A 121,896-nucleotide genomic window follows, 5' to 3' on the forward strand; every position below is an offset into this window, starting at 1 on the left:
CTCTTTGATAAATAAAAACTTCCTGAAGGCAGGAAGTTCAAGAGCAGTGGGTCCTTTAAAAAAGAGATTTTTCCAGCATTTCTTTTAAATTTTCTTTTGGTCACACTGTGTGGCATGTGGGATCTTAGTTCCCTGACCAAGAATCAAACCTGCGCCCGCTGCATGAAGCATGGCATCTTAACCACTGGACTGCCAGGGAAGTCACGGGTGTTTCTTCTGATTAGTCAGTTTCCACCAGGGCCACTTCCCTCCTTTACAAGGTCTTCTTGGCCCCTGTGAACCTTTATATTTATTAATTTATTTGGCTTCATCAGATATTCATTGTGGCTTGCAGGATCTTCGTTGGGCTTATTCTGGCTATTTACAGGACAGGCTAGAGCTAGGCTAGTGTCAGGAGTTAGCTCCCCTCCCTTCTCCCGGAGCGTGTCTCAACCAGTGACTGGCCAAAGGTGGGGGTGGAGGATAAGCATCAGGTCTCAGATCCCTCACTCCTTGGTGGAGGATACATTGAATGTGGATTTGGGCTCTGGTGCCCCAGTGGCAGTCTGTATTTGCGTCTGTATTTGCTTCCTTCCTTTGCTTTCCCCTCTCCTCCACTGATGCTTCCTGAGGTCGCCTCCCCCAGTAATTGATTTGCACTCACATCTTTGTCTCAGGATCAGCTCTTGAAGGTGGAGAAGGAAATGGCAACCCACTCCAGTACTCTTGCCTGGAAAATCTAATGGACAGAAGAGCCTGGTAGGCTACAGTCTATGGGGTTGCAAAGAGTCGGACATGACTAAGTGACTTCACTTCAGCTGTTGAAGGAGGTCATCAAGAGGATGTGACTACTGTTTGGCCCTTGAGGTGGCCCTGGGTAATCAGAGGCTCTTCATCTCCCCTCTTCTGATCTAGGAATGTACATTCTGCCCACTGTTCCTGCAGTGAGAAGCATTTTCCAGGACAGCCTTGGGAGAGTAAGGTGCAGTTGAGACCATCTGGATGGTATATATAATTGAGCCCAGTTATGGCGTCTCTGTAAACTTTTCAGACCAGCAGGCCGGTGTGGAGTAGGCTGGTGTGGAGATATCCCTGTCTTGTCGGCCCAAGACAAGCCTTGGAAGTAAGTTCCCTTACTTACTGAAACTGCCATCTACCAGCCTAGGGTGGCTGTCCCCTTCTCTGGTCTCTCCCTGCTCTGTGTGTGTGAACCAGTATCTGCTGCTGGAGGAATACAAATGAGGACGCTCCACACTGCACTTACCATCCCATCCCAATGCACTCTCTGTCCACACCGCAGGCGTGGCCTGGCCCCTGCCTCGGCCTACTCCAGTACTTCAGTGAGCCAGGCTTCCGCCTCCTCAGACACCTGAGATGAGGCGGCCTCAGGGCCTTTCTACAGGCCCTCTCTCCTTTTCACTTGTGGGCCATCTCCCCAGAAGAGCTTTCTCTCACTCCTCATCCTAAATTCAGCACCCCTCAGCCTGCTCCCGGTTATTTTCATTCGAGCCTGTATCACCACTTGGAATGACGTATTTGTCTGCTTATTTAATGCTTACCTCCCTTCCCAAATTGTGGGCCTCTTAGAGGATAACCATGTCTGTCTTATTCACCATTGTAAACCCAAAGCCTGCTTCACAGAGGTGCTCAATACGTATTTATTAAACAAATGAACAAAGTGTGATTATTATTATGCCCATTTCACAGAGTGATTGAATCATTTGTTCAAGTTAACACATTTGGAAAGTGAAGGTCTGGATTTAAACCTGGCTCAGGAAAATGTCTGCTGAGTCATATGAGGTGAAGTGAAGTTGCTCAGTCGTGTCTGACTCTTTGCGACCCCATGGACTGTAGCCTACCAGGCTCCTCAGTCCATGGAATTTTCCAGGCAAGAATACTGGAGTGGGTTGCAATTTCCTTCTCCAGGGGATCTTCCCAACCCAGGGATCAAACCCGAGTCTCCCGCATTGCAGGCAGACGCTTTACCGTCTGAGCCACCAGGGAAGCCTGAGTCATATGGTGTCTCTCTAACTTTATAGGAGACAGCAAACTATTTTCCAAAGTTGTTGTGCCATTTTGCATTGCCACCAACAACGTATAAACGTTCTAGATGCTCCATATTTTTGTCAATACTCGATGTTATCAGCTTTATTAATTTTAACCATTCTACCGGGAGTGTTGATCTATCTCACTGTGGCTTTAATTTTGCATTTCCCTAATGACTAAGACAGGCCTCTCAGGTGGTGCTAGTGGTAAAGAATCTGCCTGCCAACGCAGGAGATGCAAGAGGTGCAGGTTCAATCCCTGGATTGGGAAGATCCCCTGGAGAAGGAAATGGCAACCCGCTCCAGTTTTCTTGCCTGGAAAATTCCATGGACAGGGGAGCCTGGTGGGCTACAGTCTGTGGGGGTCGCAAAGAGTCAGACACGACTGAGCACACAGCACAATAATTAATAACACTGAACATCTTTTCATGGGCTTATTGGCCATTTGTATATCTTCTTTTGTGAAATATCTTTTTTATTTCACAAAATAAAATAACGATGGGACGATAATGACCCAATCATGGAACAGGGTTGAAGCAAAGTATGAGACGGGAGAGAAGAAACCAGGTCAACTTGGCAGGTGGGAAGACAGAGTGGAGTTGTGAAATTAAAACGTTAAAAATTGGAGAGGGAAAAGGTAAGGACTATTACAGCAGGAAGATTTGCCCACTGCTGTATCTCCAGCACTGACTTTGCCTGCCAGGTAGTAAGTACCCACTAAATATTTGCTGAATGAATAATAGCAGCCATATGATATTTTTACTATTTGTCCCATGACTGCCCTCCCTTCCCTCCACCTTTCTTTCCTTCAATATTAGAGAGTATATTCACATTCTATGGAACTGACTGGAAGCTTGAGTAGGGTGGCAGGATGAGTCAGGGGCAAGTACTTTGTACTGAATGCTGCATCCTCCCCAAATTCATATATTGAAATCTTAATCCAAGATGTGATGGTATTTGGAGGTGGGGATGTAGGCCTTTGGGAGGCGATTATGTTAGTGGGGACTTCGTGACAGGATTAGCGTCCTTACAAGGAGAGGGAGAGATAGGAGATCTCTCTCTTTCCTTCTCTCTCTCAGCACACACCCAGGAAAGACCACGAAGACAGAAGCTGGGACAGAGCCCTCAAGAAGAACTCCACCATGCTAGGACTTCCCTGGTGGTCCAGTGGTTAAGACTCCAAGCTTTCACTGCAGGGGGTGTGAGTTCAATCCCTGGTTGGGGAACTAAGATCCTACATGCCCCCACAGCACAGCCAAAAAAATAAAAATAAAAGAATTCCACCATTCTGGAACCTTGATCTCAGACTTCCAGCCTCCAGATGGAGAAATAAATGTTATTTAAGCAGCCTAGAGAGCTGAAGCATTTAGAAGGCATAAATTTGTCCTCCAGGAAATCACAGTCCTATTCACCTCCAAGAACTAAGATAATGGCTGTAAAAAGACCTGGATCAAGAGACAGTGGTATCTATCTATAAAGTAGAATATTATTCAACCATAAAAAGGAACGAAGCACTGATTCATGGTGCAACATGGATGACTCTTGAAAATATTATGCTCACTGAAAGAAGCCAGTCACAAAAAAAAAACACATATTGTAAGACCCCATTTTTATGAAATGTCCAGAATACATAAATCCATCAAGACAGAAAGATGAGTGGTTGCCAGAGTGTAGGAGGAGGAAAGGGAGTGGAAAGTGACTGTTAACTGGGTACACATTTCCTTTTTGGGTGATAAAAAGGTTTAGAACTAGATAGTGATGATGGTTGCACAACACTGTGAATGTCACTGACTTGAACCTCTTAAAATGGTTAATTTTATGCAAGATGAATTGAAAAAAATGGCCTGTGAACATAAAAATGGGAATTTTTCTGAAAAATCCCTCATAGGGATTATTCTAGCTAATGCCAGAGACTTTGCTGCTGGTGCCTAGTTCCATGTCTCATGTGGGGCTGCCACACTGCCCAGTTCCAGGGGCAGCATTTACACAGTATTCATTCTACATGAGTGGCGCCCCCTAGAGTTGTGAGACATGGCTGCTGCTGCTGCTGCTTCTACTGCTAAGTCTCTTCAGTCGTGTCCGACTCTGTGCGACCCCAGAGACGGCAGCCCACCAGGCTCCCCTGTCCCTGGGATTCTCCAGGCAAGAACACTGGAGTGGGTTGCCATTTCCTTCTCCAATGCATGAAAGTGAAAAGTGAAAGTGAAGTCGCTCAGTCATGTCCAACTCCGAGTGACCCCATGGATTGCAGCCCACCAGGCTCCTCCGTCCATGGGATTTGCCAAGCAAGAGTACTGGAGTGGGGTGCCATTGCCTTCTCCGGTGAGACATGGCAGCTCCACCTTTAGGGTCAGAAACAGATCTGACTGGCTGGAATGCCACTGCCTCCCCAAGTTTGTCTTTCTCCTCTCCCCCAAAAGGCTCAGGGATGTGGCTCTGACAATCCTGACTCCAATTACAAAAGCAGTGTTAGAGGCTGGATCACAGGTGCCTGCAGGTGGCTGGTGAGAGTCCCCAGACAGCCCTGGAAGGATGGCTTCTTCACTCTTTACAGAAACTCTATCCCAGGGTTGTTAGGCTGGTTCAAAGGGCAGAGTGAGGAGTGCTCAGTAATTGCACTGAGCTGGGGAGCTTGCTTCCCAATTACTGGGCATTTGAAGTTATTTGATGTGGGAAAAGTGACTGCACTGCTAAACTTCCTCTAAGCTGCTGTGGGAACAGCGAGAGAGCACCAGCTCCACGCTGAGATGGACCAGATGCCAACCAGAGATGCCTATTTTGGTGTTAGCCATTCCCTTCTGGGCAGAGCTGGGCCAAGATGGGCACTTAAAAATAATCATCCTTATCACACTGTCATTGATGTGCCATAACACTAAAAAAAGAAACAACTTTATGGAGGTATGATTTCCTTACAACAATGCACCCATTAAGTGGACAGTTTGGTGCATTCTGGGGCTACCTTGGTGGCTCAGCAGTAAAGAATATTCCTACAGCGCAGGAGATAGCCTGCAATGCAGGAGACATGGGTTCAATCCCTGGGCATCTGCATAACCACCACTCCAGTAAAGATACAGAACCTTTCCATCGCCCCAGAAACGTTCCTCATATTCCTTTGCTCTTAATCACCACTCCCTCAATCCTAGACGGCCATAGACATGTGAAAGAGCTCTAGAATTTCAAATAAATAAAATCATACAATATGCACATTTTTCTATCTGGCTTTTTTTTGCTTAGCAGAATGTTTTTGTATTTGTCCACATTGTTGACTGTATCAGTAGTTCACTCCCTTTTCATCACTAACAAGTATTCCATTATATGGATATACCAGAATTTGTTTATCTATGCACACATCGATGGGTGTTTGGGTCACATCCATTTTGGAGCTATTATGAATTGCACTGCTGTGTGCAAATCTTTGTATAAGCATATGCTTTCATTTCTCTTGGGTAAATGCCCAGGAGTGGAACTACTGGGTCATATGATAAAGTGTACGCTGAACTTTATAAGAAATTGCCAAACTATTTTCCCAAAGTAATTGTACCATTTTGTGTTCCCATCAGCAGCTCATGAATGTTGCAGTTGCTCCACACCCTCATAGACACTTAATACTGTCAGTCTTACTAGTGTGAGCCACCTGGTAGATGTGTAGTGGTTGTCTCACTGAGGTGTTAATTTGTATTTCTCTAATGATTAATACTGTTGAACACTTTTCATGTGTTTATTGGCCACTTACATGCATTCTTTTGTGAACTGTCAAGTATTTTGATCACATTTTGATTGAGTCATTTGCTCAGTGTTGAATTATAAGATGATACATTCCAAAGGCAAGGGGTGAAGGTATTCAAGGTTCTCAGCGTGATGGGAGGGGTTCCTAGTCTCCGTTTTTCTCTGGGGTCTGGCCAGGATGACTGAGAAGGGAGTCTTTGGCAGTATAACCTGAGGTGCAGAAAGATTAAAAGCATAAATCCTTATAGCATAGAGCACACAGGAGGACGTTAACCTCAAACTTTAGTATTCATGAGAATCACCTAGAAGACTTGCTGAACCAGAGATTCCCCGGGAGACAAACCCCAGGTGTTTGACTCGGTAGCTCTAAGGCAGAGCCCAGGAATCTGCCTTTCTAACACGCTCCCAGCTGATGCTGAAGCTGCTGGTCTGGGAACCACTGTGTGAGTTATACCTTAAAGGTGCTTGATGCTGAAGATGGACTACAGTGAGGACCCCTTACTCCTCCCTCTTGTCCAGCCTGTCATCTCTGAAGCCCTCCCCTCTTCCTCCACCCACCCACCCATCCCGCGCTCAGAGTAACTGGACAGAATGGAATGAGTGACAGACCACATTGTCAACATAGAGAGGCCCAACATGGTCCAGAGGCTCAAGGAGACTGCTTTCCCCCATGACCTCATAGGGATAGGTGCACCTTAAGGAGGGCCCTAAAAGTCAAGAACAGAAGTCACAAACTAGCTGAGTCAGGCCTTGATATGAGTCTCTTTTTTTGTGGGCAAGGGGGATGTCTACACAGTATTCAGGATTCTTCTGAATTAGTCATCAATATGTATACAAAACTGACAATAAATCCAATGTCATTTTTTTTAGAGCCAATGGTTGCAGCCAAACTTTTTTAATTTGCTTTTATATTTAACTTTCTATTTTTAAATTTTAAATTGGTTTTTACTGTTGTTATTTTTAAATCATTTTTTCTTTTTTTCAAACCCTTGTGTCAAGGGATGACTTTCAATAGGTTGAAGCGAGGGAGCTGCTTTGCTACAAATGAAACCCGAACCCAGAAGCAGGTCGTCTACGAATCAAACTCTTCTTAAACTTTCGTGTGAAAGGTAGAATTATGCTTATTAAAAATAACTCTTAGTGACTTTGGCATCTGAGTTTAGGACCTAGAAATACATCTGGGGGCAAAGATACCTGGAGAGACAGCAAAAGCTTGTTAGAAGTGTGAATGCATATAGATAGGTGTGTATGTGCACAGCACACATTTTTTTCCCTTTTCTTTTTTTGGCAGCACAGCGCAGCATGCGGGATCTTAGTTCCCCCACCAGGGATCAAAACTGGCCCCTACACTGGGTGCTCAAAGTCTTAACCACTGGACCACCAGGAAAAAACACATCTTTTTCTTATATGTGTTTATTGAGCTAGAGACCCGGGTTCGATCCTTGGGTCGGGAAGATTCCCTGGAGAAGTAAACGGCAACCCACTCCAGTACTCTTGCCTAGAAAATCCCATGGACGGAGGAGCTTGGTGCAGGCTACTGTCCAGGCGACTGTCCATGGGGTCGCAAAGAGTCGGGCACGACTGAGCAACTTCACTTCACTTTACTTCATTGAGCTAGAAGACTGCACAACCCTAATTGAAAACTTAACAGGAAAGACTTTGATTTTGCAAATTTATAAACTACAGAGTCAAATATAAATAAAGAAAGCAAAAAAAAGAAGAAATGGAAAGGAAAGAATACCCACGGTTGCCAGTAACTAGGAGCAGATGAAATAAACATTTTCAATCTTAGCTAAAACTTTAGAAATTTTCCAAAGTGCTTAAATGGGGGGGGGGGCGGAGTAGAGTGAATAGGGGAGAGGGTACTACCAATTCGGATGAAGCTAAAAATTTAAATTTTTGTTAAACAATCCTAACAAATTGGCATTCAAAAGATGCTATTAATAAAAATGCTCTGTTCAAAAAGATGGTTTGGTGTAAAGTACTTTTTCCCCTTTATACTTTCCCTTACCCCTCAGGCATTTGGGATATAAAGATTGGATTTGAATTTCAGTTTTGCTGTTTATTAGCTGTGTGACTTTGGACAACTAGACCTTTCTGATCCTCAGTTTCCTTACTTGTAAATTGGGAATAGTGAAAATTACTTCTCAGGGGAACTGTAAAAAACTCAGCAATAGACCTTAGGCAGAACTCAAAAGGTCCACAAGGGACCTCCCTGGTGGCCCAGTGGCTAAGACTCCACTTTCCCAATGCAAGGGGCCAGGGTTCAAACCCTGCTCAGGGAACTAGATCCCGCATACTGCAACTAAAGATCCTGCATGATGAAATGAAGGTAGAAGACTCCACGTGCCACAACTAAGACCCAGCACAGCCAAATAAGTAAATATGTATTTAATACTAAACACTAGATTTATTACTAAGCTCATATTTATTTTTTAAATAAAAAAAAAAGAACCTTGCCTACGAATATTAGGTGCAGCTGGCTGCTGAAAGTTTTCAGGTCTGTGTGCCCAGAAATGGAGTGTGCCAAGCGGATATGAGCAGGGCACACACAACATCTGTTATAAGGAGTCACTGAAGGATTCTAAGCAGAGTGATTTCCAAAGCTCACACTGGTCTTTGGGAGGATAACAGGCTGCAGGTGACACCAGTGGAAACACGAGTGTAGTGTGGATCTGCTGGCAGTAACTCAGGAAGGAGATGGCCGTAGCTTGGACCAGTAAGGCAGATGGGGTGGAGAGAGTGGGAAGGTTTGAGATACATTCAAAGTAGGAACTGCAGGGCTTGACGATGGATAGGATGTGGGCCTGAGAGAGAGTGGGGCATCAAGGGAGCTCCTAAGTTTCTGGCTTTGTCAACTAGGTGAATGAAGATGCTATTCTCTGAGAAGGAACTGGAGAAGAAAATGTTGCTATTATTGTGGAATCTGATTAAATTAAGGAGACCGCACCTAGTCTGGGGCCTTCCCTATGCTAGGCTCTCAGTAAGGTTCTGTGTTTTACCTTCCACTTTCACGTTCTTTGGAGACAATATCAAAGCCTGCTGGGACCCACAAAGAGTGAAACATTTAATCTCTGGGAAATAACAGACAATAGAAACAAACTTCCCAGCCCACCTTGGCAGGTTTACTGAAATTCCATGTGATATCCCTGGTGACCCAGATAGTAAAGAATCTGCCTGCAATGCAGGAGACCCAGATTCAATCCCTATGTCAGGAAGATCCCCTGCAGAAGGGGATGGCAACCCAGTACAATATTCTTGTCTGGAGAATTCCACGGACAGAGGAGCCTGGCGGGCCTGTCCATGGGGTCACAAAAAGTCAGATATGACTGAACGACTAACACACATGTGACATCCCAACCCAATTCTGGAAGCAAATTCCAGAAATTAGCTTTGGTCCTGATACACCAGGGGCAGATCTTTTTTTTTTTTTTTTTTTGATTGGCATCGATTATAAGCTGAGGGTTAGAACAATGTGGTCATTTTCAGCTGGTGATGTGCTTTTAGTTCAGTATTTTCAAATGGCTCAGAGTTTTCCTCTTAACACATGGTCCAAAAATAAACATGGAAGAGCAAACATTTGGGATTGCTCCAGAAGATCTGAATCAATCATTCACGTATTCAACAAACATGAGCACCGAGTGTTTTCAAGGGAACTGGTAGAGAGAGGAGCTTTCTCGAGGAGCTAAATCATATGAGCAGAGATGAAACTGTTCACAGCCAAGAAAGAAAGTATACTGGGCGGGGGTCAGAAAAGGGGGTGATTATTGTCCACAAGTGTCTTTACAGGGAATACAGGGACATGGAATGCTGCAATAGACTTAGAGATGGAAAGACATGCAGAGTTACCACAAGAGGAGTGCAAATTGGTACAACCACTTTGGAAAACTGGCGATATCTATTAAAATTAAAGGCAATGGCAACCTACTCCAGTACTCTTGCCTGGAAAATCCCATGGATGGAGGAGCCTGGTAGGCTGTAGTCCATGGGGTCGCTAAGAGTCAGACATGACTGAGAGACTTCACTTTCACTTTTCACTTTCATGCATTGGAGAAGGAAATGGCAACCCACTCCAGTGTTCTTGCCTGGAGAATCCCAGGGACGGGGGAGCCTGGTGGGCTGCCATCTATGGGGTCCCACAGAGTCGGACACGACTGAAGCGACTTAGCAACAGCAACAGCAACAGCAAAACACTGTAATCTAGCAATTCCATTCCTAGGCATATTCCAAAGAGAAATGCATTCATTTGTTCACTAAAAGACTTGTGCTAGAGAGTTCAAGGTCATGCTATTCATAAGAGCAAAAAAATCAAAACAAAGAAACTGGAAACAACGCAAGTGCTGACCAACAGTAGTATGAATGAACAACCTGTGGTATATTTACACAATGGAGTATCGTGATACACTGTACAGCAATGTGAATAGTTTATAAGAACATGCAATAACATTGATTATTCCCACACAGTTATAATTCTAATAATAATACTTTACAGCTGGATATACTGTTAAATAATTTCAAGAAATACTGAGAAGTAATTGCTAGAATGGGCTTCCCTGGTTCTAGGACTCAGTGGTAAAGAATCCGCCTGCCAGCGCAAGAGATGGGGGTTTAATCCCTGGGTGGGGAAGATCCCCTGGAAGAGATCTATTCTTGCCTAGGAAATTCCGTGGACAGAGGAGCCTGGTGGGCTACAGTCCCTGGAGTCATGACTGAGCAACTGAGCACAATACACACATACACAATTCCTAGAATAGACACTGTCCGAGGAACTGGAGATGTGACAGTAAACAAGATCTTGAAAAACCCTTGCCTTCATGTATCTTACATTCTAGCGAAGGGAACAGATAGAAAGTAAGTAATATATCTGAAATCTCTGAACATGTTTTAGTATGGTTTTGGCTTTTTAATGGAATTAAATAACTTAATGGCCAGGATTGAATTAAATGAACATTATCCCCTAAACCTGGAGTTGAGGAACATCTGTGGAGAGGGGTGACCGTTGATGGATATCAAGGGACCCCCAAATCTCATAGAATTATATGTAAAATGTATGTCTGGGGCTTTTTCTGGGGAGATGGTCTGAGGCATTCTCAGATTCTTAAAAAGGTTGCTGACCCAAAGGGAGTTCCACATCTCCAGATTCTCCCCAGTGCTGCTCAGGGAGCATACACACAATCCCAGAACACTTGCCAATAATTATGGGAACAACTGTATTTTGCTCAATTTGCTCAACATTATTTCTCTGAACCAGGAAATGTATAGCCCTGTCCTACGTGTCATTCATAAATGCTACAAAAGATCTTGCTGCTTCATACTCTGATCGCTTTGCAGAACTACTCCCTGCCCGTCCATCAGGCATGGGGTTGTTTCCCCTGTCTTACCATCCCACAAAGGTTGCTGTGAGAGCTTTGGGAAGATTGTTCCTTTTAAAGTTTTGTCTTGAAGTGTTTTCAAAAACTGCAAGAAGTGGGTCAAGTAGTACCAACAGTTTAATACTCCAGAATGGCTTTTGACCACATTTTCAATACAGCAAGAATAGCTATTAAAAATCACCTACAGGATATGACAAAGGGATCGTTTTAGCTTTAATTCATCATTGATCTACCTCTCCCCCCAACAATAGTAGTCTTTTATCTGTGATAAAATAGCAGAATGAAACATACTTATTACAATAATGGAAAAATACCTATTTTCTGGCAAGATATTTCATGCTTCTATGCCCTTGGACGTTCCTCTCAAATTTTTTTCATTCACCATAACTAATGTGTCAGTTTCAGGGTAAACAGGCAAGATGGAGTGGGGGGTAAGGGGGGTTGAAGGGTGGAATGTTGCCATGGTAACAAAGGATTTCAGTGATGAGTATCCATGGTGATTGTTGCTAAATTCTGAGAGGCTTTAAATGCTTTATTTAAAATACATAACAACTGTGCAGCTGCTGAGGATGTTGTGAGAGGAAGAGAGGAATGGACTGTTTGTTCCTTTATGGATCCGTGCTTGGTGCGGTTCAGAAGGAAAAAAATAAGGCAATTTAAGGACAGACGTGCTCCCTGTGTGATGCTATTTAACAGCTATCAAGGTCTGCTCTCCCTCTAACACAGGATGCTCTCACAGTTCTGGGTCCCAGTTTTACCTTGATCGCCTACTTGACAGGGTAAGCCCTGAGATAAACTCCAGCAGGAGCCAGTTTCCATCCTGCTCCTTCCTTGGGCACCCTGCCCACACTACTGCCTCAGAACAGAAACACCCAGCACCCTGAGCAGAACTGAGAATTCCCAAGGGACGAACCCCAGTGGAAGCTTAAAATGAAGGCTGAGGATTGTGAAGCAGGGACTATTTTTTTCACCCCCAAATTTGAATGGAAGATGAATTGGAGGAGTGGGACTAGAATCCAGGTGGTCTAATTAATAACAGAGTTCTCCTTTTGTATTAGAATGAACTTTCGCTATGAACAGCAAAGATCCAACAGAAACTTAAAAAAAAAAAAAAAAAGCTCATTTCTCTTTTATAAATCCCATCAATTCATTAAGCAATAAATCCAGAGGCTCAGAGGGCCAGGGTCCCCTTATTGCTCCACTAGACTCCATAGTCACGGTCCCTTCTTTGTCCACCATGGCTGCCTAATTCTAACCATCACATCTAATTCCAACCAACAGGGAAGAGAAAGCGATGAAGAGATAAAAGCAATGGTCCAAATAAATGTCTTTTTAAAGAAGGTTCCTAAAAACTGCTCCCTGACACTTTCCTTTATACCTCATCTAGTTACCAAACACAAGTCCGTGTGCCAATACACAGTGAGGCCAAACAATACCACAATGTTGGAGTTTGGAGCAGAGAAAGGCTTATTGCAGGGCCATCCAAAGAAACGGATGACTCGTGCCTTAAAAACCTTGAACTTCCTGAAAGCTTTTGGCAAAGCTCTTTTATAGGAAAGGTGAGGGAGGGGCATGGTTAGTTGTTGCAAACATCTAGGCGTCAGATCCTTTGTTCATAAGGTCAGGACATGATCAGGTTATGATATATAGACCTATAAACCTACAAACCTATAAACCTCCACCAAAACAAATGTTAGTCTCTGTTCTGATGATAAAGTCTCTGTTCTTGGGAGCAAGGTCCCAAGGTTTAACTTTTGCCCTCTAGGGCCCCTATGCCAGCCAGTTACTCTGCCCAGGAGCATTTGTCCAGCATCCAGTCTGGGTCCTTCTGCCTGTGCCCAGATCCTGCTGAAGAAGCAGCTCTCAGCTGGTGGTGCCCTTGGGGCCAGGTCCCCAGACCCTGCCCCGTCATCATCATTGAGGGAGCCAGGCATCCAGGACCATGCCGCTCTCAGGCTTTTCATTTAGACAGGAGAGAATAGTTGTATAGGATCAATAGAATACATGTCATAGCAAGTATCAGGTTAATTCCCAGCTCATCACAATTGCCCTTCTTTGAGAACAGCCCCAACTGTTACGGAAATCACTGACCAAAACTGCCCACCCTCGCCAGGCAAAATAGTAACCACTTGCATGAGTTATCAAACAGGAGGTCCTGGTAAGGAACATGGAACTGACAAGCTACTACCAGCCAGAATCAAAAAAAAAATCAAAAGGAAAGAGGTGAGACGCCAGTCCATATGTTCTGCCACCTTCCCAGAGTCCTTCTCACCGGACTCCATCTTGGCTGAGCAATGCACGCACCACCAGAAAGGGCCCTGAGTCGGAATGATTGGCCAAAGACAACCCGGAAGCTAACCCCATAAAACCTGAGACTGCGAGCTGCGAGGCAGAGCAGTTCTCCTGGGTTCCCTTACCCTGCTGCTCGCCGCCCAGGGCGCCCCTCCCCAATAAAGTCTCTTGCTTCGTCAGCACGGGTGTCTCCTCGAACAATTCCTTTCTGAGTGCTAGACCAGAGCCCAGCCTCCGGGCCCTGGAAGGGGTCTGCTTTCCTCCAACACAACCACAGAGGTGGACTTGAGGTAATAATGTGCAACGTCCTTCCAACTTAACCCTGGCCTCTAGTTACCTTCTAGACGTATACAACTGATCCAAACTGGACCAAGTTGTGAAACTTGAACAGAGAGACCGAAGCTGATGGAAACTATTTCCTTAAGGGCAGCATCCACGTACGTCGTCCTCTGCGGACATCAGGACGTTCGGAGACAGCAGCCATTAGGTGGAGGAGGCGGAGATCAGGGAAAGGGTCGCCTCCGCCTGAAGGCCAAGACGAGGGCTCTGGAGCTCTGGAGCTCTGCGAGCAAGACACAGCCCTCAGCCTGTGCCTGGGCCCCTGGTTCACCTGCCAGCCCTGAGCTGGAGGGCCCCTGAGAGAAGGCTGAGCTCCACCTCTGGGCACACTCACCTCTGAGAGGGCCACCCGCTGCCAGGCTGACCGCTGGAGGAGCGAGACCTCCAGGCTCCGCAAACTCTGGATCTCGTTCCAACGGTCTCGCGGTAACATGCCCCGCACCCCCACCCCCCAGGACTGTAGGTGCTGCTGCTGCTGCCAAGTCACTTCAGTTGTGTCTGACTCTTTGCGACCCCATAGACCGCAGCCCACCAGGCTCCCCCGTCCCTGGGATTCTCCAGGCAAGAACACTGGAGTGGGTTGCCATTTCCTTCTCCAATGCATGAAAGTGAAAAGTCAAAGTGAAGTATCTCAGTCATGTCCGACTCTTAGCGACCCCATGGATCGCAGCCCACCAGGCTCCTCCGTTCAATGGGATTTTCCAGGCAAGAGTACTGGAGTGGGGTGCCATTGCCTGAGACAATCCTAAATGGTACATTGGGCTTCCCTGGTGGCTCAGACTGTAAAGAATTTGCCTGCAGTGCCGGAGACTGGGGTTCGATCCCTAGGTCAGGAAGATCCCCTGGAAAAGGGAATGGCAACCCACTCCATTCTTTCCTGGAGAATTCCATGGACAGAGGAACCTGGCAGGAGCAACTAACACATAATCTTTACCTTGGGAGAAATTCGTCCCTTTTTTCATTCCCTTCCAATCCTGAGCGCGACCAGGAGAAAGTCTCAAGTTGGTAACCACGGGTCCCCAATGCTGTCCTCAAACTTGCTATTGCCTCCTTTTAACAGAGAGGAAGTCTCAGCCCAGAATTCTTTTTTAATATTTTTTAATTTTATTTGGCTGCTCTGGGCCTTAGTTGTGGCATGTGGGATCTGGTTTCCTGACCAGTGAACCCCAGATATCTGCATTGGGAGCTCAGAGTCTTAGCCACTGGACCACCAGGGAAGTCCCAGCCCAGAGTTCTAAGTAGCCCTAAATATCCCTAAATACTAAACCCGATGAGCAGAGCAGATGCTAGCTTTTGTTGTACATGAGTCATTGTCTTAACAATCACAGTTGTCTAGTACAGCTTCATACATGGATTTACTTGCCTTGTATAATTATCATTTATTTTCTATTTTTGTAAGTAATAAGATTTTCCATTTACACTTGGGCAGTTATTTCCTTTTAAATAAACACCTTTATGTTTTTTAAAGAGAATTGATTTAAAAGGAAAAACTTACGTGTACAATAGTATCAGGGGCACATGAGTATCTTACAAGTGTGACTGAACTATGGGAACACAAAATTTTCATGGAAAATACAACTACTGAGGCTGGAAGGGGCCTCATTCTAATCCCAGTTATGCCACTGATTTGCTGTGGACAAGTCCCTTTACCTCTCTGGGCTCCCATTTCTTTACCTGTAAAATAAAGAAAACTGAACTCCTATAAAATGAAGAACCACTGAACAGTGGTTGCTAAGATCCCTCCTCTAAGTAATAGGAATTCTGGGGTCTACAGAGAACCCCAAAATATAACTTCCAAGGACCCAGACATTATTCCTCTAGTGATACCAGCTTTGCCTCCATGAGCCTTTGAGAGCACGTGTTCTCTCATGCATGCTAAGTCACGTCCAACTCTGTGTGACCCTTTGGACTGTAGCCTGCCAGGCTCTTCTGTCCATGGGATTCTCCAGGCAAGAATACTGGAGTGGGTTGCCACGCCATCTTCCAGGGAATCTTCCTGACCTAGGTATCGAACCCGTGTCTCTTATATCTTCTGCAATAGCAGGTGGGTTCTTTATGACTAGCACCACCACCTGAGAAGCCCCAGTTGAGAGCACATCAAGCAGCAAAGTTTAGTTTAGCGATGGAGATTAATCTGTATTCAGAACATTGCAAATAAATAAAGATTTTTAAGCCAGTGGAGAGCCATCTCCCAAACATGCAAAATTAGAGTTAATTATTTTTAAAACAATACATCTCTTAATTTGCAAATGAGCAGAACCGGCATGCTAAGCAGGGTTTTATTTTGGATGCTAACTACAGTAGCTTTTTCAATGGAAGATTTTCATACTCCTCTTCACACTTCCCCTCAACTGTTTATTAATAACTCTGCCTTTTCCTTGGGTTTAAATTATCCCTAAATATTAAAGCCAGTGTGCAGAGCAGATGCTAACTTTTGTTTTACGTAAGTCACTTGTCTTATTATAACCCGAAACAAAGACCCATATCAAGAAATCCCGAGAGATGATCTACTTCGGAGCTCTGGACTTGAACAAAATTGGGGGGGAATCTGGGGGGACACAGCTCCACTTGTCCCTCAGAAATGTTGACATCTGAGTTCCCAGGCATATCAAGAAATGCGTGGGAAAACCACTATTTTACACCCAAGCACTGGAGAAAATTGAAGTGTCTGACTATAGCAAGTGTTGTCAAGGATGAGGAATTCTTATAGACAGGAAGCCAGTCAAGGGAGGCCCCATGCCTGCAGTGGACAGAAGGATGGCTTTGGAGTTATTCACTCAACAAATATATATTGAGCACCTACTGTGTGCCAGGCACTGCTCTTGATGCTGGGGAAGCAGCAGAGGGCATGACAAAGCACCTTGCTTTCATGGAGCTGATCTTTTTGAGGGGAAGAGTGAACAACAAACAAAAATAAATAAGTGATAGAGTGTGTTAGATAATGAGAAGTGCCAGGGAGGAAAATAAGGAAAGAGGGAGAAATCGGGGGTAGTGGGGAAAATTTGCAATTTTTAAAAGGGTTGTCAGAGAAGAGGTGACATTTGAGCACACACTTGAAACAAGTTTATGCAACTATTTGGGGAAGAGTATTCTAGGCAGAAGGAACAGCCTGTGCAAAGGCCCTGAGGTAGGAGTGTGCCTGGATGATTAACAAAGAGGTGGGGAGAGAGGACGTAATCAGGGAGACCAGGGAAGAGGCTACTGAGATGTGAGAGTGGCTGGCCCAGGTGATAGCAGTGGGGTTGAGGAAAAGTGGGCAGGTACATATTTTGAAAATAGAGACAAAAGATTGTGCTGAATCTAGTTAGAGCTGAGTTCAAATTCCAGTTCATCCATTTTCTCAGATATGTCACTTTTCCTCTCCGAGCCTCAGTTTCTTCGTCTGTAAAATGGGGATAATCGTTCCATTGGCAGCTGTGGTGGGGAGTCAGTGACATAGCTGGTGCACAGTAACTCAAAGCTATTATTATTATCTCTTCCAGCCAATGTCCACCTCCTCAGGGCTCCATTGACCACCTTAGAAAGACAGAGTGCCCTGGGGGTGGCGGGTTATCACAGAGCCATGTTCTGATATGGAAAAGGGAAATGAATCTGACCAGAGTGGACCCTAAGAAGCTGATGTCACCGGCCACATAGAAACAGGATGGGCCACGGGCACAGGAGGAGACTGACCACCACCACACGACCTGTCCTCAGCTAGAAGCCAGGAAAACCTCCTTCCATCCTCCGCCTCTCTCTCTGCTTCTGCCAGTCTCGTTTCATCTCTCCATTAACTGTAGCCTCTTGTTCTTGATGGCAAGTTCTGGCCGCCTCTGATGGCCTTTCTGCACACTGAAGATGTGGGAAAAACAAAATAATTAAACCCTGCCTTTCTTGGTATCTTTCAGCTGGGAACCCAAAGTGCTTTTCCAACATTAATGAGACTGCTGAGGCTTCCAGCAGCTGAGCACGGAGGGCAGGTCACTGACACAGCATGGACCCGACTGTCATGGTCTTTCTGCTGCCTTAAGAGCCCTCCAGGAGGAATAGCAGCTAATTCAGAGAAATGTCCATGCAGTTCTATAAGGATGGATGAATCTGCCCTTTGGGTTACCTCTTTTAAAAACAGTAAAATTCAACACAGAAAAAGGAAGCCAGAAAACCCTAAAATGTTTATGGAAGAACTCTTATGTAATTCACTGCTGCTGCTAAGTCGCTTCAGTCGTGTCCGACTCTGTGCGACCCCATAGACGGCAGCCCACCAGGTTCCCCTGTCCCTGGGATTCTCCAGGCAAGAGCACTGGAGTGGGTTGCCATTTCCTTCTCCAGCTGATTACCAATAATCAGCTTATCCACTTCTGCTATAATCAAGCTAGAAATCAGCATAATGTCATTATGTCAATCAATAAACATTCTCTGTCATTTCACATGTCACTCAGACGTGTTTTTCTGATCTCTGTATTTAAAACAGCATCCCACTACCCCCATCTCTATCATTCTTTGTTCTTTTATCCTATTTTATTTGTCTTATTTCTTCTATTATTGTATGAAATTGTGATTATTTATCTATTTTCTTATTTACTATTTTCTCCTCCAGCTGGAAATAAACCTCATGTCTGCCTTATTTGTTGCTCTGTGCCAGCACCTATCACAGTGACCATCACGTAGTACACCCTCAATAAATACTGAATGAGTGAATGAATGAAAGAGGGAACAACCCTTCGGGGTAGGTGGGACTCATATATCTTTGCCATTTAACAGATGAAGAAACTGAGGCTTATCCAGATTGAAACAAATAGCTCAAGGAGGGGTACAGGACAGAGCCAAGGGTTAGAAGAGAAAGAAGGGTGGGCCATGAGGTCTCCTGAGTCATCACATTCTGGACCATGACTGAGGAATCCAACATTCTAAATTCAAATTGATAAGTGTGTCAAGATAGGAAGATAACTCACATTTCATTTATTTGCTTGATGTATAATTTTCAAATTCACAAACAAAAGATATCCTGGCCTCCCTCTGCACTCTTGCCTTGGGGCCTGCAAATGTTAGAGGTGCCCCCATCACCCCGAGCCAAGAAGTGAGCCTGGAGCCCATGCTGGGCTGACTGTATGTCCCCTCTCCCACCGTCTAACTCCTACACCTTCTGATTAATGTCTTTGACTTAACTGAGCCCAAATTGGTGTCTGTTGCTTCCAACCTAAGAACCCGCCAGGTATTCCCAACCCCAAATTCATTGTTCCTTCCATTAGAAAAGGAGGAAAATACACATCAGGTCTGCATCCCCAGAAGACATACAAGACACAGAGAGGGAGAAAGGGGAGGGTAGGATGGAACCTCAGGTACATCTCACAAGAGGTATCCAGAGACTGCATTGGATCCTCCATCCCCAGTTCCCCCCACCTCAACTGACTCAGGGCAAATAGAGTCTTAAAATTCACTAAATCTCATAAAAGAGATTATACCTTCAGCTGCAACCTCCACCCTCATATGTATAGAACAAAAAAAAAGCAAAACCATTAAAAATCATTTTAATTTTTGCTAGAAATCATTAAAACCTTCACACTTGATGCTCTGTCTTTTGTAAATATTTCTATCGCATCCCCTAAAAAGTGATCTCACTGAATGGATGAATAATAATCTAAAGAGAGGACAGGAGGAAATTTACATCATTTAAATGAGAGCCTCTATTATGCAAAATTATTATTCAAATCATGCAAATATCACCCTCTCAACTGGATGAACTTGCCAGGGGAGGGGGGAGGGAGCGGAGGCAGACTACTCCATGGAGCGGAGGGAGGGAAGAAGCAAGATAAGCAGGATCCTAGAATAGCATCTGGAGGGTACTAAAACCTGCAATGGTCCATGGCGGGATGGGTCTTTGTATGTTAGATTTGTTTGTGCATCACTCTACCCTAAAAATATGCAAAAATCTGATTCATTTCCTGTGATTCCCGCAAATTGCAAGAAATGAACCCCTCAGATGTTGTGGCTCTACATCAAGAATACTTGTAGCGACAGAAGGATGGAATTCTCTCCCAGCAGGGTGTCTAGTAAAGATGAGACAACCTGAAAAAAAAGTTAGCTTTCAGGATAAGTGGAGAAAGGACAGAATGTTTGCTACAACAGAGACCAATCCCCATTATTAGTACCATGGATGCTGACACTGCTGCTAAGAAGCCCCTTCCTTTGCCAGAGAGGTTTTTTTTTTCTTTCTTCCTTCCTTTTTCTTTTTTTCTCTCTTTCTTCTTTTTCTTTCTTTCTTCTCTCTTCCTTTCTTTCTCTCTCTCTTTTTTTTTAAAGGAGATTGGATGGTGCTGTTCCCCTGTTTAAAGCCTCTTAGGAGCTTCACATTCACTGATGACAGGAAGGCTACACATCCTCCCATCCACCTAGGAGTAAGTGTGATTATCATCCAGTGTCCCAAGCTGGAATCCACAGGAAACCCACCTGGAGACAGAGCTTAGCATATGGGCTATTTACTAAGGAGGGCCCTTGGGATGGATCCCTGTGGAAGGCTGGGGAAGGAAGTAGAGTGGATAGAGGGGGAAATTGAGCTTGTGATGCAGGTTCAACCACATCCTCAGCCTGCCCAATGGGGAGGCCTGGTGCTAATTTGGTGATGTTCAAAAGTTGGGTCTTGATGGCAAGGCCTTCATACTCCACCTTGAGCTGTGGGCTGACCCAGAAAGGGAAAAGATCAAGGTGGCTCTGCAGCTGAGGGAACCTTGAAGGGATTAACACCTGAGGGCTATCTGCTGTCAGCATCCCCCTGACAAGCCCTCCACCAAAAGGGAATCTGAGTGGCACATGGAACTGAGACTTGAGTTTTTGCAACCTGCTGAACATCTCATAAGTACAACACAGACAAACAGCAGAGCCAAGATTTAAACCCAGATCTGTCCGATGCCAACATTTTCCCCACCAGCATGTACTTTTCTTAACTGCTAATCTACATTGGTTAGTAAAAAGCAAAGAAGTTCACAATGACTTGGATAAAGGGAATAAAACAGAAAAGACTGAAAGAACAATCTGTGGTTTGCCAGCCTGGGAGCCTGAGTATGTGATGGCATCCTTGACAAGTGGGAAAGTTGGGATGTGGAGCCAGCGGAGAGAGGGGAGGTGACAGGTTCTAATCTGACCAAGTGGCCTGTGGCAGAGGTTGCTAGAAGGAAAATTTGCATTCAGGGATAGATACGAAAAAAATCACCATTTTTTGAACTCTCTGAGTTGGCAAAGGGCCAGGAAGATAACCCAGCATTTGTCTGGAGCATTGCATGATGGGAAATGCCATTAACACTTGGAAAAGATGAAATGCAGCCGAGGAGATTAAAAAACAACACTGCACTTTCTTCCAGAAACTGTGAGGACTTGGGTTTCTCCCCAGAGAGAGGTAGCAACTGAAGACAGTTTCACAGATGATGACAAAATGGAACAAATACACAGTGAGGAAGCAGGGGGCCTGAAGTTCAGCAACAAAACCGCCTTGACGCACGTGCTGTGCGTCCTGGAGCAAGCCACTCGCCCTCTCTGAGCTTCGAGGTGAGTGAGCACAGAGAATTCTGCCTCAACAGAAGCCAGATATAACACAAAGCAAAATCAGATAGGTTTCCTAATGATGTCTTAGTATTCTTCTGTCCCAGTCACACTTCGTTTGCACATTAAAGCTTTGCCAAGAGCACTATTTCCACAAAAGAAAACATTCCTTCTTCATCTGCTTCTGAGGAAAAGCCCTCTCCATCTACCCTTTGTCCTTTCTCTCCAAGGGGCATTAAGTAAAAGGAATGTTTTGGTTTCCTCTTTACGGTAACAACATCTATGTGTTGATACACAGCAATGAGTGACACTCCAGCTGCAAGTTCAGAGGCACTAGAAAGTGATCTGGGATGTGCAAAGAAGAAGGAGGGAGGGGGCTTCCTTCTGGCCCCTCCCCGCTCTGACCACCTACCTTCTGACCTACAGAGGCGGCCCCTCCTGCACAGCCCCGCCTGTCCTTCTCCACCCCCCACCCCACCCTGCCTCCAACCCCGCTCCTTCCCTTTGCCCTGGAGGTGGTAATGATTCTCTCTCTGCCAGCCCTAACACCTCAGTATGCCCTGTAGTCCCCTTGTTCACAACCATATCTTTATACTGGGTCACAGTTACATAACTATATAACTATACAGCTATAGTCTTTTTTTTACCAAACTTTCCTCAATTATCCAGTTGAAGTGTGCCTTCTCTTTCCCGCTGGAACCCTAGCTGATACAATAGGTGCTCAATAAATATGGATTAAAAAAAATAAATGAACGATTATTTGAATAATTGAGTGGATGAAAATGGTAACTGTGTGAGGTGATGAATGCATTAATTAACTTGATTGTGGTCATGATTTCATAATATATATGTATATTCCCTAGTAGCTTCCCTAGTAGCTCGGATGGTAAAGAATCTGCCTGCAGTGCAAGAGACCCAGATTCAATACCTGGGTCGAGAAGATTCCCTGGAGAAGGGAATGGCTACCTACTCCAGTATTCTTACCTGGAGAATTCTATGGCAGAGGAGCCTGGTGGGCTGCAGTCCACAGGGTCAAAAAGAGTTGGACGCGACTGAACAACTAACAAACACATAGGAAGTCTTCACAGTGGAGACCTTAAATGTATGCAATACCGGTTATACCTTAGTAAATCCGGAGGGGGAATGAATGGATGAATGAGGTGGATAAAGGGGAGAAGCAGAGGATTGGGGTTGAGGTTAGTTAAGAGTTAGAGTAAGGTAAGTGTTAGGGTTAGAACTGGGGTTAGGGTTAGTGCTAGGGTTTGTCTTCAAAGTAGAGGGAGAAGGGATGTCAGCAAGGCAAGCAGAGCCGCCCGCAGCCATCTCTGGTGCTGTGTGCAGGCTCCTCCATCCCATCTCTGCTGCCCAAGGGGCCGTGAGATGACTGTACTGTGCAAAAAGCCCATTAATTACTTTGGCTGAAGGTCAGTTGACACACCCCACAGACAGTACATTAAAACACCTGTCACATGGTGGTCCTTCTGGGGGCGGCCAGCACCTCCACGAAAGGACGCTAACCTCAGCCTCCAGCAAGGTCAGATTGAAGGAGTCCGCATGCCTGACGCCCTTAGTGGAAGTCACCAGGCTCTATGGCTACAAGAGGAAGACATTTCTCATTTTAGACAAGCAATTTTGTGAGCTCCAGAGCTATGGCTTAGAATACACTCAGGAGCCCCCATCTGGCATCTTCCCTGATGCAGGCATTTTCCTTTTTTATGGAATTCTAGGTTTCTAGAGTGTACAGCATTTCCTAAGTTTCAGTGATTCAAAGCCATGGTCACAATCTTGCTGTACCCTTGTCATGCATGCTTTATTATCTGTTTAATATTTTTCTTTACATTAACTCTCACCTCCTTTTTTTGTTCTTGTTTTTTGGTAAATCTATTTTAAAAAGGAAACATTATGTCATGCATCAGCAAAGTAGGATGGTTAAGGGCACAGGCTCTGAAGGCAGAATTCCTGGGTTCAAATCCCCCTTCTGGTATGTACTAGCTGTGTGACCTTGGGCAAGTGCATCGACCTCTCTGTGATTTTATTTTCTCATTTCTAAAGTGGGGATAAAAATAGTATCCTGTCTTGTAAGAGAAGGAAATGAGTTATGCGTGTAAAATCTTGAGAAAAGTTCCTGGATTTAGTAAGCACTATGTTGATGTTGGTAGTGGTGGTTGCTGGATTATAAATAAATGGAAAACTAGTTTTCACTGGCTACACAGAGAGAAGAGAAAGGAAAAACACAAATAGAAAATAAAAACAATGTTTTTTTATGGATATATATCTGAAGAAAATAAGAATACTCATTCAAAAAATACATGTATCCCAATGTTCATAACAGCATTATTTGCCATAGCCAAGATTTGGAAGCAAGCCAAGTGCCCATCAACAGATAAATGGATGAAGAAGATGTGGTAAAAAAAAAAACAAAATTTTGCCATAAAAAAGAATGAAATTATGCCAGGGACAGACTTAAATGGTATTGTGCTCAGTAAAATAAATCAGATAAAGAAAGACAGATACTGTATGATATCACTTACATGTGGAATCTAAAAATACAACAAACTAGTGATATAACAAAAAAGAAAGAAACTCAGAGGTATCGAGAACAAACTAGTGATCATCAGAAGAGGGAAGAGGAGGAGCAATATAAGGGTAGAGGATTAAGAGTACAAACTATTATGTATAAAATAAATAAGCTCTGGGGGTACATTATACAGCACAGGTAACATGCCTCCCTGGTGGCTCAGACGGTAAAGCGTCTATCTGCAATGCGGGAGATCTGGGTTCGATCTCTGGGTCTGGAAGATCCCCTGGAGAAGGAAATGGCAACCCACTGCAGTACTTTCGCCTGGAAAATTCCATGAACGGAGGAGCCTGGTAGGCTACAGTCCATGGGGTCTCAAAAAGTCGGACATGACTGAGCGACTTTACTAACTCACTAACAGGGAATATAGCCATTTGTTTTATAATAACTATAAATGGAGTATAGCCTTTAAAAATTGTGAATCACTATGTTGTACCCCTGAAGTTTATATAATATTGTAACTCAACTATCCCTCAACTTAAAAAGATAAAATTTTTAAAAAGGCAATGTTATTAAATTTTCTTTGTTAGAAAGAGATATTAGCCAATGCAGGTATTAAAATATCATTAGCAACAAGTGCATTTTTCTTCATGGAAAAGACAAATGGAATTGATCAAGGAAAGGAATTCCCCAGTGGTTCAGTGCTTAGGATTCAGAGCTTCCACTGCAGAGGCCCTGGATTTGACTCCCGGTTGAGGAACTAAGATCCCGCAAGCCTCTTGAGAGAAGCCCAAAAAAAGAGAGAATTGAACAAAAAACACTTTAACCAGATAATATTTAAAGCTCCATCCTTGTATCAACTAAAATTTATATCATTCACTATCATCCACTCTGGTTTTACCCTCCAGGATAGGGGCAAACAGAGGTCCCAGCGCTGGCCTGCCCAAGGGCACAGGCAATTTAATACAGATGTCATTCTCAGCCAAGCTGGAAGTTCTTTGGACATCAGAATTCCTAAAATCTCTTCTAGACAAGGATAACCAAGAGCCCCAGTTCATCTCTGTTCAGTAGGTTTATATTTTCAGGCACCATACCTGGAAAGAACTGAAATGTAAAAGAAATCTTTAATAAAATTCCATAAAAACTTGAGAAGCAGTCAATGGCCATGACACAAAATGACTTGCAGAAGCTTCGAATATTTTCATCTTCTCCAAACTGCCTTTATGAAAAAGACAGCTATAAAAGTGAAGATTTTAGCAGCCCTCTCAGGGCTTTTGAACACACAGGCGGATTGCAATCAATGTTGCAGTTAGCCTCAGGAAATGCAATTTTTTTGGCCACTGAAAATGCCTGTGATATTCTTCTTTGGTTTTCAAAATAAATGCAAATACACATCCCTCAAGACAAAAGGAAAGTAAGGAATAAAATAAAAAATAAAAATGTCAGGTTTGGGGGGATGAAACCAGGAGATAGAGTTGGTCGCTGTGGGAAGTGGACCAATTATTTTACCTCGTTCAGGGCCTGAGTTCTTCACCTTAAAAAATAGGTAATTGAAACTAATGGTCTCTATGTAGAGAACGGACTTGCGGTTGCCAAGGGGGAAGGAGGAGAGGGAGGGGGGTAGACTGGTAGTTTGGAGTTAATAAATGCAAACTACTAAGTTTAAAATGGATAAACAACCAAGTCCTACTGTATACAGCAGGGAACTATTGATATATCAAATTTCCTGGGATAAACCATAATGGAAAAGAATATAAAACAAGAATGTATATATGTGTATAACTGAATGACTTTGCTGTACAGCAGAACTTAGTGCAACATTGTAAATCAAGTATACTTCAATTAAAAAACAACTAATGGTCTCTAATGACGGCCACTTACATCTCTTACACACACACACACACACACACACACACACACACAGACCTCTAACAGAGAAAACTAGCTGCTCCTCCACCCACCCACTCAGCCCTTTCCCACATTATTCTTAGTTAAAGGTTGGCCATCCTCCTAGGAACCAGGACTCCAGACTTGAGGCCTCTAAGCACCTTATCTCCATCATATCCATCCACATAGCATGCCAAATCTTGCTAACTCTCCTTTTATTATTTATTTTTGCTTTTATTTATACAATGCTTATTATATTCCAGGGGGGAAAATGGGTTTAAATCTTTCCGACAGTCAGTAATAAGCACTATTATTTTGCTACCCAGCACCCATACCCCTTCTTCTGGTAATGGCACCCTGTTTTCTTTTGAGGACCATCCCCCACTCTTAATCCATGAGGCTTGGGAAATGCCAACGCACACCTCCTTCCAATGACCCAGGCCTTACAATGCGTGTGTGTATTCCATCCCTCTGGCTATAAGGATTCACTCAGGAATGGGCATGTGAGCTGTGGTGATCCAATTACCAACCCCACAATTTTTATCAGAACTATTAATAAAGAGGTAATCTCTTTAGATAGAATTTGTTGAGGGAGTGTGACTTAGGTCTGGATGTATTGGCAGCCACCTTGCCACCATGAGGAAAGAAACAGCCTAAATAAAGCCAACACTTAATCAAGAGATAAATCCCTAGTAACTTTGCTAAAGCCTCTGGATCCAGCCATACCTGAAATTGGAGCCGTCTTTAGTGAGCACACAACACAAGTAGTTACCTTAGTGGGAGAATGAAAGCAGAATATCTCAGGTAGAACACTGAGGCATATGCAAAGGCCCTGAGGCAGAAACAGAAAGGAAATATTTATTTTTGTGAAACAGAAAGAAAATCATTGTGTCTGGGGTGCAGAGGCCAGGGACAGGCAAGAGTGGAAGAAAATAAGTTCTGAGAGAAAGGTAAGGGTCAGACCATCAAGGATAGACCAGAGTATGTATTTAGGTATTTATTCTAAAGTCAATAGGCAAAATAATAATAATAAGTAAAGGCAATAGGCAAAATTTTAAGAAGGAGAGGGTTAACAGTCTGATTTGAATTTTGAGAAATTTACTGGGGTTGTTTGAAGGAGAATGGACTGGGAAGGCAGATTTTGGAGGGACAATTCGGGGACTATTGTAATCATCAGGGGAGAGAAGGTGGCCTGGAACACGGTGGCGTGTGTCCAAACAGCTGCCCTTGGAAAGGCCACAGAGAGGAGGAGAGGCCGGCCACGTGCTCTATCTTAGTAGCTACATGAAATGAAAACTAATGCAACAACCAAGGCAAGATTTGCTGCCCCCAGCAGCCCACCCAAACCACCGAATCGTGGAGAGCTAACACAATCAATAAATCCACAGTTGCTGGGCAAGAGCGCTGCTCTGCATATATATCGGCACGAAGTAAGGGACCAGGAGCTATGCACCAGTTACATCCAGTCACCCCTAAGGCTTGCAAGAACCTGGAAGCTGGGCGAACTGTCTGCCAGACAGGACCCTTTATACCTGTTTGTCTTTTCCTGTTTACACTCCTGAGTGATTTCTCCTGAATATTTCCCTTGAATTAAAAAATGGCAGATGTTCATCATGAAGGGGAATGATTCCTGTACAGGGGAGAAATTAGACAATATCACCTTGGCCACGTGATCAAGGTTAACATCATCAATAACAGGACAAATGACACCTCATGCCTCCTGACGGGACACATCAAGAAGGACACAACGATGCCCACACTGTGTTTTTGCCAAAAAATGTTTAACCCCAATCTAATCATAAGAAACAATCAAACAAATTCAGATCAGTGGACTTTGCACAAGACAAAGGCCTGTGCTTCTCGAACACCAATGTCATAAAAGAGAGAAGGGAACTGCTCTAAATTCCGGGAGACTGAATCAAAAGGACTACTAAATGGCATGTGTGATCTCTAACTGGATCCTGGTTCCCAAAAAAGCAAGACATTTGGGAGACAATGGGGAAATAAAAATATTGACTATATATTAGACAGTGATGTGTCAATGTTAAATTTCTCGAGTGTGAACACAGCATCATAATTATGAAGGATGAGAATGCTTTTAGGATTTGCACCCTGCAGTATTAAAGGATGAAGTGTCATGCTGTCTGTACTTGAGTCTAAGGAAAAATAATGATATTGATAGACAAAGAAAGTATGTAGGGAGGTGGGTAAATAGGTAGGTGGGTAGATAAGATAGGTAGGTAGAAAGATAGGGTAGGTAGGACTGATGCTGAAGCTGAAGCTCCAATAGTTTGCCCAAAGAGCTGACTCTCTGAAAAAGACCCTGATGATGGGAAAGATTGAGGGCAGGAGGAGAAGGGGATGACAGACGATGAGATGGTTGGATGACATCACCAACTCAAAGGACATGAGTTTGACCAAACTTTGGGAGATAGTGAAGGACAGGGAAGCCTGGTGTGTTGCAGTCCATGGGGTCACGAAAAGTCAGACACGATTTAGCGACTGAACAACAACAAGAAGAAGATAGATAGGCAGGTATATAATGTAGATAGATAGATAAGATAGGTAGACAGATAAAGATAGGTAGATTAAGTGGGTAGACAAATAAGACAGATAGATGGGTAGATAGATAAAATAGGTAGATAAAGACAGGTAGGTAAGTAGGTAGGTAGATAGGTAGAGAGAGGTAGGTAGACAGAGATGACATAAATGTGGCACCTGTCAAAAATGGCGCTATCAAGGTAACAATTATGTAAGTGTTCATTGCACTAATCCATTATTCTTGCATTTCTTTTGCACTCTTGAAATTTCCCAAGTTATAAATTGTGGGGAAAAAATCAGTAACTTCTTTCAATGCTCACACATACAGCACACAGCCAGTGTCCTGCCGTCACTGTAGTGAAGAATCACCTCCCTGATTGGCAATGTTACCAGGCATCCTGGTTTGCCCAAGACAGAGAGCATTATTCACAGTGCCCCCTGAAAACCAAGATGGCTGCCCAAAGTGGAGAGAAAATATCACCACCATCTGACTTCTGAAATAGCAGCATGTAACACTCACATTTGTCAGGTGTACGATGGGCATGTAATGGTGTGCCGAGTATGCAATGCTGAACACGGTCAGGCAGTTTCCTGACCTCATGGAACTGATGGTCGACAGCCCCTTTTTGCAAACTGCAGCCCACGGGCCACATTCAGCCCCCGGCCTGCTTTTTAGTAACTCGTGAGTGAAGAAAAACTTTACATTCTAAAATGCTTGGAAAAAATCCAAAGAAAAAAAAAATTGTGATATATGGAAATTAAATGAAATTCAAACCTCAATGTCCATCAATAAAGTTTTATTGGCACACAGCCCCATCATTCAGGTACACACTATCTCTGTTGTGTCCCAACAGCAGAGTCATGATAGTGACAGTCTGGCCCACAAAGCATAAAATATTCACTCTCTGACCCTTTATAAAAAAAAATTTCGCCGACCTCTGGTCAACAGTTGTATTTGCAGTTGATTTCCTAGGGTCACCAAAAGATGAAGTAAGATAAGGCAAGTGTAACAGAAGCACCTGGCACTTAATAAATTCTCAGACAATGTGATTTGGTTTACTGTCTCAATTTATTCATCTGACAAGTGAAGGTTACTGCACCTACAGAGACTTTCCTAGCAGTTCAGTGGTTAAGACTCCGCATTTCCACTGCAGGGGTGTGGGTTTGATCCCTGGTTGGGGAACTAAGATTCCACATGTTCTGTGGTACAGCTAACATTTTTTTTTTAAAGGAAAAGAAAGAAATCACCAAAGCTCATATAGATAATCTCTGCCACAAGTTATCATCTGAGAAGGCAGTTGTGGTATAGTGAAGAAAAAGCATTGCAGCTACAGGGTGTGTGGTTGTGTGGAGGTAGTCAGAGAATGCAGGTCAAGCCCTTGGCACAGTGCCTGCACCTGGAAATCAGTCAACAAACAGCAAGTACTGGCTGTTACACAAGCTGACTTGAGCAGTGCACTATTCACAAGGTGCTTGTCACATTTATTAGCATCATCTTTTTAATGTTTCATCCTGAAATATTTCAAATGTTCAAAAGAATATACGGAACATATAATCTTAGAATATGAACATATTATAAAATGTTATAAAATCCATAAAAACATGAAATATATCATCTTATAATGCAAATACCTTATAAAATGTCACAAAATCTAAAATTATATGGAACTTATGCTCTTCTAATGTAAATAGATGATAAGACATAAAAACAATAACGTGAATAAACAGCTCCAGTAAGCATCGTGGAAGCCATGGGAAGCCCACTGGCCCCTCTCTCTTTTCCAGCCTCATCTCTTCCTAATGTGGAAACAACTACTAGAAAGTGGGGGTTATCGTCCCTGTATTTTCCTTTAGAGTTTGACTATGAACAATTTTCTTCTCTAAACATGATTATTTGTTTTTGCATGTGGCTGGGCAAGCAGAATAAATGATCTCACTATGTTCATCTTCTCCCAAGATTTCCTTGTCCCTTTGTGTGAAGGATTCATTCATATTGACAGGATCCACTCCTTCCCTTTGCTGTATCACACATGAGTCCATGTATGGAAAACACCACAACTGATCCCATCCATTCTTCTGCAGAGGGACATTTGAGGGATCTTTTATTGCTTTGCTGCTACAAAGAATCATTCTTGTGTATTCTGTTAGCTCATTTTATCTGCACAGGCAGTGTGATCGTCACCCCATTCTCCATGAGGTTCTGAAAGCTTAAATTACTTCCCAGAGTCACATGAGCAAAATTTATGACCCAGTCTTTACCGTCAGCTCATCCCCATTCTCAGCTCTTTCAGATCACGCTTCCCAAAGTGAAGCAATTTCCCACTCGTTGATTGTAATAAAGTAAAAGGTATTTGCTCAACCATTACCTTTTGGAAGGGCTATGTAAACTCTAAAGCAACCCATGAATTTCATTCATATCCTCCCTGCTATGTGCCATTAGCTAGTAAATTCATATAACACAGAAACAAGCTATGTCAAGGGTCTGCAAGATATTTCCAAGTCCTATAGGAAAAACATAGATGTTTATTGAGCACCTACTATGTGCCGAGTTATCCACCACCATTAAACTTTTCAACAATCCTTCACAACAAGGTAGATTTCCCAAAGAGGACTCTGTGGATCAAAGGCCTGAACTGACTTGTCTAAGCTCTTATAGCCAGTAGGTGACAAAACCAGGAAACAAGATCAAGATTGTAGGGTTTCAAAGCCCTGATTTTTCCCACTAAATTAACACGCCTAGCACAGAATGTTCCATCTCCTCCTGGAGTCTAAAACTCCAACATAATTAACACCTTGTACCAAAACATATATTTTAACTTCCCCTTAGCAGAAACTTGATGGTTTATTCTTATATCTCATGAGAGGAATTAGGACTTACTTGTTGGTGACTCCACACCTCCACTGCAGAGGGCATGGGTTTGATCCCTGGTTGGGGAACTAAGATCCTGCATGGCTCACAGTGTGCTCAAAATATAAAAAATAAAGAGAGGACTTATGTGTCCCCAACGAGGATCTTGGGGCTTCCAAGGTGGCACTAGAGGTAAAAAATCTGCCTGACAAGCAGGTGATGTAAGTGTGTTGTAGCCACGCATTCTGGGAAACAAATTCACTCAGGAGGACAATGCAGATAGTGGAGGGCAGTTTGTTTCACGGAACGCATGGCTACAACATTTGGTGCATTGGCCGGGAAACTCCTCACTTTGAGGAGACGAGTCCCATTTGGGACTACTCCGAGGCCTTGCAGCTCGAATATTCTAGAGGGGAAAGGTGCCTCGCCCTTCTGGAAGGATTCTGCTTCTCAATGCCTGGACCTTTCACATTAGCAGGTAGTGGACAGCAGTAGGGGAACTGAGCGCTCAGGTGAGGAGGAACCCACCCAGTAGGGTGGAAGAAGGGGGCCTGATCACCCCCCTGGGAGGGATTAGAAGGGGCACAGACCCACAGGAGCCTATTAGAATAGGCAGGTGGCAACGATTACTTGGTACACAGGTTGATGAGTGTGTTAGGGCTTAGGAAGGAAATTTGTGAAGGTCATTTAGGAGGTGGTGTCCACACTGTCTTGGGGAAAATTATTACCAAGCGGTTGTCAGGGGATTTTTAGAAGAAACTTGGCTTTTTTTGTTCATATTCTGCCCAACCCAAGGAGGTGTCCCATCTGCTATGAAATTCTTGACCCCCTCGGAATTGTCAGGCTAGAAGGAGGGGGATACATGCTGCTGCTAAGTCACTTCAGTCATGTCTGACTCTGTGCGACCCCATAGACGGCAGGCCACCAGGCTCCCCCGTCCCTGGGATTCTTCGGCAAGAACACTGGAGTGGGTTGCCATTTCCTTCTCCAATGCATGAAAGGGAAAAGTGAAAGTGAAGTAGCTCAGTCGTGTCCAACTCTTAGCGACCGCATGGACTGCAGCCCACCAGGCTTCTCCATCCATGGGATTTTCCAGGCAAGAGTACTGGAGTGGGGTGCGGGGGATACGTAAGTGAGTACGAATTGGCTTTTCCAGAGACAGCCTGGGACATGGGATATTTAACCCATCTGTATTTTCATCCACACCTGATCAAGCCCACCAAGGAAGAATGGACTTTAAATGTTAAGGGAGAAACAGTCTTGCATCATGTGATGTTCTGGTTCGGCTGTGCTGACCATCAGGTGAAGACATGCTGATCCCCCTTTTCCCTCTGGGATCTGGCAGGTAAGGTTTTTCTCACCCCAATTAGGAAGGAGGCAGAATGGCAATTTACGTGTTGTTGCAGCCATGAAATTAAAAGACGCTTACTCCTTGGAAGGAAAGTTATGACCAACCTAGATAGCATATTCAAAAGCAGAGACATTACTTTGCCAACAAGGGTCCGTCTAGTCAAGGCTATGGTTTTTCCTTTGGTCATGTATGGATGTGAGAGTTGGACTGTGAAGAAGGCTGAGCGCCAAAGAATTGATGCTTTTGAACTGTGGTGTTGGAGAAGACTCTTGAGAGTCCCTTGGACTACAAGGAGATCCAACCAGTCCATTTTAAGGAGATCAGCCCTGGGATTTCTTTGGAAGGAATGATGCTAAAGCTGAAACTCCAGTACTTTGGTCACCTCATGCGAAGAGTTGACTCATTGGAAAAGACTCTGATGCTGGGAGGGATTGGGGGCAGGAGGAGAAGAGGACAACAGAGGATGAGATGGCTGGATGGCATCACTGACTCGATGGACGTGAATCTGAGTGAACTCCTGGAGTTGGTGACGGACAGGGAGGCCTGGCGTGCTGTGATTCATGGGGTCGTAAAGAGTCAGACACGACTGAGCGACTGAACTGAACTGAACTGATGGGGTGAAGATGAAGCCTAACTGCCTCCACATATTCTGTGAGGTTGAATGGCCCCCTGTGGGAGTAGGATGGCCGCCAGAGAACACCATGAACTTAAAAATAATGGAAGCAGTCTGTACAGTAGTCACAGGAGAGCCAAGACACCTGGATCAATATCCGTATATTGACTCATGGCTAGGGTTAGCTTAAGACCCTCTTACTTGGACAAGGTTCTGTATCCAGAAAGGTAAGGGGAAAATATTAATGGCACAAAAATTGACTGATGATAAAAAAGGAAATTCTACAGGATTTGGACAGGGATGACCTGACCCCTCCCCCATACTGGATAATGACGCGCCTGCCTCCCAGTGCTCCACCAGGACCGGAGGCCACCTTAATGCCCCATCCAGGGCCAGGTGAAGCTCCTGCAGCAGGCACTGCTCTTCCACCAGCTCTCCCGGTGTTCGTAGAGCCGCCGTTTCGGCAGGCTCCAATCCCAGCAATGGAGACCTCTGGTCAATGCCCCCAGAATTCCACTTCAGCTGGACCTCCTAGATTGTAACCATCTCTCCTGGTGAGTACTGTTGGGAAGGGGGAAGAAAACACAGCAATTAGACAGAGGCTGCACTCTGCCAAGGAACAGGGGGAAAGAACCCCACTACAGATGCCCCTCAGAGAGCTACAACAGCCTCCGGTTTGGGATGCATGGGGCTCTACCATCAGCCCCCTGTAGCCTATTATTACCAGCCATTTTCCTCTACAGATATATTAAACTGGCAGAGACACGCTCCACCCTACTCGGAGCCACAAGCCATGATTAGGCTAATGGAGACTATTTTTCGAACCCACTGCCCTGCATGGGATGACATAATCCAACTACTCATCTCCCTCTTCAGCACTAAGGAGAGACACAGGATCCTAACTGAGGCCAGAGAATGGTTAAGAGCAATGGCACCTGAGGGTACTGCAAACCCGCAGCGGTGGGCAGAACCAGCCACCCTGACGAGAGGCCCAGTGGGGACTGTAACACAGAGGAGGGAGGGGCCACCTCAAGAGATACCAGGTGGCTATTTCACAAGGTCTCAAGAGGGGGGCTCGAAAAGCTATGAGTATCACAAAACCCTCCAAAGTGATTCAAAGGGAAAGCGAATCACCCTCTGAGTTCTGTGAAAGTCTGTGCGAGGCCTATAGACTTTATATGCCAATAGACCCAGCCAGAGGCTGCTGGGTCTCAGATGGTGATAAATGCAGCCTTTGTGTCTCAAGCCTACCCTGAAAATGTCAGATGGGGGGGCACCAAGTGACTCAGGAATTTTTAAACATCTCTGAATGCCCAGTACCTTTGTTAGGAAGAGACTTGCTGTCTAAATTGAGGGCACAAGTGACCTTTCCCCCCACGAAAGGCCCACTGTTCGAGTGGGCTCCACCACCTATTTACTCTTCCTCTCGGTAACCCCTCAAGATGAATGGAGGTTGCACGAACTCCCGGAAGGGAAACCGGACGGGCTAAACAGTCAAGAGAGAGAGTTAACTCAACAATTCCCTGAGGTCTGGGCAGAAGACAACCCCCGCCTCCACCCACCGCCCCAGGCTTGCAAAACAAGTCCCACTGGTAATAGAACTCAAACCCGGTACAATGACGTCAGCACCCGCCGTGGGCCTGCCAGACCTTGCTAAGCCGTTTACTCTTCACGTGACTGAAAAGGACAAGGTGGCTATGGGAGTGATGTCCCAGACTATGGGGACATGGGACAGACCCGTGGTTTATCTCTAATCAGCTGGACAATGTTGCCACTGGGTGGCTGGGATGCTTATGGGTAGTTGCTGCAGTTGCCTTACTGGTCTGGGAGGCAACCAAGCTGACTTTGGGCCAAGGTTTGTTCGTAAAAGTCCCGCATGAGGTCAACACTCTCCTGCGAGGGGACCCCCATAAATGGCTGTCGACATCCCGGATTACTCAATACCAGGGACTGTTATGTGAGAACCCCCATGTTACTACTGAGCCTTGTCAGGCCCTGAATCCGGCCACTCTCCTTCCTGTGGGAGAAGGCAGGCCCTCACATGATTGCGAGGAAATATGCCAGCAGACCTGACTTGAGAGACCAGCCAATCCCGGACCCAGATTGGGTCCTGTACACCAAGGGCACCAGCCTGGTGAGACAAGGACAATGACGGGATATGCAGTCGTCATGGAAGAAACCATCGCTGAGGCTAGCTCTCTGCCATCACACTGGTCCCCTCAACAGGCCGAACTATACGCTCTAATCCAGGCCCTCCAGCTGTCAAAAGGCAAGAAGACAAACACTGACAGACTCCAGGTATGCTTTTGCCACACGACAGGGCTCTGTATAAGGAGAGAGGCCTTTGACAGCTAGTGGAAAAGATATTAAAAATAAGGAAGAAATTAAGACCCTATTAGATGCTGCCTGGGAACCAGAAAGGGTTGCAGTCATACACTGCTGAGGACGTCAAAAAGAGGATACCCCCGGGCTCAGGGAACAGACTGGCAGATAAGACCACTAAACAAGCAGCCGAGGGCTTGGGGGTGACAAGTGAAGCCCCTATTAAAGCTCTCATTTTGGCAGAGCTGCCTGAGCTAACGCTAGACTCTCCAAAATACAATGAAGCCCAAAACCAATTAGCCAAAGCAGAAGGGGCCATCAAGACTGAAAACGGATGGTGGGAATTGCCAGGTGGCAAATTATTGGTACTGGAGGAGCTGGCACCCACTCTGGTAAGCCAAACACACCAAGCTACCCATCTAGGCCATAATAAATTGGAAGAGCTAGTTCGAAAATATTTCTTGGTTCCCCGCCTCTCTTCCCTAATGCAGGACAGAACCTCAGAACTGTACTGCCTGCTCACAGGTCAATGCTGCCTCTCGGCATGGACAGAAACCTCCAGGGATTCAGCTAAAAGGCATGCTGCCCTTTGAACACCTGGAAGCGGACTTCACTGAAATGAAACCTCACCAACACTACCATTACCTGCTGGTCATGGTATGTACGTTCTCCGATGTGTAGAAGCTTTTCCTACCCGGACTGAAACAGCATCAGAAGTAGCCTGGTGCCCGCTCAGGGAGATAGTTCCCAGCTTTGGATCTCCTACCAGCATTGGACTGGACAATAGCCCTGCTTTTGTAGCTGATTTAGTATAACAAGTAAGCAAAACTTTAAACATCTAGTGGAAATTACATAAAGCATATAGGCCCCAGAGTTCTGGGATGGAGGAAGGAACCAACCAGACACTTAAAGAGACACTCTCCAAGTGGATCTTAGAGACTGACTGTTCCTGGGTGGACTTGTTTCCGATGGCTCTGCTCACTCAGGATGACCCTACAGTCCCACGGCTCTTCTCCGTACAAAACTGTGTATGGGAGACCCCCTCCCATAATAAAACAGGTGTCAACAAATTTGCCTCAGATAAGGGGAGATGAGATTTCACAGCAGATGGAACAACTGGGTAAGGTAATAAACCAGGTAACTAAGTTTGTACAAGAAAGTGTGCCGTTCCCCCTTGGGGAACAGATTCACGAATTTGTGCCCAGGGATCAGGTGTCAAGGATGGAAAACAGGACTCCTTGGCCCCACATTGGAAGGGTCCATACACTGTTGCTCTAACCAGCCCTACGGCAGTTAAAGTTGCAGATGTCACTCCCTGGATCCACCACATGAGGGTGAAGAGAGCATACCACGAGACCCGGAGGATGCTGAGCGGACTACACAACAGGACCCCACTGATCCCTGTGAAACCAAGATCATCTTAAAGAAGAAACAGAGATGAAGCTCTACGATCAACTGCTGCTACAAGGACTTGCTGGTATCATCTTGAGACTAACCTTAGTTTCAGTACAAAGAGGGACCTGTGCTATAATTAAAGTCGAATGTTGTGTATATATTCCTGATTTATCTGGCTATAAATCAGCCACCCTAGATGACATGAAAGGTCAGGTAAAAGTTATGTCTGATGATAATCTTCCTTTTTGGACTTCAGTCCTATCCTGGGTGAAGGGTGATTGGTGGAAAACTATATTTACCATTGTTATAGTTGCCTTGATAGTTCTGCTTTGTGGACCCTTTATTTTACAATGTATTATGAACTTTGTAACCCAAAGGTTGATGTCATTCTCCCAAATTGGAGGTCGGAGAGTCAGGGTGCAATATATCCCTATGAATGATGCTCATACTATGAGATAAGAGCATCAAGATGGGGGAATGAAGGAGGAAAGAGACAGAACAGGCTCCATCTTGAAAGCAGGACTCCATCTTGGGGCGGACTGTGGACTTTGAGCTATATGCCCAGGATCTATGGAAACGACATACCAACTGGAAAACCAGGCCCCCTGGATGGAAGAGCCCCAGGGCTTGTACCTAGACTCTCTGTTGCCTAAAAGAATACCCTAATTATCTGTGTAACTGAATAGAATCATAAATTCTATCATGCTTATTGGGGTATGACCACAGGCCCATTGATAATTGTCCACTGTTAACTACCTAGGCTTAAGACATATGAATCACAGGTTAACTTTGATTGTATCTTTCTTTTCCTTTGTTCAGACTAGTTTCAGAGAATTTGGGGAGGTGGGTTTGGGCACATACACTTAGGGTATATAAGGTTTTCAGAAAAACTGGTCAGGGTCCTTGGCTAAGAGGAGACTCCGCCTTGGGCCCGCCAGTGGAATAAACTGCACTCCACTATCTGCATCGTCCTTCTGAGTGAGTTTGTTTCCCAGAATGCGTGGCTACAACAAGAGATACGGGTTCGATCCCTGGGTTGGAAAGATCCCCTGGAGAAGGGAATGGCAACCCACCCCAGCATTCTTGCCTTGAAAATTGCACGGACAAGGGAGCCTGGTGGGCTACAGTTAATGGGGTCACAAAGAGTCGGACATGACTAAGCATACACACACAAACAAGGATCTTAGTCCATTTTCAAAGGTGGAGAACATATTGAACACAATAAATCAATTCACAGTGGGGCACTGCTAGAAGCTTATTTGTATGACGGAAGCTTAGGCATTTTTCTGTCCATAACTCAAACCTTTGTTAGACATTTTCTAAAGCCTTCATAGAAGGTAACACTTGAGAGAATCCACCCTTTAGAAAGAAGGAAATTGATTTTCGTATGAGAAAAAATATAACGGTAAAAGGGGAAGCAACCGTCAAACATGTATGAATGAAGATGAAAAAAAACTACTTCTTACAAGCCGAGAAATCTATCAGGACCCAGACATCTGTCACCTCCCAAACAGACTTTAATTTTAGAGTTTGCTTCCTCTACATTTTTTTCCCCTTCTCTTCCCATAGTTAGATGGATTTAACATATGCTTGGGATTTCACAAACTTGGTTTTGGTAGGTGCGATGTCTAAGAATATCTAAAGCTGTTTTTGAGGCCTTATGGGATGACGCTTGTCTTGTTCTTTGAGATTCAGTCTTTGGATGTTTCTTATTCTTCGTGGGTGCTCTTGTGATGTCAAGTGATTCCCAAATCCCCATCTGCAGATGTGAACTGAACCAAGCACGGGGTCTAATTTCCAACAACCTTTCTCTCCAATGCAGCTCATTTCAAATGCACCCACAGCCCCTGGTAATCTTGTTTAAAAAAAAAAATACAGTTTGTGATTCAACCCCTGGTGGTTCAGACAGTAAAGAATCTGCCTGCAATGCAGGAGACTCGGGTTCAATTCCTGGGTCAGGAAGATCCCCTGGAGAAGGAAATGGCTACCCACTCCAGTATTCTTGTCTGGGAAATCCCATGGGCAGAGAAGCATGATGGGCTACAGTCAAATAGAGTCACACACAACTGAGCAATTAACACTTTCACTTTTCTGACTCAGTAAGGGTGAAGGAGGGCCTGAGACACTACCTTTTCTTAACTTCCAGGAACACCACTACCTGTCTCCTTGACCTTCGGATGGCAGTAATAGATGCAACAGACCAGAGCTAGATATACTTTAGGAGAGTGAATAGAACTGGCCGGAGGGATGGACAGGCACCGGCGTGGTCCCAGATGATCCCTACATTTCTGCTTGAAACAACAGAGCGGTGGTGGTACTGAGGCCTGCACCAGTGGAGGAGATGCTGAGTGCTGGCCCAGAGCTTCAAGGGGCTTCCACAGGGGCTGGGCATGACTGTTCAGAGTTCACAGCTGCCCCAGGAATCAGAGTGAGGCTGCCTCCACCTGAGTCCTGCTTATCCTGCGCTCCTAGGCTCAACAGACCCTAATTCCCCACTTACTGAGCGAGTGGAACCTCAGATAAGTCAGTTTGTGTCCCTGAATCTCAGTTTGCATGCATGCTAAGTTGTCTCAGTCGTATCCGACTCTGTGCAACCCCATGGACTGTAGCCCACCAGTCTCTGTCCATGGAATTTCCCAGGCGAGAATACTGGAGTGGGTTGCCATTTCCTCCTCCAGGAGATCTTCCTGACCCTGGGATCAAACCCGAGTCTCCTGCTTCTCCTGCATTGTACACGGATTCTTGACCGCCGAGCCACTGGGGAAGACCGGACCTCAGTTTACTCATCTGTAAAATGGAGATGAGCCATTTATCCATAACTACTGAGCCACGCAGGTACCATGCTAGCTAGGCACAGGTACATGGTGGTGAGCAAAACAGACAGGGGAGAGTACCTGCTTTGCCACGGGAGGGTACCTTTCAGTTTTTGAAATCATCTCTGATAGTCTTTCCATAGCTGCTTTATTTTCCATCTTTTATTTAGCCTGTGTGTGTCTGCTTTCCCTAAATGGGGCATCAAGTCTTTTAAGACAGGGGTCAAGATGTTTTGTATCCCTCATAGTAGCTAGCCTACGGCTCACCATACTCATTAAAAAGGGGTTGAATGGATGCATGAATGCATACTGCTTGTTGCTTTTGAATCTGAAAGAAAACCTGAAGAAATTCTAAACTCACTGCTGCTGCTGCTGCTAAGTCGCTTCAGTCATGTCCAACTCTGTGCAACCCCATGGACTGCAGCCTACCAGGCTCCTCCATCCATGGGATTTGCCAGGCAAGAGTACTGGAGTGGGTTGCCATTGCCTTCTTCTCTAAACTCACTAGCCAGGATAATTAAGACTGGTCTCACATGGTAGCTGGTAGAGAGCTTCAGCATCCTGGCAATGCCAAGAATGCTTTCCTTCATCCTGAGGAAGGAAAAAACTGAGAATGACAATCACAGCAAGGCCCAAACCATACTGCACAGACAGGTATATTCCATATGCACCTAAAGAGCATTTACAGAAATTGATTGGTGATTCAGTAATTCCAGACAAGTCAGCCAGTCAGAGAGAATTGAATATCTTTAGTCCTAAACTCCGGAGAAGGCAATAGCACCCCACTCCAGTACTCTTGCCTGGAAAATCCCATGGATGGAGGAGCCTGGTAGGCTGCAGTCCATGGGGTTGCTAAGAGTCGGACACGACTGAGCGACTTCACTTTCTCTTTTCACTTTCATGCACTGGAGAAGGAGGTGGCAACTCACTCCAGCGTTCTTGCCTGGAGAATCCCAGGGATGGAGGAGGCTGGTGGGCTGCCGTCTATGGGGTTGCGCAGAGTCGGACACGACTGAAGCGACTTAGCAGCAGCAGCAGCAGTCCTAAACTCAAAACAGGACAGATCCAGAACTGAAAAGGAAAGAAAAAAACAAAAAGGCAAGTGACATAAAGAATTCACAGAAAGGGATACACAAAGCATTTGAAAAGATGCTTGAGAGAAGCAGATTAAGTTACACTGAACCATCAGTGTTCATCTATCAGAGGGATGAGGGCTCGTGTTTGACCACAAGGTAAAGATATGAGGGGAAAGAGGCTGGTCAGGCTATAACCAGTGGCAGCCACACTGGGGGACATTTCAGCATTCTACATCCAAGAAACAAATGCAAACTCTTGGAACCAGCACTTTGTTGTTGCTGTTGTTCCATCGCTCAGTCGTTTCCAACTCTTTGCAAACCCATGGACTGCAGCACACCAGGCTTCCCTGTCCATCACCAACTCCCGGAGCTTACTCAAACCCGTTCCATGGAGCTGGTGATGCCATCCAACCATCTCATCCTCTGTCGTCCCCTTCTCCTCCTGCCCTCAGTCTTTCCCAGCATCAGGGTCTTTCCCAATGAGTTGGCTCTTCGCATCATATGGCCAAAGTTCTGGAGCTTCAGCTTCAGCATCAGTCCTTCTGATGAATAGTCAGGACTGATTTCCTTTAAGATCGATTCGTTTGATCTCCTCCCAGTCCAAGGGACTCTCAAGAGTCTTTTCCAACACCATATCCAAGTAACAAATGTAAACTCTTGGAACCGGCACTTACAGTGGGACATATGTTCAAAGTTGCTCTCAGTCCTTGGGGATAATGAGAAACACTGTTCACAGGAGATAGGTGTGAAGAGATTCCCCACCGTATGCTCTTTTGACTGATGCTATAGCTGAAGTTCCAATACTTTGGCTGCCTGATGCAAAGAGCCAAGTCATTGGAAAAGCTCCTGATGCTGGGAAAGATTGAGGGCAGGAGGCGAAGGAGGTGACAGAGGATGAGATGGTTGGATGGCATCACCGACTCAGTGGACATGAGTTTGAGCAAACTCTGGGAGACAGTGAAGGGCAGGGAAGCCTGGCATGCTGCAGTCCATGGGTTCACAAAGAGTCAGACACGACAGCAACTGAACAACAAAAAATACTCTTTTGAATATTTTACACTTTGTTCTAAGTGAATTTATTATGGATTCAAAAACAATTTTTTAAGCCTAAGGGAGGGAAATTTTGTAAAAACAGACATATTGGTTAATGGGTCCAGAATTTCAGTGGTGATACAGTTCTGGAAATATCGTGGTTAATGTTGCACAATAATGTGAATTCCTCATACCATACACTTTAAAGTGGTATAAACGTTCAATTTTGTGTTATTCATATTTCACAATTGAAAACATTTTTTTAAACAAACTAAAGACAGACACACAAGAACTCATGAATCATGAGATCACATTCAAATACCACTACTTGGGAATTCCCTGGTGACCAGACGGTTGATGGCATCATCAACTCAATGAATCAATGGACATGAGTTTGAGCAAACTCCGGGAGACCATGAAGGACGGGGAAGCCTGGTGTGCTGCAGTCCACGGGGTCACAAAGAATCAGACACAACTGAGTGATTGAATGACAACCAGTGGCTAGGATTCTGAGCTTTCGCTGCCAAGGGCCCAGGCTGGATCTCTGGTTGGGGAACTAGATCCCAGAAGCCATAGAGCCAAAAAAAAAAAAAAAGAAAATACCAGCACTTGGAAGATATATTCTGCCAAGCTGTTAAAACTCAGAGGCCTACCCTACATACATTCTCTAGGGTAGTCCTGAATTAATAAATAAAGGAACATTTATTAATTGTAAAACGAAATTGCATGTAACTCTGTGAATTTATATGAAAACATTTACAATGTAGGAAAAAAAATCCTTCACCTTTGGACGTGAACTTGATTTTTCCCTTGAAAAATGTGGTCTCAACAGTGATTACATTCAGAATGAAATGGCTCATTCCAAACCACAGTTATACTCTAAATTATACTAGGAAGTCCTAACAAAACTAGCCTAGATTATCCAAATAGTGACTTTATATTTCACCAAGAACAGAATGGTTAAAAATGTGCTGAACAGGTGCATGGATAGAGGATAAAGACACTGATAAAATATGTACTATGTTTTGCTGCAAAATGTGTCCAGAAGAGTCCTAGAACTGCCATTGGTACAGATCATGACAAACAGAATTATTCTCCTTTGTTCAAAGATGAATAGAGAAGAGTTGAAAGAGAAGAAGGGAAATAGCTATTTGCCTTGCATGTTCATTTCTAGAAAGAGAAGCAAAGAAACTGACCCTAACTGAACCCACAAGAAAATGAAAGGACAATTTTCCTATTTCTCTACACACACACACACTCTTCCCCTCTTTCTCTGTACATACGCACACAAACACACAGAGAGGCTCCCCCATGGTCAAGAATAAGCTTAAGGGACCCCCAACATTGAATTCTAACTCCCCTATAATGTACTCGTCTATGTAACCATTCAGTTAATACGCTTATTGTCTACTCCAATCAAATTACTACCTGTATATAGATCTGTCTCCTTGACTACATTGAACATGTCAAAACAGGAACTTTTATTCATCTATTCCCCAGTGTCTAGCCTCCAGCAGGGATTTAATTTTTGCTGAATGGAAGAAAGTTTGTACCCAAAACACTCTACAGTCTTATCAGGTAGAGACAAGTCTGAGTAACATATGAATTTTTTTGTCCATAAAAATGTTTATAAGATTCTTTCTTATAAACTCTTGTTTGAGTAGCTGTGTTTTATATCAGGATGCTATTTGGAGATTTAAATCATCTAACCTGACATGACAAGACTATCAGCTCACTAACTGTGGCTATTGATAAAATAGCAAATCACTCTTCTTGGCTCAAATTCAGTGTTTGGAAGTTCACTTAGTTCCTAGGGGGAAAAAACAGCACCCGCAATAAAACCATTTACTCCAGGGACCATACCCCCCTTTTTTCTCAACTGCTTCTTGTATGGACCTCCCTGGTAGCTCAGCTGGTAAAGAATCAGTCAAAGCAAATGGGTGGATACAAAAGCATGCACATGACCCAATAACTAGGTGCTTTCTTCAAAGCTTTTCATTTACAAGATGATCAAGCTTGGCAGGCTACAGCCCAGGCCACTGGGTTGAAAATAGTTGGACACAACTGAGTAACTAACACAACAGCAAGCTAAATAAACCCTTAGCACTCCATTCACAATTAACTGGTTATGGGGATTCCTGCTTTGCCCTTTAATCTACGCATTCTCTTAGGGACTTTTCTTATGTGTAGGAACTATAGAACTAGAAAGTTCTTTCATGACAAGTCAAAGATATTACTGTTGCTGTCTAATGTACAGAAATTCCTTGGTGGCTTAAACAGTAAAGAATCCACCTGTGATGCAGGAGACCTGGGTTTGATCCCTGGGTCCGGAAAATCCTTTGGAGAAGGAAATGGCAACCCACTCCAGTATTCATGCCTGGAAAATTCTATGGACAGAGGAGCCTGGTGGGCTACAATCCAAGGGGTTGCAAACAGTCAGACATGAGCGAGCAACTAATATCTAATGTACAACTCAGGATCTCTGGCAGGCTGAAGGGGAACGAGAGTTTCCAGGCCAGCAGTGTATACTTTTCTGAAACCCCAGAGGGTACACACCGAAGTTGTTGCTGTTCAGTCACTACACACCAAAGTACCATGCTATGAAAACCCAGCAGAGGTCCCCCTCTCGTGAAAATTCGCTTGATAGATACCCTCAGTTCCTCTTCACAACTCCCATACCATTTGAAATTCACTGTCTAATTCCCATTTTTCCTGCTTGTCTTATCGTCCTGCATCTTCAGTAGTGCTTATCCCAAGTACAGCTAACTGCTTTCCTTTTTTTTTTTTTTTTGCTGTACCATGTGGCTTGTGGGATTTTTTTTTTTTTTGACTGCACCCCACAGCCTGTGGGACCCTAGTTCCCTGACCAGGGGTCGAACTCAAGCCCCTTGCATTGGAAGGTGAAGTCTTAACCACTGGACTCCCAGGGAAGTCCCTTGTGGGATTTTAGTTCCTCGACCAGGATCAGGACCAGGGATCGAACCTGGGCCCTTAGCATTGAGAGCACTGGCCCACCAGGGAATCCCCAGTTAACTACCTTCTGACCTGTACCAGGCCTAGCTCCCGTGTTAGAGCACCACCACGGTGACGAAGGCCACCACATCTGTTCTGCTCGCTGCTCAGGCCCAGTGACCTAATGCAGACAGACGCAGCACTCGGCATTTCGCAGGGGCTCTATATTTCTTGAACGGATACATGACCAGACCACCTGCATCCAAATACAGGCAACTCGGCTGAGACCAAGAGGAGGGCAACAGTATTTTACAAAAGTGTAAGTAAGTAAATAATACAGATCATTCCTTGGATTTATAATACAGAAGGAACACCTGTTTTGTTATTTATAAAAAAGGATTTCTTTCTGTGTAGCCATGTCAGAAGCAGCAGATGCCCTGTTGGTATGAGACCTAAAGCTACTCATAAGGGGAGAGCTGACGTCCTATGCCACGTTGATTTACTCCTCCTGCAAGCCTCCTTTATCATATCTTTACTTCAGAGCCCCACTCAATACTATTTACATTCAGTTCTATATGTTTTCTGTATATATTACACAGACATATTTTTTATTTGCTACTTACTCATAAGTTCTTTCGAATAAAATTGCCTTTGTGTCTCCCAGAGCTACTCAAGAAGTAGGTACTGAGTAAGTGCTTGAGGAACTGATTCATTCATTCTGTATTCCAAGTTCCCTTCTAGGTAAGAGTTGCTAAATGTCAGCATCTGGCCAGTATAGAGGTTCAGGGACATATAAATCCAGTTTTTCTGGACTTTTTTTTGGGGGGGAGTATAGTTGCTTTGCAATGTTGTTTCTGGACATTTTTGATGAAGTAAATGACAAATACTGTAATATAAGAAAATGGTTTTATTCCTAATTTTTAGTTCCCATACAGTTTACAAATACACTTTTACTCTGATAATGCAGCTCTGCGACTAGCAAAGCAGTTAAAACTAACACCCATAAATACAGGTGGGGAGACAATTAACAGCCACTAACGTTCCTCTACATAAACTATTCTTTTAATGTCATTTTTTAAAAACAATTGCAAGTAGACTACATAATATACGTGGGCAAAAAGGCAATTAACTGAATCTCTTGAAACACTAAATGTATAATAAACAGTGCATATTATCAACATTTACATGATTCACATCAAAATGATGACATCCTAAAACGTATTCCTTTTAAAGGATAGATTTATCAATAAAATATTACATATCTTTTAATACTCTGGTACAATACTTCATATACTGCAGGAAAATTAACTGTAGGTCTAGTCATCAACTTAATAAAGGATCCTTTTCCATTAGCTTTTATTAATAAAAGAATCACAATTAGGTCATAAATAAACAGGCAAATTATTAATTACATGATTTGAGGTTTAGGATGAAAACTTGTAAAAATTAGTTTGATATACAGTAAAGTTATACAACACACTAAAACCAACTGTTTAATATTTTTGCCTTGTGTGAACTGCCCGTAATGAAAAAGGAACAAACTTTTTAAGGATGGAAGATACAATAAACTATATTTTGGAATTTACTTTTCAAGAGGAAGAGGAAAAAAGATTTTAAAGAAATAAAGGGCTAATACAGATCCTAATAAAGGCATATTGAAATCAGGGAGGCCATGTGCTTGCCATATAAAACTTTATTCCCCCAACAACATACAGAAAACAAGAACTGCACTGGGTCTGTACTTATGTCTACAGCCTAAGTTTCCCTTGTGGATTAATAAGCTACAACAAAGCACTTCACAACTGCATACCTTTGTCCACATTCCGCTGCACTAGAAAGAACCCAGGACATTATATTAGTTCTTAAAAACCCCAGTAAACCCTTAATAACCCCTTAATAACACCTAAAAATAATCTTGATGACTTTCTTGGGTGTTTCAAAGCAACTGGGCTTTGTAAAGGATGCACAAACACCAAGAAAATCACACATGTACTTGCTCATCCCTGTTCAGCCACATTTAAAAAGTCACTGAGTCACTGATTTCAAAGGGAGAGATGACCAGAATTTTCAGGAGGGCCACACACTGAATACAAGGTGTCTTTTTGCTTTTTTTTTTTTCCTTTTTAAAAAAGTTATTAAGACTCTGAAATTTGGCTTCTTTTTAAAAAAACCCAATACCACGTGCCAGGTAATTTCTTCACCCCAAATATAAAATCCTATGCTTATAATTTTAAAATACTTAGCCAGCTACGGGATATTGTGCAAATTTAATGTCTACCAGCAACCCGGAAGCAGACTGTAGACGTGTAGCTATCACACCTATTTCCCAGGTAACCTGATTCAACTATTACTGACTGCTCTGGCCCCAGGCCCTCTGACTTCCTCAGAAACCACCTCTTTGGAACTTCCATTTCCACTGTATTTCTACCTGCACCTTGAGCCCCCGCCCCCCGCCCCCACCCATCTTCACAGTCCCTCCACCTGAATCCATCCCATGTAACGTTACCCAAGAACCTACAATCACCTTTACCAAACACATGGCAAACCTTAGCACCCTAGGGACTATTACAATCTTGTCTTGGCATCAGTTTATAGCACATGATAGTTTGCTGACTTTATGGAGGGAAATCTAAATGAAATCAATGTCCCTTTACAAAGCTGGCCAAGATCAGGTGGTTTCCAAGTGCAAAACCAACTGATCTTAAGCTACAGGCAGAGACGTTACTGCAGCAGATATACTGTACAATCAGACCCTTGTTTGCTGGTGAAAGACCTTGCCCCCAAAGTCCACAGTCAAAAATTTACCGCAAAAATGAGACCCGTTCAATGTGACAATGTAAGAAAAAATAACAGGACGCAAGATCCTTGTTGCAAATACTTAACTGGAATCTCTTTCCTTACAGGTTTGACAAGAAGACAGCAGTCTTTTACATTCCTCTTACAAGGTAATTACCTTCAGATCAGACCTGCGTTCTGAAGCACTGAAGGCACTGCTTCAATGCTGAAGTTCAATGGCTAGGCGGGATGGGAGGTGGGGTAGGGGGGAAATCAATGTACTTTTTTTTTCCAATGTACATTTTTGTCTTCTGAAAATGGCAGCCAGGCTCTTCTCAAACAAATCTCCTCAGGATTTTAAAGGACGTAAAGCCCTCAGGAAGGAACTACTACCAGGGCTGGATCTAGTCCTTTCTTTTCAGGAGACAAAGCAAGAAGAATTCGATGAAGGAGCCCATGACTTAACAGCAAAGTTGCCACGGCATTTTATTATCTTTACCATGTCCACCAATGACGCTTTAATTGAAATACACTCACCGACTGATGATTCAACACACAGGGCAAAGAGGGATGTCTTTGGAGAAGGCACTTCAGGTAGGACGTTAGCAAATCTTACTGCTCAGTTAAAACAAAAATGAGCTACTGCTAATTCAGTCAGATTAGTGACCTCAGGAGAACTGCTCCTCCTCACTCAGCCAGTGGCAAGCATGGGTGTGGGATATGACTAAAACCAGGGGCGTGAAGAAAGCACTCCATACACCTCTCTCTTGTAGGGGCTAGGGCAGCGAGCTGGTTCTGCTTTCAAATGCTCTGCCCTCACAAACACATCCATCCTAAGAGGTCAGGTGCCCAAAGTGATGGTTCAGAAAATATGCTAAGAGCCAGCAGAAGTGGTTCAAGAAGCTTGCTGAAGGCCCTGTTTCTGCCTGACTCCCAACTTACACCAGTTATCATAACCAGCTTCAGCTTTCCAAGGTCACTAGCGGCTCCTACTTTTGCTACTTTTTTTTTAGCTGTTTTTCCATGGCACTGGTCCTGACTGTTACGCTGGGGGCCTCCAAGGAACCTTACCTCCAGTTCACGCCCTCATGCAGTCCCCTCTTCCCAAATTGGGCCTGGGCCTGGCTTTAACCAACACGGGGCAGTAGAAATGATGTGGTGACAGTTCTGGGTTGAAGTCTTCAGTGCACGCGGCCGCTACTACTTTATATCCTTGGGGCCTCAGAGCTGCCATGAATGTGGTCCAGCTACCCTGCTGGCGAATGAGAGACCTGAGGACCACACGCAGACAGAGAAGCCAAGCCATCCTGCCCACCACATGAGTGACACCAGCAAGACAAGGAGAGGAACCACCCAGCTGAGCCCAGCCCAGTTTGAAGAAGGTGAGGAAAAGCAAGCTGTTGTTTTAAGCCACTCGGTTTTGAGGTGGTTTGTCAGCAACAAATGATAACCAAAAACTGGTTATCTGAAGATGCAATTTTTTTTCCAAACACAAGACAATTACTCAAATGAAAAGAAAAGATGGCAAATGTTTTCCCACCACAACGTTTTCAGTCAACAGGCTGAATGGTAACTGGTCAACTGCTAAGAAGAAAGCATGCCTTTTATCCTAAGTTCCCCTGATCCTTCCCCTCCGTGATTTTTTAATGTCAATGTAAAGGTAGACAGTCTGGGGCATTGGCTTAATTGTTCTTGAGCCAAAATAAGAGGCCATCAAAATGAATTATCCACTACTGGATAAGTGATGATAAATAAAACTGTTCTCTCTTCTACAGGATGTTGTCACTTAATTTTTCCAAATCATTTTTCCTCTTACAAGTGCCCTAGCATCCCCCACAAAGAGGGGAGAGGAAACTCAATCTGTTGAGGTTATCAAAAGAAAAAAAATGCCAATAACTAGAATTTGAGTCACCATCATGTGTAAAATATACAACACAATTTAACTGCTTCCTCAATTTAAAATAAAAGTCCATAAAACATAACACTGTCTACATCATAGAGATGATTTCTTCTTATCTGAGGACACGAGTAACTGGAAATCAGGTATCATCGAGTTAAAATACAGTGGTCTTTAAATGGTTTCAAATTTTGCTCATCAAAAGGTAGCCAACCACAGTGCAAGTATTCCAAATTCAAGTTCATTCTTCATGTAACCTTTCTTGCATCTATTCTTGATCTTTTCAGGGAGAGGGTGAAAGTTCACATCTAGCAAAGAAAGAAATTAGAATTTTTAACGAGCATACATTGAAAAGTCTGGCAAGGCAGTAAACCATTTTAAAGCAGAGTTAAAGCTTTTAAATATACTACTCATCAGAAATGAGAACTTCAACATGAAATACTAAAAACTGTGAGCTTCTAAATTCTCTTGGGTTACATCCATCACATACTTGGGTCACTCTCTAAAAAGGTGATTGATAGGGAGGAGATGTACAAGGGAGATAATTCCCAGCATCAGAGCTGGAAGGTGTGGAGTTGAGCCAGTCAGAGAGAGGCCCAGGAGGTCCAGTGCCCTTTGTCACACAGGCAGGCAATCAGAGGCCCACTAAGGTGAAAACTCAGGCATCCTGACTCCAATCATCCAGGACCATGTCCCCATACTTTCTAGATCCCTAGAGATCCTCTCCCAGCACAGCCTGGGTCAACCATTTCTCAGTAAGTGCTAACCCTGGCCTTAACAGAATTAATTTTGCATTTGATTTCAATACTTAAATGAATCCAGCTTGGAAAAAGAAATACAGGCAAAAGAAAAAGAAGGCTGATTTCTAAAAAGAAGGGGGTTTGTTTTGTTATAACAGTCACAGATTATCTGCCAGCTCCAAAATGCCACAAATTCACCAGACCCTGATGCTGGGAAAGACTGAAGGCAGGAGAAGGGGACGATAAGAGGATAAGATGGTTGGATGGCATCACCGACTTGATGGACGTTAGTTTGAGTAAGCTCCAGGAGTTGGTCATGGACAGGGAAGCCTGGCATGCTGCAGTCCATGGGGTCACAAAAAGTTGGACACGACTGAGCGACTGAACTGAATTGATATGAACGATGAACCCAAGACCACTTCCACTGAAATACCTATTTCTGTGCTTGACGTCTTGGCAGGGCTTCTCATCTGAAACTTTTCTGCTGCTGCATCAGGCCCACATTTTCATAGACTCTGGCATTATCTTCTCTCATTCTGAAAAGAAGAGAAAGAAGACGACACTAACAAAAACACAGACAGACTGTTTAACCTTATGTGATAGTTTTAACCCATCTACTTCATTCTCTGGGACTGAGTATGGCACAGATATAGCTGTTGCCCCAAGGAGCTGACATTCTAGGAGGGCATTTGAGACAGAAACACATATCAAAATCATTGTGAAGAGCCTTGAGTTCCTGTACTCTCAAGGGTTTGGCACAAGGAGAGTTGTTTCCCAGGAGGGTGGAATAAGGGTGGCCCGTGTAATGAGGTCCTGGGTTAGACCATGAAGGAAGCTGGGGCATGTGCACAGAGAAAAAAATGGTATTCACTGCGAGGAGAGGGATCTGATGGCCAGAGGTCCATGAAGGCAAAATGTAGGAATAGTCAGACAGTGACTCTAGATCCATTCAGTCCCTATCCAGTCAGGTGAAGGTGAACATGAAGCTGATTGGTGGTTTAGGGCCCCTGGTGGGCAGGGAAGCATCAGAGTCCAGACTCTATGGTGACCAGAACAGCCCAGGAGGATGAGGAAACCAGCAGCAGAGGGCTGGCCAGAGAGGAACAAGCTGAAACAGGCAGCAGGGGCTGAGGTCTCCTGGGTCTGCACCCTATGAGAGGGATGATGGGAAAGGCAGAGAACCTGTCAGTCACAGGCGACCACTGGTAACAGGGGAGTCGTCAGAGCTAATTCTGTTGAGCCAACATGTGGGGAAAGCTTTCTGGCAAGAAATTGGAGCCCTGACGCGCTGGTTCCACTGCAGATCACAATTCAAAGTATCAACTTTCCCCATCGGCCCACTGGGAAAGAAAAAAGCAGCCAGAAGGAAGAGGGAGCTTGGCGGAAAGCATACTTTTGCTGCATCATTTCATCTCAATGTTAAATAGAAAGCAAATGTAAATACGAACCTCATATATGTTATCCAAAACGTTTATATAGAGTATTAAAGCCAGCAGGGGTTTAAAAATCCACATCAGAAACAAACAGACATAAGACTCGCAGGGGAAAATAAAAAGTAAATGTTATACCAGAGAGTGACTGCAGGATACACAGAAAAATCATAACTTATAATTACTATTCACATCATTGATTTAACAAATATTTTCCTATCACATGTTTTAGTTTAAAAAAGGAGTTGGCAAAGTTTTTCTGTGCAGAACCAGACCGAAAATTATGTAGTCTCTGAGGGCCATATGCGGTCTCTGTCATGTATTATTCTTTGTGTGTGTTTTTTTAAATAACCCTTTAAAAACCATCCACGAGCTGTACAAAAACAAGCTGCGGCCCAGATTTGGCCTGGGGGCTATAGTTCGCTAACCGCGGGCTTAAATGGCCACAGTGGATTTCTGCTGACCACGGAAAATGAGAACACAGCTGTGGGGACCACTGTGTGCTTAGTCACTCAGCAAGTCCAGCTCTTTGTGCCCGGACGGACTATAGCCTGCCAGGCTCCTCTGTCCACAGGGTTCTTCAGGCAAGAATACTGGAGGAAGCTGCCATTCCCTTCACTACAGGGTCTTCTCGACATAGGGATCAAACCCGGGTCTCCTGCACTGTAGCAGATTCTTTACCACCTGAGCCACCGGGGACCATTAGACCATTATTTTATGTAGCAAAGAATCTTGACTCATCAAAAGGGTATTACCTACTTCTGCAACAATTCCCCACCCCATTGAAATAAAAATAAAATTCTTCTTGGAGAAACAGCACTTGATATATTTATAATCCCCTAGGTTCCTAGCCAGTGGAGCAAGCAGCCTTCAGTTTAGGTGAATTACAATTTAGCTTAGCTAGCCACGCTCACAAACCAGTTAGGCAACAATAATGTGCACCAAGGAAAGGCATGTGCTGCAAAGATGTGTCATTTTTTAAGCTTTTCTAAAGGATTGTGTTCAGGCAAAAAGAATTTCCTTCATTTCTACTTACTCTGCACAGGATGGTGTTGGGGTACAAGGTGGCAGGGGACTCTGATCTCCACTTGCCTGGTCCGTCAGGGAATACTTAATATTTGTGTATTCGTGTCCTTTCCTCTTGCTTTTCTGAAAAGCAAAATATATGAAGTCCTATGACTTTTTTGAAGGATTGAAGAAGTTAAAAAGGCATTTCACAGGAAAGAAAAAAGGAGAGAGAGAGAGACAGAGCTGGACAGATAGATAAGTTGAACCCTGAATACTGGTATGCTGGCCAAATGCCAGAGAACTTACCTCCTCCATGTAAATCCATCCTATGAGTGAAAGGGACTTTTGAATCATACAATTCAAAAACAGAGAGAATCATGCATTAACAACTTACTGTATTAAATGAAATGTACCTGCTTCTGAGCTAAGAGAGAATTCACACTTTCTCTGCCACATTAGCATCTAATCATTTCATAGTTCACTTGCAACACATTTAATGATTTTCAAGTAAACAGGTAGGAAAAGAGTTCCAGAAATACATGCACTCCAAGTAGAAATGGCCCACGGGTACAAAAGATGTCAGCACTCTTATCAGGATCATACATTTTATCACATCGTCCCTATCCCACCCTTACACCAGAAAAAAAACCCTAGCACATTTAATACTTTATTTTCAGCCCAAAGATAAACTCTGGAGGAAAAAAAGGCAAAGAAATCAGTAGAATGCAATCTCATCTCAGATACAGAATGAACTGCATTCGGTAGGACTCCTGGTTAGATGATTTATCACTCTTTCCTCCTAAATTCACCCAGAAACAACCAATTCCAAAAATCTAATCCATAAAGTTCTCATCATTATACAATGCTGCTTTCATTTCAGGATTATTCAAGACACAGCAAACATTAGAAAGGGTATCCATACCAAATACTGACATACAGCAGTGACTTTTGTTCACTGCTGGTGGGAGGGTAGACTATGCCATCACTTTGGTGCACAATTCGTCAGAACACATAGTACTAACACTAGTTAGTATCTGGTAATGATAAAAAGTAGAGCTACCAAGGGAACATTTCATGCAAATATGGGGTCGATAAAGGACAGAAATGGTATGGACCTTACAGAAGCAGAAGATATTAAGAAGAGGTGGCAAGAATACACAGAAGAACTGTACAAAAAAGATCTTCACGACCCAGATAACCACGATGGTGTGATCACTTACCTGGAGCCAGACATCCTGGAATGCGAAGTCAAGTGGGCCTTAGAAAGCATCACTACGAACAAAGCTAGTGGAGGTGATGGAATTCCACTTGAGCTATTTCAAATCCTGAAAGATGATGCTGTGAAAGTGCTGCACTCAATATGCCAGCAAATTTGGAAAACTCAGCAGTGGCCACAGGACTGGAAAAGGTCCGTCTTCATTCCAATCCCAAACAAAGGAAATGCCAAAGAATGCTCAAACTACCGCACAATTGCACTCATCTCACACACTAGTAAAGTAATGCACAAAATTCTCCAAGCCAGGCTTCAGCAATACGTGAATCGTGAACTTCCAGATGTTCAAGCTGGATTTAGAAAAGGCAAAGGAACCAGAGATCAAACTGCCAATATCCACTGGATCGTCAAAAAAGCAAGAGAGTTCCAGAAAAACATCTATTTTTGCTTTATTAACTATGACAAAGCCTTTGACTGTGTGGATCACAATAAACTGTGGGAAATTCTGAGAAGGGAATACCAGACCACCTGACCTGCCTCTTGAGAAACCTATATGCAGGTCAGGAAGCAACAGTTAGAACTGGACATGGAACAACAGACTGGTTCCAAATAGGAAAAGAAGTACGTCAAGGCTGTATATTGTCACCCTGCTTATTTAACTTATATGCAGAGTACATCATGAGAAATGCTGGGCTGGAAGAAGCACAAGCTGGAATCAAGATTGCCGGGAGAAATATCAATCACCTCAGATATGCAGATGACACCACCCTTATGGCAGAAAGTGAAAAGGAACTAAAAAGCCTCTTGATGAAAGTGAAAGAGGAGAGTGAAAAAGTTGGCTTAAAGCTCAACATTCAGAAAACGAAGATCATGGCATCTGGTCCCATCACTTCATGGCAAATAGATGGGGAAACAGTGGAAACAGTGTCAGACTTTATTTTTTGGGGCTCCAAAATCACTGCAGATGGTGACTGCAGCCATGGAATTAAAAGATGCTTACTCCTTGGAAGGGAAGTTATGACCAACCTAGATAGCATATTCAAAAGCAGAGACATTACTTTGCCAACAAAGGTCCGTCTAGTCAAGGCTATAGTTTTTCCTGTGGTCATGTATGGATATGAGAGTTGGACTGTGAAGAAGGCTGAGTGCGGAAGAATTGATGCTTTTGAACTGTGGTGTTGGAGAAGACTCTTGAGAGTCCCTTGGACTGCAAGGAGATCCAACCAGTCCATTCTGAAGGAGATCAGCCCTGGGATTTCTTTGGAAGGTATGATGCTAAAGCTGAAACTCCAATACTTTGGTCACCTCATGCGAAAAGTTGCCTCATTGGAAAAGACTCTGATGCTGGGAGGGATTGGGGGCAGGAGGAGAAGGGGACGACAGAGGATGAGGTGGCTGGATGGCATCGCTGACTCGATGGACGTGAGTCTGAGTGAACTCCGGGAGTTGGTGATGGACAGGGAGGCCTGATGTGCTGCGATTCATGGGGTCGCAAAGAGTCGGACACAACTGAGCGACTGAACTGAACTGAACTGAATGATGAAAAAGGATGTATGTACTACAACTTTAAACATTTTCTTCTTCAGAAGCTCATGCACACAAGCCTAGAAGAGCTGACAAAGATGTCCAGTGACGTGCTATTTCCAACAACATTCACCAAAAGAACAAATGAATGTGATGTATTCATATCACAAAATAAGAGGAAATGTACATATGTATGTGTACACACCAAAACAGATTTCATACACAATGTTAGATACAAAAATACAAACTGCAAAATAATGAAACAGTGCAATAGTATGCTATCACCTTGCTGAACATTCTAAGGGAATTCCATTATGCTGTTTCTGGGTATTTTTTTAAAATGTCTTTTTAATACTGTAAATGAAAGTTAACAAAAGAAATCGACTTCCAAGTAAACAGCAGAGTGTGAGATTGGTATATACAGACTGGAAAATTTTCTCAGTCTCGCTCATTTGCATTTCCCCTAGATTCCCACCTGTTTTGCATTTCCTCCTTCCAATGCTGCCTTGGTTTCTCTTCTTCCCTTACCCTGCTCTCCACCTCTGACTGTCATTTTCTTTTTTTCCATTTATTCCTCTGTAGCACAGTCTTTTACTCCCAAAGGCCCTTAATGCTTCATATTAATAATTTTGGAAATGCCTGGATTTCAGAATAATTAATTATGCTGAATGAGCTTTGTTCATTTGCTTAATCTAAAAATCAGGTGGGTGTAATATTTTTAAGTCTTCCACTGAAACCTACTAAATTAAAGTACTTCTTACTCTAGTCCCAAGTCAAGTAGCAAGATCCTACATTGAATCAAACAGTATAATGAAGCAAACAACATACCACAAAATCTATTTTATTTCTTTTTATTAGTGGATTTTTTAAAAATTTATTTTTTGCCCCCCTCTGTGGCATGCAGGATCTTAGTTCCCTGACCAGGGAATCAAGGCTGTAACCCTCATGTTGGGAGCATGGGGTCTTAACAACTGGGATCACCAGGGAAATCCCCACAAAATCTAATTTTAAAAAACAATGTAAGCCTACATATTTTTCTTTTAAATCCAAGGGTTCATATACCAAATAGCTAATGCGCTGACACATAATGGCACTGAAAAGTATTGGCTGAATGGACGAATACACACACTCATTTGGTACTCTTGGGATGGGATTACTGGGGACATCCAATTTCTATAGTCTACATTCTGTAATATTTAAGTGATTCTACCTCCTCTACCCCTCATCCCCAATAAAAGGGCAGCAATAAAGGCATTTTGGTTTTAACTAGTTCCTAAATCCAAATTACAACTTCAGATTTAGGGTCAGAGAGACCATATATGGTAAGTAATAGGAAGATGTGAAGTGCCAGATAAGCTGGGAGGGAAAGTCCCTAAATTCTCCAAAACCAGAGGAAAAACCAAAGCTTCTGAATGAAATAGAGAGCTTTTCCCCCAGCTTTTCTAAGCAAGACTACCTTATGGTCTTCAAGATATTCCCAAGTAATTTCCCATTTGTACCAGTGGGACTGCACTCTACTTATTAGAAGTCCTTCTTTTGAGGCAACTTCATGCTTTAAGTAAGTACTCCTGGCCCAAATCAATATAATTGGAAGGTGAATATGAAATAGCCTACAGTAACCATCTAAAGGCTTCCTGGTGGCTCAGACGGTAAAGAATCTGCTTGCAATGCATAAGATCTGGGTTCGATCCTTAGGTCGGGAAGATCCCCTGGAGAAGAGATGGCTACCCGTTCCAGTATTCTTGCCTGAGAATTCCATGGGCAGAGGAGTCTGGCGAGCTACAGTCCATGGTGTTGCAAAGAGTCAGACATGACTGAGAGATTAACACTTCTACTTCTAAGTTCATAGCACTTACATTAAGACAACGACTTAAAGCGGTAAAGTTCAAAACCAGAACAGAGCTTGTTAATCATTTGACCATGCCTTCCTATATCCACACTGTTTCTGAAGACATTTTTGTACAAGGAAACAACCTAGTGAGTATTTCTGCATGGACTGAGAACCTGCTAAACTAACTAACTTGGGCTAACCACACTTTGATAACGTGGCCGCTGCACTGCTAGGCTAGAAGCCTTTCAATCAGGTTGCAGGTCCCATTTTTGAGAAGCTGAGTTTTCCAGAAGGTGATAAACAGGGTAAAGAAGGCAAATACCACTGATGTTTAGACATCACATCTATCCAGTGAGCAGCATGATGATGGGGCTGGGGTTGGGGTTGGGGAGTGAGCTAAGGATAGCTCCCAAAAGAGCAGTCTCCTCAGGCCTCATGAACTCAGCTTTGTGTGTTATAAAGAGCTTCCAATGGAAAGGCTCCAGTGCCACACTGTTCATTATGTATGGTTTATTAAAAATGGAAATGTTTCTGTTTCCAACTTGACCACATTGGTGGTTCCAATCCTCATGTGCTATAAAGAGTGAGGCATTCATTTAAGAGATGGAATCAGGATGAGTAAGGCCTGGATCAAAACTGGAACAGGCTGGAAACTTTGAGGCTTGGAGTTCTAAGCCTGCCAGGTGAGCCTGGGAAAATCCCAAACCCATCTGTCAGGCCTGTTGCCCCTCCCTGAGCTACTCCATAGTGAAAAATCAGAGTTGTGTGGTAGGGAATAATTCACTTCCAGAGAGGTCCTTCCTGGTTGGGAACTTGTTTCTCCTTTTCAGATAAAGACAGTTATCTAGCAAAGCCTGTATTCTCGCTCAGAAGGAGAGCATATCCAAGCCAAGCTGCCCAGAAAAAAAAACACCAAAAATCTACATGTCAGTCGTGCAGGCTTGGTACCTGCTCTTCTTCAATCCTGCGCTGTAGTGTTTCAATATAATGCTGGACGGCCATATAGATGAATCGGTACTGTGCTTCTGTCTGGACCATCCCTGACCTCTGTGACCGCACCATCTGAATGGTTTTGGGAACGTCGATGTCACAGTCAACACCTACAAAGCAAAGCACCATGGAGCATCAGGAGAAACTGCAGAGACAAGGGGCAGCGGTTCAAAGCACAACTTTGAGCAGAGATAAAGCAAATTTACACGTTCATGTTTTAACCAAACCTGTTCCAAGGGCTACGGCACTGGCCTTCTGACCAACACCAATGATCCTAGAAGATTATAGGGTCAGGGGTCAGCGGTGAGGAGCCCCGCAGGTTACAACACCGCCCTGTACCATCAGCAAGGAGTGAGCAGATGGACAGAGACTACCACTGCTCCTAGGCTCAAACAGCATCACTCCTGTTCTTGAGCAAACATACTGAAAGTTGAAGTCTCTGGCCTAGATTTTTGTGAAAATACTTTAACATTCAATTTTCTTCTGCAGGCTATTTTCACTAGCACTTTCCTTCCATAGACTGAAAACAGGAATCGTAGCTTCTTGCCCTCCGAATGACCTACCTTTCTCTCTGATGATGTCAATAAGAATATCAATCACAATGAACGTCCCTGTCCGGCCAATTCCAGCACTGTGGGCAGAAGGACGAAGAGCGAGGACAATGGAGTCATTCATGAGGGTTTTATACTCAAAACCAAGCTATTAATATTAACAATGTCTGCTCTTGGGACTATTTATAAGATTGTCTATTTATATTTGCAAACATATTAGCAAAGAGCCCAGGGCTTTGGACTCAGTCCATCCTGCACTTGGAGCCCAGCTTCTCCAACATAGTGTACCTGAGGCAAATCCCTTAACCTCTCTGACCCTCAGTTTCTTCATCTGTGAAATGGGCTACTATGAGTATCAACTATCAGTAATGGGTGAAAAACAATGAATGCAGATGCTGGTATGGAGCAAGGGCTCAATAAAAGGGAGTTTTTATAGAACTGAATAAATAATGTTTCACAGGCATCTACTTGCCAAACATATGAAAGATTTAGGAAACCCAACTTTCCCCAGTATAATCATGAAGTCTAAACTTGGGAACTGGCACCTACAAACTCTGGTGCGGAGGCCATGGGCCTGGCTTCTAGAAGCCTGAATGGGGAGTGGTCCAAATATTCTGAAACAAACAGGTATGTTGTCAGGGGGAAAAAAATACATCATATTTCCATGGAAAACAAGAACAGGATCACAATCAAAGAGATTAATCCTAAAATAACTGCAGAACAGAGAAAACCAATCAAACATTACCAGACTAAGGGTGCCTTAAGAATAAGGACTGTGTTCACCACCTCCTGCCCCACCACCCCAGTACCTGGTGGTCCCACAGGATCTAGAAGAAATGTACTTTGGGGTCAAAGTGTCCCTTAATGCCACAAACAGGCATTAAATTTTTCCCACAGTTCAGGAGCTGTGGCTGGGGCTGGGCAAATACAAATAAGCACCCTGGGCGTCGAGAGATGATGGGACAGGTGACATCTTAGAGGTGGGGGGGCTGGTCACCTGCAGTGAACCACCACGGGCCCCGCGTCCACAATGCTCTCCTGCTTGTGGTGAACCTCCTCCAGGAAGTCCAGCACGCCCCCCGGGTCACTGGGCACGCCGTGGTCCGGCCAGGTCCGAAAGTGGTATTGCCAGACCGTTCTCTCCGTATTCCCCTGGAGTAGAGCCAAGAAAAACCAGAAAAGAATTAAATAAACCAAGGGGTTGAGGCATCGTCCAATTCCCATCTTTCCCAGATCCTCTATGAGCCAGGAGGGTCAGGCTGGCACCACCTCCTCACGCTCCATTCATAGGTCCCCTCCACAAGTTCCCCAGATCTCTCCTCCTCCTGGGTCTGGCTGAGCAATCCTGGAGGCTGGAACCCCTTGCCTCTGTCCAAAGAAACAAGATGTCTCATATGGCAGTTTGTTCTTGAGGAAACGACAACTGGCATCCGTGTCTGTACCGTTAGCCAGCGGCAGATGAGGTCCCCGTTCCCGCTCCTCCAAGCGCAGCTCCACGTGGGAGACCACTGAGCCCTCTGGGACTCAGGGGCTCTCCTCCCACCACCTGAGACAGCGGGAATTCCCTCCAGACATCTGCTCATCTCTGTCTTTTGTACCTGACCCTCCTCCCCTCCTACAACATGCACTTTTATTATAATTATTTCAACTTTTACTTTGGTGCAGACAGGGTAAGACAGGCTTTGCAATCAGGTGGGTGGATTCAGGCCCCAACCCCAGCATTCACACTCACTGTGGTCCGTGGATATCTCTAAGCCTCAAACCCCTCATGTGCTGATGGGCATAAGACTCTCTACCACAATTATCACTGTGAGGACTAAACAAGACCAGTTAAACACAGAGCCACTGCGAAGCAGAGAGGAAGAGACTCAGCACATGGGCACTCTTCTGAGGACTGACAGTAAAGGTCAACAAGGGTACCAAGACTACAAAAAACCAAAAAAGCATCGTGTTCTGGGTCCACCCAATTAGGTCACTATTTGTCACTGCATCTTCTTCCTACATTATCTGGAGACTACATACGCTAAGTAACATTTTTAAAGGGGATTTTGAAAAAAAAAAAAAAGAGAGAGAGAGAGAATAACCAGACCAGTATCCACCACCTGTGACCTTCAGAATATCCAAGGAATCTGAACCACGGTCAAGATCTTCTCGTGAATTATGTGCATTTAGTTTGCTGAGTCATGAAAAAGGATTTTTCTGGAGGTTACCAGTGAGCTAAAACTCAGGGGGTTCCCAGGGTCACAGAAAGGACAGGGAATGAGAGAGACCCAGCTGCCCTGAGCATCCTTGTTCTTCCTCCTATATAAATGGCCACTGAGGTCTCTGGTCCCACTCCTGGTTCCCAGGCGATTAGGAGGCTAAAATGAGATCATGTGATAGTACTTTAAAAAAAAATGGAACATGCTATACAAAAAGCAGATAATCCGTGACCAGCAATCTTGGAGAAATGATCGGTCTCGTGTCAGCACCTGCATCCTAAAGTGCAACACACAAACCCAAACACCAACATTTCCCATGCCTGACACTCCCAAATCTCTGCTAACAAGAAGATGGATGGTTTATCAAAAAAAAAACCTGAACAAAAATCCACCTGCTACTGAGAAACACCTGATAACGAGAAGACGGATAGTTTATCACTACAGCTGAAGAAAAACCTATCTGAAATCTTTGTCCGATGTCCTCTAAATCTCTGTCTCATTTCTGCTTGACAGACCTCGCACAGTCTTGCAATCGACTGAACCTCCACCCTCTTCCTGCCAGCAACAGAACTGCACATCAGAAGTTCTGACATCTCACCCTGGACCACAGCCGCTGAGGCTCCCGGCTCACTCGGGTCCCCAGACCACATCATGGAACTCATCAGAGGACAGTCCCTCCTCCGTCCTCCACCTGCCTCCTGCCCCCGCCTGCCCAGCTAGGACTCCGTGCACTCTCTCCATCACAGATCTGCATTCCCCCCACCCTCTCTCCACCCACTGCTGAGGAATCTCAGCACCTCAGGTGGGTGTGACAGCGGGTGTCTGCTCAATGGCATAGGGACTTGTACCGTGGCTTCTCGTGGCAACATGACTGCAATTTCTTAAGGACAAAGGCTGTTTCGTTCACCTCTGTGTCCCCAGAGGCCCCCGAATAAGCCCGTCTCACCATGAAATCATGCTGAATCCAAATCACGCTGGATGCAAAGTTAGTCACCCCAGATGTATACGTATGGGTGACTCCCTTTGCTGTCCACCTGAAACTATCGTCTATACTTCAATATACCATAAAAAGTTAAAAAAAAAAAAAAAGAAACAAACATAGTCATCCCAGGGACAAACCTGAACTACGTACAATTAGAAGCTGACACATGGAATACGAGCACTAAAATAGGCCTCAGGCCCTTTGCACTTGCTGCTCCTTTTGCTTGGAGCTCTCCGGAGCCTCAGATGCTGCTCCACCTTCAGGTCTCAGCTTGCCTGGCACCCCCTCAAAGAGGTCCTCCCTGCTTACTCCATTTCATTCTCTAACATACCACACTGTGGCGTTCACAGCTCCAGCACAACTGGAAAGCTTGGTTGGTTATCTACTCCTTAGCCTCCCACCTCCCTAGGCTCTGTGGGGAAAGGGACTGTGCAGGTCTGGTTTGCCGTACACCAGTCCAGTACCTTGCAGCTTCCCAAGTGGCTCAGACGGTAAAGAATCTGCCTGCAATGCAGGAGACCTGGGTTCAATCCCTGGGTCAGGAAGATCTCCTGGAGAAGGGAATGGCAACCCACCCCAGTATTCTTGCCTGGTGAATTCCAAGGGCAGAGGAGCCTGGCGGGCTACAGTCACAAATAGTCAGACACGACTGAATGACTAACACAACAACAAAACAAGTACCTCGCTGGTACCTGGCACACAGAGGGTGCCCATAAATGGATGTTACTCAGTGAGTGAGCGAATGCCTGAAGGTATGCAGCAGGAGTGACCGCACGACCCTGGATTAGCGCACCCTCCGTGCAGTTACCAGAGTCTCTAAAGTACGACAGTATACTTACTTGTCCAACCTTCGAGAGTTTAAGTTCTCTTAACGTATAGTCGTGAGCGGCACTTTCCTTGACGTTCCTAACGCGCATGACTCCGTATTCTTTTAGTGCATACTCGTCAGGCCAGTATTTGACACATTTACTCTGGAAGGGGTCCAAGAAAAGAGTTAATCTCTGTGAACTGTGAAATGAAAGCCTCAACCAGCAGAAGAGCAACATTCAAGTGTTGACTACTAACATGGAAAAGGGCCTGCCTGGTGTCTAACTGTTGGATTTTCAAAGAAAAGGAAAGAAGAGTTCAAACTAAAGAAGCAGATGCAGGGAGAACCAAGGAGAAGTGGGAAGAGAAAGCCAGTGTAGCAGAGTGGTTCATCTAAGTCATGGGTCTAAGGAGAGTCAGTGCTTATTTATTTCTCTCTAAAGAACCAAGGAGGGATTTCTCTGACAATCCCGTGGCTAAGACTCCATGCTCCCAATGCAGGGGGCCTGGGTTCGATCCCTGGTCAGGGAACTGGATCCCACATGCCACAGGTGACCATTTGCATGCCTCAACCAAAGATCCCACATGCCACAACCAAGACCCAGCAGAGCCAAATAAATAAATATATTTTTTAAGAAAGGACTTGAACTTTCTTTCTAAAAAAGAACTAAAGAGCAGAGAGCGGGGGACTACGGGGTGTGCAGGTTGCTGTCTAGCAACAGCTGAGCACTGAATTCCGGAGATCTGCCAGTCACTCTGCAGGGAAGACAGGCAGGGGCTCTGGAGGTGGATGGGCTGCCCAATGAGCCAGACTGTCTGGTTCATTTCCGCGCCCGTGTAGGAGGCCTCCGCGCCTTATCTAACCCAAGTGTGAACAACTCCAGCACAGAAAGGCAGCTGATGGAGTTTTGAACCAGCTGCTTTTTCTATATCCAGATCCACTTGATACCTGCTGCACACATCACCCTCGCTTAACCGGGCGCCTGGGAACGCCAAGCCTGCAATAGCTGCTGGCTTCGTGTTGGAAAATATGGCACTAGGGGAATCAGTCTTGCTGCCAAAGAGGAAGATACTTTGTTCAATGAGACATGAGTCCGCAGAGATCTGCTGATGGAGAATGTTTTTGTGTCTTGCTTTTTTCCTCAGGAGCAGTCACCCACACCACTCACTTTCCACAGCCCCCAAGACACATCTACCAGCAAGAGAAATCTACCTGGTACATTAGGAAGATACAGCAATTCATTGTTAAAAAACAAGAAATCAGAAAACAGCTGCAGACACCCCGCCAGTCAATGATTAATCGAAAGGAAACAAAATATGGTAGAAGGAAAGATCAACAGAAGAATTAATGGATAGCACTACTTTTTTGCTTGACATGCTTTATGTGGCATTTTATTTATTATTCTGAATTTGGCTTTCCCTCCAGTATTTTGTAGATCCAAGTACCTTTTTGACAGATGATACAATTTTTATTATCCCCAAATGAACACTTTGACTATTAAATGTATGCAATGCTCTCGCTGGTCAATCAATTCTGAGGACTGCTGGTCACCCAAGAGAACACAAATCACAACTCCTAACACTGTAGCTGACTCTACGTGTCTGCGAATGACTGCGCCCTCCTCTCAGTTTCCCAAACTCTGATGTAAACCTTGGCAAACAAATTCAAAAACGTGAGCACTGATACTTTAGCTTTTAAATTAAAAGCCCAGGAATCCAGAGGCTGGTTTTTCTTCTATGCAAGATCCACTGGGGGTGGATACCAAGCAAACACAAGTTATTGGAAAGACCTGTCGGGAGACCGAGAGCACATCACACCCTCCGCTCCAGCTGAAGAGTGAAGAGGGAGAATGGGAACACAGGCGCAAGCCAGGAGGAGGTAAGGAGTGGGGCAGGGTGACTGGTCCCAATGTCTGTCTGTTCTGGGAGCTTCTGGCAGCTCTTCTGAGAGGGACCAATCCTGATCCCTCTGAAGTAACCCAAGAACCCTCTCTTCCCAGCCCCAGGTCAGCCACCTACAACTGCAACCAGAGAATGAGAATGGGCGGCCTCTTATAACTGCAACCAGGCAACTGGTAGGACGGAGGGTTCAGTTTTCCTTTCTACACTCAGATTAGGTGATCCTCCCCTGAAGCAGAAATTATAAAAATGTTTTAACTTGTCCATTAATTCAAGAACATCTAATGCTACTGCGGGCGGCTGCTGGAGGAAGCCTTTGTCTCACCATGACCAGAACTGGCCCCAAAGGTACTCAGACGTGTTAACAACTAGCAGTGCAACAACGAGAATCCTACAAGGGAGCTCCTTGGTGGTCCAGTGGTTAGACTCCATACTTTCACTGAGGAGGGCTGGGTTTTGATCCCTGCCCAGGAAACTAGGTATAGAACACTATACCACGCAGTGTAGAAAACTATACCAGATTTCCTCCACTCCCCTTTTTCCAGAGGGTCAGTTAGAACAAGCTTAACATGTTTATTCAGTTCTTAACATGGTCAACCCAACACGTCCAATACTTCAAGAAACTATAGTACACAGTCTACCTTTCCTCTCTCCACTTCTTTCGTTGTCATGACAATTACTCGGGAGTTCTCTTGGAACACCATCCTCCAGAAGTCATTCACGGTGTTCTGCAGGCAGCCTTGTGTGGCAATGTAACTCTTTTTGGGCTTTGAGTTGTTGCATTTGGTTTCAAATTCAGGCTAGAGATTGAGAAAGAAAACAACTTCAAACGTTCGAAAATTGCTTTCATGCCATGTGGAAGGATTTAAAATACAAAAACTGGCTAGCAATATATAGTCAGAAGACATCATGAAAGCAGTTTACCATGATAATGTTTGCGTTGATGTAATCCGAAACGGGCTCATTGGGATCACCGTCATGGAGGACGACCCTGGTGTGATCGACTGGAAGAAGAAGAGACCACGGTCACAGTGTACTCAGACCCCTTCAGGACAAATCAGGTCAAATCAGCTCATCCTCAGGGAGTCCCAGTTTTATTCATTTCATGATAAAATGGTATTAAAAACTAAATCCAATGTGAGCACGATAATCTGAATATGATGCCCCCAAATGCTTTCCTTAAGGAGTATAAGGTAGCAATGTTAATTCCCTGGTTTTAATAGTGTATTGTTGATATAGAGGATATTATCTGGAGAAGCTGGGGAAAACAACGGTACACGGGAACCCTCTACGTATTTTTGCAACTTCTTGTGAGTCTAAAATTATTTCAAAACTAAAGGTTTTTTGCTTTCTTGTTGCTGTTTTTTTTTTTTTAAGGAAAAGTATAGGTAGACAACGTATGTCTGAGATTTGCTTCACAATAATTCAGGGACAGAAGAGACATGTACCAGAACACAGATAAACTGGGACTTCCCTGGTGGTCCAGTGGCTAAGACTCCATGCTCCCAATGCAGGGGGGCCAGGTTCAATCCCTGGTCAGGGAGCTAGATCCCACATGCCACATCTAAGAGGTTGTATGCCGCAACTAAAGATCCCACGTGCTGCAACTAAGACCCGTCGCAGCCAAAATAAATAAATATTAAAAAAAAAAAAGAATAGAAATGAATCAAGATTAGGCACAAGCTGACAATTGGTAGAGCTGGGTGCTAGGCATGTGTGGGTTGTGTATATTATTTTGACTACTTTCAAATATACTTTAAACTTTCTGTAATAAAAAGGATTTTTAAAAAGTGAAGTAGAATTAAATACAGTCTCCAGGCAACAAGATTCTGACAACAGTATCTACTGACCAAATTCTGTATAAAAGTACATTACTGATATAAAAATCTGAGTGTGCTTCCTAAGCAACACATTTTACACTGGGAATTAGTGATAAAGTCGTATGTCTTAACACTGTTCTTTTGTTTCAGATTGCCCATCTTTAAAGAAAATGATGCTAATCAGAAGAAACATCTGCTTGGGATTTTTATGGGAGGAAAGGACAGTAATATTCTGTTTAGTACTGCATACCACTGTTCCCGTCATCTTTCCCTACATGCCCACATCTTACTAATGAGCACCATTCAGACCTCCTGAGCAGAAATGAAAACTTAAGACGTAAAGAGGATAATGCTTCCCCAAGGTCATTAGGACCATGCTGTGGCTCAGAATGATTCCCTGCAAATTCCTCTTTTTCTCTCCTCGATATTAGAAGAGCTTCCACTGTCTCCCATCCTCACTTACACATATCTATATGGATGTGATATTCATATACACCATGTATGTGCCCATATGAACACAGAAAGAGGAAGACTATGCTCCACACACACGGGATGGGTTTACAATATATAACAAAGCAGCTCTGACCCGATGAGACATTAGAGCAAGGCTCTCCAATCTGATCATGTTCCCCAATAAACTTTAATAATAAAGTTTTTGGATATTGAAATGTATACATATTGGATGGGTCAAAAAGTTCATTCGGGTTCTTCTGTATGCTCACTATGTGGGAAAGCCAAACAAACTTTCTGGCCAATCCAATCCAATTATAGATACAAACAAGGCTTATTAAATACATTATACACATTCTGGTATCAAGCTGCATATCAGATTTTTTTTTCTTTTTCTTCCTTTTTTTTTTTTTGGATAAAAAACATAAATCAAGAGAAGTTCTAAATGTTTCTTCCTGGCCCACTCTGGAGACCCTGCATTAGAGCCTGGAGCTAAGAGTAGTGACTCTGGGGGTTCCAGTACCGGTTTTCCCATGCAGACCCAAGAGCCAGGGACTGCAGAGCAGGGGCACAAGCCTGGGACCCGAGGCTGACGATGAGACCCTGGGAGAGAGCAAGCCTTGACATGATCTCTCCTGGGCAGTCTAAATTAACAGAAGCAAACAACCACACTCTAAGCCTCCTAGTGGCAATTTCACTCTGTAAGAAGCAGCATCACAGGAACTCGATGAACGAGGCCATCAGTCTCCACCACAGCTGACTACTTTGGAAACTACTTACAATTAAAAGAAGCTAAGGCCTTGGATCTGCTGAAAAAGCACATGCCCCACCTCCCCAGAGAAGTGACAGAGACACTGGGGATCAAAACCTCCAAGAGTGACTATTACAGAGATTGGTACTTACAGGGCAGGATGTTCTTATATCTATTTTTGTTTTTATTTTCTTGCCTCTGACCCTCTTTTCGGCTATAGAGAAGTTTACACTCCTGTTGTTGTAGTGTCTGGAGAGAAACAGAAGTAAATATTATTATGAATCAAAAGCTTCCCAAAAAAAGCCTGACTGAGCAGTTCTGCTTTAGGGGATTTATCCCAGGAAACGTTTAAGAGTCGTGGGCGACAGCTGTAAGAATGCTCACCTTAATGCTACATCAAGAGGGGCAGAGACACTGAAAGAGCTGCCGAAAGAAACACTTTCATTCATTCAAACAAAGGATGTTCTACAGACATTTAAGAGACAGCCTAGGAGAATATCTAATGCCTTGGAAAGATGATCAGAGTGAGTGTTAACTAAAAAGAAGGTCAAATTTTCCAAACAGTGCCTTACACAAACCCTTATGTCTGTGTGCACCTATGTATGTAAGAAATGGCAGAAGTCTGTACACCAAAAAAGTATGGGGCTTTTTTATTTTCAGCAGTAAGATTATGTTTTGTTTTGCTCGTTTTTTGCCTAAATTTTCTACAATAAATATTTATAAGAAGAGAAACTTTGGGAATTTCCTGTCAGCGCAGTGGTTAGGACTCCTCGCTCTCATTGCTGAGGGCCTGGGTTCATTCCCTGGTCGAGGAGCTAAGATAAGATCCCCCAAGTCGCCCAGTGTGCCCCCACCCTGAAAAGAGAGAGACCTTTAAAAATAAGTTATTAAAAATGAAAGCCAGTGAACGTTGGTATACAGTACCCAAATAGGAGATGTGATCCATGTTCTTGAGGACTTTGTAATCTGCCTACTTTAACCATTGATGAATTCAAAGCAACCTGAAAGTCAGTTCTCAAATCTGGATTCTGGCGGACGGTAAAAGTGGTTTACTGTGGACATGCAATCTTTGTTAGCAAAGCTTTAGAGTCCTCCTGTGCCCCAAACCTACATCAGTGCCCTGGGCAGCCAAGCCGTGTCTGCACAGACGCCCACTCCCCTGCACTCTGAGGGGAGGGGGCGCCCCTCCGTCTCCGCAGATAGAGATGGAGGAGGAGAATGCTCAGGCTCCTGAAGCGAGTGGTCAGGAAGGACACCTCTGAAGGGAAAGGAGATGGGGAGCGGAACCAGGGAAAGAAGAGCCTAAACAAAGCAGGCAACCACAGCAGAGCTGGCCCCAGGGAAGAAGGGACAACATAAGGGAGTGGAGAGGACCAGCTGTAGAAACAGACAGGAAGGTGGACCAGCCAGGCTGAATGAAGCATTTTCAAGGATGTAGGCTTCATTTTCAGAATCACCAAAAGTGCCTCTTCAAGGAACCAATGGTTTCAGACAAGTCTCGTTTGAACAGGAAATCACAAATGGGCAAATCAAGAAAGTGAAAGGCAAACTAAAAAGAAAAAAAAAAAGTGTTACATACTAAAAATATATTTATATATGCCAAAATGATGATCCCTTAAGAGATTTCTCTACAAGGGAAGGCAGAGCCAGTATTTCCTAACACAGTGGCCCTATTATATTTCCATTTCATTTATCTGCATTTCGCAGACAGGTATGAAAGTCAGGAGTTTAAATTGCTGTTTGACTCTAGGTTTCAAAATGCAGTAATTCAGCCTTGACACACAGCTCAAAACCAAAATGTTTAGCCAGCTGAAACCTGGACAGAAATAAAATACAACATACACAGAACTCTGACAATCAAACGGTCACTCAAAATTCTTCAGTGAGTTCACATACAGTAATTAGAGCCATCTGCATTCTCGGTGCTGGCATATCCTCTGATACTGCTGTTAGGAAGAAAGTTCGATCTTGATTTTTAGACAGTAAGGTGAGGTTCAAACCCTATGAACTGAATCAATCACTTAAACATCAACCAAGTGAAGAGAAACAACATCAACAAAAGCTACACACTAGGAAATAACTAGGGGCTTGATTCAAAACAAACTTGACAGCAACGCATTCAAGTGCTCGCTTATGAACAAACCTCAAGTGACGCTTCACTTGGGAGGGCACACTGCCAGAGCAAGCTCTAGAAGCAGCAAATCGCACCCATCCCTCCCTGTTTAATCACGTCCAATTTCTCCCCCTGCCTTCGAGACGAGTGCAAGCTTCTCAGAACAACTCAGGAGACCTTCTCTTCTCTGAGTGGATGGAGGCCTGCCTCTAACCTCAGCTTCTGATTGTCCAGTCACGATCCTGACTGTCCTTCAGTGTCCTCCGGTATAAAGCAGGGTGAACCCTGACTACCTACACCACAGAGTTGGAATAGGAGTTAAGGCGCACTGTGTACACTCCAGCCACACCAAGCGTCTTGAACCCACCGTATTTCTTCAGGCCTTCATGTTCTTGCTCATGGCCTCTGCCTAGAATTCCTTTTCTCTGCCTTGAGTACCTCTGAATGTTACTTTTTGGTCATTCATTAGGACCCACCCCAAAGGCCGCCGCCTCTGGGAAGCTCTCCTAACCCATTCAGCACGACCTCCCTGTGTCTCACGATACCAGCCACGATCTGAAGCACCGCCCTCCGTGAGTGCTCCTGTCACACTGAATACAGCTACATCTTTACAACCTGTCTTTTCTATTAAAGAGCATGGACCACCCCTGTTTGCCTGTAACCAGCTCAGCATCCAGCACAAAGCAGGCCCTCAAAATGTATCTGCTGGATGGACAAATAAATACAGGAAGGGGTTGGGGGGTGGGAGGGAGACAGACAAACCACAGACCATCACTGGTGATGGCCATGAACTGCAGGCCCCACACTCAGCATCCCATGCTGACACTGTTGACCTGGCCTTCAACGTAAAGGAAAGCCACTGTAGGCAAAATATGAGATCAGCATTTCCCAATCTTTAATCATCTGAAAAGCCTATTTAAGGGAATTCCCTGACGGTCCAGTAGCTAGGACTCCAAGCTTTCACTGCCGAGGGTGCTGATTCAATGCCTCGTCAAAGAACTAAGTATCCCACAAGCTGCACAGCACAGCCAAAAACAAAAAGATAAATGAAAACAAAGAAAGGAAAGCATCTTCAAGATGCTGTCTCATCTTGGCACACTGCCTATTATATGAGTTGTTTTCTTAAACTAACCTCCACTTTTTCCCCTTTGGAAGATGTATTTCAAAAGAAAACTGCATATTACTAGCACATAAGAAAACCAGTATCACTTGCCATATATAGAAGGTAACCAGAAGAAGGAATATACTAAAAATGAAATATTGGCAAATCTTACCTAGATATTATAGCATGCCTTAAAGTGAAAGTTGCTCAGTCGTGTCCGACTCTTTACTGTCTGTGGAACTCTCCAGGCCAGAATACTGGAGTGGGTAGCCTATCCCTTCTCCAGCAGATCTTCCCTACCCAGGAATCGAACCAGAGTCTCCTGCATTGCAGGCCAATTCTTTACCAACTGAGCTACCAGGGAAGCCCTGGTATGCCTGAGGCTTTATTTAAAAAAAAAAAAAAGGTATACTGGCAAGTGTTAAGAAATAGATGTTGCTGCTGTGCACTAAGTCTCATCTGACTCTTTTGTGACTCCATTTGACTGTAGCCTGCCAGGCTCCTCTGTTCATGCGATTTCTAGGCAAGGATACTGGAGCCACTTCTTTCTACAGGGGATCGTCCTGACCCAGAGATCAAACCTGCATCTCCTGCAATGGCAGGTAGATTCTTTACCACTAAGCCACCAGGGAAGCCCATAGCTAGATGTAAGAGGCATATTAAAACTGTACTCAGACCTTCTCCTAAGCCATGACCAAAGAAATGGATAAGGGTTAAAGAGAAAAAAAAGAGAAAACCTTCTTCATTCACTAGTTCAATCTTACTATAACAGGGCCGCTGAAAATCACCTCACACACCAAGAACACTTTGCTAGAATAACCCAGACTTCCAGGCCGAGGAAAGCCTCACCAATACCCAGCACGTGCTGGCTGGACCATCTACTCGGCTCTGGCTTCCCTCATCCTGCATTAAGTTACCAACCATCTCTTCCATGCGGATGTGAGGTTTAAACAGAACGCAAGCTGAGACAGTTTGGGCCCTGGAGTCTTCCAGAAAGGACAGGCCCAGGGGCCTTGTGTCCCTGGCTTTGCTGGGTGCTGACTGCCGACGGCTGGCAGCTGTCATGGATTAGAACTGAGTAACCATGTGTCTCCCACTCCAGCCCTGCCCACTCCTCAGACCCCATCAGCCCGTTCTCAACTATGCCTGGGGCCCACTGGCCTGAACACAATTCATTTCTCACAGTGGACGGTTGCCATCCCTCTAGAGTGAGGCTGAAAATAAAAAGAACTCAGAAGTTGTGACTTTCTGTGCTCTGCCAGCAGAGGCTCCCCGACTGCACCTGAGATTATCAGCTACCACCTGCTAAGGGGTGCTTTCTCCCCGGCACCAGGCTGGTGGACCAGGCATTGCAACCAAGCCCTGCCCCCAGGAGGTTACAATCCGTTCCAAGTTGATCTTCCATGAATTCCCTCTCAGCCGCCCCCAGGTCATCAAAAGCTGTGAATGACCTGCAGCTGACTGTCACTGTTTCTGTCCCCATTATCCACTGGGCCAGGCAGGATATCAGTGATAAGGCGTGGGACAGGCAGCTAAAAGGACAGTACAAAACTGGAGAGAAGCCCATGTGCAACCAACAACGACAAAAAACACTACAAAGCTGGGGCGCAGGCTGCAAGATATCCCATTTTCCCAAGCAATACAACCAAAGATTTGCACCCAAGGATGAACCCTTCAAAAGAACCAGAGGCTAGCTACAGTCACCTGATTACATGAGCCAAAGCTGATCAACAAAGGGATTATATCAAATGGCTAAGCCTTTATAAAAGCCATGAAGAGAAAGATAATCCCCTGATCCACACTATACATTAGGAGTGCCCAGCAGCACAACCAGTGTGGACAGAACAGGTGTTCACAGTACGGAACCATCCCTTACATGTATGGCGGTTGAACATCCATGCTCCCCACACCTGGAGCCCTGCCAGTCTCCAGCCCAAAAGCCAGGAGCAGCATTCTCAGTCTCTGTGATGATCGAAAGAGACCTCCCGAAACACCCCCTCACAGACTTCCAAAGCCCTCTGATTAAAGACCACTGGAACTGGCTCTTGAACAGAATGTCACGAATGCAAGTGGAAAAACAGGATCAAGGAAAGACACACACACGACAAATGAATGGGCAGAGCCAGGCAGCCCCACGAGCCAGGACAAGGCCTGAGAACCATTTGTCCTCACTGCTCTGAGCAACCGGGACTAATTGCTAAGGGGGAAAAAAAAATAATGCCATTAACCATTAGGGACAGACCAAGTTGTACAGTTACTTTATTTTTTTAATTCTAATTATTGTTTATTATTATTATTTTTTGGCTGCACTGAGTCTTCGTTGCAGCATGCAGGCTTTCTCCAGTTGTGGAGTATGGGCTCTTGAGCACGTGGGATCAGCAGTCCTGATGCACGAGCTCTCTGGTTGTGGCATGCAGACTTCTCTAGCTGCAATGCATGGGCTTAGTTGCTGTGAGACATGTGGGCTGTGGCATCTCAGTTCCCTGACCAGGGATCAAACCTGCATCCCCTGCATTGGAAGGTGGATTCTTAACCACTGGACCACCAGGGAAGTCCCAGCAGTTACTTTATTTTTAAAAACAAAGCTACCAGGGGAGGAAACAAGAATAACAAAGTATTGCTAAGTGTTACTGCTGAATGTTGGGAAAAAGAAGGTTCATCATCCTATTTTCTCGACTTCAGGGTGTGCGAAAACATCAATAATAAAAGAAGGTTTTTATAAATTGTAAAAAAGAAAAACAGAAATGTAAAAGTTGCTATTAACTCTCCTGCTACCTATGCACGGCTGGCCTCCTGAAGGAGAGAGAGAAGGCTGAGAAGGGCTGCTGGGCTGCTGGCCTCTCTGATTTGGGGCCACAAATAATAAGACAGTGGTAACCATGTGGGCAGGCTCCACGTGGGCAGGTCTTCTTTCCTGTCTGAATGAACTTCTGTTTCCCTTTGGCATCTGCCCTCTGCAAAGAGGAACACTGGAATTCTCACTCTGTCCTCTTTACTGCAAACTCTGCAATGTTACCAGGCACCACTAGCGGGTAAAAGCCCCCACTTCCAGATGCTACGCGGCCTGGCCTTTTACCACTTCCTCACAGTGGAGTCTAGCGGTTAGTCCCAAATGAGTCCACGGCAACCTCGAGAAATGAAGGGGCTGATGGGGCTGATGGAGTCTCTCACGGTCAGAGAAGGTCCGCACTGATGGACAAGCTCTGACAAAGCACCATGAATAGACAAAACCAACCTAAGATCTGGTTCCTTTGCAGGTGCATGTTGTAAGTCAAGTCATCACCTTCCTCCAACAAGGGGAAGAATAAGCGGAAAAACACATTTAGAAGACACAGTCCCCAGATGAGAACAGGACCTGACATAGGAAATAGCAGCCCACAGCACAAGACAAATCCATCTTTAATAATCTGTCATTCAGTGTGCAATGAATTAGGTGATGTGGAACTTTGGGAGTGAGATTCATGAAAATGAAGGGAAGGTGGTTTCTGAGAGGAGCTGAGGCTTGAGGTAAGTGAGGGGTGAGGCAGAGGCAGAGCACAAGGAAGAAGAGAAGACCTCCCAGCAAGGTAGGGATGCGAGCAAAGGTGGCTAAGAGGCCAGAGCTAGTGACCTTAGAGTTGGGGGGAAGGAAACTGGTCAGAGTCTGAAGTTGTGCTGTCAGGGGTGGAGAATGAGGTCAGGCGGGGAGCTAGGGGGCTTTGGGAACTGGGCAGGAGATCTTCAACAGCTGAGCAGCACAGTGCAGTGGACTTGGAGTCAGAAGTTCTGGAAGTTCAAACCACAGCCAGCTATTTGCCCACCACATCCTTGGGGACAGCTTTCTCCCTTTCTTCCAGGTGCTTCGTCTTCAGAATGAAAATGCTATACCTCTGGTGGGACATCGGGAGCCACTGCAGGTATGTAAGCAGAAGAGTGATGGGAGAAATGCTGGGAGCAGATGAGCACGAAGGGTGAATGGAAGGGCAGAGGTCAAGGGTAAAAGAGCAGCTGGGGTCCTGTGGGGCGATGAGCACCTACAGCCCTAGCATCAGGTGAGACTCCTATCTCTGCCGCTGCCCGCCTGGGTGGTCCTGGGGAGTTGCCCTGATCACAGAGCATCCAGGGACACAAGATCTACCTCCCTCAAAAGATCTGGGGACACAATGAGATGACTTCCTTAGCCCACAGCGCAGCACTAAACAGACCATAAATGCTGGCTTGCTTCCTTCCTTCCTCTAAAAACAGAAAGACAACTAGGAAAGGAAAATCAACCGGACCTGGTGCATGACAATGAGAGAAAGAGGAGAAAGACGAGTTAAGGGATGCTCCAAAGATTCCAGCATACAGGGTCAGAGAATATACAGGACAACCACCAGAGATGGAGATGTAAAAACGGATAGTTGGTTTGAAGGCAAAAATCAAATAACAGGTCTGGTTGTGAATGCTTGAATCTGAAGAGACGTGAAAGCCAAGAAGTGTGGAAGGCACAAATCAAAAGGTAAAACCAGAGACTGGAAGCCACTTGGGGTAATCAGGCTGGGGTGAAAATGGACATGCTCTCAGTGAAGAGAGAAGCCAGAAGAGCAGAGGGCTCAGGACACGTCTTGGAGAACTAGCAGAGTTAACTGGTCAGGAGAAGAGAGAGCAGTGAACACCAAGAAGGGCACACGGGATGGGAAGAAGGAATAAAGCAGGCACATGCTGCTATCAGAGAAATGAGAAGATGGTGGGAAAGAGAGGCTGGACAGCTGTTCCAAGACTGGCTCATGGGTGAAAAAGGCCAGAGAAAAGACTATTTTTTTAATCACAATTAAGAAAACCTTTGGTGGGACCTCCCTGGTGGTCCAGTGGTTAAGAATCTGCCTTCCAATGTGGGGGACACGGGTTCAATCCCTGGCTGGGAAACTAAGATCCCATGTGCCACAAGGCAGCCAAGCCTGCATGTTGCAACTGGAGAGACTATGCACCACAATGACTGAGCTGTGTGTCACAACGAAGCCCAAGCACAGCCCCCCAAAAAAGAAAGAAAGCAAGCCACTGGTGTCTTCTGAAAGTGTTATTTCAATATACCGGGGACTGTCACATTCCAAGGTTAAGGAAGAAAGGGGCTAAGAAGGAATGGAGCCCACAACACAGGCCCACTAGATGGAGAAGACAGAAGGACAACCACAGGTGTAGAAAGCACCAAGGGCGTTCAAAAGCAAAGGGGAAGGTTAAGCAGAGATGTCAAAGTACCTGGAAGTACCTCAGGTTCTTCAATTCTCTGTAAAGATGTCAGACAGCTCCAGCAAATGAAAACATTCCTAAAGAGAAAAACCTGACACTGGAGAGGCGCAGAACAAAAGCAGGAGGGGAGGGAGGATGAAAGAGAAAGAGTTCAAAGGAAACAAAGGAATTTCTCCAGAATGAAGCTTGTGGAATAGACCCCCCTAGCCACTGTGATGCTCTGCCTGCAGGAAGATAGCAGCTGGGAGCTTGGGCCTGGATGGAAAACCCTGATGACAGCTGCAAGGCTGCCATCCTAGGGCATTTTTAAGCACGAGGCTGGAGCCCTGGTTGGGGGCTGTTGTTCAACACGGGTTTGCTTAGTCACCCAGCAGAAGATTTCCGCTAGAGATCACCAGCAAGAATCATTATTTGAGGCACAGCTTTGGGGTGCAGTTAAAAGTCTTGTCTCCATAAAAACCTAACCACCTCCAAGGAGAATTTATAGCTCCCCTGAGCGGATGTAATCACTTTAAAGAAATCAAACCAGACTGTGGGTTTGAAGATAGGCACGAGCTCCTTCCGGAGACACGCTGGCTGGCAGAGCTTCTGGCAGAATCCAGGACATCTGTGTGGCTGTCAGCGGACTGCCTGCAATGCCCATGCAAATGGAGAACAGTTTCAGACCATGACAGGGAAGAGAGGCTTGTGTATAATGGAAGAAGGATGGGCTTTGAAGAAAAACCAAAACTGAGGAAAACAAGCTTTAAAGTGCTTTGGAAAACAGAACCCCAGTGAAGAAGGTGTGCCGGGTTTATCCGTGTGTATTTTTTTTTTAAGTCAGAAAGTTCATAACTGAAATCTCTGAAATTCATTACTGCGATCCTGAATGACATCGTTTTAACCAAGTTTGTAGAGAGGTTGCAGGGACTAAAATGTGCATTCGCCAAGCCTCCAACATGGACTCCAAATGAAAAGTGCATAAGAATAAAGAGGGACATGTCAAAGCAAAGCCTGGAACATTCCTCCATACTTTTTAAGTGTCAGAGAGCTGTTCCCTATTGAATATAAGCAAAGGGTCCAAAGCCAATACAAGTGTCTCTTGCTACTGAAAACAGCTCACACTTGACACAACACAAAACATACGTTGTACCTACTGTGTGCCAGGCGCTTTGCTGGATTCTGGGGCTACAGTGAACAAAACAAAACAAAAAGGACTACCTGTCTTTGCAGGGCCACAGACTCACCTGGACTATTTTCTTAGATAATATGCATACAGCAGACATAAAACAGCAGGGTTGAAGTGTATCTATTTGTTCACCAACACTTTCATTTGAACAAAACCATAATGGATAATGGGCTTCCCAGGTGGTGCTAGTGGTAAAGAACCCACCTACCAATGCAGGGTTCATGCTTCTGAGCTGTTGTGCTGGAGAAGACCCTTGAGAATCCCTTGGACTGCAAGGAGATCAAATCAGTCAATCCTAAAGGAAATCAGTCCTGAATGTTCATTGGAAGGACTGATGCTGAAGCTGAAACTCCAATACTTTGGCCACCTGATGCGAAGAACTGACTCACTGGAAAAGACCCTGATGCTGGGCAAGACTGAAGGCAGGACGAGAAAGGGACAACAGAGGATAAGATGGTTGGATGGTACCACTGACTCGATGGAAATGAGTTTGAACAAGCTCCGGGAGCTGGTGATGGGACAGGGAAGCCTGGTGTGCTGCAGTCCACGGGGTCACAAAGAGTCAGACACAACTGAGCAACTAATGTGAACTGAACCAATGAAGGAGATGTAAGAGAAGCAGGTTTGATCCCTGGGTCAGGAAGATCCCCTGGAGGAGGAAATGGCAACCCATTTCCCAACCCATTCTTGCCTGGAGAATCCCATGGACAGAGGAGCCTGGCCGGCTACAGTCTATGGGGTCACAAAGAGTCAGACACGACTGAAGCAACTTAGCATGCATGATGCACAAGTGGTGAATTCAGGTTTCAGGTCACTTGCACATCACAGGGACAAAACAGCAGGATCATAACCTACCTGTTCATTTATTTAGTGTCAGTCTCATTTTAATAGAACTTTAGTTCATTTCACCGAATCTAGAAATATTGGTCCACCTCTTCGCAGTCATGACCAGAGATATGCAAGAGACACAAAATGTTTACAGAAAAGGGCAATCTCATTTTATCACAGTAAATGTGGTTAAAAAAACAAAAGTGGGGGAGAAAGAAAAAAAGACAGAGAATCTACAGGGAAAAAAATCAAAGCTTGGGTTTGCAACATTTTGATCACACCACATGACCTAGAAGAAAACCATCAATCTGAATTTATTTCAGGAGCAAAGGAGGAAAGAACCAAAGAGTTTCAGAAGAGACTTTGTATATTTTAAGATGCATCAAAATCGGAAGTAATTTGTAAGTGTCTTCTGGGGAGAAATAGCTGAAAGAACACGCAGAATTTTACAGAAAACCAGAAGCCTGGCATACAGACAAACAAAATGTACCTATCGGAGCTAAATTCTCAATGGCACTGCAATTTAGAGCTCTGGTTGACTTTAAAGACCATAGAACACACAGTAAGAAGGAACTGATCCCAAATTTATCATCTTCTGGGGAAAAAACTAAGATACAACCACTAAAATAATAACGCCTTGCTGTTGGATCAATCTTTTCCTTCAGAGGACTTAGATTTTAATGAGTCTCTGCTTCCACAGACCTAAGTTCTTCTATAATGGTTCGCTCTGTTCCCAGCCTTATTCCCCTGGCCCCAACTTTAAAGGGCATTAAAAAAAAAAAAAAAATTGACTGGATTCAAGCAGCAGGTACATAAGAGATCTAGAAAGCAGGCCACCAGCTGTTTGGATCTAGCTTCAGTTTAAATGAAACGATAATGCCCTGACTGCCTGACAATTCATCACCCCAGCCTGACCTCTGAAGAGGATATAGGAGAGTTCAGACATGATCTTGTTTCTCTCCCACTTCCCCTGAAAGCCAGCTCAGTTCTGCCTCATTTTGCTGTTAATAATGTATACAAGATGAACTGAATTTGACATGTCACGGAGTGAAACCATCTGGTGAGCATCTAGAGTCAACCTTCTTTCCATGGCCAGAAAAGTCAGGTTAGGCACTTTCCTTCTAAGTTCTTATCCTGACCCTACCAATGGGATCATGAAAAACTCCCTACTGCCACAAGCGGCAGGAAGGACTTAGTTTCTTTAAGCACTGCCTAAGTGAACTTAACGAATCCACCACTGCACCAGATACCCAATTGGCTGCTATAATTTCTTAAAAGTTCATAGTCACTTTACAGTTTCCCTGGTGGCTCAGTGGTAAGAATCTGCCTGCCAGTGTAGAAGACACAAGAGACACAGGTTTGACCCCTGAGGTAGGAAGATTCCCTGGAGAAGGAAATGGCAACCCACTCCAGCATTCTTACCTGGAAAATCCCATGGACAGAGGAGCCTGGCGGGGTAGAGTCCATGGGCTCGCAAAAAGTCAGACACGACTGAGAGACTAAGCACGCACACACGGTCACATTTTATAGGAAAAGTGGTTGATGCAAAAGACTGCCCCAGTTATTTTAACAGGTAACATAAAAATGGGTCTAGATTACAAAATTACTCACCATTTACTTCTTATAATTATTTCTTATATTTACCAAAAAGATTTGATATTTTAAAATTTTAATTAAAAACAGTACTTTTCAGACTGTAAATATGCTAACCAAAATCATGCAGGATAGATAATAAAGATTAAAGATGAGTAGGGAGTTTCCTAGGAGTCTAGTGCTTAGGTTTCAGAGCTTTCATTGCTGTGGCCCAGTTCAATCCCTGATCAGGGACCTGAGATCTAGCAAGCCATGTGGCATGGCCAAAAAAGAATAAAGATGAGTAACAACCATCACTTTTTTTTTAAATACAGAATACCAAAAAAAAAAAAAAAAAGTTAATATTAATAATAATCCGTGAAAATAGAGAAACAAGCATGCACAAGGCTATCCATTGTATCTTCTTTCATTTGCAAACTATCCAAATGCTGATCAATAAGCTGAATAAACTATGGTACACCCCCACAATGGAGTAGTATGCAGTAAAAATGAATGAAGATTATCTGTAGACACTATTGTCCGGTGGGTCTCCAGTGTAACAAAAAGACAATGCTGGAAAAAAAGGGTGTAAAATATTGCTACTATTTATCCATGAAAGGATGGGTTATGAAATTACAGATACATATTTGCTTATGCTTTTTGAAAGGCAATGATAAGCTATAATTTTTTTTAAAGGGCTATACATATAAGGAGGAAAAGATGGGAATAGAAGGTAGACTTCTTTGAATGTATTTTTTTATATCTGACTTCAGAATCAAAGGTAATATTTTATATAATTATAAATAAAATTTTATAGAAAGAAATTTCTGAAATTCAAATATAAAGTGAAACAACCTAACTGTATATCCAGTTAGAAAATAACCATATACAAAAGAGACACTGATGTATAGAACAGTCTTATGGACTCTGTTGGAGAGGGAGAGGGTGGGAAGATTTGGGAGAATGCATTGCAACATGTATAATATCATGTATGAAAGGAGTTGCCAGTCCAGGTTCGATGCACGATACTGGATGCTTGGGGCTGGTGCACTGGGACGACCCAGAGGGATGGTATGGGGAGGGAGGAGGGAGGAGGGTTCAGGATGGGGAACACATGTATACCTGTGGTGGATTCATTTCAATATTAGGCAAAACTAATACAATATTGTAAAGTTTAAAAATAAAATTAAATTAAAAAAAAAAAAGAAAATAACCATATAGAGAAGAACTATTACAAATGAATTGAAAGGACAGTAACTTGACTCTATTTCTCTGAAGGAACTACCGTAAGGATTGAAAAATAAAAACTAGGAAAACAAACTGTTTTCAGTAATCATATTATTACAGGCAGTGGAAGTCTTATAATTCTGAGCCCTAAATTTGAATTGGAAGTTTCATCTGGACTTAAAATAAGTTATTTCAAGAAAATAACTTTTTCTAGCTCCACCCATTGAGAAGGCAATAACCAACCTTATAGCAATAAGCACTTCTGGCTCCTGGACTATAGTCTCTAAATACCACTTCCCAAGAAAGGAAGGACGAGAAGGAAGGGAAAAAAGGGAGGAAAGAGAGAAGCTAATTCACTCCTCAGAGAAATGACTGATTCCAGTTCTGACATGGGAAATGTATTACCCTGTAACAATTTATTAAACCAGAAAGTAAGGAATCTAGAAAAAATTACTAGAGTTGTACAGGAAGGCATAGAAGCCACTTGTAGAAGCTCCCAGTGGCCAAAGCTAAAATAATTTGAGCAGCAGAAATGATAATGCTGTAAGCAGACGCACTCTGAATGTGTTAAAATTCATGAGTAGGGCTCCTCTGGTAGTCCAGTGGTTAAGAACCTGCTTTATGATGCAGTGGACACCAGTTCGATCCCTGGTCTGGGAGGATCTCACATGCTGCGGAGTGATTAGGCCCATATGCCCACAACCACTAAGCCCCCAGCCTGTGAGCCATGACTACTGAAGTCCGTGCACCTGGAGCCCGTGCTCCATGATGAGAGAAGCCACTACACTGAGAAGCCTGCGCACCGCAACTGGAGAGCAGCCTCCGTTCGTCACAACTAGAGAAAGACCGTGCACAGCAATGGAAGACCCAGCACAGCCATGATAAATAAATAATAGAAATCAAAATGTAAGGTACCAATGCAAAAATAAAGTAAAAACAAAGAAGTACAAAATGTGTTTAAAAATCCATGAGCACATATTGATAAAAAATTTTTTTTGGAGAATGCTATTTTGAAAACTACTTAGTAAAAAGGAAGAGAATCAAATATCTTGTCTTTGGTGACAAGCACCTCCTGACACACCAACATATATGCAGTCCTGCTGAAGAAAAACTGGATCTGACAAAGCTTCTAGATAGACCAACCTAAAAAAAATACAGGGAACTTCCCTGGTGGTCCAGTGGTTAAGACTCTGTGCTCCCAGTGCAGGGTGCATGGGTTGGATCCCTGCTTGGGGAGTGAAGATCCCACATGCCACGCAGCGCAGCCAAGAAAGAAAGAAGGTGGGGTGGGGATGCTAGCCTGTTCTTAGAGCCTCCCACAGGAGAACATTCAGAGGCTTAGGATTTTAAATCAGAGATCCAGGGGGAACTTATTTGAAAAATGATCCAACAGCAACAAGAGACAGCTAGTATAATGAGAACAATAACTTGATGAATCTTCATTATAAGTGGAGTGGAGTGTAAAAAGACTGTCCAGCTAACAATGATTGTTAATGTTGGGTGACAGGTATATACTGCTACAATCAGATGATTCTCTCTGCATTTGTATATATTCGAAATTTTACATAATAAAAAGTTTTTTTAAAAAATAGGTTTTTCACTCAAACTCTGATGTAAGATTTCTGAACTTTCTGTACTTATCCATCTCTCAACTCAAAGCTCCTTAAAGACAAAACCCTGTCCATCTTGAGGGTGTCCTTGGTGACTAACCCAATGCTGGTATAAAGGAATAAACATGAGGTCAAGTCCCTGGTCAGGAACACTGAGCAAAGACCATGACTGTTCTATTCTGTACCCATCCTCAGTGCTGCATTCAATCAATATTCATGGTACAGAAAGTTGGACAATTTACTCAGCCTCTCTGAGCCTGAAGGCTCCTCCCTCATCTGTAAAATGGAAATAATATCCCGCCAAGGTGATCTGACATATGGTGGTTAAAAAGGACTCCATGTGGCCATTTACTCGTTCATTCATTCCACAAATATTTATGAATCCTGAAGTCCTACAAAAAGTATGGAATGATCATTCCCATAAACAGAATAACAATAATATAATAACATAAATATTAGCTACATGTAAATACTCATTCAACAAACATTTATGGAGCTGCTGCTGGTTACTAGGCATGCTGCTTAAAGGTAACTATGAAGATGGATACAGCACACACACACAAAATTGTTTTTAAGGACGTTTTCTGTCAAAGGGATGAAAAGGAGAGAACCAGGTTACAATGGTGACACATTTCACTGCAACAGGAACACAGCCCACTGTGGACATTCTCCTACCCAAGCTGGTTTCAGGAAAGAAATCAGTTAATCTCTGAAAAGGTATAAACTTCCAGATTATACCTTATAAAAGGTAGAAGCTCCCAGATTAAAGCTACCTTGAGCTGTCTTTTACTTATTTGCTGCAGTAAAGCTATATATTCTTCCTAAAGACCCCAGCCAATGCTGGAAATCTTCCAAAGAATTAGGTACTTTTGTGTTTCTGGGATTTTGCCAGCGGTCCAAACCAAGAGAGCCAATCCATGAGCCAAATGGCTCATTCATTTAATATTAACTGCCAACTCCTTTCTCCTAGAACATAACGCCAACTCTTTTGAAAAAGCCCCCTCAGCAACTTGCTCCATGTCAATCAACGACCAAATTAAGAAGAGCTGCAGATCCAAGTGAGTCTTTTGGAGATCTAATCCCAAACATAAGACTTCCCTTCCACTAAGAACAGGACTTAATAAATCATGTAAAAAAATTTTTTTTCATAACTTACCTCAAATTCTTCCCAAAAGCCTTGTTTGACTTTATCTGTGGTCTCAGCTAATTTGCTTAGTTCTCGAACCCGACTTTCTATTTCAGCAGCATTGATACGAGTTGTGTTGAGGGGCTAATCAAATTCAGCAGTCAGTGCAAAAACAAGAAAGTATTACAGAAAAAAGTGTCAATGCAAAAAAAAAAAAAAAAAGACTTCTCTGTTGGCATTCATAAAAGCAAGGACAGGAAGTTCACAGTATTCACAATAAAAGTTTTCAAATAGAGTTTCACTTTCCTTTCTGTTCGGTCAGGAATCTTCACATACTTTACTCTGCTGATATAAATTCGAAGCTATTTTTCTTTATAAATAGACCACATGTTAGAGATGATGTCATTTGCCACTAAGTAATGAGTGAGTTTTAAAATAGCAATAAGTCCCAAGTGAAAAGCAATGATCACCTAAAGATAACCAAAGCTGGATTTACAATGAAAACTTTATCAAAACTTTGCTTTAAAACTCCATAAGGCCTTTTGAATTATATATGAAGACAGTCATGAAAATGATGTACTGTCTAGAATTCATTTACAAATACTAAGGAAGAAGGTAGTGAGTGGACTAATAAATGAAACAAGACTTGATGAGTTGATATAATTGAAGCTGGGTGATGGGTATGTGGAGGTTTATGATACTATTCTACTTCCATCTGGAATATTTTGTTGGGACTTCTTTAATTGTATAAGGAGGTGGAGTTTAGCTGTCCAATAAGCTTACCTGCTTGAGTTGTAGTACTGTGCCCAATGTTTCTACCATAGGATTCTTCTTGTAATGCTCCACGAGGTCTGTCAAAGAATCAAACCGCTCTCCTCCACCAACATCATATTTCAGTTCCTTTCATGACGAAAAACAAAAAAAAATTACGCTCATGACCTTTATGTTAAATGACTGCTTTTCCCAACTCAAGTACAGAGACTAACCCTCCCCCGACTTGGTAGCCTTGAAAACCAATAGCTTCATAACCGCAGTAGCTGGGCAAACAAAGCAGCTTAGCACAACTGGAGTAGACAAGATGAAACTGGAACACTGTCCAGACCAATCCCCAGAGAATTATCACTATCTGATCTGTTTAGCAGCTCCCTGTTTTCAGAGCTTGTCTTTGAACCTGACTTAGAGCCTATTTAGCCCTGCCTTCAGGGGATCTCCCCAAAACAATCGGCAGCAACTGTTTAGTATCACAGCTGCCTAAGGCAGCAATACCAGTCAGTGTTTTATAAGAGACTGAGCAAAAACTTAAAAGGAAAATCCAGGCAACGTCCATAGCGGGCTCTGAAAACCTCCAACACACTCTTGAGAATCTAGAAGGACATGTGCATGTGCAGGGCTATGTGAAGTTCAGGAAAGATCCAAAAAGGCCCTAATCTTTACCTCTGGCTGATTCTGAGGTTGTGTGCAACCAGGAAGTGAAGGCTAAGGCTGAGTTTTAAGGTACCAGAACACTAAAGGCAGACATGCCCCAACACACACACAAACACACACACAGAGCCATGCTGGCAAAGTCTGGGAGATTTAATGTTTCAAGGCATTTAAGGAAATCTGTGTCCACCCATCAGGTGATCACTATGCTACCCAAGCAGAGATATCAGTGGCCACACATGACAAAGAATACAGGAAAGTCAATAAACATACAAACAGCATCAACTATAGGAACGATAAAAAGCAGCAACAACAAACCCTGGGAAAGGAGGACATCAGATTTCCAGAGCTGCCACATAATATTGCTTTAACTGTCTAGTTTTCAGGAATTTCCTGGTAGTTCAGTGGTTAGGACTCCAAGTTTCCACTGTAGAGGGCCCAGATTCAATCCCTGGTTGGGAAACTCAGATACCACAAGCCATATGGTGTAGGGGAAATTTTTTTAATAAGTAAAATACTTTGCTGTCCACCTGAAACTATCACAACATTGTTAAATGGCCATACTCCAATACAAAATAAAACTTGAAAAAAATAAAATGCCTAGTTTCCAACAAAAACTCATGAGCCATGCAAAGAAACAGGAAAGTATGGACCATATTTTGGGACTGGGAGGGAAACATTCAGTGGAAACTGTCCTTGAGAAAGTATAGACAAAACTTTAAACCAGCTAGTATAATAAAGGAAACTATACAAATTAAAAGAAAGTATGAACATCACGTCTCATCAAATAGAGAATATCACGAAAACTTTTACATAAATGCAGTATTCATGATAGCCAAAATGCCCATCAATTGTTTAATGGATAAACAAAATGTGGTATATATCCATACAACAGAAAGTTTGACAATAGAAAGAGTTTACTGACACATGGTACAACATGGATAAGTCTTGAGAAACATGCTAAGTAAAAGAAGTCTGTCACAAAAGGCCACATATTACCTGAGCCCATCTATATAAAATACCCCAAACAGGCAAATCCACTGAAATGAAGAGATTAGTGGTTGCCAAGAGTTGGGGGGAGGAGGAAAGGTAGGGAGTGACTGGTAAAGAACGCAGGGTTTCTTTTTGGGGTGATGAGAATATTTTCGAATTAGTGTTATTGGCTGCATAATTTGTAAATATAGTAAAAAAAAAACAAAACCACCAAACTGTCCACCCTAAAAAGAGTGAATTTCATGGTGTGTGAATTATATCTCAATAAAGCTGGTTTTTTTAATCTTATTAAAAAACCGAAGCAATAAGTGAATACACAGTTACTATTTAAGAAACTATGTCAATGTATATTATCATATGTGAAATAGATCACCAGTCCAGGTTCGATGCATGAGACAGGGTGCTCAGGGCTGGTGCACTGGGATGACCCTGAGGGATGGGATGGGGAGGGACGTGGGAGGACGGGTCAGGATGGGGAACACATGTACACCCATGGCTGATTTATATGAATGTATGGCAAAAACAGCCACAATATTGTAAAGTAATAAGCCTCCAATTAAAATAAATAAAAAAAAAGACACTATGTCAAAACAAAGTGTGATGTAGTTGACCAAAAACCCAACCTCCTTGGTCTAGCCACCACATTAAAAACAAGAAATGGTGAGTTCAATTCTCCCAGCCTTAAGATATGAAATCACATGCAGTCACAGGCTATACTGTGCCAACCCAAGGGAGGAGCTGAGGCCATCGCTTTAGAAATTCAGACAGAGGCAGATTCCAGCTGCAACCATGTACAAGTAGATTGAGATACTGTGGGGCTGGGAATTCCCTGGCAGTCCAGTGGTTACGACTCCATACTTTCACCACCAAGGACCAGGCTTCAAGATTCTGCAAGCCACGTGGTGCATCCAGAAAAAAATTTAAAAAGATACCACAGGGCAGAAGGTGACTTGCTAGAGACACACAGGAAATAAGTAATATAATAAAGCCATGAAATGATGAAACAGTTATAATTAACAAGGTACTCAAAGTATAGAAGCCCTCGCCTAAATGAACAAAGAAAACCTGACTTTGAAAGAAATGGTGTTGGTCTTCTCCCAACAGAAAAACCACCCAAAGATGACATTTCAGAAGACTCACGGTTCAGCTGGGGCTTTACCTGACAGCGAATCATGACGTGGGTCACTTTAGACTTGGCATCATTGCTCTCCCCTTTGTCATCTCCAGTTCGGACAGAGAGAACAAAATCTCCAGGGTGGCTCTGGCTCTCGCGCACAAGAAAGCTACCATGTTTTCCTTTTTCAGTTAATAATTTTTCTGCTTCTTTCCCAGAGAGGTGTCCATGAAACCACCTAGGTTTTTTTTTAAATGACAATCAATTGAGTTCTGCAATGAGTTCACAATATCCTTTTATAAAACTACCATCCATAGTCATATCTCAAAACAATTTAAAACAGACACATTCGTCCAAGAGACTGATCCATCCTATTCAAGACTGAACCTGCATCCCCAGCATGCAGGAAAAATGATAAAGATGTTATGAGTAACCATTAAATTCCTTAAATGAGCCCACAGTCATTTGAACACAAATATCCTCAATCTTTCTTATTTTCTTTTAAATCCCTCATCTTTTAAAAAGGCAGTCTGCCATTTCTCCACTGCCCAACCCTAAAATGACCAACTATTTAATCACAGTCATTTAAAGCAATTATAATAGAGAGTTATGGTAGTGACAGAGAATCATCTGAATGTTTGCCCTTGCTTTGGCATGCAAACACTCCATAAAAAAGGGATCTTTTGTTAGAAATGAATTCAAATATTCCAAGCTTTCCCAGATTTTCAACTTATACTTCAAGAGCCTCCAAGTTTGCTGTCCACATATTTGGACTATCCGCTGGGTTATCATTTCAAATTTTAATGCACATGAGACCTGGAGTAGAGGCAAAGGATTGGGCTAATGATGTGAACTCTCATACCTTACAATCAGAGATACCAATACACTAGGTCAGAATGGGGCCCAGCAATCTGCATTTTTAACTAGCACATTAGAGTAGGTGGTCTGAAATCAGACTTTGAGAAAATACTACTCTAAGTTACTATAGAAAATATCTTAACATAGTCATATTAATAATGTGGCTTTTTCCCTCAGGATCTTGGTGAGGAAGATCACTACATGATCCACATGTAGTGCTAATTGCTCATCACTGAAGGTATATATATCAAGATATTTTTCATCCACTCTCAGCCAAAGATAGCAAAATTAAGAAATAAACTGCAAAAAAAAAAAAAAAGAAATAAACTGCAGAGAGTTGGCTGACAGTCTTTTGCTTAATAATCTGGCTGGCAAACAAAGGATCAGCATAAAATAACAATGACATGAAGGTATAAAGAGAAGAAACCTATCTGAAGATGGAAAATATACAAACCTAATTAAGAGACCCTGATTTGGTACTGAGTCAGAAAGGAGACGGAGAATGGAGAAGAAAACCAATAAAATCAATACAAATAAGTCAAGCCCCAGCTTTCATCAGCTTAGTTCCAAAATAAGGGAAAGATCTCAGAAATAATACAATTCCCTCTAAGCAAGGTCATTCCCACACATTCGTGGATATAACATCAAAGAACTTATGAACAATCTGAACCCTCTGAGTTCTCTGCTTTCCCACTTCTGAGCTTAAACTGACATCTGTTGGTGACATTGCTGAATAGCTGGTCAGGAGCTACAGGGAACTACTACCGTTTTGGTGTTTCCATTAGCGTTCATTTTCCTCTCCTAACTCTCAAAGTTCAGTAACATTCAAATTCAATAATCTTAAAATTATTCATGTACCAAGTATAATCTATACAGGAACTGTCTGAGACTTCTATGAGTTCTAAGTAATAGTGACTGAAGCTTTTGCAAGAAAAGGCCACTCTGAGAGTAAACTGATTCTATCACTGTTACTTTAGTAAAACTTTTAAGATTATGAGATTTTTAAGATTTTAAGATTAATAAACAGATAGAAGCCAAACCCCCATGATGCATTCACATCACACCTATGACACGGGAGAGACGCAGGCTCCACAGTTACGGAAACAGAACTGACCTTTCAGAGGTAGGATCGGCACAGTTCAGAGGATATTTGAGCTCAATAACATCTCCATTCTTTTCTTTTAGTTGCCCGTGATGTTCCATGTAATACTGGACCAATTCAGCCAAAGTGGCAAATTTCTCTCCTCCGTACAGGTCATAGTAATCACCAGTGTTCTGAATCTTGATGTGGGTGACAGCTCCATTTCTTCTAAAATAGTCCATTAGAAAGGTGGGGGGGAAGACAAATGAAGAGCTATACTAGTAAACATGGATCTCACATTCATTATCAGATTTCACCTAACTGAAACAAACCCAAAGAAGGTACAAATTTAGGCTTTTTTTAAACAAATGCATTGAGTGAAAAATAATCACACAGTCAACCATTTCAACACAAAGGGTTCTGTGTATATTAAGGGGCAATCATTTTTCTCATCACTAATTAATCAAATGAATATCATTAGAATAAAACATACATTTACCTGATAATTCAGTAAACCCACTCTTAAGTATTTTGCCCTCCAAAAATGACGCTTCATGGCTACCAAAGATTGGTTCAAGAATATTCATTGTGGCCTCGTTGTAGTAGAAGAAAAATGAAAAATCAAATATTTGTCGCCAAAATGTATACAAATACTCATACAATGGAATATCATATAGGAATTTACAAAGAGAGACACAGAACCATTGATATACACAAACAACATAGGTGAATCTCTAAAACATTAGGTTATGACAGTGAAGCCAGTGCTCACTTTGGCAGCACATATACTAAAATTGGAATGGTACAGAGAAGATTAGCATGGCCCCTGCGCAAAGATGACATGCAAATTGGTGAAGCGTTTCATAATTTAAAAAAAAAAGAGAAGAAGAAGTCAGACACAAAAGAAAATATATTGTATGACTTCATTTATATACTGCTGTCAAATAAGTTAGTCAATGGGGATAGAAAAAAGAATATTAATATTGCTGACCTCGTAGCAGGAGGAAGATTAGAAAGGAGCATAAAGGGACTTTTGAGGGTGAAAGAAACAGTCAAGATTTTGATTGTGGAGTTTTAGTTGCATTAATAAGTACACTTGTCAAAACTCGTCTCACTATACACTTTAAGATATTATACATAACTGTATCTTTAAAAATCATTTTAAAGACATATAACTGACAGACTTTCCAAAATGAGATGGCTAATATGTCAACCCACTGAACTGACGTAACACACTGGCCAAAAGTTTCTAAAACTTGGTTAGCCTAGGCAGTCTGATGATTTTCCGTTTGGTTTTCCAAACTACTAAATATACCTCGTTACTCATAATCATCTTTGTGGACCCAAGAAATCTGGCAATCCCAAAATGAAAGCCACTAACCTGTATTTCTTAGTCTGACCCTACACCATTATCGATGAGGCCTCTGTTAAATATAAACACTACTATCTTTATCCAAAGATAAAGGAAAATGGGAACAAAGTATGAAAAAGTACTCTACAATGTTAACAACAATATCTACTTCTAATTTGTGGTAACAATCTTTTCCCTGTAAAAAAGGTACTTCAAGTAAGTCTCTCCTCCAGCTACACCTGATTCTATTTTAGCACATGAGCTCTCTATCTCTAACCTTAAGAACATAACACAAAAACAGATATTTCAGTTATGGACTAGATCAATACAAAGCAACATAGGTGGATCTCAAAAATACGATATTAGGGATTCCCTGATGGTACAATGGTTAGGACTTGGTGCTTTAACTCCTGGGGCCCAGGTTCGATACTTGGTCAGGGAACCAAGTTCTGGCAAGGCTTGCTGTGCAGCCAAAAAAAAATGTACATATACATAAATATACATGACAGAGCATGAAAGAAGCACAATGCAGAACAATGTGCTCAGCATGTACCATTTATGAAAATTTCAGAATGTACACAAGTCATACCATGCATTATTCATGACACAGACCACAGACATATATATAATTATGTTTACATTTTATTATTTTTATGTTCCATTATTTATTATATGTACCCTTTTTAAAATGAACTAGAAAGAATTATACCAAACTCAGAAAGTAGTTATTTCTGAGAAAGAAAAGAAGAGTAGAAAGTGTGGTGAAAAAGAGGAAACTTTGCTTTACTTTATATTTTACTTTGAAGAAAAAAATGACTGGCAATAAACACAACATGGGTAATTGTACATAAATTTATGTATTTTTCTGTATTTTTTTTCCTCAAAGTTAAAACAGGGTATCTTCCTTGACTAACTAGAATGGGCGCATAACAAAAAGTTTAGATCACCCGCAGAAAACTAGAACAATAAACATGTCATACACACACATATACACATATCTCAGTGTCTATTATATCATATACACAATAAAACATTTATCATATACATAAAAAAATGAGTACATAACCAAAAATGAATACAGAAAGAAATGAATCTGACTTTGTAGTAAGTTCATAACTACACAGAAAATTAATTTCTGTAGCTTCTGAAAACAGTACTAACAGTACACCCTTATTGGGATATATTCTAAGAACAAAAAAGACTCCAGGGAAATCATGAACTTTACTTAATTAGAAATGTTTGTAATTAGAAATGATAGTGGTATAGTCATTTTGAAGCTATTTTCCTATTATAGGATTGGGCGAATGAGGTCATACACTGATGCAGCTATAAAACAGGGTTTTCTCTATAAGTGAACAGAAATGCAAATATGGAATGAGAAGAGGTGAAGAAGCTGGTGTTGAATTGGAACTATCAAACTTGGTTTGATATATATTCATGTATTTATTGATATTGATATATTTAAAATTTGCTTTCAAATATATATTTACTCCCCAGCTCTGCCTACTACAAGGGCCTAGAAGCAGTAACACTCCAGGAGTACAAACACCAAAAGATAAGACAAACAGATATTCTGTGCTTTCTGATGTGACATAATGGGATGGCTTCAAAAGCCACGATTGAAATGACGAGAGAAATTTGAACAGGGACTGTACATTAGATAATATTGAATCAATGTTAAAATTTCTCACATATAATATTAATGATATTGTAATTATACAGGATGTCCTTGTTCGTAGGACATGCACACTGAACTAACAATATTGAGAGGTTAAAAATAAGCATCCTGACATTTGCAACTTATTTTCAAAAGGTTTGGTAGAAGGAGTATACAAACACACAGTCCTAAAAAGAAAGAGCAAACACAGTGAAATGTTATAATAACAGGTAAAGAGAATGTGGGTGTTCACTGTATTCATTTTTTGACTTTCCAATAGACCTGAAATTGCTCAGAATAAAAAGCTGAGGAAAAATAAATTAAAAAAAAAACCTCACCAGTTCTGTAGTCCTGGCTCTGCTGCCTACTAGGTACGAGACCGGCTTTCTAACTTGACCTTTGAGCTTCAGCTTACTTACCTCAAAGCTGGAGATAGTGGTATTTATTCTTAGGACTTAGGACTTAATAAAGTGGTATTTATTCTTAGGTTACTGGAGAGATGAAATAAAATGAAATACGGTGAGTGTTTAGCAAGATGGCCTGCAATGTGTTGAGTCCTCAGTAATGTCTGCTATCATCCTCCTCTTCCTCCTCCTCCTCATCGTTACTATTATATAATCTTGTAAGTCAAATGTCACTCAACTGTAGGTTAGAGGTCTGTGCTAGGACAAGGCCCAAAAACTCACGAAGGCTTCTGCCCACTCCTGGTAGCAAAACAGAAGTAAAAGCTAACGATGACATGGGCTCCTAGAGAAACTAATACCCATCGAAAAGGGACTTCTTAAGTCCCAAAAGGGTCCTAGATAAATCCTCAGAGCACATTTTCCTTACTTTTTTATTTAAAAATAATAACAACAAAAGAAAATTCATAGAGCAGTTCATATCTAGCTCCTGGAATGAGCTAGAGCAAGGAGAATATAAGAGTATATAAGTATATAAGAGAAACTCAATTTCAAGAAAAAACTCTCCCATGTGGGCTCAAAGAGACATGCAACAGGGTGCGATGGCCATACTGTTCAAAACAGTTTTAAACATAGTAAAGATAACTTAGTGTCCAACAATAGGGGATGGGATAAATTGTGGTATATTCACACCATTCAAGTATTATACAGCCATTAAAATTGATAATTAGATCTATATGTCCCAGCACAGAATTAAAAAAAAAAAAAAAAATTTCAAGGAAGTTGCAGAATACATACGTTATAAAGCCAGGGATATGAATTCTAAAAACACACAAACCAACTTCATATCATTCACACATAGGACAAATGCAGTACGAGTATAAAAACATGTTCAGGAAGGAGATATGCCAGCCTCTTGATGGTGGTTTCCTCTGAGGAAGGAGCGAGGGGAATGGGACTGGACAGGGGAACAAACGGCACCACAACTTCCTCAGTGATGCTTTATTTTTTGAAAAAGAAAAGTGATCTCAAGAAACTCTTCTCTTTCTTTCTCTTTTTACTTGAAGTATAGCTGATTCACGGTGCTGTGTTAGTTTCAGGTGTACGGCAAAGCGGTTCAGTTATGTACACACCTTTTTTTCAGATTCTTTTCCCTTATAGAACATTACAAGATACTGAGTACAGTTTCCCGGGCTATACAGCAGGTCTTTGATACCTACTTTATATATAATACAGTGTGTATCTGTTAATCCCAGACCCCCACCACCACCATTTCCCCCTTTGGTAACCTTAAGTTTGTTTTCTATGTCTGTGAGTCTATTTGAAGAAATACTTCAAGAGTATTTTTTCCCATTCAGTAGTCACCAGAAGAGAAAGGGAACCAGATTCAGGATGAGTGAAACCAGAACTGTGCCTTGTTTGGGATTACACTGGGATTGAATCAGGCTCAATTTAAGAACTTCTTATGCTCTGCTCCAACTCATCCTTATGTGGTCCCTCAAGAGAGAAGAAAAGCCCACCTTTCAGGCCCCTTCTGCTGACTCCCTAATCCGCTCACTCTCAGGAGGCTATGTTCTGAAACCCCACAAGCAAGCCTGAATCCCCCCTAATCTGGGGACCAGGGCACTGGCAAGGCCTCACTCACAGGGCTGCAGACAGGTCTTCAGACTCTAAATGAGGGTAGCAGGTTGTCCAAATGTGGTCTTAACATTTCCCACCTGGCAGGCACTCTCAGGATGTGCTCTTGTTCTTCCAGCTTACCTAACGGAAAGTGTGAAGTCTCCAGGGTTGCTTTTACTGGGCCTCGCCAAGAAACTGCCGTCAACTCCTCTTGTCAACAGTAGGTTTTCTGCCTCCACGCCAGTGATATTTGGGTGAAACCATCTTGAGAGGGAGAGAAAAAGAGCAATGAAAAACAAAGCACTGCTTTCCACACCATTGCAGCTAAAATGCCTATGAGAAGAGTAGCAGATAAAAATATCAACACAACCTTTCCCCAACTCTCTTTGATCACCGCCTCCTTCTTATCTTCCCTAAGGTAGGGACCTGGCGTCCCACTGGCACAGTAGGTGGGGCTGGGAGCACGGTTAAGGGGACTGGGGCTGAAATGGATGCTATTTATTCAGGGTGGTTGGGGATGGCCTCAGCCATAAGGGAATATCTGATCAGATCTGAAAGAAGCAAGGCAGTAACATGCAGCCATATAAGACAGGAGCACAGCAGGCAAAGAGAGGAACAAGAAAAGGGCACAGGGGCAGACTGTTTTTGACCTGTTCAGCTTGGGACAGAACAGACAAGGGTCAGAGGGGAAGGAGATGAGGCCAGTGAGGTAATGAAAAGCCAGATGAGGGAGGGCCTTGGAGGACACTGTAAAAACTTCAGCTTTTATTTTTTGTGAACTGGGAAAGACCTACAGGGTTTTTAGGCAGAAGAGCAACATGATCTAACTTACTTTGTTTTTTTTTAACTTATTTATTTGGCGTGCAGGGTCTTAGTTGCAGCATGAGGAATCTTCAACATTCATTGTGACATGCAGGCTCTTTAGTTGTGGCACACAGAATTTTTAGTTGCAGCATGTGGGATCTAGTTCCCTGACCAGGGATTGAACCCAGGCCCCCTGCATTGGGAGCAGAGTCTTGGCCACTGGACTACCAAGGAAGTCCCTGACTTATATTTTAAAATCATCCCTCAAGCTATCATGCAAGGACAGAAGCACACAGATCAGTTAAATAAGCTACTGTGATAATCCACACAAGAGATGATGATACCAAGGACCAAGGTGGCAGAAGGAGCAGTGATAGACAGTCCAACTGGGAATACTCTAAAGGTAGCCAACAGGATTTCCTTATTAACAAATGAGATGGGAAAAAAAGAAAAGAGTAAGAAAGATGCCTGGGTTTCAGGTCTGGGTAAGTAGCAGGTTGGAGGTACTGTGTACAAAACAGGGGAAAAGGGTGGGGAGAGGAAACTCAGGTGTTGGATTTGGCATATGCTAAATACGAGATGCTTAGTCATTTGAGAGTGCATATATATTATGCACTAAGGTTTATTATTGACAATCATAATAATAAATGTAAGACTGTTCTGACAAGGAATAATCAGAAAAGGCAAGAATTCAGACATAGCCTACCAACATTCCTGTTATTTACATTAACTGAAATTTATTTTCTTTTTAATTTTTCCTATTGTATCTTCCGAGCATTTGGGGGGAAGTCTAAACATCACTCTGATTGTCCCAGAGAAAAATCACAGGGCTCAGGTGAAAAAAATACGCATATATTAGTTGGCTTTTTACTCCCTCTGAGAGCCTGTCAAAAGATCAAGATGGAATTTTACCCCAGGAAAACAACCTCAAGTTATATATACCTTTCATCCCAACATCCCATACTTTAGCATACAGCATGATTACTAAACTCTTTTTTTCCTTTTTAACCTTGCTCACGATTTCTTTGATCTGTGGTTCCCACCTGAGTCCCCACAGCCCTAGGGAATCAAAAAGCAGTAACAGAGGGTTTCCAATTACTTATAACTTTTCAAAAAGTACAGTGAAAATCTTACATTAACATTCAATTTGTCTACCTATATAAGCCAGTTAGAATGTCAAATCTCTTTTGCTTTTGGCTACAAAACAACGTATTACTTGATGTGGTAGTCTGAAGCTGAGTGGGTGAACACACATATAACCGAGAAAAAAAAAAAACACATGCAATAGAACAGAACTAATATTTAAAACTAAATTGAGGGCCTTCCATGGTGGCCTAGTGGTAAAGAATCCTCCTGCCAATGCAGGAGACATGGGTTTGATCCCTGATCAGGAAAATCCTACATGCTGCAGAGCAGCTAGGACCATGTATCACAACTATTGAGCCTGAGCTCTAAAGCCACAGCTACTGAGCCCATGTGTTGCAATACTGAAGTCCGTGTGTGCTAGAGAGCATGCTCTGTAACAAGAGAAGCCATCACAATGAGAAGTCCAGGAACCGCAACTGGAGAATAGCCCCAGCTCACTGCAACTAGAGAAAAGCCTGCAAAGCAACAAAGACCCGGCACAGCCAAAAATAAATAACTAAATACATTAAATTTTTAAAAAATAAATTGAGACAATGAATAAGATGTGAATATATACACTGAAAAGTTTCACCAGGTACTTAGGAAAACTAGCCCAGAACAATCACTCTGACACTTGTTCTAATGAAATTATTATACTTTAAAGACAAATGGGAAATGCCTGCAGGAAAATCAAATAACTTGCTACAGGAAACAAATGAGACCAGCACCCGACTTTTCAAAGTCAACATATATAGCAAGTTGACAAATGAACAAGAATGTTTTTTAAACTCAATGAAAGAAAAGTGTAAACCAAGAATTTTATATCCAGCCAAGTTATCCTTCAACCATCAAAGCTATAGAAAAAAACAAGTTTCAACATACAAGAACTAAGGGAATGCTGCACATATCAGTCTTTCCTGATGAATCTCCTAGAGGATAAACTTCATCTAAGCAAATAGTAACAAGCAACACTGACAAAATAACTGACTGTGGGCATTTAATGATCTGTAAGTGTGCATGGACAATGAAACAAAGATGGGAATGAGAGTAGAGGACTGATGCACAGTAGTTACACATTGTCACACAGGAGAAATACTACAACCAGAAAATGGGAAAGGGAAAACAATAAAAACCTCATTGCTGGGGAACTAGGATCCCACATGAGCCCTCTTGATCTCCACAGCGAAAGAGTCTGTGTGTTGCCAGGAAAGATTCCCCAGTGCCACAACTAAGACCCAACACCGCCAAAATAAAAACCTCATTGCTGTATAGTGAGAGTGAAAGTCACTCAGTCATGTCCAACTCTTTTGTGACTCCAGGGACTGTAGCCTTCCTGGCTCCTCTGTCCATGGAATTCTCTGGGCAAGAATACTGGAGTGAGTAGCCTATTCCTTCTCCCGCAGACCTTCCCAATGCAGGAATCAAACTAGAGTCTCCTGCATTGCAGGCAGATTCTTTACCAGCTGAGCTACCAGGGAAGCCCCATTGCTATACAGGCAATAGGCAACAGATGGGTATTTAAAGATAATGAAAAAATCTGATAAGCCTGATAATGAAAGTTAAATAACCAAACAGAGGGGTTTAAGTACTAGAATTAAGAAAAAAGACACAAACCTTCCAAAAAACTATTTTCAACAAAAAACTTTTAAATACACATCTTAGAAAAAAATTATACACACACACACACATCTTGAGACAAACAATGCAAGGAAACACTACATATACACCAGACCCGTGAAAAACTTGGGGGTTAGAGGCACTGATCCTTACATAGTTGAAAATCCATATTTAACTTTATAGACAGCCTCCATATCCACTGTTCTGCTTCCAACCACATGATTTCAACCAGCTGCAGATTGTGCTGTACTGTAGCACATACTTATTGAGGAAAATCTGTGTTTATGTAGACCTGTGCAATTCAAACTTGTGTTGTTCAAGGGTCAACTGCAAGTATAAAATATTATGATAGAATTGATACCAAACCTATCAATCATAACAATAAATGTAGATGAGGTTCTATCTGTTTATGTACAATCACCTTTATGGAGCAAAAACTATAGGAGATGCAAGGAAACACACTAATAATAGGAGATTTTAATAGTCCACATCCAATACAAAATAAAATAGACTAAGAAAATAGGTAAAAGATAGAAAATCTAAACAACATAAACAATATGGTAGATATATTGTGCATATGTTGAATTCCACATCTTGATAATAGTCACATATTCTTCCCTAGTGACCAGAGAATTTTCATAAAAACTGATCAGATATATTAGGTCACAAAGAAAAGAAAATAGTAACTCCTATAAAGTAGAAGTATTACAACTTAATACCATTATATCATGATTGGTCAACAGAAAATAATAGAATTCTGTATCACCAAAACTCCCATTTAACAGAAAAACCTGTGATCACTTTTTAAAATCCAGATGCACATCAGAATTATCTTAGAATTTTTTGAAAAATACAAATGCCCAGGTATAGCGTTTTTTCTCCAGATGTGTTTCTAATGAGCAGCCATGTTTCAAAGCAACTGGACTATATGATTATCTTTTACTTTTATCTAGTTTGTTTCACTTTATCTATTTCATAGTCAGTGTTCCCATTTTATTTAGTCTATGTTTTCCATTTTTTAATATATAGCCATATATGTATTATACACATATTACATGTCTATATAATAGAGTTTTGCCAAGAAAATGTACTGGTCATAGCAAACACCCTCTTCCAACAACACAAGAGAAGATTCTACACATGGATATCACCAGATGGTCAACATCGAAATCAGACTGATTATATTCTTTGCAGCCAAAGATGGAGAAGCTCTATACAGTCAACAAAAACAAGACCAGGAGCAGACTGTGGCTCCTGAACTCCTTATTACCAAATTCAGACTTAAATTGAAGAAAGTAGGGAAAACCACTAGACCATTCAGGTATGACCTAAATCAAATCCCTTATGATTATACAGTCGAAGTGAGAAATAGATTTAAGGGCCTAGATCTGATAGATAGAGTGCCTGATGAACTATGGACTGAGGTTCATGACATTGTACAGGAGACAGGGATCAAGACCATCCCCATGGAAAAGAAATGCAAAAAAGCAAAATGGCTGTCTGGGGAGGCCTTACAAATAGCTGTGAAAAGAAGAGAAGTGACAAGCAAAGGAGAAAAGGAAAAATATAAACAACTGAATGCAGAGTTCCAAAGAATAGCAAGAAGAGATAAGAAAGCCTTCCTCAGTGATCAATGCAAAGAAATAGAGGAAAACAACAGAATGGGAAAGACTAGAGATCTCTTCAAGAAAATTAGAGATACCAAGGGGACATTTCATGCAAAGATGGGCTCGATAAAGGACAGAAATGGTATGGACGGAACAGAAGCAGAAGATATTAAGAAGAGGTGGCAAAAAAAAAAAAAAAAAAGAAGAGGTGGCAAGAATACACAGAAGAACTGTACAAAAAAGAGCTTCACGACCCAGAGAATCACGATGGTGTGATCACTCACCTAGAGCCAGACATCCTGGAATGTGAAGTCAAGTGGGCCTTAGAAAGCGTGAGTACGAACAAAGCTAGTGGAGGTGATGGAATTCCAGTTGAGCTATTCCAAATCCTGAAAGATGATGCTGTGAAAGTGCTGCACTCAATATGCCAGCAAATTTGGAAAACTCAGCAGTGGCCACAGGACTGGAAAAGGTCCGTCTTCATTCCAATCCCAAAGAAAGGCAATGCCAAAGAATGCTCAAACTACCACACAACTGCACTCATCTCACATGCTAGTAAAGTAATGCTCAAAATTCTCCAGCCAGGCTTCAGCAATACGTGAACTGTGAACTTCTGGATGTTCAAGCTGGTTTTAGAAAAGGCAGAGGAACCAGAGATCAAATTACCAACATCTGCTGGATCATGGAAAAAGCAAGAGAGTTCCAGAAAAACATCGATTTCTGCTTTATTGACTATGACAAAGCCTTTGACTGTGTGGATCACAATAAACTGTGGAAAATTCTGAAAGAGATGGGAATACCAGACCACCTGACCTGCCTCTTGAGAAATCTGTATGCAGGTCAGGAAGCAACAGTTAGAACTGGACATGGAACAACAGACTGTTGTTCCACATAGGAAAAGGACAGACTGTTCTTCCAAATAGGTTCCAAATAGGAAAAGGAGTACGTCAAGGCTGTATATTATCACCCTGCTTATTTAACTTACATGCAGAGTACATCATGAGAAACGCTGGACTGGAAGAAGCACAAGCTGGAATCAAGACTGCCGGGAGAAATATCAATAACCTCAGATATGCAGATGACACCACCCTTATGGCAGAAAGTGAAGAAGAACTAAAAAGCCTCTTGATGAAAGTGAAAGAGGAGAGTGAAAAAGCTGGCTTAAAGCTCAACATTCAGAAAATGAAGATCATGGCATCTAGTCCCATCACTTCATGGGAAATAGATGGGGAAACGGTGTCAGACTTTATTTTGGTGGGCTCCAAAATCACTGCAGATGGTGACTGCAGCCATGAAATTAAAAGACGCTTACTCTTTGGAAGGAAAGTTATGACCAACCTAGATAGCATATTCAAAACCAGAGACATTACTTTGCGACAAAGGTCCATCTAGTCAAGGCTATGGTTTTTCCTGTGGTCATGTATGGATGTGAGAGTTGGACTGTGAAGAAGGCTGAGTGCCGAAGAATTGATGCTTTTGAACTGTGGTGTTGGAGAAGACTCTTGAGAGTCCCTTGGACTGCAAGGAGATCCAACCAGTCCATTCTGAAGGAGATCAGCCCTGGGATTTCTTTGGAGGGAATGATGCTGAAGCTGAAACTCCAGTACTTTGGCCACCTCATGCGAAGAGTTGCCTCATTGGAAAAGACTCTGATGCTGGGAGGGATTGGGGGCAGGAGAAGAAGTGGACGACAGAGGATGAGATGGCTGGATGGCATCACTGACTTGATGGAAGTGGGTCTGGGTGAACTCCGGGAGTTGGTGATGGACAGGGAGGCCTGGCGTGCTGTGATTCATGGGGTCGTGAAGAGTCGGACATGACTGAGCGACTGAACTGAACTGATATACATGTATAATATATGTATTTTAGAAAACTTATAAATTTTTGCCTAGCTAAAAACTTTATGACATTTTGATACTACTTGTTTGATGTAGTATGAATAGAATGCTAGATGTCTAATAAAAAAATAAATATGCAACACACAACAAAAGTTAACTGTATAGCACAGGGAACTATAGTCAATATCTTATAAAAACCTATAATGGAAAAGAATCTGAAAAATAATACATATCTCAGATCACATCAGATCAGTCGCTCAGTTGTATCCAACTCTTTATGACCCCATGAATCGCAGCATGCCAGGCCTCCCTGTCCATCACCAACTCCCGGAGTTCACCCAGACCCACTTCCATCAAGTCAGTGATGCCATCCAGCCATCTCATCCTCTGTCGTCCCCTTCTCCTCTTGCCCCCAATCCCTCCCAGCATCAGAGTCTTTTCCAATGAGGCAACTCTTTGCATGAGATGGCCAAAGTACTGGAGTTTCAGCTTCAGCATCATTCCGTCCAAAGAAATCCCAGGGCTGATCTCCTTCAGAATGGACTGGTTGGATCTCCTTGCAGTCCAAGGGACTCTCAAGAGTCTTCTCCAACACCACAGTTCAAAAGCATCAATTCTTCGGCGCTCAGCCTTCTTCACAGTCCAACTTTCACATCCATACATGACCACAAGAAAAACAATAGCCTTGACTAGACAAACCTTTGTTGGCAAAGTAATGTCTCTGCTTTGAATATGCTATCTAGCTTGGTCATAACTTTCCTTCCAAAGAGTAAGCGTCTTTTAATTTCATGGCTGCAGTCACCATCTGCAGTGATTTTGGAGCCCATTCTTGCCTGGAGAATCCCATGGACAGAGGAGCCGAGCGGGCTATAGTCCACGGGGTCGCAAAAAGTCATTTCCACTGTTTCCCCATCTATTTCCCATGAAGTGATGGGACCGGATACCATGATCTTCGTTTTCCGCATGTTGAGCTTTAAGCCAACTTTTTCACTCTCCACTTTCACCTTCATCAAGAGGCTTTTTAGTTCCTCTTCACTTTCTGCCATAAGGGTGGTGTCATCTGCATATCTGAGGTTATTGATGTTTCTCCCGGCAATCTTGGTTCCAGCTTGTGTTTCTTTCAGCCCAGCGTTTCTCATGATGTACTCTGCATATAAGTTATATAAGCAGAGTGATAATATACAGCCTTGACTACTCCTTTTCCTATTTGGAACCAGTCTGTTGTTCCATGTCCAGTTCTAACTGTTGCTTCCTGACCTGCATACAAATTTCTCAAGAGGCAGGTCAGGTGGTCTGGTATTCCCATCTCAGAATTTTCCACAGTTTATTGTGATCCACACAGTCAAAGGCTTTGGCATAGTCAATAATGCAGAAATAGATGTTTTTCTGGAACTCTCTTGCTTTTTCGACGATCCAGTAGACATTGGCAGTTTAATCTCTGGTTCCTTTGCCTCTTCTAAAACCAGCTTGAACATCTGGAAGTTCACAGTTCACATATTGCTGAAGCCTGGCTTGGAGAATTTTAAGCATTACTTTACTAGCATGTGAGATGAGTGCAATTGTGCGGTAGTTTGAGCATTCTTTGGCATTGCCTTTCTTTGGGATTGGAATGAAGACGGACCTTTTCCAGTCCTGTGGCCACTGCTGAGTTTTCCAAATTTGCTGGCATATTGAGTGCAGCACTTTCACAGCATCATCTTTCAGGATTTGGAATAGCTCAACTGGAATTCTATCACCTCCACTAGCTTTGTTCGTACTGACGCTTTCTAAGGCCCACTTGACTTCACATTCCAGGATGTCTGGCTCTAGGTGAGTGATCACACCATCGTGATTCTCTGGGTCGTGAAGATCTTTTTTGTACAGTTCTTCTGTGTATTCTTGCCACCTCTTCTTAATATCTTCTGCTTCTGTTAGGTCCATACCATTTCTGTCCTTTATCGAGCCTATCTTTGCATGAAATGTTCCTTTGGTATCTCTGATTTTCTTGAAGAGATCTCTAGTCTTTCCCATTCTGTTGTTTTCCTCTATTTCTTTGCATTGATCTCTGAAGAAGGCTTTCTTATCTCTCCTTGCTATTCTTTGGAACTCTGCATTCAGATGTTTATATCTTTGCTTTTCTCCTTTGCTTTTCGCTTCTCTTCTTTTCACAGCTATTTGTAAGGCCTCCCTAGACAGCCATTTTGCTTTTTTGCATTTCTTTCCCATGGTGATGGTCTTGATCCCTGTCTCCTGTACAATGTCACAAACCTCATTCCATAGCTCATCAGGCACTCTATCAGATCTAGGCCCTTAAATCTATTTCTCACTTCCACTGTATAATCATAAGGGATTTGATTTAGGTCATGCCCAAATGGTCTAGTGGTTTTCTTCAATTTAAGTCTGAATTTGGCAATAAGGAGTTCATGACCTGAGCCACAGTCAGCTCCTGGTCTTGTTTTTGCTGACTGTATAGAATATATATGTATATATACATAAATGAATCACCTTGCTGTGCACCTAAAGCACTGTAAGTCAACTATACTTCACTAATATATATAGTGTAAGAGAAAAAAGTATTACCAAATACACTATCATAAGGCAATAAAACCGAATTCTACTAACAAAAGCAAAAAACTGAAAGGCCCTGGTACCTGGAAATTTTAAAACCTTCCATTAAACAACTGTTAGGTAAAGGGGGAAATATAAGCTCAAATTACACAATTTTTAAAAAATAATGGCCACAAAAACACTATGTATCAATATTTATAGCATACAGCTAATAGAGTGATCAGTGGAAAATTCACTACACAAACACTAACAATAATAAAAAAATAAAAAAATAAATAAAGTCCCACCCCTGCCAAACAAAAGCCAAAGTATACCACAAGGAAGGAAACATATTTTATAAAGATAAAAGCAAAAATCAAAGAAAAAAAGGTAGCAGATGTAATTAATAAAAATCCTGCTTCTTAAAATTAGCAAAATAGACAAACCACTAGTTAACTCAATCAGGAATACACAAATAAGAAAAAAAAAATCACAAATACACAAAATAAGAAATGACAAGGGGGAAATAACCATAACCACTCAAACAGAAGAAGAAGAATTTTTTAAGAAACTACTTTGCAAACTGGTGTACCAATAAATTAGAAAATCCAGATGAAGTGAATAATTTTCTAAGGAAATACAGACTGCCCAAACTGGTCCATTCAAGAGAAAATGCAGGCAAACCAATTTCTATATAAAAACAGAGCAATTTTAAAATTACCCCACAGAAAAGCACCAAGCTTTTTATTTGTTTGGTTTCAAAATGGAATTCTATCAAACTTTCAAAGACCATACCATTCCATGCTCTATAAATTATTCCAGAGAAGCAAAAGGAAAAGAAAATGCACCACTTCCTTTCATGAAGCAAATATAACACTGATAACTATCCCAGAAAAAGACAGCTACTTCAGTGATATGGACAGCAGATACCTTGTTCCTGATTCAAAGATTCTAATTATTTTTAAATTATAACGATGGTTATATCACAGTGTTTAAAAAATCCTTAAGCCTACAATTCTCAGGTTACTTGAAGTGAACTGACACATACTTCAAGCTCAGCGGTTGCTTCAGGTACACTGGTCACCCAGCCTGGCCCCCACCACCTATGGGAGATCTGATCCCTTACTGTCACCTCTGTTATCTCCTCTTTGTTTTTCAAAAACAGGTTCTTAGAAGAATTTCTCAGGTTTGCCCCCAACCTCACCATGGGGAGGGCTCCCTCAAAAGCACTGTTTACTGCTTCTAGCAAGATCTTTTTATTTGGTTATCCTGTTTTTCATTCCTGTTTCATCTTTCCTTATCTCAGCCAGCTACTTTAGGTGGCTCTAGTTTTGTATAGTCGATGCCCTCTAGGATCCTGCTGAGCACACACACTTAAAACTTTCTAAAACCTTTTAAAATTTATCTATTAAAACAGCACGATAGGCATGAAATTTCAGAGAAAAAGCCCAAGGTTCCATAGACTCCCAGCTGTATTCGTCAAAAGTAACTACAGTTAGCAAGTTTCCTGTAACACTGAGAAACGTCTCATGCATATACACACACACACACACACATCAGATCAGATCAGTCGCTCTGTCGTGTCCGACTCTTTGCGACCCCATGAATTGCAGCACGCCACACACACATACTTACCTACATGTGCACGGGTGCATACTCCATGCCAGGCTATGTGGAACACACACACAAATGGAAGCCTGATCTACACCCCGATTTTTCACTTACTACAACACAAAGATCTTTCTATATGATCTTTCTATTCTTTTTAATGGCTATACATTATTCCATTATAAGAATGTACTATTCATAATTTAATCCCTATTAAAGGACATTTATATTATTCCTAGATTTTTGTTAATACAAATAATGCAGCATATCATACCCTTTATAATTATCTCTATACAAGTTTACAAGTATGGTTGTAAATTAAAATTTTAGAAACAAAACTGTTTTGACAAGAGTGTTTTTTTAACTCTGATAAATCTGCCAAACTGCACTCAAAAGAAGGTAACAGTTTCAACTCCCATGAAATGAGTGTGAAAGTCCCTGTTTTCTCCCAGTTTTGCCAATACCACATATATTACCAAACTTTTTCATCTGAGTCATGGAAAATGGTACCATTCTACTTTGCATTTCTGTGTGAGACTGAGCAATTTTTCAAGTTTTCAGACCATTTTTTTCCCCCCTTTTCTGTGAGTTGTCAGCTTGCCATTGTTCATTTTCTATTGGATTTTTTTTCTTACTCATTTAAAGGGGCTCTTGATAGAACCAGAAAAATGATCCTTTATTATATGTGTGACAACATTTGTCTTAGCATTTTTCCTTTTTTACTCACTTGTGGTTAATTTTTTTGCCCCCAAAGAAATTCATCTTGGCATGATTAAATTTATCAGCTTGTTCCTTTATGGTTTCTGGGTTTCTTGCTATGTTTAGAAAAACTTGACTCACAGCAAGTTGTTGTGAGCTTGAAGTAAATTAATAACACATAAAATGCTTAGCACAGAAAAAACTCTAAGGACTTTCACCTTAGGAACTAGGAATTTTGTTTTAGGTCAGAATAAAATATTTACAATAAAGGCACAGATTTTAACAGGACCCTTCACAATAGGTACTAAAAAGATGGGGTGACTGGAAGAAGAAAGTAAATAAGACAGAGATGAGAATTTACATCAGGAAAAGAGTATGAAGACAGAGAAGGCATAATTATATTTTTCCCACTAATAATATTTTTTAATTGGTGGAAAATTGCTTTATAATATTGTGCTTTTATTCTGAGGTACAATAACACAAATCAAGTCATGAAAAGCGTTAGTCACTCAGTCATGTCCAACTCTTCACACCTCATGGACTGTAGCCCACCAGGCTCCTCTGTCCATGAGATTTCTGAGGCAAGAATACTGGAGTGGGTTGCCATTTCCTTCTCCAAGGAATATTCCTGACCCAGGGATCGAACCCGGGTCTCCTTCATTGCAGGTGGATTCTATATTGTCTGAGTCGCCAGGGAAGCCATAATTTTATATATATATATATATATATATCTCCCCTCCCTTTTGAGTCTCTCTCCCCTACAAATATTTCAGATTTAAATAAAAAGTTGCAAATTATAAAACAGAAAAGACTTCTCCATACTCATATTATTACATACATTTTTTTCTCCTCAATTATGAACTTGCTCTGACAGCAAGGAAAAAAATAATTTACTGGCTATTATTTATTATGGCTAGTTAAAACTGCGACCACAGGGCTTCCCTGGTGGTCCAGTGGTTAAGAATCCACCTTGCAATGTAGGGGACATGGGTTCGATCTCTGATCCAGGAAGGTCCCACATGCCATGGAAGCAACCAAGCCCATGCATCCTAGGGCCCGTGCTCCGAAATAAGAGAAGCCACCACAATGAGAAGCCCGCGCACCGCATCAGGAGAGTGGCCCCCCTCTCCGCCACTAGAGAAAGCCCACACGCAGCAACAAAGACCCAGCAGCCAAAAATAAAAATAAATAATAAATACATTATTTTTTTAAAACTGTGGCCACATTTACTGACTGTTTTCCATGGGGCCAGCATACAATGCAGACTCCAAAAATCAAATTTTTAGCCTTTACACTGTTATTTATTTCTAAAAATTTCTAGAGCAGGTCTCTGAGTCTAGATGGTCTTTATTCATAACCATGTGTTCCCACCTTTGTGTATTTTAAAAACACAACATTTACGTAGAGTATCCTGCTAAGGCTTAGAGACATTATAAAAGTGACTGCTAAAAAAAAAAAAAGTGACTGCTGAAGGTGGGCTAGGTAACCACCACGGACACCCATCAGGCAGACTGGCACAGGGGAAAAAGCACGTGGTCTCTTTACCCTTATATTAAACAAACTATTACTGCTTCATTGCCAGGTTCTAATTATGCCTATCATGTTATTAAGAGGGAACAGAGGAGAGTAATGTTTATGGGGGAAACTCAGTAACCAGCATTTAGCACAAAGGCTAGACAGAGTAAGAGCTTAACAAACATTGGTTATCGCTGTTGTTATCATTATTATTATTGGTGGAAGATATGCAGATAGATTCTTCTCTTGCATAATTATGTTAGTTTCACATGGCCCATTTTGACATATGAATCATTTATGTTACACTGTCTTTGCAAAAACTGAACTTCAGGGCTCAGGGGCTGTCCCCACATTATTTCGAACGGTGTATAATTAGAAATTGAAAGTTCTACAACATAATCCACCCACTTGAGTTTTGATATATTGTAAACTCTCTTTCCTGAGCTATGCTTTTCAAAAAGTTCTTTATATTTACCAGAAACTTTTTCCCAATTACATGTTTAATATTTGTAGTTCAACGACTAGCAGTTTTGTGATTCGCAAAATGCTCACCTCTAACACAGAGCAGTTAAGAGTTCATTCAATCCCTGAGATCTTAGTGAGGGAGGGTAAAGGATATGCGTGTGCTAAGTCGCTTCAGTCGTGTCTGACTCTGTGCGACCCTATGGACTAGCCCACCAGGCTCCTCTGTCCATGGGGATTCTCCAGGCAATACTGGAGTGGGTTGCCATGTCTTTCTCCAGGGCATCTTCCCAACCCAGGGACTGAACCTATGTCCCTTACATCTCTTGCGCTGGTAGGTGGGTTCTTTACCACTGAGCCACAAGGGAAGCCAAAGGGTTGTGAAGTTAACAGGTTTAATATTAGATTATAGAGCCGGCCTCAAGGATGACAGAAACACTTGTAATAGTAGGTACTGAGGCCACACATCTCTAAATCCTGCCCCCATCTTCTGCTTCATGTGAATTCAAACAGCAGAGGTTAGTCTCCCCAAATCATGTAAATGTATCTATGTTACCTCAAAGGAGGGGAAAAGGGCATTTGGGTTTATCAACAAGGTAGGTCCATAAAAGATGAGAAGAAACAGATAAATGTCAGTCTGCCTAACGTCTACCATAGGCACTTGGTGAAGGACGGATGCCTGAGTTAATTTTGGGGAATGAAGAAAAATCAGGGAGGAGAAAAGCCAGAAAGGAAGGGCACAGGGAAAAAAATCACATGCAGAAGAGGGGAAGAGAGTTCTCTTATGTATTTTTTTTTTCAGTGCCCTGCCACAAGGCATGCTGGATCTTAGTTCCCTGACCAGGGATCAAACCGGTGCCCCCTGCAGTGCAAGTACAGAGTCTTAACCACTGGGCCACCAGGGAATATGAGCGTTCTCCTCTTGTACACTGTAACTCTCACAAACCTCCAGGTGCTTGACAACCCCTTCTAATCGGTCATCCTCTGGCACTGCCTATTTTTTAAAAAAACTTTTTTTTTACTTTTATATTGGGTACAGCCAATTAACAATGTTGTGATAGTTTCAGGTGGACAGCAAAGGGACTAAATACATATACATGCATCCATTCTGCCCCAAACTCCCCTCCCGTCTAGGCTGCCACATAACACTGTGCAGGGTCCCCTGTGCTGTGCAGTAGGTCCTTGTTGGTTACTCACTTTAAATATAACGGTGTGTACATGACAATCTCGAACACCCTCACTACCCCTTCCCCACCCTCCCCTGTTAAGTCTGTTCTCTGAGTCTGCAGCACTATTACTTATTAAGACTCTCAGGTCACAACACGGCCCAGGTGGGTGCCACCCATCTCGCAGAAAGAGCTGAAAACACATGCACACTCTCACAACCCCAGTGCTTGTGGAAAAAAGAGCCTCCAACCAATGTGTGAAACAAATCAGTCCTGTGCTGAGTGGGCCTGAAGAAAGGAAAGACAGAATCCCCCACCTCCAAGAGAGTTTACTAACCCAAACTACTTGCCGGGAAATCATACCAAAAATGTAAATCTCTCATTACTGAGCACAGATTCTACAAAGCCCTAGCTCACTGAGACCAGGCTCTTCTTTATGTCAAGTGAGTTTAAAAAAGAAAATGCTGATGAACCAAAAAGAAAATACAATGATGCTGATTATTTTATCCATGCGTCCCCTTCCCCCCAGTGATGTGGGGAAACAGTCGAGCAGGCTGTTAATTTCAGGAACTTATTCTCAAGGCTGCTATGCTAAGAAGGGAGTTTAAACTAGGGATCCAAAGTCTAATTTCAGTTTCTTGCCTAAATATAAAGTGATACTGGGTATGGCTTTCTTACCCGCTGCTCTACAAAAATGATTATCTTTGTCCTTGGGGAGAAAGCTTAAAGTGGTACTTTCTGCAGATTACAAGAATATTCCTCTTTTCCAATTAAATGCTAATTTTCAATGGGGAAAAGGATGAGTCATGAGGGAGGGGTAGTTGATAGGGAAAAGGATTCTAGGTAACAGAGGCTAGAAAAAAAGTTAAGGCAGTTTTTTAATGGTAGTATAGAGCTATGGCTTAATTGATCATTATCTTTTCACGGAGTTTCATTGGTCAGTATCTCTGCTCTGATGACAAGGCATTGGAAACTGCCTGCAAAAATCTTTCCACAAATGGCTTCTATCCTGTTTGAAGTCTCTCTCTTGTTTGTCTGCTCTCCCAGGGTCCACTCGAACCTCTTACAACCCTCCCTTCAGAGCAGCTAGAAGGATATTTTTAAATAGATCATCTCATGCCACTCCCCGATTACATCCTTCTACGGGTTTGAGCTGCTCTTAAAATACAATCCAAACTCTTCTCTGTGGTCCACGTGATGCTGAGGACCTTAATAATCCCTGCATGGTCTCGTCCCCACCTACAGCCCCAGTGTCAGCTCCACCACGTGCTCCTGTCTGTCCTTCAAGCACTCTGAGAACTCTGCACCTCAGCACTTTCACACTCACTGTTTCCTTAAAACCTGGACACTCAACGCCTAGTACAGTGCCCCCCATACGTAGTAATCCCCTGATAACCAAGTTAAATCCCACATTCGTGAATGAATAAGTCAAGGTTCCATTAGAGTGGGTCAGTGGAGTGACAAAGGCTTGGATCCATAGTCTACTGTTTTTAAAATAAACATATTGCATGTGGGTATAGGTATGTGTATATAACAGACACACACAGTGTGTGTGAAGTGCACATCAGCGCACAAGTATGTGTGTGCTCTAAACAGTACGCTCTGTACTGACAAAGTTCAGTTTCAGTTTGATACTACTTTCATCAAACTCGTTTGATGCTGGCCCACAAGTCTGTCTCCCTCTAAAGTCAATGCTACTTGAAAACACGAACTGTGTCTTTCATATTTCAGCACTGCTAAGAGTTTGCTGAATGCACATCACCCTCCAAAACTCAGTAGTGAACTGGGCTGCAATTTTAGGGAGCTTGAATCCACTTCGGGGGGGCGGGGGCGGTTCTCAAACCCTTGGGTGCAGTCCACAACTGCCACAGAAGCTACCAAACATCAGTATTTGTCTTCCCCTTCCTTAAAAAGGGCAGCATCGGAGGGCAAGTGCTATCTGTGTTTCCCAAAGGGAAAAAGGAATAAGCACAGTGTCTTCTATTGTTCTGCTGCTGCCTAACAAAGTACACCAAGGCCCACTAGTAACAATTACAAACAAGGGTTGGCTCTGCTTTTCCAGATCTCGTGTGACTCTCTAACAGTCACCACATTGACCACGTGCAAGAGGAGTAAGTAATCTTAGCAGTGGGCCTTGCATTTGAGCAGCTCTGGACAAAAACCCGAGTTCTGGATAGGACGTTAGCAAAGACAACAAGTTTCAACTGGAAAGACACAGAGCTGTTATTTTTCAGTAAGGCAAGTTTATTGACTCCCACAGGAGATAAACAAACATGGCCACCAGGGAGAGCCTGGGACAAAATGTACTTGACCTGCAACAGATAAACCAAAAGCCTTGAGTTAGAGAACAAGCTAAATTTTCTGCCCCTCTCAGTACACGTCATCAGACAGTCTCTCCCAGAGGAAAAAAAGCAAATGCCAAAGATGTACCAGATGCTGAAAGATATAACCTGTTTGGTCAGCCGGGCGAGGCAGAGTAGAGCAGCCAAGCAATCTCAAAATCTAAACACAGAACTGCCATCACTCTATTACCTGGGGTGGTGGTTGTTTAGTGGCTAAGCCATGTCTGACTCTTTGCGACCCCATTGACTGCCAGGCACCTCTGTCCATAGGATTTCCCAGGCAAGCATACTGCAGTGGGTTACCATTTCCTTCTCCAGGGGATCTTCCCAACCCAGGGATCCAATCTCCTACATTGGCAGGTGGATACTTTACTGCCTAGCCACCAGGGAAGCCCATGGCAGAGGGGTGTGTGGGGGTGGGGCTTGTCATTTAATTGCACATCCTTTCCCTACCTGTGATGCTGAGAGGCATCAGCATACTGAATATGACATTTTAATTACTGAACACATCGAGACTCTAAACCCATGAACCAAAAAAGATTAGTTTGATAATTAAGCTACACAAAATTCAGAATATTAGTCACTGAGGAGTCAGCTCCTATGATCACCTCCTCAGAGACTTTTCCTAAACCCATTATCAAAACTAACCACATTCTCCACATTTGCTTTTTTCGGCCTCCCAGAAGTTATTACTACCTGAAATAGTCTTATTTATTCATGGGTTTGTTCACGTTCTCTCTCAGTCATGAGAACAGCAATCTTTGCCTACTTTATTGCCTCATCCTGCCTGGTTCAGTAACTACTTGGTGAATGTATTAATTTTGAGGTTAAATGTCATTTGAAAAAGAGCAGTTTGAAGACTGAAGACACTATCCGATTTCAAGACTTGTTATGAAGCTACAATGATCAAGATCGTGCAGTACTGACATAAAGACAAATAGATCAATAGAACAGAAGAGAGTCCAGAAATAGACCCATGTACAAATGGACAACTGATCTTCAAAAAAGGTGTGAGTTCAGTACAGATGGACAGTCTTTCCAACAAGCGGTGCTAGAACAACTGAACACTCATATGCAAAGAAGAGAAGATATATCCACAGCCCACACCACATACAAAAGTTAACTCAAAGTGGATCACAAACCTAAAACTATAAAACTTGGAGAAAACACTTGAGACTTAGATTAAGCAAAGATTTCTTAAGAATAACACCAAAAGCATGATCCACTTTTTTTAACTGATAAATTCGACTTCATCAAAATTAAAACCCTCTGCTTAAGACACTGTTTAAAAAAATGAAAAGACAAGCTACAGACTAAAAGAAAATGCTTGCAATTCCGATCAAAGACTTGTATCCAGAATAAAAAAGCTCTCAAATTTCAATAAGAAAACAAAGAAGTAAATTTTATTTTTTACACATAAATTTTAAAAGGGAAAATATTTAATCAATAGATGTGCCACCAAAGAAGAGATACAGATGGCAAACAAACACATGAAAAAATGATCAACATTATTAGTCACCAGGGAAAATACAAATTAAAATTACAATAAATAAATATCAAATCAGTATGCTGTACAGCTGAAACTAATATAATGTTACATGTCAATTATACCTCTATTAAAATAAGTAAATTAAATTTAACAGTACTGATATAGGAAAAAACTACAATGACACACCTTTACATGACTGAAATTTAAAAACTGACCACACCAAGTGTTGGCCAAGATGTGGAGAAACTGAATTCTTAATACACTGCCAGTGGGAACATTTTGAAAAAGTTTGGTAGTTTCTGAAAAAATTAAATATACATCTGCTCAAACAGGGGCTCTGTATCAACCTAGAGGGGTGGGATGGGGAGGGAGATGGGAGAGAGGTTCAAGAGGGAGGGGACATATGTATACCCATGGCTGATTCACGTTGAGGTTTGACAGAAAACAACAAAATTCTGTAAAGCACTTATCCTTCAATTAAAAAATAAATAACTTTTTAAAGTAAAAAAAAATTATAAACTATACTCCAATAAAATTTTTTAAAATTATATCTCCTAAATATATACATACACATCTGCTATGTGATCCAGCCATACCACTGATAAGGATTTATCAAAGAAGAATGAAAGTATACATCCATATAAACACATGAACACGGACATTCAGAGCAGTTTTATTTGTGAAGCCAAACTCTGAAACAACCCAAATGTCCACCAACAACTGGATGGAAAAATGAATGGTGGTAAAGCCATACAGTAGAATATCACTGATCAATAAAAAGGAACTATTTGCCATACACAACAACATAGATGAACCTCGATATAATTTTGCTGAGCATAAGAAGCCACACACAAAAGTCCACTTTTGTGTAAAAGTATAAAATCCTAGGAAATGCAAACTAAGGTATAGTGACAGAAAGCAGAAAAGTGTCTGCCTGGCAACAAGGAAGGGATTATAAAGGGTTCCAGGAGCCATCACAGGGGTGATGGGTATATTCATTATCTTGATTTGTGTTGCTGGTTTCTTGAGTGTATACATGTGTGGAAACTTATCAAATTGTATGCTTAAATATATGCAATTTGTGGCATGTCACTTATACCTCAATAAAGCTGGTTTAAAAATAATAAAAGACCTATGATCTGAAAACTAATAATAAATAATCCCCAATTGTGTGCACTGTTGTCGTTGTTATCGTTTAGTTGCTAAATCATCTCTGCCTCTTTTGCAACCCCATGGACTGCAGACAGCCAGGCTCCTCTGTCCAAAGGATTTCCCAGGCAAGAATACTGGAGAGGGTTGCCATTTCCTTCTCCAAGGACTCTTCCCCACCCAGGGATCCAACCCGAGTCTCCTGCATTGGCAGGTGAATTCTTAACCACTGAGCCACCTGGGAAGTCGTGCATTACAATAATCTGACTTTTTAGGGGGCACATATTTTTCTTCCATAACAAGTATGGGAGGGCTGGAGGAGGAGAGGAGGAATTACTTCATTTCAAACTGTCATCTTTACCACTTGCTGCTTTGGCTCTTCTCACACTTCCTGGCTCCTAAATTAACAAGTTGGACAATGTAGGGTCTATTACTACCCAGCCCCTACCCCACCCCCAGTCCCCAGACTTTTTGTCTCCTAAAAGAAGCAGATCCTTACTTGTCTGGAAAAGCAGACACAAGGAACAAAAGGCTCAATGACTATTTGACAGATTAAAGAATAGAAAACTGTTTTTATTTAAATGCTCTCTAAAGAATTAGAACATTTGAGGCTATACACTGTTCTGCTGAAATGCAATTATATATTACCCAGATCTGTAAGCACTTGCCAGAAGACCTGTCCAAATCACTCACTGCTTAAGTTTTCAGTTTTCTCCTTTCTCTCATTTCATCCCATCAATGAATAATGTGCAGGTGTATTTCTGAGAAGACATTCCTAATGTTTTGAAAAGTCTCTCAGTCAATAACCCCAACAGCTTGAAACAGTTTTTCAAATGTCTAAGACAGTGTGAATCCTATACAGAATGACAATACAATAGCAGGATCATTATTTGAAAACAATTGATGATACTAATATTTAACAACAAAATTAAGGCTTACAAATGATTGGCAACAGTTGTAATAGCAGACTAGTAATTAACAGTGGGGTTCTGTCTCCACCACTTACTGATCGAGTGACCTTAGCCAAGAGTCGGACACAACTGAGCGACTAACACTAGAACTAGCACTACTACTAGGCAAGTTGCTTAACTTCTGAAATTCATTTACTCTCTTTAGAGCGGGATAACAGTACCTACCTGATAGGGTTATAATAAGGATTAAACGTGTTTGGCATACGGTAAGAGCTAAATAAATGTTAGCAATTAGTAGTATGGTTACTCTGAACTTTCCAAGGATCTCATTAACTCACTCATCTTCCTTCTGACTCTTAGGTTCAAACCCTGTCATTTACCAGTATGTTTCTTCTGAGCCTCAGTTTCCACATCCGTAAAACGGAGGTGATTAATGTTACCTGACTTTTAAGGTTGCGGTGAAGGATTAAAATAACTAAAGATACGATCCCTTCCCTCCCACCTCCCAAAGCGAAGATCGCAGAGGAAGGAAATACTTCTAATAGCTGCAGATACAGTCAGTTTTTCCATTTCTGGCACGTGAGGGGTGGGGGGGGTGGGGAGGAAGAAGAGGCAGAGAGGCATACAAAGTGGTCAAGGACCCTGAGTAAAGCCCCCAAATGCGCGCAAGACGCAGAGTGACCCAAAGAGGCTAGACTATTGGCCTGGCCTCGCGCAACTCTCTCCTCTCCCCTCCCGCGTCCCGGGCCGAGGAGCCTCCCCTAAGTGAGCGGGGTTATTTCGGAATCACCATGAGGCAATTCTCATGAGGCAATGGGTCAGGAATGCGGTGCGCCGAGCCGGGCCGCTAGCGTCCGCGGTTCCCCGGGCGGCTCTACCTGACCCCGTCCTGACGGGCATCCCCAGGGCTGCGGGAGCCGGAACTCCGCGGAGGCAGGAAATGAATGAGGACCCGAGGGGTTGGGGGCGCGCTAGGGCCGGGCCCCGGGGCCCGGGAGGGCTTAGGGAGCTGGAACGGAGCCTGCCCCGCGACCCCGGGCGGGAGTCCGAAGCCCAGCCGGGCCGCCCCCTCCCGGGCGGAGCTGACTGAAAGCGGCGGGGGCCGGGCCGAGGCCCGGGCTAGGCCCTCGGGGCTCCTCACCTCCGCGATGTCATGTTCCTCCCGCCCTCCGGCTCCGCGACGAACCGGCTCCTTACTCAGGCTCCGCTGGGCCCGGTCACATCGGGCTGGCCAGAGGGAGGCCCGCTCCGGACCGGACGGAGCGGGGGGCAGAGCCAGCCGGCCGCGCGCAGACCCCCCTCAAGGCCCGAGGAGCCCGGAGACTATACAGCCGCCCCCCAAGCCCGGTTCGCTCCTCCTCCTTCTCCTCCTCCTCCCCCGCCCTTCCCCGCCGGCTCCTCCATGACGTCACTCCCACGCGACGCCCGCCACTACTTCCTGCTTCCATTCTGTGCTGAAGCTGGTCATGGCAGTAGTGGCTCTGTGGAGCCTCCGCCGCGCTTTTCCCAAAGGACCTTCTCATTCTCCTTTAGATCTTGGCGTTAAACCGTGCGTTGTGTGCTCAAAGTTACACTCAGTCGCGTAAATTGATCCTATCTGCTCCCACAGCGTCAATTTCCATCCCTGTGCTGTGAAGTCGAATTTCATTCATTTCATTCCTCAAATAGTTGTTCCACTTATTGCTGTGTAACCTTAGGAAAGAGATTGGGGTCGGAAAGAGTCGGACACGACTGAGCGACTGAACTGAACTGAACCTTAGGAAAGTAGCTTGATTTCTCTGAGCCTCCATTCCTTGATTTCTGTAAAAAGAGAATAGTAATTGTATTTTCTTCTTGGATTATGAGGACGATTAAATATGTAAAATGTTTAGAACTAGGCCTGGTCTGTTTAATAAGTTCTCAGTTGGTAAAGAATCCGCCTGCAGTGCAGGAGACCCTGGTTCGATTCCTGGGTCGGGAAGATCCCCTGAAAAAGGGAAAGGCTACCCACTCCAGTATTCTGGCCTGGAGAATACCAAGAACTGTATAGTCCATGAGGTCGCAAAGAGTCGGACACGACTGAGCGACTTTTACTCACTCTCTCCTATAGTTATTGGGGCTTCCCTGGTGGCTCAGATGGTAAAGAATCTGCCTGCAATGCAGGAGATCCCAGTTCAATCCCTAGGTCGGGAGTATCCCTTGGAGAAGGGAATAGCTACCCAATCCAGTATTCTTGCCAGTAGAATTCCATAGACAGAGAAGCCTGTCAGGCTACGGTCCATGGAGTCACAAAGAGTTGGATACAACTGAGCAACTAACGCTTTCACTTTTTCACTTTTTGTGTGTGTAATTATTAGCTCTATTATCATTAGAAGGAAACGTGAGCGTTTTCTGTCTGCTAGGCACTGATTTTCCACTATAGAGATAAAGGAGTGAACTGAAAAGACAAAAATCCCTGATATTCTCATGGGAGGAGCTACAGTAATCAAGATAAATAAAAGAATTGAGATAATACCCCCCATACTCATCTCCCTTCTTTTCTCCATTGCCCTTTGTATTACTTTAAATGGGGTATTTAGGGAAAGCTTCACTAAGGATGATATTTTAATCAAGGAGCAATCTAGTAGTGAAGTTGCTCAGTTGTCTCTGACTCTTTGCGACCCAATGCACTGTAGCCTACCAGGCTCCTCCATCCATGGAATTTTCCAGGCAAGAGTACTGGAGTGGGTTGCCATTTCCTTCTCCAGGGGATCTTCCGGATCAAGGGATCGAACCCAGGTCTCCCACATTACAGGCAGACACTTCACCATCAGAGCCACCAGGGAAGCCCTGAGCAGTCAGTGGAAATTTAGAAAAAGAGCATTTCAAGCACAGGAGGAGGCCAGTGCAAAGGCTCTGAGGCTAGAGGCTGACTTCTGTATTTGAAGAAAAAGGGAGAACATTGCAGGCAAATTCTTCATGAGTCTGAACCGCCAGAGAAGTTGGAGCACAGCAGGAGGTGGGGGATGGGGGGTGATATAGGAGATGTAGGGAGAGTAGTAGGACATGAGATGAGGAAGGGGTAGAGATGATATAGGGTCCAAGAGCCTACTGAAATAAATAGTAGGGACTTCCCTGGCAGTCCAGTGGTTAATTCTCTGTGCTTCCAATGCAAAGGGCTTGGGTTCCATCCCTGATTGAAGAACTAAGATCCCATAGGCCAAAAAAAAAATTTTTTTAATCCAGTAAAAAAAAAAAAAAAAAACAGAAAAAGATAAATGAACAGTAAAATGGAGAGTCATTAAAAGATTTTAAGCAGAGAAGAATATAATCTATGCTTTAAAAGTATTACTTTGGGTACTTTGAGTAACTGAATGAAGAGGGCAAGGCTGGAAACAGAGACCAGTTCAGAATACTGTAACACTGGAAATGATGAAGATGAGGTAGCTCAGACCAGAGTGAGAAGGTAGAGCTTTTTATTTGAGAAAAATCTGCCCCTGTGACTCATGAAGGCCCACAGATCTAGTAAATGGCAGAACCAAAATTCAAACCCACGACTATAGAGCTCCAAAATCTTCATTTTTTTTCCCTCCCAGTGTTCCCCACATCATTCCCATACAAAGAATTCTCATACAGTATGCTAACTGCTTCAGCACTGATGCTACCCAAAAATTCTTACCAAAATTGTCTTTAATATATGCCAATTTAAGTCATAGACTTTGAACAAGCAGTTGTCCAGCCTGTTTCTTTTCATTCCCCTGAATCTGGCCACCCAGATGACAAGCAACATCCTATCTGATCTTAACCCTGAAGGCTTGTTCTCTCCAACTATTCACCACATAATAGCCATGGTAATCTAAACTGAAAAATTAGTCACTCTTTCAGTTGAACACTTCAATGTCTTCTCATTGCTTTTAAGATACAGTCAAAAATTTTTTTCTGGACTTTCCTAGTGGCCCAGTAGTTAAGACTCCATTTTTCCAATGAAGAGGGCACGGTTCAATTCCTGGTTGGGAAACTAAGATCCCTCATGATGCAGCATGGCCAAAAAAATAAAAATAAAAACATATATAAAATGCACAGTATGCAGCTTGAGTTTTTAAAAGCATTTGACAACCATCTGGTCTGGTCCCTGCTCACTTTACCAGCCCCTTTTCTCCCCACCACTCTATGATCCAGCCATGCTGAATGACTTTCAGTTCCTTTCAATAGCCATGTTCTCTTCCAGCTCAGGGCCTTTAAACAATCTGCTCCCTTTCCTTAGAGGATTCTGACCCCATGAACTCTAGTCTATGCCTCTGATCTCAGGCTAGAAGTCATCTCCTCTGGAATAGAAAGAATCACCTCATTCTTCCAACCCCGTTTAGATGGTCCCCAAGATACCTGGTGGCTCAGATGGTAAAGAATCTGCCTGCAATGCAGGAGACCCAGGTTCTCTATCCCTAAGTCAGGAAGATCCCCTGGAGAAGGGAATGGCAAACCACTCTAGTATTCTTGCCTGGAGAATCCCAAGGACAGAATAGCCTGGCAGGCTACAGTCCATGGGGTCACAAAGCATCAGACAGAACTAACTGATCAATACTAAGACACCTATTGTAGCTTAGAACCGAACACACTCCATTATAAATCTAAGACACAATATCATATGAGGATTAAGTTGTTAATCTCCAAAGTTTAGCCTGCCTGGGTGTCCCCAGGCAAGTCACTTGGGTCCTCTGTTTCTGTTTGCTGCTGCTGCTGCTAAGTCACTTCAGTTGTGTCTGACTCTGTGTGACCCATAGACGACAGCCCACCAGGCTCCCCCGTCTCTGGGATTCTCCAGGCAAGAACACTGGAGTGGGTTGCCATTTCCTTCTCCAATGCATGAAAGTGAAAAGTGAAAGTGAAGTCGCTCAGTCGTATCCCACTTTTAGTGACCCCATGGACTTCAGCCCACCAGGCTCCTCCATCCATGGGATTTTCCAGGCAAGAGTACTGGAGTGGGGTGCCATTGCCTTCTCCAGTTTCTCAGTTTACTTCTCTGTAAAATGGAGAGATCAAAATACTACCTACCATCAGTTCAGTTCAGTCACTCAGTCGTGTCTAGCTCTTTACAACCCCATGGACTGCAGCATGCCAGGCCTCCCTGTCCATCACCACCTCCCAGAGTTTACTCAAACTCATGTCCATTGAGTCAGTGATGCCATTCAACCATCTCATCCTCTATCATCCCCTTCTCCTTCCGCCTTCAATCTTTCCCACCATCAGGGTCTTTTCCAATGAGTCAGTTCTTCACATCAGGTGGCCAAAGTATTGGAGTTTCAGCTTCATCAGTCCTTCCAATGAATATTCAGGACTGATTTCCTTTAGGATTGACTGCTTTGATTTTCTTGCAGTCCAAGGGACTCTGGAGAGTCTTCTCCAGCACTACAGTTCAAAAGTATCAATTCTTTGGCACTCAGCTTTCTTTATAGTCCAACTCTCACATCCATACATGACTACTGGAAAAACCATAGCTTTGACTAGACGGGCCTTCGTCAGCAAAGTAATGTCTCTGCTTTTTAATAAGCTGTCTCGGTTGGTCATAACTTTTCTTCCAAGGAGGAAGCATATTTAAATTTCATGGCTGCAGTCACCATCTGCAGTGATTTTGGAGCCCCAGAAAATAAAGTCTGTCACTGTTTCCACTGTTTCCCCATCTATTCGCCATGAAGTGATGGGACCAGATGCCACGATCTTAGTTTTCTGAATGTTGAGCTTTAAGCAGATTTTTTCATTCTCCTCTTTCCCTTTCATCAAGAGGCTCTTTAGTTCTTCACTTTCTGTCATAAGGATGGTGTCATCTGCATATCTAAGGTTATTGATATTTCTCCTGGCAATCTTGATTCCAGATTGTGCTTCATCCAGTCCAGCACCTGCCATAGGGTAAGTTATAAAAAATAAAAGTTAATATTGTGAAGTACTTAGAACAGTGCCTGGCAAAGTCAGCATGTGATAAATGCTGGTTATCATTAGTCTCTTTTCCAAAGTAAACTGTAAGCTTTTTTTTTTCTTTTGGATGCACTACATGGCTTGGAGGATCTTAATTCCCTGAACAGGGCTTGAACACAGGCCACAGCAATGAATGTGCCAAGTCACCACTGGACCACCAGAGAATTCCCAAACTGTAAGTTGTTTGAGTGAAGAAGCCATTGCTACCCCAGTATCTTCTATGTTCTATACACTCATCAGCTAGAATGATCTTTCTACAATACAAATCTAGTCATGTCCTTTCTATGAAAGAAGTTCAAAGCCTTTACTACGAGTGAAAATTCTTCCATGAGGCCCTTCTAAACATGAACTATGCCTACCTGTTCAGTTTCATTTACCTCAACTTCTTCACATAATCTGGTAGTTTCCAAAGGCCTCTGGCTCTTTCTTGTATCCTTGTCTTTCAGAATTTAATCCTCCTTTATTATATATCCTTTAGGGGACTTCCCTGGTGGTTCAGTGGCTAAGATTCCACACTCCCAATGCAAGGGGCCCTGTTTCGATCCCTGGTCAGGGAACCAGGTCCCACATAGCACAATTAAAAGATCCTCCCTGCAGCAACTAAGACCCAGTACAGTCAAATAAATTTTAAAAATTAATTAAATACCCTTTAAGTTCATCTCCATCTGGGAAACTGAACGTCATGCAAGATTCAGCTCCAACTCAATCAGCTCCTCTAGGAAACATTCACTGTACACATCCCTTGACTACTTCCTGAAAATAAAATAGAAACCTCTCCCTGGAAATTCCCTGGCAGTCCAGTGGTTAGGGGGGCTTCCCAGGTGGTTCAGTGTGGAAAGGTATCCACTTTCCAGTGCTGGAGGCTCAGGAGATACAGCTTTGATCCCTGGATCGGGAAGATCCTTTGGAGTAGGAAATGGCAACCCACTCCAGTATTCTTGCCTGAAGACTCCCATGGGCAGAGGAGCCTGGCGGGCTACAAGTCCGTGGGGTTACAAAGGAGTTAGACATGACTGATCAACTGAGCATGCCCAGTGGTTAGGGCTCAGCGCTTTCATTACCATGGGCCCAGGGTGAATCCCTGGTTGGTGAACTAATGTGAACAGAAAGCAAAAACAAAAAAAACCTCTCCCTAAACTTTGGGATTTGCCTGTTCATGCCTTTGTCAGTCCCTAACATT

At 43.0% G+C, this 121,896-nt stretch overlaps 1 protein-coding gene and 1 non-coding gene across 5 annotated transcripts; one reads left to right on the forward strand and one right to left on the reverse strand.

Annotated features, from left to right (window-relative positions):
- Positions 1–45,502: 45,502 nt before the first annotated feature.
- Positions 45,503–116,155, reverse strand: PTPN11 (protein tyrosine phosphatase non-receptor type 11). Of its 4 annotated transcripts, none has more exons than XM_086348145.1 (16): positions 115,930–116,155; positions 94,072–94,194; positions 88,935–89,126; positions 87,008–87,200; positions 84,217–84,333; positions 83,464–83,577; positions 67,635–67,731; positions 65,386–65,465; positions 65,103–65,261; positions 62,595–62,726; positions 59,570–59,724; positions 58,585–58,652; positions 57,980–58,131; positions 52,492–52,604; positions 50,459–50,561; positions 45,503–49,593 (listed from the first exon to the last, which is right to left on the reverse strand). In XM_086348145.1, exons 1-15 carry the CDS (start codon positions 115,941–115,943, stop codon positions 50,492–50,494), a joined length of 1,779 nt encoding a protein of 592 aa, XP_086204271.1. In that variant the 5' UTR covers positions 115,944–116,155; the 3' UTR covers positions 45,503–49,593; positions 50,459–50,491. The 4 variants fall into 4 exon arrangements, with proteins under 4 accessions (XP_086204271.1, XP_086204269.1, XP_086204270.1 ...); XM_086348143.1 differs by having other exon boundaries at positions 59,570–59,735; positions 62,594–62,726; XM_086348144.1 differs by having other exon boundaries at positions 88,935–89,129.
- On the forward strand, positions 89,666–89,772 carry LOC147355553 (U6 spliceosomal RNA). Its single transcript, XR_015144936.1, has one exon. It is a non-coding gene; the product is annotated as a U6 spliceosomal RNA (small nuclear RNA).
- Positions 116,156–121,896: the final 5,741 nt, after the last annotated feature.

This window comes from Bos grunniens, chromosome 17 (assembly GCF_055505025.1).
Source record: "Bos grunniens cultivar Pamir isolate PY7600 chromosome 17, Bosgru_T2T1.0, whole genome shotgun sequence".
Taxonomy (NCBI): Eukaryota; Metazoa; Chordata; class Mammalia; order Artiodactyla; family Bovidae; genus Bos; species Bos grunniens.

Coding starts and splice junctions, on each gene's coding strand:
- PTPN11 (XM_086348142.1), bottom strand. Junction 83,578..84,216: donor CAGTACTACAACTCAAGCAG/GTAAGCTTATTG, acceptor GAATTTGATTAG/CCCCTCAACACAACTCGTAT. Junction 65,262..65,385: donor TCAACGCAAACATTATCATG/GTAAACTGCTTT, acceptor CTCAATCTCTAG/CCTGAATTTGAAACCAAATG.